At 38.4% G+C, this 140872-nt stretch overlaps 2 protein-coding genes across 6 annotated transcripts; one reads left to right on the top strand and one right to left on the bottom strand.

The window, feature by feature from the left end:
- The first annotated feature begins 301 nt into the window (after positions 1-301).
- Positions 302-45183, top strand: gtdc1 (glycosyltransferase-like domain containing 1). 3 transcript variants are annotated; one of them, XM_077217035.1, is made up of 11 exons: positions 302-354; positions 6627-6848; positions 11653-11820; positions 12843-13016; positions 32247-32342; positions 32451-32645; positions 39321-39430; positions 40192-40336; positions 43489-43559; positions 43886-43977; positions 44830-45183. In XM_077217035.1, the coding sequence occupies exons 2-11, from the start codon at positions 6670-6672 to the stop codon at positions 44992-44994; spliced, it is 1395 nt and encodes a 464-aa protein (XP_077073150.1). In that variant the 5' UTR covers positions 302-354; positions 6627-6669; the 3' UTR covers positions 44995-45183. The 3 variants fall into 3 exon arrangements, with proteins under 3 accessions (XP_077073150.1, XP_077073152.1, XP_077073151.1); XM_077217037.1 differs by having other exon boundaries at positions 324-354; positions 32454-32645; XM_077217036.1 differs by lacking the exon at positions 302-354 and adding an exon at positions 5284-5402.
- A 5113-nt stretch (positions 45184-50296) lies between these two features.
- Positions 50297-113409, bottom strand: arhgap15 (Rho GTPase activating protein 15). Of its 3 annotated transcripts, XM_077216200.1 has the most exons (16): positions 113297-113409; positions 111800-111918; positions 111521-111668; positions 80950-81092; positions 80208-80267; positions 79816-79877; positions 79306-79393; positions 78344-78433; positions 70075-70173; positions 69781-69919; positions 67811-67933; positions 65560-65658; positions 65391-65468; positions 64936-65070; positions 57785-57890; positions 50297-51520 (listed from the first exon to the last, which is right to left on the bottom strand). In XM_077216200.1, the coding sequence occupies exons 4-16, from the start codon at positions 81082-81084 to the stop codon at positions 51337-51339; spliced, it is 1398 nt and encodes a 465-aa protein (XP_077072315.1). In that variant the 5' UTR covers positions 81085-81092; positions 111521-111668; positions 111800-111918; positions 113297-113409; the 3' UTR covers positions 50297-51336. The 3 variants fall into 3 exon arrangements, with proteins under 3 accessions (XP_077072315.1, XP_077072316.1, XP_077072314.1); XM_077216201.1 differs by lacking the exons at positions 111800-111918; positions 113297-113409 and having other exon boundaries at positions 111521-111737; XM_077216199.1 differs by lacking the exons at positions 111521-111668; positions 111800-111918; positions 113297-113409 and adding an exon at positions 91213-91314.
- Between the last annotated feature and the right edge of the window lie 27463 nt (positions 113410-140872).

The following is a 140872-nucleotide window of genomic DNA, read 5'->3' on the forward strand; positions in this document are numbered from 1 at the left end:
CAGCTGGTGGGACAGAGATCAACATTGTAGACCTTGATCAAGCTGGTTAGGGTTAGTAGACCACCTTGGAAAACAAACCAGCATGTTCCAAAACCTGGCTTAAGCTGATATGACATGGGATTTCCAGCATTCAAACAAATGTATTTTGACAAAATTCTAACTTTGTCGCTTTTAAAACAAAGTTTGTTATATTATAAATTAAATAATTTATCATATATGGCACGTTCCGCATCCGCATAGTTCATACTAGCACATTATGACGCCTGCAAACCACTTCACAGTGCGCTGGAATAACGTAATCACGCATAGTGACGTCATGACGTATACACGCGCCGTGTTTCCTATCAGGAAGAGGTAAGACTGAATTAAACGCGAATGTTTGCAGTTTTCAGCCTCCGTTACTGGTTTAAAACCAACGGGTTCTTATCATTAGCTTGGTTGACTAAAGGCAGAAACGAGTATGCGGTTTTGCAGTTATAGCGATATGTGTCTTAGTATCTGTTGTCTTCTAAACAAATGTTAAAGTTAATTTGTTCTCATTGCTGTGATGTGAATTCATGTAATAAAAAAACGCTGTCGTTTGTATAAATACAACGTTCCTTACAACTTCCTCATACAGTGGCTCAAAATATATTTGATTGATGTATTTGCATTAGATAACAACATATCAAAGTAAGTGTTTTTTAAGCACCCTTTCCAAGCATTTCATACAAAGAAGATTGCTAGGTTTGAAATGATTAAACCATAAATACAAAATTAAAATAACGGAAGACATATTGACTCGTTTTTCACACGTTAGTGAAACATGTTTATAGTTAATTTGATGAACTAACAGTTACGCTTGGCAGTTCATGACACCTATGTGAACATAATAAGGACATCATACATACACTAAAATGATTAAAAGTTGGTTAAAACACATTGCAAACATTATTTAGAAACGTGGAGGTAGTTTTTGAAGAAAGGCGTTGCCAGCATTTAATGCGTATTATATAGATGCTATTTGGTTTGACATTTTAATGTCATTGCACTGAAATTGATATATGTGGTTTTAGCTTGAAACTCCTTAACGTAGAATTGCTGAATAAAATCAAGATGTTTTAAAACGGCAGTCAGCTTTCAGGCTGAAAAAAGAGACAACGATTTTATGAAATATCACTTCAGAATATCATATTGTATTATTAATCAGTGGTCACATAGATGCTCTAATAGTTGACAAATGAAATGCAGATAAATTAGAGTTAACAATATCTGATATATTCAGATATTCCTGTAGTGATTTTATTTAGATTATCAATATGGTACTGAATATGATCATCCTTTACTCTAAATGATGCAATATGATGCAGAGTAGTTTCTTTAGATCATCATTTGCATGGTTTTAGCTGGACCAGCTGTGTTTTGCTTGAACCATGTCAGCGAGAGGAAATGAAGAATGTAGCCTCGAAATGTCTCAAAGTTGGTCTTGAGACATTTTTTAATTAAGCCCATTTAGCTTAATGTAATTTGTTTAATCCCTATTGTCATATTGAAAAGAGAAAAGTGATGTAAAACGACTTTTTAACATCGCAGACTATTAAAAATAACCCAGAATTTACCTGTCCTGTTCCATAATTTCGGAAGACAACAGTAGGCAGAAATTTGTGCTTTTTATAATACTATTTATTTATTTATTTATTGTTTTTTTTAATCTATTTACTTTTTTTGGGTCTGTTTTGCTTAATTCCGTCACTGAGATTTCCAGGCAATTTCTGTTCGCTGTGGAGTTTGTGTGTTATGATCCATAAATGAAGGAGAACCTGTGTGCTGCATTACACTTTAAACAGGAAATGTTTTTTTTTTTTTTTTTACCCACGAATGGAAATACATAGACATGGAAAGCTAATTAGAAATGTAGGGACTTTTGTTAAAAATCTGTTGCTACATTTAATCCATTCCAGTAAATTGTATCGATGAGGAATTAGATTTTACTGCCCTAAATTCTAATTCTAAGTAATGACAAAAAGAGAAATTCAGCATTGGGATATTTTCCAACTGCATTTCATGTAGCTAATACCCTGTTGTTACAGTTTTGCCTGTTTGAGGTTACTTTGCCACAAAATGTTCATCATTTTCTTCACTTCTTTATATTATTTCTTTTTGTATTTAATTTTGGTTACGTCTTGATAGTTTAAACAAGGCTCTTTGAACTTTATTTGATCAACTTCATGCCTTCCATGTCTGTGATAGAGGCCGTTTTTTCTTATCTTATCACATCTTTAACAGTAATAGACACAATTTTCTTCTACTAGACATTTGAAATGAGCCTTCTGAAGGAAATTTTCTTTCAGACGACCTGTACAGGAATCAAATGTGTTTAGCTTTTGTATTATTAAAAGCCTAGTCTTATTCAGAATACTGTAGTCTGCCACCTAATTGTCACCCATAAATGATAAAGAATCAGGTTAAACTCTTCAATTCATGGCACATGATTACCGTGCCTGCCGTTTCGCCGATTCATCTCTGTCAGCCGGCTGTGCAGTGATTAGCATGTAAGTGCTAGCATGTAATTACAGAGCAGCTTCTTTTCCTTTAATGATTACCGTTAACACAAAGCCTCTGACGAGGTGAATGAGGACACGGCTCACTCTATTAAAAGACAGAACAGACACTTGGATGGTCTAAAAATTTAATTCGTGGAAAATGTGAACTTCCTCTCGCTTTTCTAACGTGAGATCAAAGGCATTTATGAATAGTACTTTGTGCCCTCGGTGCGTGTGGTGAACCTTCTGAAAGTGCCAATGTCAGTCTGAGCACTTCGAATTAAAAGGTTTCAGGAACAAATGACTATCATTTTACAAGGCTTAATAGTGTTTTAGTTGATTGGGATGCCACTCAGTTCAGCAGAGACTGCTGGAGGTTGAAGCGGATGTGTTGGCAACATTTATTAGACCAGTTTGTTAAACAATATCATTGCAGAAAAGCTTTTTTGACAGTTATTTCACGCTGCTTGAGCTGATGAAATTGTATTCCTCATATCCATTGACATTGGAAATGGTAGTTAGGTTGGATAGTTAGAAAAAAAAAATGTTAATTAGCTTTTTCTTTTATTCTATGTGGTTTTTAACAAACGTTAGGACATTAAATGCAAAAGTTTTCACATCTTAGGCGGTGTAGAGTCATAGCCAAAGTATTTACAAGGTTAAAATACTGCTCAAATATGAAGTCACCTGAATGCAAGCTATGGAGATGGCCCATTGTCTGAATTTATGTGTACAGTGAACTTTGAAAGAGCTTCACTGTTTGCCCACTCATTCGTGACCCAGACAATATGTGATGGCACTAATAATTTTTTCCTCTGTGTGTAGGTTTCGCTTTTTTAATTTGAGCAACCAACTTGTGAAAACAAGTCATGTTGATATGCGTCTACTGCAGCTCTTATTGTGTGCACTTCATTACATAATACTACCAATCTGTCATGACTTTCAAGTGACTTTCAAAATGAGCACCTCACTGGTACATGGGTCAATAACAAATAAGAGTGTTGCAATAAAGCAGGTTCATTCCTTTGCCTTACACCTTTATTGAATATGTATACACATATTCAATAAAGGTGTATGGCAAAGGAGTGTCTTACAATAATTATTATTAATGTTATGTTTTAGGAAGATAATTTTTCATGCATGTTGGCAAACGCATGATCTGTGTTGGTAACACCACATGGCTTTGATTTTCCAACAAAAGTTTTTTGATTATTAATAATATGCAGTAAAGCAGTTTTGTTAAAAATAGTTTTAATAATAATAATAATTATTGTCATTATACTCATCATTATTATAAGTAAATAAATATTTATTATGATCGTAAATAAATTATAAATATATAAATAATTAAAATACTATGCAAAACTAGTACTACCCAATCTTTTTTTTTTTTTTTGTAGAATAATTTAATTCTTGAGGCTTTTTTCCTTATGATGTCAGGACAGTTTAATCACCCATTTTTGACTTTATTCATACAATCAAATGAATTGGATTTAATTAATAGATTTTGGAAAAGATGAGCATCATTTCAGTGACCCATATGCATGCATCATTTTAATAGCCCAGTTTATTTTGTTTGGTGTTTTACTTTGGATACAATCCTGATGCAGCACGGTCAAGGCTCGTCCTCATGTTGTTCCTCGTATCGCTCAAGTCTAATTTCAAGTGATCAGCCGTGGCTTTGGTCTGCTGTGTGGGAGTACATAATCGGATGTTTCATTCTGGCTGAATTAGCCCTCCAGAAAGACCACATCACTTTAAGGCCTCCTCCTGCCCTGTCAGAGTCCATCGCGGGTGATGACGCAAACACACACACACATTCACACACACGCATACACACTTAAGACATGGATGGCTAGAGGCTGTTAAAATGAGGTGTTGAGAGTTGGCTCACACGCTCCAATGCGCCATGTTTCTGGGTGCTTGTCACTGGGCAGTGCCATGCTATCCGCCCCCCTGTACTGGCACTTATTGGTGCCATTGGTAGAGTCACTTTTACTGATGGGTTTAATCGTCAGGATTGGTAGTGGCGCTTAATATGACGTCTTCGTGCACTGCCCCTGCGGATGTATCAGCTGCATCCCAGTTTTTTTTCTTTCTGTAAGGCAGAATCTCTCTAATGCTGCCTCTTCCCCAGTATTTTGAGAGCCAAAGGAAATCCTGTATTTCATCTGGAATAATGCAGTGTAGATAATGACCTGTCTCCTCGGGAGGGGAGGGGGGGTGTATGTTTTTCTACAAAAAAGAAGGAAGGAATTTCTATGGTTAATTCTGTAGGAGGACATATGGGTAAACATGCCACCTTCGATGTTAGTGTAGATTCATTTCATCAAGCTTCTATTAGTAATATGCAGTATAAATAGTTCAATTGTATATGCCAATTTATTCTGTTCTTGTTTTCATGTTTTTATTTTTCATATGGTCATGACTTGGCAAAAGGTTAGTAGCTAGTTATTTATAATAGTCTTAGGGATGTAAATGCAATATTTCATGCTGCCTTCAAAGGTATTTTGACTAAATCAGTAGAAATTGAATCCTCTCACTGGTGTTGTAATGGCATCCCATTGATTTGCTGGAGTTTACGCTTACACAGGCGAGCCTTTTGAATGCAGCAATGACTCAGCATCCATCGACAGTCATGATGGTGCTGCTTTTGGTTGTGAGGCCGGGCTCTGCGGGGTTTCCCTTTCACATGAACTGTGTAGGGGGCTGAATGCGACAACATTAACCCCTCACTTTCCTCTCCATCTTGAGGTTGAATGCGTTTCACGCCTTACCTGTGTAAAATGGAGGCTCTGAGGTAAAAGGGTAGAGGTAAATCACTGTGTGAGAAAATCCCACTCTGTGTATCTGAGCGATTGGAAAACCCCAGCCTTTCAGGTTAGATGTTTAAACCTACTTAAGTTGTTACATTTCCAGTTCCCTGTTGCAAAGTTTTGATTGGTATTCACAGTTCTGCTTGCTATGAAGTGCGTAGCTCAGCAATGTTTATCACTTGGGTGTTTACTGTTTAGACTGGTAAAGAAAGTATGGTCAAAGCACCACAAGATACCACTTCAATTTGTACAAACATATCATTTTTGAAGTTAAACTTGAGTATTGTCTGAGAGCACCAGCTTGTCTGTTTAGATTGTTTATTGCTCAGGAAGTTATTTTGAAACAGTATAGCTTCTCAAGCTACAAGCTTGAAATTAGCAACAAGCTAACTACATAAAGATATTTAAAAAGTAGTTATCTATTACAAGTTGCTAACTACATTAGCTGTGTCTTTTGTTTCCACAAATTAGCTGTATTTATCTGCCACATTAACAATAAGGGGGATCTGAATGAATGACTCACTCAAATGAAAAGAAAAAAAATACCCCTTTATCGGAAACTTTTGAAAAGTGACAGCAGCATTTAACTAAATACTATGCCATTGAAAGGAAAACCTAAAATGGAGTGTAGGAAGGAAAATGGATCACAGACTCTTATTCTTTTCTATGTCCAATTGAACCAATTTACTCAAATGAATCCAACTTGTTGTCCTTGTTGCCACTTGAGGAAGAGCTTTTGGTTATGACCTTAGTGCATTAAGTAGTACATCTATTTATTTGATAGAGCTACATGCTTCTTGTTGGACAAAGTAGCTTTTTTTTACTGGAAAACTTACACTATTTAAAAAAATTAAAACGAGAGGTTGATCGTCTTACTAAAGAATTGAGTTAAATTAGTAATGTCGCTTTATGTTAATTTCTCGCTTTAAGTTAAGTTGTCAAAACAACATAATCAAATTGTGAGACCTGTACATTTCCAGAATTATCAGCTGAAGTGTTTTGTTTTTTTTGCTGCATAACTAATTATGCACTCCAGTTATGACTTAACCGTGACACATATATGATGAAATTCTAGGTGAATCGGAAAGTACTGTACGTGGGCGAATTTTGCCAGTGCAATTATTATTAACACCCTCTCCAATACGTGGTTATTAATCATAGGTTATTAAAATATCATTTTCGCTATGATTGTTGTTTATGGTCTTCTTTTTTATGTGAGTCATTGAAATGTGATGTTTTTAGTATTCTTTTCTGATTGATTTTTTTCCCTGTTCTTTTGAACTCTTAGCGTGCATTCACAATAAACATCAGGTTTGGTTGGGCCTGTATCCATGAGTGTGCTCTTGCTGGAGGCGTTCTATGGCGGTTCCCACAAACAGCTGGTCGATCTTCTCAAGCAAAGTGTTGAAGACTGTGTAAGCTTCACTCTACCTGCGAAGAAATGGCACTGGAGGGCCAGAACTTCTGCTCTGTACTTCATGCAAGCAGTTCCAGCAAGTTTCACGTACAGGTCAGAAGAGGTCATCAGTCTGGTTGTGTTCCTTTAAAGTAATTGTAGAGTTTTTTTTAAAGAGATAAATATGTAAATATACTGGCACAAAAATATTTGGACAGTTTTAGACATTCTATATTATTAATTATTTCAATGCATTAGATAAAGAATGTCAAGGCAAGTGTCATCTGCAAAAACATCTTCATGTGCTTATTGGGTTCTCATGAACATTTATTATTTACCAAATCAAATAACACCATTTCAGACATATGCATGACCTTACATGTTGTTAGGTTAAGTATAATCGGTGTACAATACACTTACTGACTTACTCAGTTCTGTGCTCATACTTCAAACATTTGTCATCCCCCAAGTCCCATACTTTAAAGCCAAATAGCTGTGGTTTCCTATTTACTACAAAGCATGGCTGAGGATATTGTAGCTATACAAATCTTTTAGATGCACACATATACCAAAGACTCTTTTTTTTTTTTAAATCATGTCTGAATCGAACACATTTCTAGATTTCCTTCACAACCTTTCCATAAAAATATGGATCAGATTTCATACTGTTTTTTTATGTTTTGCATTATGTATGTATAATGCTTATATATTTTAACCTAAGATATTTACTAATTAATGCAAATTTTCTCTGCGCTGCTGGTGTAAATTCATCACATTTTTTTTTTAGCTTTTTCTTTCTTCTGAAATCTCAGACATAGCTATCTAGCTATTGTCATCTTTTTTAAATGTCTACTAACACATCACAGTAGCTTTGTGTAATAACACCAGTGTAATGTGGTTTGACATTTTTACACGTAATACTAAGATGTTCTTAAAAGTCAAAAACAAACTTTATCAAAGTTAAAGGTGCTGCTGGTACATGTGGGTACACAGTTTGATCAGTCACTATACGATCAGATTATCTACCTTATACAAGATAAACACCAACGCTGAGCTAAATGTAAGGAGTGTAATTATAGCTGCCTGTTTTATTTTCAACATAAGAACCTGAGTAACATTTTACAATAAGATTTAATTTGTTAAAGTCAGCATGAGAAGTGGCAAAAGTCTTTCTTCCCTATTGCGACATATATCCAAGTGAAATAGCTTTTTGAACAAGAAAAAATTTAGGACGGGGCTTGATTTTGTCCTTCAGGAATTAATTGGATCTTGGATGGTTATGGTTTGCTATTGCTGTGATGTCATGTGAGTGACAGGTTGTCCCGCCCTCATGATGCCAGTAAACACATCATCAGAGAAGAGATGTCGTTGCAAGTGGGAGGGGAAGTTATTTTGATTAAATATTACATGAATTTAAAAAAATGGATGTGCACAGATAAATAATTTTTAATAAATACGACAAAATAATTGTCAATTTTGGTTTCATGGTGACTTTAACATTATATAAATCAGATATCATGAACTGACATTAAAATTTTTTTATTATTATTTATTTAATTAGCATTTGTTCATCTAAATTTATTATTTGGTGTTTTTAAATCCATGTTCATTCAATATATAGCTGATGTTCATTTATTCACATGTGTTGAGATGAACATGAATCTAGATTAATGAATACTCTAAAAGTATTTTTCATTGTTAGGTTATGATACCTAATTCATTAACTAATGCTAACTAATCAAAGCTCATTGTAAAGTGTTACCAGAATCAGGCTATTATCAATTTACGATGATATTTTAAAATGTGTGCCTGCACCTAAAGTGCACTACATGGGGAGATTATACAATTATTGCAAGTGCGTATCTATACCACGAATGTTATTTCTCGTGCCATTTATGCCTGTATATGATATGCACTTTATGTTGTATAATACGCATGCATTCCCCACCCCTAATCCTAACCAAGGGGTTTTCAGTGCTTAGCATATGCACGCAAAAAACATTTTTGGCGTATAAATGGCACAAGAAATAAAATGTGTGGTATAGATACGCACTTTCACGAGATTGTGTTGCCTATACTAAATGGAACTCTGTGAATTGTTGGTTCAAATAGAGTTTCTAAAACTGCATACACAAGGACACAAACACATTTAGAGAATAGGATTCGATGGGGACTTTCTTGCTTCCTTTTAAGGGACGGAGAAACCGCAGGTGGGTGGGGGAAGCCCTGAGCATTCCTTCAGCTGCAATCTCATCTCGCTGCACTCGAAGTTAAGCAAAAGGAAAAACATACGTTTCATCCCTTAAGTCAGATATCAAATATGCACTGTCATAACCCTTCACGTGTCAACTGGATGCAATGTCAAAACTTGTATCAACTGTCAGGCCGTTTACAACTTGCCCTCATGCCGACTATTGTGAAAATATTTGAATGTAGTCAAATTCTTTGATTATTAGTGATTGTCAAAATGGTTCATCTCTTCTCATGCTTGCAAAACAAAATAATGAAGAGGTACTAAAGATACAGTAACACTTTACAACAAGGTCCCATTAGTTAACATTAGTTAATGCATTAACTAGCAATGAGCAATACATTTGTTACAGTATTTTTGGTACAGTAATCTGTGTTAACATTAGTTAAGAAAAACACAATTGTTTATTGTTTGTAAATGCTCAGGTCCATTAAACAATATTAACATATCACAACTTTTGATTAGAATGATGTATTAAGAAATGTTGAAATTAGTATTTTTCATTTTAACCATGTAGTTAACTAATGTTAACATATGAAAGCTGATCGTAAAATGTTACCAAAACTACAGTGCGCTAGGAGCAACGCTTGCTTTTCCAGATCGGCACCTTTGATAATGCAGTTACAAACCTGACTCAGCACAGAGCAGCTTGCCCACCCACTGTGTCTCTTATCTTTCACAAAGCCAAAACGTTTGGTTTAGTTACGGTTAATAGTTTGTGCTGGAAAAAGTCAGTGGGCGACAGTTGCGGTAACGTCACAGTTTAATGAAAGCCAACAATGGCTCCTGTGTAAGATTGTTTACACACCTTGGATGAAGTTTATATCTATCGAGTACATTAATTCGAGATCTAAAGTTCTTTCCACTGAAATAGATGAGTCAGATTTAGCTTTTGGTGGGCCCATCGCACATTAAGGTTTATACGACCAATACCGTTAACCGTCTGCCTACTTGCCTCATCAACCACATCAACCGGACTGACCTAAAAAGTTGCAATAAACTCGAGTGTCTGTCCTCACCTCCAGTTCAAAGGGAACCATAGTAAGCCTTCCTGTTTCATTATTATTGGACGCACTCCACTTGACAATTTCGAGAGGAAAGCAAGACTAAAAATAGTAACTTCCATCATCTGGTTTGATTTCAGAGTTGTGTGCAAGCAAGGATTTGGGAGGTGCCGTTCGGTGCTCGTCCTGATGGAGTTGAGGAATGGAGACGTAATCCTGCCGCACAGTTACGAGGGCACAGGGTGGTAGAAGGTCCCCCTTTCACGCTGATCTTAAAGCAGTGTGATTGGTTTTTCGTATAGTTAAGATTAGGAATTGGTTTGGGGGAGCTGGTCATAGATTAGCATAAAAGGGACTCTTCTGACAGCGACAGAGTCACGGTCGCGAGGCCGCGGGCTCCCCACATCAAAGAGACTGACGAGCGGGCTGGAGGGTTAGACTGACAGGCGGTGGGGGCTTAGAAGAGAGAGGGGGCTGGGTTCATTTAGGGAGACCAGAACTGAACTTCAAAGCCCTTGTCCCATGGCTCTTAGCACATACAAGGGTAAAATTTTCAATGGTCTCCTACTTGTGTATATAACATCTTAAAGCAGTGTTCATTAACCTCAATAATGTTTCTTTCAGCAGAGGGTGCAGAGATTTCTGTGTCCTCTTGTGTTTCAAATTATGTTTTTTTTTTTCTTTTGCAGATCTAGGATTTAATTTTTTACTCTTAAGTCAATTGATACCTCTGTCACAGGCTTTTTTATACATTTTTGCATTTCAAAAAGTCAACTTTTTCAATGTTAGTTATATTAACGCTACTGTAAAAAAGTTTCAGACAGACTTTTTAAAAAAAATGTATACTTTTATTCAGCAAGGACACATTAAATTGATCAAAAGGGACAGTAAAGACATTTATAATGTTACAAAGGGTTTCTGAGCTTTCTATTCATCAAAGAAACTTGGGGGGAAAATGTGTGCGGTTTCCACAAAAATATTAAGCGACACAACTGTTTTCAACATTGATAATAAGAAAAGTTTGTGTCAAATCGGTGTCACTTAAGATTGGAGAAATGGCTTCTAAAAATCAGCATCGCATTAACATGAATAAATTGCATTTTAAAATATATTGAATTGTAAACAGTTATTTTAAATTGTTATAATTTTTCACAATATTACTGTTATATTATTTCTGTTTTATCATATTATTCTGTTTTTGATCAAATAAATGCATCCTTGGTGAGCATAACACATAAAAAAATATAAAAAAAACATTAAAATAAACTTACCCCCCCCATAAGAACAGTTTTGACTGGAATTTTTTGCAATTTTAATCTCCCAGTGTGCCATAATCACACATGAACACTGCATAGGCCATAATCATGCATGATCACTGCATAGGCTACTGACTGTTTAGAATCAAATTATTATCTTATTGTTTTATTACAATTCTCAACATGATAATTTAATATTTTTTCCAATTGCAATGCCTTGAAAAAGGGGACATAAGGGGTCTTTTCCCCCCACATTACAACAGGCCTTTGTGGTCAGAACAATTTTTGTTACAATGAGGATCAGTGCTTAGACCTATGATGGAGCATTGATATTCAAGTGCGCCATGGCAGACAGCAAATTAATGGTTCCTTCTTTTATCTGTTTTTTTTCTTTCTCTGTCTCGCAGGGTTTTGTTCACAAGCTCCGTCCTCAATCTTGCTGAGCTTGTAGCCCTGCGGCCTGATCTCGCTCGTCTTAAGAAGGTCCTCTACTTCCATGAGAACCAGCTGGTCTATCCAGTTAGAAAGAGACAAGAAAGAGACTTCCAATACGGTTACAACCAGATCCTCTCATGGTAATAGCAGAGTCTGGTGAACTTTACCAAAGTACCTGTGGAAGAAAAACATACATTATTACGGTTACCAGACATATCTAATATGTTGGATATTACACATGCTGGATTTAAAATAAATAATCGTAGCACACAGTATGCAATTTCAATTTCATCATTATTTTCCACTGTAGAAAAAAAAGTGCTGTGAGTTACTCTAAATGGTTTTTACGGTTCATAGTGTTCATTGATGAATAAATATAATTTAGAGTAGTATGGCTGAGAATATTCCTTTTTTAATTCATAGCTAATAACATTAGACATTTCACTTATTTATCAATGGTTGAACTAGAAATCTGGTCAGCATTACGTATGTTAGTATGTCAGTAGTCTGTTAATAACAAGTGCCATTTCTGTACCAGACTGGATTTTTATTCACAATAGAGACAGTGTGTCTGAGACAGAATAGTTTATCATGCACGTTACTTGGCATGATGTGGTTGGTTAATTACTGGATCGTATAATGGCGCTCTAATTCTTAAGAACTCAATGTTTTAAAGCCTAATGTCATAATCAATCTTGATGCTTGAAAGAAAGGGTTTTAAGAGCTCTAATTTGAATACATTGTGATTGTTGTCTGTCAGAGTATCATGTCAATAATTCAAAGGCCCTTTGCTTGCTCAACTTTATTAACGTGCGTGGCAGAACAGTGACACAAAAAAGAGCTCGGCTCCTCTAATTCACTCTCTAATTGAGTGCAATGCAGTGATTGATTCTGGCAAATGGGGTGTGCCATTTAAAACATGGTTTGTTTTTGTCTGTGGATTCTAATCAACTGTGTATTAGATATTTTAAGTGACTAGTTACTATAGATGACTGCTAAGCACTGCTTTCCATATAAGAGTGAAGTTCGCTTTTCAAAACGTATGTTGTTTTCAATAACGTTCATTTTCGAGAATTAATTAAGGAGCGGAGAAATATTGTGACATGTTGTGGCTTGCTTTGTAAGTGTTTATCTTCCCTCATCATCTGAAATGTTTTCCCAGCCTGGTTGCGGATGTGATAGCGTTCAACTCCTCGTTCAACATGGAGTCCTTCCTCGCCTCCATCTCCACCTTCATGAAGACCATGCCCGACCATCGGCCCAAAGATCTGCACCGGCTCATCCGGCCCAAGTGCCGTGTCCTCCACTTCCCAATTCGCTTTCCTGATGTCACAAGGTCTGTTCTTTATATCCCTCACCACATCCTTCTAGGGATCACTCCTCCACTGATTAAAAAATGTGCTAGCAAGTTCACTCTTAATCCGCCCCCAAAAGCTGATCGCGTATGCAAGCGTGGTTAATGGCGAGTGGGCAAAGTTGTGTAAGAAAGTGATTAGAATAGACAGCTTTAATATCCTGTGTGGATCACTTGACACGCTCCGGCTACAGATACGTGCTTGTGCTTGGGCGCACATGCATGGACATACACAACATGCCCACTGGGACAGAAAGTGATTTCTTTGTGTTATAGTCTGTTTGACTGTAGATGGTGTAGAAATTTGTTTGATTTTTGTGTGGCTGAGCGACCACAGTATAATAATTAGTGAGGATTTGTACTCGGGGCATTTTATCTGCATTGAATGGCAGGTGATTAAAATTTGCCATTTTTCCAAAAACATTTTCAGAAACCTTTTGGCTCATGATGACGCAAGCAACTCTAGTGAACTGACTATTCATGCTGGGTCCATTAATTATATATTGCTTTTTAGTTGGTTATCATGACTTAAAATGCATATTTTTTTTGTATTTAAAATAATCTTGCATTTTGCGATTGCTTGATTAGAGGAAATTTAGCCTATATATAAGCAAATTTTTAAAATGCGTTATGTCCTTGTGGTCTCACTCGCTGGTCCCTGAATGGATTTATACTTTTATTTAGGGTCTCTGAGCACACTGCCGACCCCCCCCGAATACAGCTTTAAAATCTCACTGTTCTGCGTACTTCGTTTTGACTTGCGCAGTCTAGATTGGCTTCAGAATTTGCTTCCCGAACTGTCGTCTTCGATCAGCAAGCATGGGTGTTTTTTTTTCATCGCCTCGTTCCAAAGCAATGTCAAGAATAAGTCGGCTAGAAGCAACTCCTGCTTCTTGTTAGATTCCTAATGAACAGCAAGCAGGACCCGAAACGAGTGGAACAATATTGTAAATTCATTTTGATTCAAGGCATTCTTGGGCTGGCTTATGTGTGATGGTTTAAAGATTAAAGAGGCGGTAAGCATGTAGTGCATGCCGTTTCACATTCTCCCTTAGCTGTATAGCAGTATTTGTCATTCTGATGTGCATGTCGCTATTAAATTAGAAATACGTGAAAAGTTGTGGGTTGGTTGCAAAATTTGTCAGTAGCTTTCATAATAAAAACATAAAACTTTATATAATTCTAAAGAGATCAGTTTGTGTACATTCAATTCAAATTTGAGGATTTAAGGTTATATGTTGTATATATATATATATATATATATATATATATATATATATATATCAGTTATAAAATAAATATATTACTAGCATATATTACTATATAAAATATAATTAGATATTTAAATTATAAATAAAATATGATATACTACTGTATGTACACTTACAAACCCCCAATATTATAAAAGCATAATGTTTTAATTTGAATCTGAATCTCATGTGTTCTGTATGTGTTAGCTCAGCATAAAAGTGTCATGTCATATATTTTTAATACATCTTTCTGTTTTATATGTTTGCAGTCCATTACTTTTCTGCGTTCTCTTTGTTCTTTCAATCTGTATATCTAAAATGTTTATCTTCAGGTCTGAGCGAGGCATGTTTTCCATTATCTCTCTGATGCATGATTTTTTTTTTGTTCGCATTAGTCAGTTCTTTGTTGACAAAATCAAGATTTTTAATGCACACTTAAAAGAAATATCCAGCCGCTTTGTGTTTTCAAGTTTGTTTTTCGTGATTTAGAAGAGCCAGACCACTGAGGTCACGTTTCAGTGTTTGTCATCACTAAAACAGCTGTGTATGCTTTGCTGTATTTTTTTTTTAAATGCACCTATATTGATAACATAGCTCTCCCTTTTTGTTATGGAAAATACTTTTGTGTTTTAGACATACAAACCGAATGAAAAAAATACTGTATTGATGGAAACAGTTTGAGTGAATTTAGCGAAGAGCAGTCACTTTTGTACATGATATTTCTTGTGTCTTTCCTTTAACGATTCGCAATCCAATTTGACCAGATGCTAAATATATCTTGACTATAAAAAAATGTCAGCACAAACACTCCTCCTTTCTGTGTTAATTATGCTTATTATAGATTGCACCTTATTCACAAAATTAATTAAATAAATAATATGCTATTACCTAATTTTTATTTGAAATAAATAAAACATCAGAAATTGTGTTTAACACAGCTTGGGGAAGACTTTTTTGTTCTTATCTGATTTGCATTATTCTTTCGATGAATCAGGCAATATATAATAGGGCCGGAGTGTAATTCAAATAACCCACGGTTCGGTTTGTATCACTGTTTTAGGATCAGTTTCAGTAAGGTTTGGTATTCGTATGTTCAGAAAAAAAGGACTACTGTCAAATAAAAAAACGAAAATAAGAACAAATAGAGCAAAGATACAAATACCAAACAGTGCTGCTCTTTAAGTTTTTCAGATAGGTCTAATAGTACTTTTCAGGTAGAGAAATGTAATAAAGTAATCAAATGTAAAATAACACCACATATAATCTTCACTGTAGATTAGTAAAGTTTTGAAAGTTATTCAGTCAAGAGCCGTTAGCATCATTAACCTTAAAAAACCTAGCCATTAACACCAAAAACACAGACAGCAGCAGGCATATTAGGCTGCTGTCACTTTAAGACATAATGCATGGATCCTAAATACCAATACACATGCATTGTCTATCTCAACTATTTACATTCACTGAAGACGGTCGGAAACCTTGTATGACCAAAACTGCTACTTTTCAGGAATTGGAAAAAAAACGCTGTATTTTAAAATAATTAAACACTGCGTTGTTGATATTGTATCATTATAAATGATCATATACTTGCATGTTATTAACATTTTACCAAAAGTTTTTGACCAGCGAATGTTGTGTTTTTCCATTATTAGAATGGCCGCTTCTGAGGCAGTGCATCCAAGTTTCCATGAACTTACAGGTTATGAAGTTTATTGTAGCTGTAGCTCTTTGGGCGCTCTGTTTTTTCTGTCATTTGGTCAAAATGCTGTAAAAAGATGAAGTGCAACGCACAGGCTATTTAAAAAAGTATTGGCTATGACTCGACGAGAAATGTTAGGCTAAAGGCAGACTACAAGAGTGGGAGATTTTGGTCCCAATTCTCCCCATCCGACAATCCTAGGTAAAGTCCTGATTGTCATGATGGTTCTACAGATTTTATTATCAGATTTTCCTGTGGTGTGAGGTGTGTTAAAAATGATTGAATCGGCTCGGAAGAACGTCAGGGCAGCATCGATCTCAAATCGTACATTTCAAACATGTTGTATATCAGATATCCTGTTGAGTGGGGTGAAACCAGAGGACAAACGCACATGCACTCTGTAGATTGTAACGTGGAACGAAATCATACCCAATCAGAAAGCGTGTGCACAGTTTGGAATTTGGTTGTTTGTGAATGGAATCTGTTACTCCTAGTATTATGTCTCTTTTATTCACTTTCAACCACTTCTGTCCTGCTTTCTTGAGGGGAGGGTCTATGGGTGGGTAAATGTGATGGCTTTTTCAGATCTTTTGATCTAATGAACAAATTAAGCTTGAAATAACCAATTTACATATGAACAAGACCAGAGAAAACATAAAAACATATGGAGACCAACAGCTTTCGTTTCTGCTCTGACAGCATCAAGACCATGCTGAACGCGGTGAGTGCGTGCTAATCAGGAATGGTGAGAGAACATTGTGCTTGGTACGTTTTTCATCTCTAACCCAAACTTGGGTCTCCATCCAAAATTTAAATCCCATCTATTCTAGTGGATAGCGGACTTCCCATAATGTTTACACATTAAGTCAGTAGGCGGAGAGTAGGCCAATTTTTGTGGCTGTTTTAACACATTCGATCACATGAGTGTTTACACTATGATAGCAATCTGGTCAAATGGGTTTTCGACTACCTCTGAAAGTTGTCAAAATTGGACAAGCTCAAAACGTTTTAGACCTTGTTTACACCTGTAATTAACGTCGTCTACTTGTGATCCGATCGACCAAAACACATCTTAATACCAGATGTAAACAGGACCTTAGTGTGTGGTGTGCTGTCCTGGTCATATCGCGGCACTGCACACACTATAGGAATAAACTGTTCAATCTGTTTTATGGCCATGTTTGTGGTCTCTATCATTTTGAAAATATGATTCAATTTTAAAAATCTTTTTGTTTGGTCCAGCCTTTATATGATGATGCAGGACTGGCCCGATCGGGACAGAGACTATTCCGTCAGCTGTCCCGAGCATCTTTAGCAGCACTTTCATTATTGTTTTGTGCCTGTCCGAATTAGCACAGATTCCCTTTTTTAAACACAGAAGGTAATGTGTGCTGTTTCTGTCTCACCTGCGCATCAACACCCGAGTGAGGACACCGTAAATGACTGGTCATATTAGAGCATACAGGACTCACATTGAACAAAGTTTGCATAGTGACTGTTTTGTCTTTTTTTTTTAAACCATCGCTATTGTAACAGCGTATTGGGATACCAGAATTTTCCCAGACAAGAGATTTATATGATGCAGGCAGCGGTTCTATCAACGGCTTGTCTCCTTCACTTGCCATACTAAACTGCAACACACCAACATGTGAGGAACTGTGATGTCAGCAATAGATCTACATACTTACAGTTCATTGCATGCGTTTCACATGAACGTAGCTGTCCAGAGTGTATCCATCGACATAAACATACATTAGCGGAACTGTCTGTCTGTTTTACGAGTTAATATAGATGCCTCATCAGATTTGAGATTAACCACGGTGCAAGTTAGAATTACGGTTAGAATTGTTTTATTTATTTTTTTACCGAGAAATGTTATACCTCTAATAGCATGTACAAATAAAGAGCACTATCAGTGCTGTTTGTATGTCTACTTGTGTGTTGTTTGTTATATTTTTTTGTTTCTATGAGGGGATGGATGTGCCCCTACGCTTGGTTGGATGACAAATTTGCCCTGTGTGTAAAATGTGGGTTAAGATGAAATTAGTAATGTTGGTCCACACAAGTGTGTGTGCATTTTTGCAAAAGTGTGTGTGTCCGTATCATGGCTAAGAGACGCTGTAAGTAAGCTGACACTGATGACGCAGGGCTCTCGCCTACAGTGTTTCTCAGCTCATTTTCAGATGGTAATTCGCCCCTTCCAAAGCAAACTCACAGAGTGTAAGGAAACGATTATATGCATGGCCGGCCATCCGTCAACATGCCCTGGGTTCTTTTCTCAGCAACCAACTTTGTCCAAGCCTTTTAAGAATTTAAAAATATTCCCGGAGACAAACAAGAGAAGAAACAGAGTATTTGATATGAAATATCTTGCAGGTGGGCTCCTGTTGGTCCCTTGTTTATGTGATGCATATTTCTAATTTCTTTCATTCTTTTGTTATTTCTTCCAAAAAAAGAAGTACATTTTTTTATAATTATGAAAATATTGGCTCTACTGTCATACCATATTCTCAACAGATGCTGTTAAAAACAAAAGAAAGACTGAAAGAGGTCAAGAATACTGATGTGAAATGCACGGTATAGCGCGAAAGGACAGCCCACAAAGGTTAGTATAAGGAAACTCCCTTTAAAGTAAATAAAGTACAGGGTTAGCCCGCAGTAACCATCCCCATTTAGTGGAGAAAGATGGAGAAAAATAAACAAGGTAAAAGTAACCTCAGAATGAAAACATCTTTTGTAATATCTCATTGAATGTAGTATAATCCAAAGAAATCTCTACTTTAAAGGCTTCTATTCCCTCACAGTGTCCTTTGGATCAACTTCATCAGACCTCACTTATTAATTGGCTTTTTGCGTTTAGCCGTAATTCAATCGCGATTGACCCTAGCGAGCAGGAGCCCAGCTGAGCGGGGCCATACCACATCATCAATCACTGAAATCCACAACTCTGGTGGCCGCTATTAAAGGCCAGTCTTTGTATTAAAACACAACAGCCCAACTGGGCATGTTTGCATAAAGTCACATGACAATCAGGTGTCCTTTTTTAAAAGTTTCAGCTCGAAGGAGTCGCCACATCACAAAGACACTCCTGGAAGGACTCGAATGTAATGCTGCTCTGATTTCCATTGTTCTCCGCTCTGGCAGAAGAGTGAATTTGGTTTCCATAGCACTTAACTGGCATCAGATGTTTGCATAAAGTCCCACGCACCCGATCGGAATGCTAAGATTGATGGCCAGCACTGTATTGATCCCAATGCTATGATCTAAAACAATGACAGTTCCTCCTTAGACGGGGACCACAGTGCTATCAAGCTCATTGAGGGGGAAATCCATCACAGGAATCTCTCGCTAGACTCTCATTGTCAGGAGGACCAGGTTTTCATTAGCCCATTTAACTCAGCACAGATAACTGAAGCTACTTTTCAAAGTTGGTGGGGAAAAGAGGGTATTTGGCTGCTTTTTAAAAAGCAGTTCAAAGGCATGGATGTGACTCTCTGTAAGGCGGCCTGCCGCCAATGACTGACTGGCGGAGCGATTCTGTTACTGAAGCAGATGGCAGGATATCCTGCTGTAGAGATTGTCTCAGAACGGTTCAAAGGGAACAGCGCAGTGGAAATTATGCGCCTTGGTCCCATATCGAAGTAATAAAGTCGCATCAAAGACGCCGATTACCTTGTTACATAAACCAGTGCCACGGCTTCATAGTTGTGTGGGTTACATTATTTAATTGAAGCGAGTGGGTGTGTTTTTGTAGAAATGTGTGTATAACATTGAGTTGTGGACTTCACTCAGTGATTTCATCCCTGGGCGGCTTAGGAAGCCATTCCAATGTGTTGGAAAATTTGCTGTTGGTCCAGCACAAGCATGTTTTGTAAATACGCATATCTAATAAAAGCTGCTTTTGTGATAAGGCTGCGATGGATCTGCTGATGTTGAACTTTTGCTAATCCTGCTTTTCATACTTGCTCAGGTCCCCTTGGAGGCCTTGATTATCACTGTACTCCCCTGGAGTCGGAAGCCACCAGCGGTCAGAAACTCATCACTTGGCACCCGAGCTCCAAATCCTCATGCGCCTTGCTACTCATCCTGTAGCACTCTCTTTTTTGATTGCTCTTAAGCCTTAATGTGGGCAGGATGGGGTGATGAGGAGATGGGCTTTCTTAATCAAATCGCTGAGCGTTTAATCTTGTCGGTGAAACATCTGGCGGGCACCTTTTTTCATTTGTTTCTTTGACATCGGATTCCACCACCTCGTGCTTTGAGGACATTTTCAAAAGGGATCTCTATCCTTGTGGCACGAAGACTCTTCAGTATGTGCCCTGTGAAAATAATCCAATGGTAAAGCCCAAAGGTATGGCATGCGTCTGATCTCCAGATCACGTGTGCCAGGAACGAACCACAATTGAGTCCATATGGTGCTTTCAAGTGCTAGAAGCGAACCGTGATAAATAGTAATGAATCAAGGATAAAGCCCCTGGCTTCAGAGATTTGTCCCAAGCAGCTGGCTTGTGGCCATAGGTTTTGCCATGATGTAATCAGGACATGCAGGTATTTATAAAACACAAGTAAAAATTGAATTTTCTAGTCTCAGACCTCAAAAGACCTCAGACCATTTTAGAAACCCAATCAAAGTTTTATTAATAATATTTATATTTATTAATAATTAAAAATTACGTAAAGTTATCTGTGAACCAAAATGCTCTCAGATGCTGAATACACCGGATCATGAGCTGCTTAGATGCTGCGCTGCGCTTTAAAACATATCGCATCAGATTATAAAGTTATTTGAGTAGTTTGCAGCACTAAACTATATGATTATCGGGCATCCTAATTTTTTTTCTTTTAGTTTTACATTTCATGTAATTAATTATTAGCTCTTCATCAACCTGCCAACCCTCTTGCAATTCCCTCAAAACCCCCCCAGTTGTTTCCGAACTCCTGTTTGAGAAACCTTGGATTTCTAGTTTGAAGTGACTGCCGTATGTATATCTTGCTAACAGCCTTGTGTTGTGAAAAGACTGAAGTTAGATTCAGTTGGTCACTTTCTTTTCCACAGTGCCCAGCAAGGGCTCAAAAATGTCTTTTGGAGTTCAACTGTTGTCTTGGAAAACAAATACTTGAGTTCTCTTTTCGATACAGAGGTGACGTTTTCATCCTGCTTACACCTGCTCAGCTTGTTAACAAAAAGAAGTGAGCATGTACGCAAAGTACATACGGTGAAACATGACATCATAGCTCATTTCCATGCGTAACTGAAACAGAACTGGGCATTTTTTCTTACTTTTCTGTCTCTATGTTAACACCACCTTTAGACAAATTGTTATAACTTTCTTATCATTTTAAACTAATTTTAATCTACTATCTTCCATTAAGCAAACAAATATCTCTGTTTAGAATAAAACAATACTTCCATTGCCACTGTTAACATCTAACAACTGATGAACAGCTACAGTATGTGCTTGTAAGGGACTGAGATGTCAAGGTTTTGTTTGAAGTGATCATGCTGTTATGCGTCTGTTTCACATGACAGATGTCATAGAAGGGTCAGATTTTGACACAACTGCACAAGCCATGTCAGATTTAGTAAGCCATATGCACATTACATAATACGGAAAGTCTGCAAACGCATTCCATAACCCGATGCGATCATATCCGTCATCTGCGTTAAATGGAAATGGGGCGAGTCTGTAGTGTCGCTGGAAACCTCTAGTAGCCTTCTGTTTGGTTACCTCCTGTGACCTACTTTAGCTGTACTGCATGTCAGTCTTTGTCATTAAAATTTGGTGTCCTCATCCCAGCCCCTCAGAGGTATGATATTTATATTCTCAGTGTCACGTAGAGTAGACGAAAGTCCAGGATGTGTGCCGCAGTTGGGACAGGAACTTTGGCGTTTGACTATGAGGTCAGTTGGTAATAATGAATGTAGATGTTAATGTGCAGTAATGACCTTCTCTGTCCACATCTCAGAGACTCTTCAGGTCTCCTGTGCCCATCATACCCGACCTCTGTCAAGCCACCCTACAGGGCACCCACACTGATGAGACTAATGCTGGCCACGGTGCTTTCAAAATGACACACTTGGCCGCATTAAACCTTTGCGTGATCGTTCGCTTTGTTCAGTGGACAGAAAGTGTTATAGAGATGTTTCAGGTTCAATACAAGTTAAGCTGAATTGACAGTGTTTGTGGCATGATATCTGTTACCACCAAAAATAATGTTGACTTTTTTTTAAGAAAAAAGAAAACATCACGGTTACAGCATCATAAATGGGGCTGATAGCATATAGTTTATAGCCACAAAACTTGAATATTGTACACTGCCATTCAAAAGTTTAGGGCCTGTAAGGCTTACTGTAAGGAGGATGCATTTATTTGTTAAGAAATGCTGTAAAAACTATGCTGACATATTTTTACAATTTAAAAGAACTGTTTTCTGTTTGAATATATTTTATATATTCCTGTGATGGCATGCTGAATGTTAAGCATCATTACTCCAGTCTATGCTGATTTGATGCTTAAGAATATTTCTTATTATCACCATGTTGATAATAGTTAATATTTTTGTGGTAATCCTTTGTAACAATTATAAATTTATTCTGTCAGTTTTGATCATTTTAACGCATCCTTGCTGAATAAAAACATTAATTTCTTCTTTTTCAAAAATGAATGTTTACATTTGTGTGAATTTATAGGAAATATTTCAATTTCAATGCTAGTAAAGCCAGTTGTCAAAGTAACTAAAGCTGTTTTTCGTTTCATGCAGCTCAATCTGACTTGTGCTCTTAAAATGAAAGTGCTCTCAAATTATTAAATATTTGCTATAACTATAATTTTTCCATTAAATTTGAGCTTCTTGATCAGCAAATAACAAATAAAAGTGAAGATTTAGACAACTCTATAAGTCAAGTCAATTCAAGTCACCTCCATTTATATAGCACTTTTTACAACACAGATTGTTTCAAAGCAGCTTTACAGTGATAACAGGAAATGAATGGAACTGAGATTGTTTTGGTTGTACAACAGCTCTAAAAGAAATTCATAAGTGATTATCCTAAATCGTACAGTGTTTTAATTGAAACAATAGAGCGACTGCTGATATTTTTAAGTTGATAACTATATTATTTTTTGTATTTGTGTTGTTGATATGTGATGTGAATTATGTTACAGTGTCAAAGAAAAATTTCCGCTCTGTGAAAACAGACTGGACAATAAAGTTCAATTCATAATCTCTACAATTCAGTTAATACATGTAAGTGCTTTAACAAAAATATTTGGATTTTTATACCCTTTGGGCCATGTGTACTTCGATTGTAAGCGCCTCATTATCATCATAACTTTTGCTTTCTTTTTTTTAATTTTGCGAGTTTTTTGGTATTAATCAACATTATGCTACAATTGAGCTTAACTTGTAATGAACCCAGTTACTTTTAGCTGTCCTGAGCTACCCAGAAGAACGCCCTGGTTGCGTATGCGTAGTCAATGTCGACTGAATGGGGATCAGGGGACGCTATGCTAGAGGGACGCTATGCTAGGGGACGCTATGCTAGGGAGCCAATCGTCTTCGAGTACTATTGAACGAGCCAATGTAATTGGCGTGCGTGATTACATCACACACTCCGCCCCCGCGGCCCGGGTATAAATACGGAAATTAGGGCTGGGCGGTATATCAAGTTTGTACAATATATCGATATTTTATTTCCCCACGATATGGAATGAGGCAATACCGTTTATATCGATACAGTAGTTTGATACGAGCACATCTGAAAAATAGTGGAGTACGCAGTGTGAGCTCCTGCAGTGAAAGAACAGTACAATTTGTCCTAAATATGACACAAGCTTATTAAGCGCTTCAAAATAACTGGTAAGATAGTTAACAAGTTTAAAGCAGCTTGCCCTGTCAGATGCTCGGACAGATAGCCTACTGTTAGTGACTGAAAGATAAATACTGGCGCAGTTTAATGCGTTTGAGACGTGGTGCTTTCCTCAGTGGTTAACTTACATTTCACAGGTATATTCTCCATCTGTAAATGTTCAAACAAATATGTCCATTACACTGTCAGGAGAGGACGAGCTTCTGCAAATGAATCTTCGCTAAAATTCAAGCTTCCGTTAATGAGCGCCGCCGCGCGCATGCGCGCCAAACAGACGAGCACAATAGAACAGTAGCGCAATAATTCTGACTAAAATACATATTACTAAAATATTTGTTGTTGGAGACAATAAAAGTGCCATATGTGGAATTTTAAACCTACAAGTATATTTTTATGAAAGTGACCATTATAATGGGGTAATCAAATGCAGGCTAATATAATTAGTTTGTGCTTTTGTTTTTATTTTCATTTTTAGTTTAGCCTTTAGTCATTTTTAAAAACAAAAGAATTATTTTTGTTTTTAGTTTGTAATGTTACAATGTTAGAATGTAATGTGATTTTAACCACCTTTTTGCACATAATATATTGCGTAGCCTACATTACATTTCCTATATTTGTTTCCATATACTTCAATATCAACATTGTTTGGATATCCTTGAGCAGGATGTGAAATAATTTTTTTTTAAATAAATACATTTTCTTTATCCAAATAGAAAAATTAAGAAAGTACCGAGATATATATCGTATATCGCCATTTAACCAAAAAATACCGAGATATGATTTTTTGGCCGTATCGCCCAGCCCTAACCGAAATGGATGCACGCACTGGTGGTCCATCGGTAGTGGCAAGGGGACTACGTCCTTCGTTGCCTCCTTCAGAGAACGGTGGGTTGCATACGCAACCAGGACGCTCCCTTTCATTCAATAACGTCGGACGTAGTCAACATCGACTGAATGGGGATAACCATTGAAAACGCCAGTGCCACCTTCCAGTGCCTAGACAAAAGCCTCCTGATGCCCCTGCAATTTAAGGCGGGGAAGGAAAGGGCTTAGTCCAGGGAAGTCACTGCTGTTCCTACAGGACCACTGGGAAAGCATTCCCTGTACATGGAAGGAAGGGACACTGCGGAAGCCACATCCTGAGAGATTCTGCAGAGGGAAAACACGGGCTCACCGCAGGGAGCTGTACCATGGAAGAAAACACATATGGGATCACCGTAGGGATCGCAACATATGGACCCAGCATACACAGGTTCCACAAGCTTACAAATGGTAGACCTAACACCGGGCGTTCTGCCACGTCCAAATTCCGGAGGGGTGTGGAGGAACTCAACAGGTTTCGGACAAAGGGAACTCAACTGGAGCTCAATGGCGCACATATCGAGTCAATAGGAGGGGAATGGCGCAGCAAGCCGACACTTCGAACCGGGCTCACTGTAAAACTGGCTTTATAAGAAGGGAGCCCACGGGAGAAGCGGTTCGACTATAGGTGTTGCCCAGCCCCCAACTCTAGAATATCTGTCAGCGAAGCACTCTGTGTCAACGCCTAGGTGGAGCACACACTCATTTAAGAGGAGCTCAACACCTAAGTGGACATTTGCATCTCGGAATTTCCACCAAGATGAAGGCAGCCACCATTCAGTGGGCCAACCTCGCTTGGAAACAGCCTTCCCTCTCTGCTGGTTTCCTAAAAAGATAAGAGCTGGCCTGAGGTCCTAAGGCTTGCGTTCTGTGCACGTAACCCGCAATGAAGCGGACGGATATAGAAAGCCAGGGCTGGGTCTACCTCCTCCGGGGCAGTGCTTGCAGGCTCACCACCTAGTCCCATTTAAGGGAGAGGTAGGAACCTTGGGCACATATCCAGGCCGGGATCTCAGTTTGTGAGAGTTAGCCGGCCCGGATTCCAGGCACAACTCGTTGACCGAAAGTGAGCAAGTCCCTACCCTCTAGCAGAGACCAGGCGAGCAGGAGAACTGTTTAACAGAATGTTTAACTCACTGCCTGCAGTGGCTCAGGTGCAGTCTCTGCAGTGCAGTCGTACCAGAGATAAGGCCCAAGAGGATAAAGAGGGGCGCAAGGCAGATTCCCTTGCTCCCTCAGGAACCTTACGATCAGACGTGCTTCCCATGCTTCTGCATCATGATGTTCATCAAGAAAACAGAGGCAACATCATTTTGAGGGTGGAGGAAAACAGCCTACTCCAACCCATCTTGCAGGAAAGAGAGCACGAAAGACCAAACGCTCTCAGGATCTCCTCACGGAGAGAAGACTCACTCAACAAATAGGTTCCAATTCCAATTGGCGTAAGCACAACTTCCTATTTGTAGGGGGTGCTCGTAGAAGTGATGGTAACTATCACATATTCTTGTGGTAGCCACCTGAGCCTCCGCGTCCAGCGTTTTAGGACCGGCCTGGAATCTCTCCAGGGGTCTGAACACGGGTGCCACCATGCCCCGTCCCTAAAAAGTATACAGGGGAAGTCAGGAGGGCTGTCGAGGGGAGCTAGGTCTGGTTGGGCCAATAAGGGGCAACTATCAAGACCTGCTCCCTCCTGACCTAGCACAGTAGGTGCAAGCGACATGCGCGCACAAGACAGGAGCACTGCTCAACACTACATGCGAAGATCACTGAGCTTCAGGAGCATTTCTGCTAAACACCTGAGTGTGATAAAGCTCACTGAGCTTCAGGAGCATTTCTGCTCAACACCTGAGTGTGATAAAGCTCACTGAGCTTCAGGAGTATTTCTGCTCAACATGTGAGTGTGACGAAATCACTGAACTTGAGCAAGCGCAAAGCGACAATGAATCACATTGCCACTTTCTTAGAAGGCTCACTGGGGAACGCATTTCTCCTGAGGCTCTGGGCCAGCTGAGAGCCAGTGTCTGTCCGAGGGTTGTCCGCTCAGACAGAAATAACACAACTGGCAAAGGGAGGACTCAGGAGAGGCAAACAGATGTAACTGTGCGGCCCCGAAGTGGTCCCTGCCCAGCTGGACCGCCAGGGGATGGAGTCTCCACTTTCCCCGGCCATAGCTTTTGTGAGGCTCGTTGGCGGCACAATTGAGCAGGCCGGAAGAAAATACTGTAATGAAGCGAACTCAGGAGCTTCTGATTCCAAGGAGGAGGTGACGGGCGAGTTGTGGCATGCGAGGGAAGCTTAACGCATCAGTCACAATGCTCAGACCAGTACCAGCTCGCTGAGTAGCGGGGACTCAAAGCGAGGTGAACTGCAACAACTCGAGGCACGAATGCCAATGCAGTCGGAGGTCGCTCAGGCATCCGTTAAAGCATGCCCTTTGTACATGGCCTCTGAGACGGTGATCACGGGCTGAGGGTTTTGGCGGCAGGCCGGGGTGATCTGTTGTCACACAGGGCGTGCCGCTCTGCCACGGTCACCTCGGGACTCAATCATGAAGCTAGTGCTGAAGCGGTCTTCACATGGAGGAAGCCAAGCGGCTGTGACTGCCATATGACCCAGGAGCCTCTGGAAGTTCTTTCAGTGGGACCCTTTCTCACTTCTATATAGCACCAGCCAAACACACTCTTTTCTTGAAGAGACTTTTTCTTGGACCGAGTCCTTCTCCAAACTAAAAAAAAGATATTCAGCCCGTGGGCAAGATTACTCTCTCCCAGTTGACCTGAAGACCCAGCTGGCTATGGAGCGAAGGGTAGGACCTTGTTCTGATGCTTCGCACCTTCGCAAGAACACAGAACGGTCTGTGGAGCGGAGGGATCGAGATCTGAAGTACTGTCCTTCAGGTCGAACGCTGCAGGCCAACCTTGGGGACAGAGCATTTGGAAATGCATCTGTGTTTGCAACTTGAACGGAGGGTTTCGAAAAAGGGCCCGTTTCAATTGACAAGTCAAAGATGGCCATGACCCACCACTTTAGGGTACAATGAAATACGGGTTTTATAGAAACCAGTCTTCATATCAGCTGGAGGAAGACGCTGGACGTGCGTACACAGGACAGGAGCAATGCTCAATATGTAGGTGTGATGAATATCACTAACCTTAGGAGCATCTTAGTTCAACACCTAGGTATGATTAATAACACTGAGCCAGGGCGGAAGCCAAGCGAAATGAATAGCAAGCAGACTCTGATGGTATAGTTTGGGCCATCTGGACCTGTTGGGAAGCATCTTTTTCAACTTCAACAAACCGGGCCAGGGCCAGGGAACCACAGACGTACCCGAGGTGGGGCAGTGAGGTGGAGGACAGGGACCCGGCTCGGAAGCCCCAGAGGCGGCCCGAAGCAGGCTCTGAGTGTGATGCATGACACTTGCCTGTCTCCACGAGACGGCCAGGGATGCGTGAGAAGGCGGATGACCGGGTTATTGAACCCCATCCAGGGGCGGGCTGGCGAACAAGAGGGGGCTGGAGGGTGCAAGGCTTTGCAGGGTCACACACCGCCAATTAGCCCTCTTGGGGCCCAGGAAGGGAGAAATTGCTCTTTCTGTGAATATATGTGGGTGCCGCTGGCTCCGCATTTTTGGGAACCAGCGGCAGAACAAACACACACATAACACAAAAAACTTCACTCGGTCCTCCTACGAGTGAAGGGAGTGGCCGGTGACCATCTCCAAGAGCATTCCTCCATCCCTAGGTGGCCCGCCTCAGGTTTAATGCTTTCACTGTCGCTTGCCAGCCGGCTCCAAGCTGAGACCTGGTTGAAGGCTGCTGCGACGGTCCAGCGGGAGCCCTCGGCGACGAGCAGACGGAAGATCTGCCCCCGACAGATGGGTGGATGCAGCAGCAGGTTGTCGGGGCAGTATGTGCCTAATGGACTCCGTCTGCTTCTGCTTCTGACCCCGTCGCCGAACAGCCCAACCTGGGAGATGGGAGAGTCCAGGAACCGAACCTTGTCCGCTTCTCTCATATCCACCAGGTTGAGCCAGAGATGGTGCTCCTGGACCACAAGGGTGGACATCGGCAGACGGACTGCACGAGCTGCAACCTCCGTGCCCCGGAGGGTGAGGTCAGTTGCAGTGTGGAGCTCACCCATGAGCTCACAGTCTGGGCTACCCTCGTGCATGTTCATGAGTGCCTGGGCCTGGTGGACCTGAAGCAATGCCATGGCATGCAGAGAGGTAGCGGCTTTCCCACAGGCTTTGTAAGCCTTGCCCGTGAGAACACACGAGAACTTACAGGCCTTAGAAGGGAGATGAGGATCTCCCTTCCATGAGGTAGCGGTCTGGAGGGGCCCCGAACAAGACGGCTGGTCGGTCCACTACAGAGGGACCAGCACGCTCATCGGGGATCTCCACCGGCTGCGGTTCAAGAGAGGAGTGAGGGATCCACGGGGCCTTGCCGGGTGGATTACCCCTCACTGTGATCCTCAGGTCACCCAGCCCAGACGGCACTCCAGGGCTCTTTTGAGAAGGCAACCAAGAAGAGACACTAGAGAGGGGGCCTGGGGATGGGGACTCCACCTTCGCGAACGAAGGCGAGTCTCGACCTTAGCACCGAGATGGTCATATTCCCGCAATGGGAACATGACTCATCCACAAGAGCTGCCTCAGCGTGCTTTAAGCCCAAACACGTGATACATGATACACGTGATATCACGTGATACACGTGATACAACTCTCATGACGGTCAGAGGGGGACAGAGTCCTATTGCACCCAGAAACGCACGGATGGAATGGCATCTTGAAAAAGACGCAAACGCACCCATGTTGCTCTTTTAAAAATGGGACCCGTCACCAGTGCCGGAGCACACAGGAATGACCGCGTTAACACTGAATTCAGTGAACTGAAAACAGTGAAGCACTCACTTTTTCGCCCTCAACCAGCTGTCAACACAAACACAAAAATTTGCTTGCTGTTAAAACAGCAGTTGAGAGCTCAAAGCTCGCAACCACCGCTGCACTGCACTGTAGAAACCACCAGCACCGGGAGAGTCTTTCCAGAAGAACACCGACACACTCGCTCGTTGAAATCAACAGCACTCTTCAGAGACATCAATACGATCAGTTCCGAAGCGAAAGGCAACTAGTGCGTTTATCCACTTCCGTATTTATACCCGCGCCGCGGGGGCAGAGTGTGTGATGTAATCACGCACGCCAATTACATTGGCTTGTTCAATAGTACCCGAAGACGACTGGCTCCCTAGCGTGATCCCCATTCAGTCGACGTCGACTACATCCGATGTTATTGACTGAAAGGGAACTGCCCAAACTGTCGGAGAAAGTTTGCAAGTGGCCCCCTCCGTTTCTAAGCCATCACAACGGCCAACCTCAAGATCAATGGAATTTTTCATTAGCCTGGGAAAAAGAGACCGCTTGTGATTATTGCCAATAAAGGAAATTAGATGAAATGATTTTTGACTTTGATTTTCCTTCCTCCCTCTTTTCCCCAACCATCCTTTCACATTTAATCAAATGCAAGGTAAAAGTCATCTCTGAAATTGCGCCTGATTTATAAATAAGCTAATTGGTGGCATTCTCCCTCTCCTGTCAGTGGACACGGCTCTGTTTTTATTGCCTAGTCAAAACCTCCTCGTGTAATTTTCAAAATGGCCCTCGAAATGAAATTTTCCTCCCAGCTTGCAAGGCAGCTCCATCCCTCATACCTTGCCACAACCACCTTCTTGTCATCTCTTTAGTGCAGCTTTATGTAGCCTAGCTCTCCTGTCCACATCTGTTAGTTAATTCATCCATTGTGAAACTCTTCCCTGGCACTTTTATCAATGGCTAATGTAATGGAGGTGAACTGTTGAGTGACTGCTCTCATTGATACTCTGTCTTTCTCAGGGACGTTGGGAGAATAATAATGACACCGTTTCATATTTGGATGGCCATTGATCGCTGCTGAAAGCATTTTTACTGAGATGGAAAGGGGATTATAGCATTGCATCTGAAAAGACAACTTCAAAAGAGCGAATAGCGAATGCTCTGTGGACATTTATTCTGTGGCTTTAACAGCTTTCTTTGAAGGTTCTTCCATTCAGACCACAAATTACCTATCTGTATTTGACTAACGCTTCCAGAACTTGATTTCATCTAGATAAAAGTGCGGTCAAAATGCACAAACACATACACGATTGTGTCCTGTACCCGGAAACGCTTTCAACACAGTTGAGAAGATAAAGAACCAATGAGAAAAGGGAAATAAAGTGCTGCTTTCTCTTCTCGTATAATTATTTATGACCGGTACACAACTAACTTGGAAAAGTGGGCGGTAGAAATACACCCAACATTGTGGTGAGTCGAGGCAGCCATCTGTACGTAACTCAGAGAGAAACTCTCTTTACACTCGACTGCCTTTACAGCCCCTTTTGTTTTGAAGTCGATGAGTTCTCCAGCACTTGGAAGAATCCACATATATTATAAACATATTGTGGGAAGTCGTGCTAAATCGGTTAGTAGTTTGTCATGTTGTATTGGTTCCCTCCACCACAGAGACTTTGGCTCACTAAAATACATATATATATGTGCCACTTAGGACATCCTCTTTATTCATTATTCTATTGCATTATTTTTATATTTTTTTCCTTTTATATTTTATTTAATTTTTCCTTCCCAAATATGCCTTGTTGCAGAGTGACGATGTTAAATCATTTTGTTTTAAAAAGAAAGATCTACTGTAACTGTAATGGAAGCTTTCATCAGCAGCCAAGTGTTTGCTGTGTTTTGCTGATCTGCTCATTAATCTTTGGAAAATTATGTTGCATCATGAATATCTTGAATGGCTTGTGTAAATGTTTTGACTTATTCAATCTGGACTAAAGGTATAGTGTCATATATCTGTCATTTCATAAAGCAGTACAAGGTTGTTTCTTTTTGGATTTTAACATTGCCTTTGGTTTTCCCCCACTGCAAAAAAATAATAGAGCGTCAGTAAGCATGGGGGAATCTCGCTCTCAAGCAGCTAATTGGCTCGCGTCCATCACACAACCTACAATTAGGACTCGCGGTGCCATGGAGGCAGCGCATGGGCTGTGCAGTCACAAAGAACGGAGAAAGTGCTTTCTGCGTTTTATGGATTGCTTTTGGCAGAGAATTATGTGAAAATGTGACTTGTTTTAACTTTTTTAACTTGTAATAATCATCGTGGTTGCAGAATACATCAGTCCGGCTGTGTGCTCGACATATTTTAAGTCCGGGGAGAGATAAATGCCACATGAGGGCCCTTTTTTCTTTTTTAAAATGTGGTTTTAGTTACCTTCTTTGTTTATTTTGCTCAAACATGTAATGTTCTGACTGGTGTAGCATATGAATTATTTGCTCCTTATGTTGGTTTTCAGTATAGAAATCAGTGAACGTTTGAGAAAAACATTTGAATTAGGAATGTGTTTACAGTTGTAGTGTTTTTTCTTTCTTCTTTTTTGTAATAGTTTTTCCATAGTTTCTCTTATGTTGTTTTATAGGTCTTTTCCTCTTTCGTCCTCAGATTCCTCCCTGCTCACAAACGTCTCAGGCATTCAGTGCGGTGTGATGATATCCACGCTCAGGCTGCTCAAAGCCACGTTCAAACCTCAGGTCCAAGGTAACACTCGGTAGCACTGAAGGCTGTTTGTGCATTAAAATGGCTAAGACTGGTTATTTCTTGAGTAAATGATGGGGGCCTAACTAATGACCTTCTAATAAACTGCAGCAGTTATCCAGACCTCATGATAGACTCTGAGCTACCTGAGAAGATTCTCAATGTGGCGGGGCCACAGCAGTCCTTGAAGCCCACGAGTGTCACACCCCATCAGGAGACGTTGGAGAATCAGCCATTGTCCCGTACGTATGATGATGATGAGAGAGGGAAACTTCGGCCACTCCACATAGTCTGGCCACATCGCTGGTAAGATGTTCCTGAAAACATTAGAAATATTTATTTTTAATAAAAATAATTTAATAAAATACATTCAATATTTCACTTATTCTTTTTATTAACTGTTTAACATTAACTGAATGATTCTTTATTTATAATTATAATGACAATGCATTGTACAAATGTTTCTTCAACTTTGGGCACTTTTTATCTTGTGGACTTGCTTGCAAAATATATATAATTTAGTAAAACAAACACTCTTACATAATTTGTGTTTGATAACGTTATGTGGTTAAATGACAATTTAAACAACTTAAAATGGATGAATATTTGTTTTTCTAAGGCTCAGTTCATATCTAGCATTTGTTATATACTTAAATACACACAATTAGTATATATTTTAGACTTTTATGTATTTGATAAAATGCATTTTCACACTGTAAATATCGGAATAGTTTATGATTATTTCTCTTTTTGTTTGTAATCATAGAGTTTAAAATGTAATCCTATTTATTTCACAAACTTATGTCTGAGGTAAGGGTACAACAATAAAATGTTAGGCATAAGGCATTTGATAAGTAGATCAAATAAATAGCTACAGCATGGCATACGTTTAAAAAAAAATCCTGTTGTCATAAAAATCAACCCATGGAACATGGTGGAATACTATTGTGGAAACTGCAGAGTTGAAACATTCTAGAATATTATTGATAATTTTCATGTTGAAATAATAGCTTTTAGCTTTCACTGTTCCCACTAAACAAAGAACACACATAGAAATATAATGCGAGGACCTTGTGGTTCAGCAGACTTCAAACACGTGCGACATAAAAGTGCTTCGAACATTAACCTGTATACAACTACCATTCTGTGAGTTATTTGCTTTGGATTGTCCAGGGAATTGTTTGACAGTACGGCAGAGGCATGGAAAATGGATAGCATGCTTGTTTTGGTTCAACATGTATAGATAGACCACTGGTTCTAAGCAGTTCTAAGCATGTAATGTGTCCTCCGACACCCCCCCCCCCCCCCACCCCCCATTGTTGTGTAATATATTTCAGCATCATCTCATTGTTTCTCAAGATCAGTCTTGGCGTTAGAATATTATCAGTGCTTGATGCCTTTCAAGTTTTTTTAAACATTTGTATGAACAGAATCTCAATTGCAGAAACGATAACAAAAGAGAACGTCTGTGCCATTGAGTTTTGTTCACAGGGACTGATGGGGGAGGGATGAGAAAATATTTTATTGCCCGCAGGATTGCTTTGTGGTTTTTGTTGAAGTTTAAATATCTTCCACTCCCCATATTTTAGACCTCTTCTTGGCATGAGTGGAAACCAAACAGCATTGTATCTCTACCTCATCTGCCATGGGCTGAGAAAAAAAGGGGAAAAAAGAAACTGTTGCTCAAGCCACATATTTCTCCCATGACTCTTTGCTCATCTCTTGGCAGTGATTATATGTTTCCTTACCAAAAAACACCCATAAATCAGATTAACAACCGAAAAGACCACCGGTGTCGAAGTTTGATGCTGGCACAGGGATTTTGCAATGTTTGTTTGTGTTATGTATCTGTTATTCACCTACTCTTGTATCAGTAACAAAAGCATCCATTGTGTAATCTCTTCAAAACTGAGTAAAACACAGATGGATTAGCGCTGTTAACATCCGTGCCTCGTAAACGTTGGCTTTGGTCCGAGTTAAATTGGGATTTACACAGGGCGAGAGCTGCTGGAAAATAAGAAGGGGCTTGGATTATCTTTGACAGTGTGTCCCATTTCATCCTTTTTTCCAGCCTCTCTTTTTGTCATCATCACTGGTTGCAGATTGTTAATCTCCATGTGGCCTGGATAGGTCTTCATCTGTTGGATTACAGGACTGTCTTATTGCAGGCGCTGACTGGGGCGTATGTTCAGAGAGGGCAGCTGTTTGCAGGTGCATGTGATGAGGGCTTAAATTTGCTTCTGAAAAGCCCATTTACCTAAGAGGGTAACCTTGTTTTTCAACAGGCACATGTTCTTACAACAAAAAAAAACTACAGTAAAGACATTTACTAGAGTACACCATCAGACACATGGGCTTGCATGGGCTTTCCCTCTGCTGGACCTTTGTATTTCAGGCGATCATTCTCTTCTGGCAATTACGCAATGTTTTTTTCTTTTTCTTCTGTGGCCTGTCTTGAAATCCAGACATATTTGTGTATCTCTCATTCTTCGCAGACTGTGCAGCGGGCACTAATGACCAAGTAAAAAAGACACAGGCACTGACTCGTCACCACACTGTGCTGGCATGGATCGTGACTGGTTCCACAATTCCTCCTGCGCCCTGCTCATCGCCAGAGCCGTTCTGCCGAGACCCCCATTTGAGGGATGGCGCTTGGAAGTACATGATATGTTGGAGTTTTGAAAACTGCACAAAGGATTTAAAGCCGACTTGCGAGCGAAGGCAGAATTCCAGAAAATATTTGACTTTTGATGTTTGCACACAATTAAAACTAATGATTCAGGGTCACGTAATAGTAGAGAAGTGGAAAAGAAAGAAAGATCATTTACTGAGAGTAAACATATTATCAAAGACATCAGCACATACATTTTCACAACCATTCGTGTATAGTTACCCCCTTATTAGGACCCCACTGTGAAACCTCCCTGCAGAGGAATAGTGAGAACTATCGACACGGTCATGGTTTGTTTTGTCTTGTTTCACCGAAGTCTTTGCCTCCGCTATTTTCAACTGACCCTAATCAATCCCCAGATAACTGAATCCTGGGCTTTCAAGAGCCCCATTAATTAGCCCTTTCGCTTCCTTCTGATTTGAATCCTTTAACGTCATGCTTTTGCAGTAAATAGAGTTTGAATTTTAAAACATGCACCTCATGGGTGCGACTTAAAGGGGAATATTTAATCATAGCTGTCTAAATGAGAGGATCATATTCTTTTAAGTGGTACCGGATGACTGCTAATGAGGATTTGCCGGGTCCCTGCAGAACCCTTTTTTTGTATTTGTTTTATTTGGTTTCTGTATCATTGCACTCTAAGGTCAAAGGGCAAGAAAACCCCCTATTTTAGTATTGGGAAGTAAACACACACACACACACACACACACACACACACACACACACACACACACACACACACACACACACACACACACACACACATATGTGGGCATTTACACTACTGTTTAAAAGTTTTGGGTCAGTAACATTTTTAACAGTTGAAGGAAATTATTTGGTAATGTGCATTAAATTGATCAAAAGCTACAAAAATATATATATATATTTCTCTCTCTCTCTCTCTCTGTGTGTGTGTGTGTGTGTGTGTGTGTGTGTGTGTGTGTGTGTGTGTGTGTGTGTGTGTGTGTGTGTGTGTGTGTGTGTGTGTGTGTGTGTGTGTGTGTGTGTGTGTGTGTGGTCCTGATAAACCCTACGTTAAAGGGACAAAATGTCCCAACAAAGATGGCAATATTCGAAATCCTTGTCCTTGTGGGGACATTTTTTGGTCCCCATGACAGCTTATAAATCAAATTAAAAGTTGAAAGTTTTCTGTGATTGGTAGGTTAAGGGGTAGCGTTAGTGTAATGGGATATAATATACAGTTTGAACAGTATAAAAATGATTGTCTATTTGGAAAGCCCCCATTAAACATGAAAACCCTGTGTGTGTGTGTGTGTGTGTGTGTGTGTGTGTGTGTGTGTGTGTGTGTGTGTGTGTGTGTGTGTGTGTGTGTGTTGTTGTATTACATTTATTTAATAAATGGTTTAAAGGTGCAATCTGTGATATTTCTTAGGATCTATTGACAGAAATGCAATATAAGATCCATTACTATGTTTTCAGTGGTGTATAAAGACCTTACTCAATGAGCCGTTATGTTTTTATTACCTTAGAATGAGACATTTATATCTACATAGGCGCGGGAATCCCCTTCTATGAAGGTCGACATATTGTGACGTCATGTGTCTACCGTAGCCGAAAGCGAACAAACAGCGCTAAAGAAACCTCATTGCTTGACTTACTACTCTCTGCTGCTGACTGTACACCGGTACCGCCACTGTAGCTTCTCATTCGAGTTTGAAAACCGAGGGATAGACCGCGAGTGACTTGCTGTTTGCAATTCGCAAAACTCACCACTAGATGCCGCAAAAAATTACACACTGCTACTTTAATGGAATTTTTCTAATAATATAAAAATATTATATTATATTATGTATAATAAATATTTTATAATGATAAATACAAGTATTTATTAGGAATACCGCTTAGAAAGTAAGAGCAATCTTGATTGATTTTTGCAGTGTTTGTCCATACTTGCAGTATAATCTCCACCTCAGACTTTATTTGGGTCATCCATGTTTGCCACCTAACATAAACATCTGCATTTAAAATGTCCCTTAAGTGTAGCTTGTAGAAAGTTTGTAGTAATAATTAATCACTAATATGCTTGTGATGTACGTTTATTAATCTGCCCTGACCAGACGTCACAGGCCAGCAGCAGCCGCAAGTGCATTTTAGTGAACTTGTGTTTGTGCGGCTCTCCACTCTTCCAGTTTTAGTGCAAGAGGCACGTTGAGCCCCAGCAATCCCTGCATAACATAACTGACATATTAATTAACCCTCCGCTATGCTGTCAGTAGGAAATAAGGCATCATGGCCCTCATGAAGGCTGTTTTAGTTACTAGACTGACAGGCTGGGTAATAGGCATCCCTGCAGTCGCCATGTCACCTCCCCGCAGGTCAACCAGTCTTAGTCCAGAGGAGGTAGCAATCACATCCACAATGTAGCGAATCAAAGAGGCTGCAAAATTAATGAGGGAATCAACGTCAAGCCAAGAGGGAAAAGGCAACATAAAAGAACCGGAAATGAGAGGAAATAAGCCCTCACTAATACCTCATCTAAGGAGATTCCACCCAAGTGGGAGGTGTCTTTTGTCAAAGCGCTTCTGCCCCGGTAATTGTTTTTGACCTTCAACGTCGTCATTTTTGTGAAGAGAGCTCTATCTCAGATAGTATACCGAACGACAGTGCTGACGAGCTCAGAGATTTGTCAAAGCCTCTTTTGTGCAACGTGTATGAGCTCTGTAAGGCCGTTGTTCGGTAACGTACCTCTGCTTTATCAAGGGGATGAGCCGCATGGATCACCATTCCACTGTCAGGGTTTTGAAAGGACTTCAGGCGCGAAGTTTAGACCAGAGAGAAGGATTTCAAACCAGTACACCGAGGGTCGTTGTATTCGGAGGGAAGCTTCTTCGTCAGATGTGCTTTCTGTATGTTGGTTAGCCACATTAGTTTTTTTTTTATTGCAGAATAAAACGGGACTCGCAGTGGAGCGGTCCAAAATGCACTTCGGAAGTAATTACGTGAGAAAGAAGACAAGTTTGCGCCCATTTGATAACAGAATTGTTTAAAGCAATTGATTATTTTTTTTGGAAAGAGTAATCATCCGGCTTAGTTATCAAAGAAATACAGCATTGTTTTATTTTTTTATTTTTTTTATATTATTATTATTATTATTATTATTATAATTATTGTTGTATTTTATTTTATACATGTGCATAAGATTGGGCAAAATACTCATTGATCTTCTCACAGTACAAAATAAAATTGAAATAGCATTTAATAAAACATATTCTTTGAAGTACTCCTCATTTAATCTTCTCAGAACCTGTAAAATGTGACTTGGATTTAAAGGCACACTTTAGACTTCAGAGTGAACTATTTTTGAGGTAATGAATCGTTGCCAGTGATCGCTGTGAAGCTGCTCACCAGATCTCTTGGCTGAGCTCAGAACTTTAATGGAAGCACACCAGCAATCAGCGTCCTGGCTGGATCACAGTGACAGAACATGTGGCCTCAGCTTCAGATGTGTAATTAAGGTATACAAGCTGTGATTCCAAGAGGAACTTTGAGAACTTATACAACGCACCTCAAACGTAAATAATTGTATTAGCATTTCCATTTGTTTACACATTTCTGCGAAATCAAAATGAAAAATGTCAAACACTGACATTTTTTATTTTTTTTAATCACAGATTTTACCTTATCTCAGTATGTTTTTTATTATTTCAACAATAACATCAGAGCATATGTAAACAGAAAAGTTGAAGGTCATTTAAAAAATAATGAAAAGCAGAAATTGACTCACAATTAGTCACCAATTTTGCATGTATATTTTATATTTACAAAAATAAAGATTAGTTAAAGATGCTAATAATAATTGTTAAAGATTATTATTATTATTATTAATTAAAGATACTAATAATACTAACAACTTTTAATAAACAACTTTCTCTCTCTCTCTCGTGTGTGTGTGTGTGTGTGTGTGTGTGTGTGTGTGTGTGTGTGTGTGTGTGTGTGTGTGTGTGTGTGTGTGTGTGTGTGTGTGTGTGTGTGTGTGTGTGTGTGTGTGTGTGTGTGTGTGTGTGTGTGTTCACAATTCAGCAAGGGTGCATTAAATTGATCAAAAGTCTTGTACTTGTGTGGTTGGTGATGTTCCTTATTTAATACATAATATAATATAAATATGATGAAATAAAATATGCTATATGTTTTAATGTTAATATGATGGGTACTGATTTTAATTTTCTACACTTTATTTTCAAATTTATTTTTGGTCATATTTTTTGTTACTTTCCTGCTATTAATTAATTTGTATTTATGTTATTGTTTCCAAACTGTGAAATAATCAGTGTTTTGCTTTCTGGCTAAAGGGAACATGACAAAGACCCACAGCTGTTCTTCCAGACCTTACTGAAACTCAAAGAACGACAGCTGAGATTTGAAGTTTCTGTCCTGGGAGAGACCTTCACTGACGTTCCAGGTACATCATGTGCTGTATGGATTAGGGATGGGGATACAGTATAATTAAGCATTTATGGTGTGATAACTTCTTTCAGACAAAATTTTCCATTTAGTAGCATATAATTTTATTTCTTCACCAAAATTGGCTTTCTTTCTTTCTTTCATGGAATGATTTAATTGTTTGACACCTCTGATGTCATCTACAAATGTAATTACATGTTTAACTTTGAAACAAATTTGTTAAGTGCATCGCTTTAGGTTCAAAGATTGTCTGTTTATCACACACAGGCAATGTTTTCATTGGCAAAATACACTCCTCATTAGTCGACAATTATGTTTTAATATCTTTCGGACAGTCTTAAGTATTTATGGTGTCGTTTTCATTTCATTTATGTGCCCGCACTCTCTAGCGCTGCCAAAGCGAGACTTACAGGAAACACAATCTCTTATATTGAGATGCAAAGTTTTATCGTGGCATAAACAGCCACGGGACCAAAAGAGATAAACAGATCGTAAAGGTTGCTCATGTTATGAAATTATGTTTACGATTGCTCGGAAGGCAATCACATTGAAACGGTTTTAATCTATTTTGATTTTGCTAATAGAATCATGTTATTGATTATTTGTGCCCTTATCCATTTTATGTCCAAATTTATGATGGCCTTGCTTATTTTATCTCCCTGCAAAATATGACCAAAACTTTAAACATCCCTCTCTCCACTAATTACTACACATCGATATTGAGGCCTCTGTACCTTTCTCCGTTCCTTCCCACTATAGACATCTTTTCAGAAGCCAAAGAACAGTTGGTTGACCACATCCAGCACTGGGGTTTCATGCCCAGTAAGGAAGATTACCTCAAAGCGATGTGCCAAGCAGATGTCGTCGTTTCCACAGCCAAGCACGAGTTTTTCGGAGTAGCAATGTGAGTTGCATCTGCTGTCTGTCACAGAAATATGTTCTCTCCAAACAGAAAGTCACCACAGTGGTTTATTTATGTTGATTAGCACAAATGTTGTTTGCTGCTTTTGTGAAATTTAGGAAAAGGTATCAGTTTTAGTCAATGTAGTCATTCATATTAGTGAATTACCACAGAATTCATAGCATCCCCCATTTGTTTAGCCGCCAAAGTTATGTGAAACTATACAAAATCAACGCTTATACAGAAAGACAGCTCCCTCGTGCCGCATTTTAGCACAAAATGTGAAGATTACCTTGAGCGTGTAATTCTCCAAACCCCAAACAGGCCCAGAAAAGTTCATGGCTTAATTGAAAGGTTGCTTTCAATCCCAAAGGCCTGTCCTCTCCTTCTGGGGTTGTTTCACAGTCAGGAGGGTACTGCGTGAGTTTCGGAGCGACCTTTGAAAGCCCCAGCCTTGATGTGTTCAGTATCGCCTGGATCAATATCTTCAGTCACCTGTGCTTGACTTTTGAAGAGTTTGTTAGATAATGCCCAGAGCCAAGGTAGCACTCATCCAAAGTGTGCTAGCAGGGGCTCGTTCCACACAGGGGACTTCAGTCCTCCTTGTTCTCTACACTAAATGTATACATCCTATTTGATGACAGCATTGATGCATTTTCTGGGCTGTGATATCGATTGGATGGAAACATCCTTTGCTTTGCGAGGTAACGGTTTAGACTCGCGTTCCCTCTGGGACTCTTACTACATACGGCTGAGGTTGTTCTCGATTTCATTAGATCAAAGTCCAGCGGAGAGGAGGAATAAGGAGATTCTTCAGTTGTGTGTGTTTTAAGTTTATGTCCTCAGGCGATGTGTGTTCAAACACTGATCAAACACCTGCTGTCGGATTTTCTTAATAATGTTTAACTTTCCAAAAACATCCCTTTTGAATTGAGTTGAATAGGGGTAATTGATGCTTGTGTGTTTCTCTAACTATGAGCACACCACAGGACAATTGTCTCTTTTTTTATTTTTGAGAATTTGGACAAATTCCACCACAGTGTCATTTTGCACCACATCTCAAAGCATGCATCTACTACCATTCTTTCGATAAAAATGACACTAATTTGTATTGTTAAGGTGAATGTCTAAAGCTAATAGCTTGTATGTTATGTATCCTAAGCACATGCACATAAGTAATATTTGGACAATCAATGCATTTAACAAAATAATATCTTGATTTGAAATGATGCACAATAAAATAATAGTAACATTTATCTTAATATTTATCACTTCATCTCAAGCATACTCTTTACTGAGATGTTTGTATCCTCAACAATTAAACTAAATTTAGAGAAAAAAAAAAAAACTTTCTTTGGGCAAAAGTTTTGGGTGTGATTGAAATTATGCTCCATCAAGTTGCTATTTAAAACAAAAAGTGTAATTTTCACAAAATAAATACTGAATGTATTGAAATACTGTATTGAAATACTGAAATGTATAGTTTGTTTTTATTTACCCTTTGTTTAGATTATCAAAATTGTACATTTAATAATTTCTATTTTTGGTAGATTTTAATATTTTAATATACAAAATCTGGGGAAAGTGTAAAGCAATGAAATATGTACATACGACATTTGAAAAGTATAACGTGACCATAAAAAATCTGTTCGTTTCAATAAAAATCAACCCCTGGGACTTAAAAGTGCGTGAAGTTGAAACAACATCCACTTACTAAATACATTTTGCTACAAAGGACTAATGACATGAGAAAAAGGCCACAAGACCCCAGAACTTGAATCACCTGCTCAAATGCTTTCGCCGATCAGTCCTTGCGTCTCATTGGTCAGCTCCACACCACGCAAGGGGACTTTTCTCCACCGTGTTCTGTCCTCGTTATTGTGGAAATTAGCCTAATCTGATTAATTGTCAGCAGACGCCCATCCGTGCCCTCCAGAAAAACAGTAAGGCAGCCAAGCAGAATGATCGCCTAATTATATTTGAGATGAAAAGCCTGATAAGCATTTGCACGCTCACACATTAACTGCATTGACATGGAACTGACCTTAATCAGTTTCATACGACGGGCTGTCATAGACTCCAGCCGAGAAACTTTGATTTACTGTGTTCACTGTGAATTTGATCAGGGAAGGGGATGTTGACGTTGCAGAGTAGGTAATACTACACTAAACCTTCACTGTCTGGTGTTTGCTCAAGGACGGTGACTGTTGTGCTGTTGTTTTTCTTTTCCTTTGTAGAGAAATTACAGCTAGGCGATGTTTTTTTTTAATTTTTTATAATGTGTTGGAATAAAGAGATGTAAATATGATGCGAATATATGAACCCACCAAAACTGCTCGATCCATTTTTCCTGAAACTGTAAAAAAAAAAAAAAAAAATGCTTTGTTTTCTTATGTCACAGATCTGAAGGTTTCTTGTTAGCAGTGTATGAGTGACCATTAAATATGTAATTATACAAACCACTTTGAAACACAACTTTGTGACTGAGACATTTCACAAAGGAGGAGATTTGTCCCATTGCTCAATCAGAATCTTGAAATTTCTGCCGTGAATGGCAGAGGGCTAATCGGATATTAAAATATGCATGGTTTTAGCATGGGAAATGAGATGAGGATCTGATGGTGAAGGGATAGATGGATAGACTCATTAAATATTAATACTCATTCTACAAAATATTTAAACAGCCGGTCATTTCCACTGCCAGCAAAAGGGGTTCAAATGAGTTGAATCAGTTGGGAGCAAAGTTTGCCCTAGATTGAACTATTTGATGAACTAAAAGCATGAGATAGTGTGCAAAACTATGCTATAGTTATGAGGTAGCATTAGTTCATTTGGTATTTGAAGTAGAAAAATGATTTGAAAATGCTTTGATCTGCTGTATATGACGGTTGAAAATGATCAAGGTGTAGTCCAGGGTGCCGCTCCATCTGTCAGTCGGTCAGTTGGAAAAATAATGATCCCTCTAGTTATGATGGCTTTGTTTAGTATTGGCAGCTGTTTTGGTTCGTCATCAGCCTCATAGTGCTGAACTATTATGGGCACTGTTTCAGAAATTTCTAATTGGGGAAATGGGGAGTCAGTTGAATCGATTTGGTCAATACAGCACTGATGCACTATGGAATTGAACTTTATACGACATAAATCTTCTCTTTCAGGTTAGAAGCAGTCCATTGTGGTTGTTATCCCCTGTGCCCGAAGGCTTTGGTCTATCCTGAAATATTCCCTGGTAAAATTCTTCTCTCATTTTCATGATTTGCTAGTGATGAGAAAACTAGCTCAATTTCATATGCAAAAGAAGATTTATTGTCACAGGCAAAGCGGCTATGTTCAACTTCTGTGTTTAATGACTTATTCATCTTAAAGCACAATCGAAGAATTTGCCATAAACCATTCTGGCATTTTTATATAAATAAATAAATATAACCACAGTTCAATAATGTACAGCATCACACACAGCATGGTGTCAGCTGAATTTTTAATGCTGAAAGTGCCTGCGATCTCATCTGCTCTTTGAGGTTTCTTACTTATCAAATATGTATTTTCCTCTTGTAGCAACATATCTGTATTCAACACCTGAACAGCTGTGCAAAAGACTACAAGACTTCTGCAAGCGTCCACAATTAGTCAGACAACATGTTATTCAGGTAAATAATGTTCATTTCACTGCAAATCAAATCAACCACAAAGACTTCTACTGAGAATTGTAATATTTTTAGTGCTTTTTAGTCATAAAACACTGTAATTCAAGGCTAATACATGATCAGTAATCAATGCAAATCGCGCCTCTTGCAGGAAGCATATTCATAACCTGCCTTTTTTTTTATTTTTATTTTTTTATCCCGTTAAGGTATACAACAAATCAGTCATGTCAAGCTCTTTATTGTCATTGAAGAGGTACAGCGAGATTAATAAAAGTCATAAATTTGTGGATCGCAAGTCTGATATCAAATACTGTGGACAGCAGGAGAAAAAAAGCAATGCTGCATGCAAAAAAAAATGCATGGAATATAATCAAAATATTTAATCATGCACAGTTAAGAAAAGAGAAAAATAAATACCAGTAGTCTTATTTTACACAGGGAAAGAAAATGCTTCCTGTTTCTTTTGTTTTTGAGGTCAAAGGTCATGCATCTACTGTATTTTGAGGTGAATTTGCCACTTGTATAATTTTTAAAGCAAGATAAAAGAAAATACAAAACAGGCTACACTAAGTATGTTTTGACATAATTTACACCTTGTTTGTCATCCACAATTTGAGTTATTGAATTATTGACTTGATATACACATGTAATAAAACAAAATATACAATAAAAAAATTCTAACTTGATGTCGACTTTAAAATTATTAAAATCTTCATCCTGAAACGTAACCACTTGAGAACCATTACTTCACTAATCCTTAAACAATCAGATTCCAAATCTGTCATAAGACTTTCACAGTTCTCTGCTTTTTTCCATCTCATTCCCTCGTATTCTCTTTGTCTCTCTGTTTTCTAGGTGAACCTCAGCTCTTTCTCCTGGGATACTCTGGGGGACGGTTTCAGATCTCTCCTGAGAGCAGACAGTGACATGATGTCAACAGAGGAGCACGTCATGACTCGTGACCCCCAAGAAATTCATTATGATTTAAAATCCAGTTCCATTGTTAAAGAGAGTTTATGACCCAGAAAACTTCTCTGCTATTATTTAAGAATAACATGTATGTCCGATTTTAATGTCCTCGTATGCTGGGAAAAAAGCAACTTTATATTTGTGGTTAATGTAAAAAAAAAAAAAAAGAACAAAGTAAAAATAAACAATCAAAAAACCTGAAACCGCTTTCGTGTCGCGCAAAGGCGGGCCCACCTCATATTTCGGTTCATATCCATTTTTATCCTTTGTGCCGGAGGACTCCAGCCTGGAATTCTGGAGTCTTTGGTTCCCACTCCGACAGAGCGGCAGCCAAGTTGCTGCTTGAAGCGTTGTGGGCTCTTGCTCCACCTGAGGTTGCCAGGTTGTGACAAAGTCCCCCGAGGCTCAGTAAAGGTTGATGCAAGGCTTCCCCAGGACTGTGGTTGAATCTAAATATGGTTCTTTTATTTTCCTTGCGTCGGAGATCTGGCTGTGCGTTGCAGCCGGGAACCCGCTGCATAATTAAGGGGGCATGGTAACTAGCTATTTATATGTGTTTGCAAAATGTAAAATCTGGGCAAACTAACAATGGCCTGTCAGATTTTCCATAAAGATATAAGTGTCTGCTTTCACATCACAGCAATGCCACAATCACACGGCCCACTTCAGGCCTGCCAACATATGTGTTATTAAAAGAGGCCTGACTTTTACTGCAGGAGTTATTGAAGGATTCCTCCTTTATTATCAGACATTCTCTTAATAAAACTGTGGACTTTCAGGCGTTATTATATCAGATGCATCGATTTTTCAGGTGCGCCGGACGGAGGATTCGAATTAAAGGCTCAAATATAATCATGAGCCGCCTTCTTGCACGCAATCGAGATTGGTCTCATTACTCCTCATTAAGTAGGAGTGCTTCCTTCATAGCTCATAGAAAAATAGTCCTAATATCCTACCTCCATATGTAACATATTTCATATTTTAGGGAGTTAGTGAGACACTTTTGTGTGCCGTATGATATTTTGAATCAGTCTACATTATCATAATTGATTTGCCTTTTTGTTCATCTGAAAGTGAATACTTGTGACTTGTGTTATTTATAAGGAGCAGATGAATGTGATTGACTTGTCTGCACCTTATCCTGGATTGTCATATGAGTTTGCCATCTACCCCAGGCCGACCTGAGGTCAGGCCCTAATGACGCCATAAAGCCTATAACCTGCCGTTTCGGCACAAAATGTCACCCCACATATAAAAAGTTAATAGCAACCTCTATAAAACTCAGTGCACATTAAACCATTTCATTGGCCCGTTGCTGTTTTCTCACTGATGGTGTTCTAGGGAAGCAAATTTAATGCCGGCCGAATTCGATGGCAAAACAAATGGAATTAAGACTTGTGCGGTCTTCTTAATCCCCCCTTCCCAGCAGCACAGAGCTTGGAAAGCTGCCATTCATATTTTATGGCTATATTGGTAGATATATTAATATCTGACTGGGGAATCACTAAAGTGAATTGATCTGATACAACGTCAGGTATAAATACCCGTCTGTTTAAGGTCAGCTTAGTTATGATATTCAGACCTTTGAGTGTTATCAGATAATGGTATCTCAATTAGATTCTTGGAAGTGAAGGTAAGAATACTTGTAGTGTTCTCTCTGTCATTTCTGAGATCATTGCTGTAACAGGAACAGAGTTCAGAGCAGAAACTCACTGCAAATGAAATGCACAGAATCATCACAGCCTCTTCTGAAACCAGCAAAAGGATTTAGGAAATGGAAAATGGAAATGGCACTTTAATGAGAACCCTCAAGTTCTGACTTGAGCAAAATTTAGTGGTCACAGTGCAGTTTGAGCATAACTGTCACCAAATTAGGAAGGATTTATTTCTTCATATGTATTAAATGTGTATTTATTTTAGTATAATTTTCGTTTAATTACGTTTAATATTATTTCAAGCTTCTATGTCAACAGGCCAGCTCTCTAATTCTTTGCTTAACCCCACTGACTAGCACCTGTAATATCTATTATCTTATTTTTGTTAGTTCTTATTCGTCAAATCCCATTGTTAGTATATAATAATATAAATAAATAACAACAATAATGTACTATAATTTTAAAGTAATTTATTTTCTAACACAAGGGAAGGTCCTTAAATAGTTGTGTAGATGATTTGTCAGGGATGGAGTGTACATGAAGAGTACATTTTATTGTCTTTGCTTGCTGTTCGTTGCGAGTTTATTTATGTTAGTCTTTATTTCAAACAAGCTCATGTTGTGGCACGCTGTCCAATTATACCATTACCAAGGGGAAAGTGTGTACTTCTGTTTGTGGTTATACAGGAGGCTTGTGTGATTATATCACTTGTGTTTCTCCTCATAGGATGAGAAGGCGGTCCTTGCTGAATTGACAGGTAGAATACTCATCCTTTCACTCCGAATTTGTGTAACATTGCCTATGATCTTAAAGGGAGACTGGAGGAATGGATGAGAGAGAGAGAGAGAGAGAGAGAGAGGGAGACTGGAGGAATGGATGAGAGAGAGAGAGAGAGAGAGAGAGAGAGATGTAGTTGTCCTCATATGACTCATTCATATGCTATCAATATGCTGCCATGTTCTCTTGGAGCCCAGGCTCTTTTTAATGGGGCCTGGTGGTTAGAACATGGCAGGAATCTCACAGGGACACTGTATTGTTATGCTTTCATTTACTTTTGGGCCCTTTCTTGCGTTTCTTTTTCAGTTTTTTTTTTGCGGACTTACAAAGACGCTCGTTTCCATGAAGCTCTGCCAAGGAGGATGGGAAAACAAAATGTGGGGGTGGGGCGTATGGGAGTTTGTCGGGGTTTCGGAAAAGCGCAGTGGTCTCCAGTTATTACATGAAATCATTAGAAGTGGAACGTCTTGGCTTATGTAGAGAAAACATGAAGGCCACAGTTTCATACGGCTTTGTGCACCCCTTGCCCACCGACCGTATGGCGTCAATAGAGCCCTTCAAACTGGTCATAGCAGACCTGATCATTTGATCAACTTATTTGTTCCCAAAAAATGACGATAAGTGTATATAAATGCCATCACAGTATCCACAAAAAGTATTAAGCTGCACAACATTTTGAACATTGAACATATCATCATATTAGAATGATTTCTGAAGCATCATGTGACATTGAAGAGTGAAGTAACAATGCTGTAAATTCAGCTTTTTGCCATCACATGAATAAATTACATTTATAATATTACAATAGAAAACAAATTCTTTTAAATTTCAATATTTTCAACTTTTTTTTTGTATTTTTGATCAAGTAAATGCAGCATTGGTAAGATACTTTAGAAAACATATATACTCACACACACACGCACACACTTGGCAAGGTCAAAATCCTTGCAGCAAACAATCTGTGTGAAATACTGAAATAAATACTTTGGCTTTTTATTTTTTATTTTTTTTAGTCAGTCACTTCACACCACGTTCCAAACACTCAAAATGCACCACACCTTTTCACAAGCCAATTTGATGGGAGACGTTAATTTTGCACATATTAATGAGCAAAGCACCACCTGCAGTACGACGGCTCTCAAAGTGTGAGATGTGTTGCACAATGCCCATGCAGTGTCATGTGACCATGGGATCTAGCACAAAATAAATCTGGGCGTTCGCTTCGTGTACATGGCAAATATCTGCCAATAGTCTCCCCTGGGTTACTTACCACCTCAGTCCATCCACCCACACATTTTGATTTCTTGTTATTTGAAGCATTTAATGCAAGAATGAACTGAACATGTTTAGGGCTTACTTTTGACCAAGACCATATATATAAGTGTTGAGTGTTATTAATTAGTGAGCAATCTAATTACTGTACTTTTTCAAGGGAAATGTAATTAAATTAAAGTAAGGGATTACTCTTAATTTTTCTGTAATTTAATTACAGTTACTTTTAATGTAATTGCATTAAATACTTAATAGAATATACAACAATTCTATATAAAACGATAGTGGATTTACCATCAAATTTCAATGTTAAAAAGTTTTTAATGTAACCTCATACACTAAATGTAACATTATACACTTTGGTCAGTTGAAGAATAATTTATGCAATTATTGTTTATTAGAAAGAATCAAATGTGCATTGTGTGACTTCCCTTTTATATTTAGACATTAATTAGTAATAAGTAATACCAATATTATTTAGAGAAAGAGTAATTGGTACAGAAATCTAATTACATTGTTGAAGATGTAATTAGTATAGCTAGTAATTAATTACTTTTTTAGAGTAACTTACTCAACACCATGTGTGTGTGTGTGTATATATATATATATATGTACACACGCACACACACAGTATATTCACTGTAAAAAATATGATCAATAAGTTATGACAACATATGCTTTTACATTGCTTTAACTCATAAAAAAAGCTTAAATTGCTTATGTTGATATACAAGATTCAGATATTTTTTTTAAGTCAGTTTAATGTTATTTAAGTTGAAATGACTTAAAAAAATTAAGGCAGCAACTTAAATGAAATCAACTTGGATTTTTAAGTACAATCACACCTAAATTACATCCTATATCATTGGAACTCAAGTGTCAAATAAAGACACTTGCGTTCACGGGGTGTGTTTAACGTAAAGCTCTGACTGCATCAGAATCATAATCATGGCTTTTAGTGCCATCTTTTTCTTTTTTTCCCTCTCGTCCAGCATTGAGGTGTCAAGACATAATGACAAACGAAGCCAATGCTTTCAATACAAGATCCACGTTTTCTGTACACTTTTTGTGAAGAACCCCCCCCAAAAAAAACTGTGTTTCTTTTAAAGGGTTCTGAGACGAAGGTCTTGGTGGCCTGCCGAACTCGTTAAGGTCCCAGAGTGAAGCGCAGCTGTGCCAGAGAGGTCACTAAAAGCTGCAGCTCATTTCACTGCGTTATTTTCAGTCGAGATTTAGAAAGACACACAGCCCGCAAATCTGGTTTATGTCGCCCTCCTGTTCCTCCAGTACCCCTTCATCATTACTGCTCGAGATGCCAAACTATGAGGGATCTGATGCAGGGAAAATGCTACAAGGATGGATGGCTCTTCCCGTAATTACAGACTCTCTCTTATCTTTGGGATGGAATTAAAAACACATTCCATACAGACAGTCTCAGTACTGGCCTGCGGGAAGCAAATAAAAAGAGACTGCTGTTCGAGAATTGGAGAGGACTTTGGCAGTTTGATTAGAAACCGATGTGATCACACTGTACGTTATCTGACAATGCAAAGAGCCCATCGAGTGACAGAATGAGGGTGCAGAAGTAAAGTAGTAAAGGCAGAAAATTCAGACTTTTTAATACAACATGAAATATTCTTGAAAGGCATATATATATTTTTTTTTACTGTTTTAATGAAAAATAATTTGACAAAATAAAAACAACCAAATACATGTAGGCTATAACTACCATTAATAAAACACAACGTCGCAATATAATAAAGCAAATACCTGTTGCAAGTCTGCGCTGCTAGAAAATAACCACAAGATCTGGGGCCTCATTTATGAAATATTGCGTAGAAACCATCCAACGTTTGAGCTCACGTTCAATCTTACAATGTGCGTACCTGTGATTCAGAAAACGAACATGCGCATCTCTTCCAGATGTGACATTTTTAAATCGCAAATGATCTTGAAATTGTGCAGCTGAATGGTTTCAGATCTCCATTTTGTAAACACAACTTAATTAATGTCATTAACATATAAAAGAGCACCAGTCAACGTTCAAATGCTTTACTTGAGAATGTGGAGCGGCAGGAATTGCTTAGATTTCCAAATACCTGCAATCCTCCGACTCTCTGCCACAGGGAAAAGTGCTTGTCGGATTAGAACCTGGCGCTAACCTTAGACGTGGCGCCAAGCATTTTTTTTTAAGCAAGTATTTTCTTATAAATATGAACGTTGCTGTGGAATGTAGCATACGCACACTCGGAGTTCAAATCTGTGAATACTCACGTTTTATAAAGGAGGCCCCTGGTTTATCATCTCAGGTTTCTGCCAAAAAACAGTTTCACAAAAAAACTGGCAAAAATTGCCTACATCCAAAATTAAAATGATCTAATACGAAATATCAGTATACAAAACCACTTTATTTCCCTACCATTTATATTATTACAAATATACAGCTTTTCAACTTTGTCAATGATGTTTTCAGGTATGATACAATGTGAAATTTGCATTATACAAAAATAAAAATATAAATTTATATATTAAAATTATATATAAAATTATAAATGTGACTGTTAAAAAATCTTTTTCAAATGGCAAAGGAGCAAGAAATTATTTTACATGGGCGTAACATCCAGCCAGCCAACCAACATGTTTTTATTCGTTTTTTGGCAGTCCCTTTCCAGAATACTCTGGGGTCACTTTACATGCCCCCTGGTCCAAAGATCTCCACACATTCAATAAGAATGGACTCCACTATTTGGTTCTGGTACACCATATTGACTTCCATGTTTCCTGATTCAAACTCGGGCCACATGAGAGTCGGTCCAAACACAATGCTGATGCCCTGGGTTGACATTAAGTTTTTCTTTGACTCCGTCAAGACTCTGTAAAACAGAAAAACACAGGATCATTGATGTAATACGATAGCAATGAATGTAGTTTCTTGTGAAGATCCTTAATGGAAGAACTGACAATGGCGTACAAGCACAAACATTTACTCCAAGCTTAAAGTGTGCACGTTTCCTGTCATAAAAACCTACTCAGAACATCGGTGACGGACCATCGGCAGGGTGTTGTTGAGGACTTGTGCCTGGTCTTTGGAGGCATCTAAGCGCACATTTAGCAGAATGTCTCTGAGCTGAGGTTTGGCTATGGTGGAGAGACAATCAATACTGGGGTATCGGAGGACTCTTAGAAGGAGCCAGATTGGAGCCCTCTGGCTCTGTTATGGGTTGAGGCCTGGAAAGGGTGGGTGGTTCGGGGGGGAGGGATTGTGGTGGAGGGCTGCCTTCCAAGTTGTCAACGGGATCCTGACTAAGAGGTGGGAAGCAGGCTTAACATTTTGAAGTAAACTTTGCATGGTTTTACAGCGGCCCAGTCCTGAAAGGTACTGATTAGGAGTGTGTTGGGTTTACTGCACTCACGTATATTGTACCGTAGTGTAACCGACATCCTGTGCCATCTACATTTATGGTCACATCTATCAAAATAATGGTCTACAATTATGCAATGCAGTTCAACAATCTATAATCCCCGTGTTGTTGTCAAAATATGCACGCACAGGCTTCCTCAGCTAGACACGTTCAGCTGTACAGAGGTAATGATGGTGCTACATGTGACGTCCTCCCGCGTGTGTTATTAGGACTTTGGGAAGCCATTTCAGCTAAGAAACACAACTTAAGAGACAGGCCAAGCGCTCGCAATAATTCCCCATTAATGTGTATAATTAACCTCGGCCATTTCGTTTCCCCTGTACATCACAGCTAGACGCTTGTCCTGCCATGAGCATTTTAACCTAATTAGCACACTATGATGTAAGGATCTCGGCTGCCATTGCTAATGGTCTGCTAATGATCTTAAGGAGAGAGACTTCATTTCCCGAAGTGATTTTTCAAAACATTAAATATGAAGCTTTTTGTTGAACCTTTTAGTGTTTTTTTGGTAATTATGCCACTGTGACACCACTATATACATGACCCCCACACCCCCCACCTTCACATTCATCCCTGCTATCAGTAATGCCAGATCGATTAAAATGATGATAGAAGCTTAATTACAGTCATTATCATTTTCAATTACAGTAGTATCACATATTGAGAAGTGCAATACAAAGACGCTTTCTAGCAGGCAAAAAAAAAGTAATTCTGTTCTTCAGCCTGTAAACACACCGTCATCAAAGAGATGACTTGTCTTGAGTGGCATATTTAAATGATATATCTAAATTATATAAAATGCACAATTTTTTTTTAATTAAAATAAAAAAACACATGAGCGCACATATATTTTCATTTGAATTTCAAAACATTTTTAACAAAAAATATAAAATACATATAAAAAAACGTGTAAACATATATAACTAACTCGTAACTCTCTCTCTCTCTCTCTCTATATATATATATATATATATATATATATATATAATATATTTAATTTTTTTGTTCTAAAATAATATAATAATATATAATGTAATGATAGTTATTATATTAATAATAATATAACATTAATATAACATTGTATATATGTCTATAAATGTCTATAAATTATTATTATTATTATTAAAATAAGTTTGTATTAACAATGTCTATCACCAAAAATGACCTAAGTATCATGCATAAAAACAAAATCATGTATGAATATAAATAAATATATAAAATGCATTTAAAAAATTAAATATAAAAACACATTTATTTTTATATTTCTGTTTCTCTGTCTGTCTGTGTGTGTGTACCTGGAATTCCCTGTTTTATGGGGAACAAATGTCCCCACACGGATAGTAATACCAGTAATTTGTTACCATGTGTGGACATTTTTTGGTCCCCATGAAGAAAACAGCTTATAAATCAAACAAATTTTTTTTTTTTGAAATATAAAAATACAAAACGTTTTCTGTGAGTGTTGTATTTAGGGATAGGTTTAGGGTAAGGGGAAAGAATATACAGTTTGTACAGTATAAAAATCATTACGACTATGTCCCCATAAAACATGGAAACCTGTGTGTGTGTGTGTGTGTGTGTGTGTGTGTGTGTGTGTGTGTGTGTGTGTGTGTGTGTGTGTGTGTGTGTGTGTGTGTGTGTGTGTGTGTGTGTGTGTGTGTGTGTGTGTGTGTGTGTGTGTGTGTGTGTTTATAATATATACCCCATTATCATTTTTAAAACAACATCTTGTGTTAAAATAATGTCTATCACCTACTTATCCCCAGATATCCCCTTGAGCCGCAGGGATCACTGGTGATCCCGAATTTTACATTAAAACAAATTGTGCATTGTTTTTGAGCTGCTTTATCTCTCTATTAGTAATTGCTAGAGCACTTCTGAGTATTTCACAGTAAACTGTCAAGTGTTAGCTTTTAAATGATACCTTGGTTTTGTGTGTAGTCAGAAGGACTCCTTAGCAACAACCATTTTATTATGGGTATGTGATTTTGCACTCGATTGCCAAAAGGGGGGCGACTGGTAAGGGGATATGTAAGATAATGCATCTTTGTACACCTCATCTAAATGAACACTTTCAGTAAAGAAATTTGTTGATTTGGAAAAGGGAAGGATGCAATCTGGTCCTCAGTATCTGGGTATTTATGGCAAAATACACTCATTAAACCATCAGCTGACTTGGAGCCCGGTGAAGTTGCTCTGGTGTCTGGGTAAGGGCCAGGCTGTGGGCAGCTTGACCGGAGGTGACTGCGTTACGCTTGGTTGAATCTGACAAATCATTGATATCCCGTACATAAGCCGACGTGTACGGCTCAAGATGCCAATGGTTATTAATTAGCATCTCGTTTACAAGCGGGGCATGACAGGAAATGGAGGATAACGCACAATGCCGTCATTCCCTGCCTAGGAGGCCAGTGCTAATTGGGTCAGCCTAACTGGCTCCTGAAGAATCATGGGACGAATAATAAATTGAGGTGGGGTGGGGGTTACAGAATCGCTCCAAGCTTTAAACTGTGTCATTTTCGTGTTATAAGACGACGGCTTTGACTGAATTATCAGGTGGGCTTGAGCGTGACTTTGATTTTCCACTCACAATATTCAGATTTTTTTTATTTATTGTTTATTATTATTATTTCCTGTCTGCCACATAAAAGGTAATAAATTGCTGTGCATAAACAGTTGTTGTGCATATCAAAATTTGCACAGCAGCACTTCTCTTCAATCTAATTTAAGAAACACCAAACATAGATGAGAAGAAATTTTTTTTTCTTGGCTTTCCTGATCAGAGGTTTCTCCAGGTTTCTTTCCCAGCACAAAGGCAAACGGAACCTTGAATTACTAACAAAAAACAAAACCTGTGGCCTTTTAAATCACTTGTGGTAAACGGGAAATATGAGCGGTGGTGACAAAACCTCCCACAAAAAATGGCATAAATAGCACTACTGAGCAAGTGTACTGTTAAGAAAATCTGGTTGCCTTGACCACATCATCACAATGCGAGCACACAACTGGTTATTGAATCCAGGCTCCACGGACCAAAAGAAAAAAAAAATGCACATTGGTTCCATGCGGGCATTGAAAGCGCCCACAACAAAGAGCTTTTGACTTTCACCACTTTTTAGATGAGCCAAGTCAGCGCAAAATATAACCTACAAAGGCATGACAGTAGGAGTTCAGAGAGACGCTTCAGTTAACTATACCTGTTTAAGAGGAGAAAGACAGGAAGTGTATAGGCGAAAAGTGACATTTGAGCAGATATTGAGTAACAGCTGCCAAAGTTGCTTGACAAAACATGCTAATTATGTATGCATTATTATCAATACTATTTTATGCACTGTACCATAAGCTGCATGACACCTATAACCTCATTGTTCTTTCTTCATCTTACTCCAGACTTCAAAATGACTGCATTTGTCTAAGACAACAGATACAACACACACTTTAACCTAATTCACTGTGACCACACATTCCTTGCTTTTATTCATGGGAAAGTCATCCTGATATTTAGAGAGGGAAACCAGTAGACAGAAACAAGTATGACTTAAGTGAGAATATAAAATAAACAGAACCACATCACTTGGCCAGGGTGTGGTACCCACAAAGCAAGGCACTGTGCTTTGGATTCGAAGCACTTTATTGCTCTAATAGTGAGAGAAAGGAGCAGCGAGAATGTCGCTGTGGAGAAGGAACAGACTTGGTGGCACTATAGGGATTTTCAGAGTCACCACAAGTTCCACTGCAACAGCTTTTTAGAAAGCAGAATAAAAGCTGAATGAATTTTGTAATGCCGCCATTCAGTGAATTTATGGTAATGATTTACCCTCGTGCCTGTGTGTAGAAATGACTACAGATTTGGAAACGCTGCAAAACCAACAGTGATTCCCAACTATGGGGGTACAGTACTTTGTTGAGGTTAGAGTGGCAGCTTGTGTAGATTTACATTCACAGTGAATATATGTGTACATATATCATCTGTAAAGACAGACGAAACTACAAATTGCAACAAAAAAAGCCTGCTAATTGCAGAAAAAATAAGATCTGCTGTAATTAAATATATAATAATAAAAGTACTACCCCTAAAAATAATAATAATAATAACCATATCAATATTAAATGGTAAACAATATGCAGAATAATATAATATAATACAATGACAACCTTGATAGAGTTGAGGGGGTAAACAACACAAAAAAGCTCAAGACACATTTACAATAATGACATATAATAATAATCCATATTAAATGTTAAACATTGAGAATAATGTTTAAAAATAAAATAATATATATATTTTTTTATTAGCTGTGGCAAATGCATTTGTAAAACTCATGGCCAATACTGTAGAAGAGGAGGTAGCACGTTTGTGTTGTAGCATGTTTACCAGAAATAAAAAAATGTAAAAAATCACCAAGCTATATCAGGGAATCCAGACCTAGTTTTCTTCAGTGCATTTTCAGACTCTCCAAATATCATGTTCCTGTCTAGAAATCGACTGTCGTTCATTGAGTGTCTCTCTTTCAGTCACACATTAGTGTTTTCTGATTGGGAGACCTGGCATGGGCAACCCAACAGACTTTAGCACTAGTGCCAAAGGGCATGTTCCATTGGGGGAAGGGAGGGGGGGGGGCGCTCATCAATCTGAGATGAGTCCTGTGGCCCTCCTGTGCAGGGTGGTAAATGTGCAGAAGGGTAAAGTGGGATAGAACACCCCTCCTGGGAGATGGAGACTAGCCATATGGCCTTCTGGCTGTGCCAGTAGCGCTATCATGGACAAGGACTTGAGCGTTGACACACACAGACACACAGACACACACAGACACACACACACACACACACACACACACACACACACACACACACACACACACACACACACACACACACACACACACACACACACACACACACACACACACACACACACACACACACACACACACACTGGTTCATATTAAGTCCTCTGTTCATGTTGATTCCTGTTTACTGAGGCCTTTCGTAGAACGTTTTCAGATTGGGCATTATTGTTGGTCTCACTGAAAAAAACTACTGAATGAAGAGAATGTCTTTGTAATTTATGGTAAAAATGTTCCCTTTATAGTCTAGCTTGGTTTTGGTCAGTTAGTGGTGCAGAGCAGACAAAACCTGTGATTGGTAACTTGGTAGATAGTCCTCAAAGGGATTGTTCACCCAAAAATGAAAATAAAATCTTTATTTCCTTAATATAGAAAACTGTGTCCCTATTTCCTTCATGAAGAAAGCCTAGCAAGGTCATTAGATAACTAGATAGTCATGTAAATGTCAGTCCTTTTGGAATTTCACAATGTAGACATGCTAAAATGAAATGCCTAATGAGAGCTCATATGTTGAGACGTGCAAAGAAACATGCTTTCAAACTAAGTCTTTTTCATTGAGCTTGACTATTATTAGTGAAAGGAGTGCAAGGTTTCACACCACAGAAGTTTGTGAAAAAAGTTTGCACAAACTTTCTGAAGCTATCAACAGATATCAATAAAGCTCAGATAATTAAAACAGACACTGAGAGGAAAATTCAAAGATCTCTCAATTGAACACAAATGGTCAACTTATGGTGTAAAATTTCTTCCTCGTGACTTTCAACAAGAAAACTATCAACGTAGATGGTATCCACCCACCTAAAACGATTCAGAGGCCCCTAAAAAGTCCTGTGGGACCTACTATTTGGTGTTATGGATTGAGACATACCTCCTCAGGTGGTGGAAGAGCAGTTTCATGGTGTTGTGGTTGGGTTTGGGGAGCTGATGGATCAGTTTCTTCATGGCTTGAACCTTCTGTGTGGGCTCCTTAATTTCTGTTGGCAAGGAAGAGATGATGAAATGTTTTGATTTGAGTATTGCTCCTTCATTTGAACCTCTAGGTTCAGAGAGAAGTTAATGTCTTTTCCATCACTTTTTCATTAACATACCTCATCTAACATCAAAATTTTCCCTAATACTGGACCATTATCCCTCTCTCTAATAATTATATAGACATGCTCGAGAAGGCCACATGCAGAATGTGTCCCATTCCAAAATGCTGACTTACCAGACAGCTAATATGTACAGTAATTGAATAGATTACTCCATTTATCTGATTATTTCTTCTTACTTTTGGTATGTTTAATTGTTCATTATGTCTGTTTTAATTTTCTTTCTACCTTATGTATAACATAATCCCTTTTTAAGCAACCAAAAAGGAGCAATCAACATTTAGTCAAACAGTGTTATGCAGTTAAAACCTTATGTAGTTATGAAGCTATGCAAATATATTTCATATAATTGCCCGGTTATCTGACACTATTACACTCCTCAGCAAAACTATTTCGATTCTATGCAATCTCAGTGTCTCAATCAGTATCTCATGGATGGATGAAATTAAAGATGTTCTAGAAAAATAGGCCTGTCCATCTGTAAAATCAAAGACTAAACAGGTTTTCAAGTTTCCTACATGAAAGCACATGCAAATAGTGCTAATGGTCCGCAATAGTCCACGTCCATTAAAAGCTGTTATGCTGTAACACAAGCTGTAACCGGTGACCTCCTGACCCTGCTGCTCTTTACATGTCAGATGGCTGATGACCTCATGGCAAACTCCTGAGAGGCACCAACCTGTGCGCTGACTGTTCTACATCAGAGTCGGTACCTGACCTTTGACCCTTTGAAGTTCTCTAAATCCATTATGATGGATATAGTAATGTAGCTTATTGTATTATTTCAAACACTGTTGATGTGAAGAAGATTGTATGGTAAAATAAGTAAAAGGGTAATTTATTGTTGACAAGAATCTGGAGGATTAGAGGGTATTTTAATAATTGAATCGATGCTTTTGATCAATATCATTATGGAACCTGAGCAGATGTTGAAATGGAGCTTTTACGGAGCCACCTGTGTGCACTCCAAACTCCCTCAGGTCAAATTTCACCAGAACGGATTTGTTTAAAAGAGTATTAACGGACCTCCAAGCTTATAAGTCACAAGTTCTTTACATATATATACTACCATTCCAAAATTTGAGGTCGGTAAGATTTTTAATGTTTTGAAAATAAGTCTCTTATGATTACAAAGGCTGCATGTATTTCATTAAAATACAGTAAAAAAAATAATACTATTTAAAATAACGGTTTTCTATTTTAATATATTTATTCCTGTGATGGCAATTAAGTCATTACGCCAGTCTTCAGTGTCACATGATCCTCCAGAAATCAATTTAAACTGCAGATTTGGGGCTCAAGAAACATTACTTACTATTATCAACATTGCAAAACAGTTGTGCTGCTTAATTTTTTGTGAAAAATTATTTATTTTCATTATTCTTTGATGAACGGAAAGTTTTAAAAAATCAGCATTTATTTGAAATAGAAATATTTTGTAACAATCTAAAAATCATTACTGTCACATTTGATCAATTTACTCAAACAATTGTATTCTGACACATTTTGATTAATTCATCTTTTCATACTTAAGACATTCATATAGAATGCTTACAAATTCTACTTTAAATAACGTTTTCACAAAAATTGCTTCACACCGTCAATTTAAACATGCACACATACAGGCATCTACAATATACTATTGACATTATATATTATACTTTTCATACGGGAGAGAAAGTTTTCATGCTGACCAAATATGTTTTAAAGCATGCAATTTATTATAGATACCCATTAAGGTTAAAAATGCACCATCAAATGATACTGTACCTATTATTGATTAAATATCATAATAATAGAAAATTGCATTGTTGTAAATCAATTATGCATGTCTACACATTTTGAACAGAGCAAAATCTTCCTCCCTCTAAGAAACATCACTGGTTATTCCTACTGAGGATGGCTAACAGCTACACCATGCTATTCATGGGATGTGCTATGGAAGGGAGCTGGCAGTAGTTATGCCCCCAGTCTACTGTACTGCCCAGGATGCCCCCTGGGCACTAATGGAGCAGATGTCTCCGTGTATACACCGCGCTGGCACAGGCTCGGCGAGCAGATGCCCCTGTCAGATGCCAGGTCTGTCAATTGAGCACAGACAGAGACCATGTTCTAGGACAGAGAGTGAATCTCTGACCCGCTCGTCTAGGTACCACTAGCAGAGGGACACGGTTTTGTACTTTTTTATGGAGTAAGTTACAACGTTAGTCCTCAAAATCATGCAAATGATGATTATTATCTAAATAATAATGTTTTAACACAGTATGTTTAATGTCAATGCCACACAATTAGTGAAACAATGTGTGTTATGAACTATAAATCCTCACTACAGTTTTCATCAACATTCAGTCATTACTTTATTTAAGCAATATCTTTTTTATATGACTTTCTCTTGAAGCATTATCTCAGTGGAGGCCGTTAGCTTTCTTTTGGCTTTGACACTGCATGGCAGTCGGCCTGTAAAATATTTAATCTAGTCATTATTGTTGGCATTATTGCTGTCATTAATTACTTTGCCTTTGGTGGCTAGCATATTGGAGATGGTCCCTTGTCCTGTATTTTGGACAGATGGTGGGACAGTGTCATTAATATAAAACACGTTCAAAATGCCTACACCCTAAATCAGCATGAATTCACCGTGGTAAGCATTACACTTACAGTGTTCTGATCAAAGGGGATTACTCTCAAAATGAAGGCAATGTTTTGATGAAGGCATGCAGTGGATATTCTTAGATCAAATCCATTATGCATGCCTTTTTTTATATTTTTATAAAGCTATTGTGAAAGTACAGGCACACAAGCTTATGTTTAAAAACTCAACTATAATAATATAATATCAAATCATATAATAAATACAATTACAATTTAGTATGTATTTTAATAATACAAAATTATATGAAAAAACACAAAAGGTGCATGGATAAAAAAATATATTTTATATATGTATATATATATATATATATATATATATATATATATATATATATATATATATATATATATATATATTATAATTTAAAAAAATAGTGCACATTTAGCATTTTTTGTGCATACATTTTTGCATTATTACCGTACAGAGCTAAAATAAATGCTGATGAAACTGCCATTTAGAGATAAATCTGGTGTACTATTTTCAAAATTATTATTTTTTTAATTATAGGTATCATTAGTAATTGCTGGCAAATGTGTTTTTCAGTTGTTAAATGACAAAACAGGATGTCAATTTTTTATATTATACTTTAGATGAAACGTTTTGTATGCACCAATGGCTGCACAAATGTGTCATTGCAGTGTAAACTCTATAAATCAAACGGAGAGTATCATTGTTTTGTGAAAAGAGCTGATGTACAGTAAAGAAAAGATGTACTTTTGGTTACAAAAATCTGTGAATATAATCCAATTACAAACAATGAGACCATCTTTCACTGCAGTACAGCTTTGCTTCTCAGGATAAGCCCATCTGCGAGCTTTGTCTGCGGGCTTCTTTAAGCCCCGTCAAGGCAAATATTAGCACACTGCAAATAGTCCTGCAGGTTATGATTAAGATTTTAAATGTATCCCAATTGAATACTTTGCTTTATGAATAACAAAGTCTTAGAGGATCGGCGCTGTAATTTATTAAACATGAAAAACTTCTTGATGAAATATAGAGACTGGGAAGAGATTTATGCGTTTGAAAATATTTCTGCATGCTAGCTTTGCATGGCAATGAGGCCACGTTGCACAAATGAGGAAAGCTGCATAGAATGTAAAGACTTGTGATTCACAGGCTGAAGTTTGAACTGTCAGCTGAAAGAGCATAACATCAGAATAGGCAAACAATTATGTTATGACAGATGTACTGTCTGACGCAGCTCTGATTGGAATTATTTCAGCACATTTCACACTACCATTGTGACAAGTTTCATATAAAATAATGTTAAAAGTCAAACTTGAAAATGTTACGATCTAGTTTTTTAAAATATGCAATTGGTCATCTTCAAATGTGATATAACGATACAGTCCATCTGAACGAACTTTCCAGATTACTACACAAACGTTGGATTGTGTGTGTGGGCCCGGAGAACAAAGCCGCCATTTGTCAACAAGTATGTCTTCACTTTGTATAACAAGGCGAGCTTGTCTATTGGACAGGTGGCAGGACAATGTCGCTAAGATACCAGGCAATATGAATAATAGATTTAGTCCATCGTGAGCCAAGAGCTGGTGCCTGCCACATCCACAACAGGCACTGAGTGAAAGAATGGAAAATTAGGCCAACTGTTCACCTGAGGACCCTGGGAAGCCCAAATGTTGATTTGCGGGAGTTAGCACATATTGGGCATAAACATACATTGCAAGTGAGAAGATGAAATGTGCTCAGAGCTTCTCACAAATCGTGAGAGAAGGGGCCGTTTAAATGTTGAGTGTTAAGCCTGAAGATTACATATGAATAATTTGCCCAAACGTCCAATAAGCCTAAATGAGTTTGAGTTCCACAAAGACTTCCAGAAGCAGTCTGTGATTGGGCAGCTGTCCTAATTGAATGGATCCTTGTCCAAAGTACCGTTCCAGAGACCTTTAGTTAATACCACCCAAATAAAGGGCAGCCATGGTTAGAGAAGCTGCCCTCTTCTGACAGTGATGGACCAATACAGAAGACCTGAGCCACTCAAATATCTGCAGGATTCACTGAAATTGCTTGTCAGTGATCTGGTGAGATCAATGAAACAGGCTGTTGGACAGTTTCAGAAAATGAAATGTAAGATGAGCTGCAAGATTCATTAAACCATTCCAGTATTACAGACAGGGGAGGAGCTTGGTAACCTACATACTAGAAATCAAGACTTTGTGCCAGCAAGTTACATTTCCCAAGTGTACAGTGTAAACAGTCCTGTTCTACAGCAGTAGACTGTTCTCGCATAAAAGGCAGCTAATATACATATATAAATAAATATAAATATATAAATTTATATATATATATATATTTTTTTTGCATTTATTTAACTGTAACTTCTCGTTTTTTTTTCTGCAAAAAGATCTTGGGAGCCTCATCAAATAATGAGTCAAGAAAGTGATCACAATACGTCAATGTTACATCTGGTTCACATGTCATACAGTACAAGGAATGGAAGGACATGTTTAGTTGTTTAGTTATTGTAATATATAAATTAACTCATTGTATTCAAGTAAAAAAAAGTAATATAAATTAGGTTACACTGATGATTTTTTTTTACCTATTCACAGTATACAGCACGACTAGTACAGTAAATGGTCTTAACGCATACTCTGTTTTTGTGAGACATGTTGCAGGTTGAACTAATTATACCTCCTGCTATTAGGGGCCTTTTACAGTAATAATTAGTTGTCTAAACACTATCTGTAAGTGATCAGGCTCATCTACTGATTAATTGGATACAAACAGTTTGCGGTGCTCTGGCCTACATGCGGCGCGAGTAAATATTTATTAGAAAATTACAACATCACCCCAGGCCTGTTCCCATTCTGTCTCACGCATGTCTTCTTCCAGTGGGGATATTGTAAGATGCAGTGCTAATAATGATAGCCCTGCACTTATTACAGTGAACACACTGGCCTTTTGGTCCTCAGATCAAGGTTCTGATCATATAAAATCTTCATTGATGTAAACAAACTTGTGAAAATCAAACTACAATGCTAAAATAAAACAAGTATGCCGTTTATAGGTTGATTTCCCTAAACAGCGTAGACATAGTGACTCTGTAGCAGTAACAAAATATTGACGGGGAATTCTGGAAAGCTATGTGAAAACAATCATGATTTCTGGGATTCCGACTGGTCACGCTAAAAATGCAAAAAAACTAATAATTACAATTAAATTTGGAGGTGAGATCTAAATGGGTGACCTTACAAAAATGATGCTTTATATTCGCTGTGTATCCGAAACCATACCCTCCATGGGGCCACAAGGGAAAATTTTGAAGTCTAAAATTTTGAGAAAATTATTTTAGAAAAAGTATTAAATTCTTCTTTTTTTAATACTGCCCCCAAACTTTTGGATGGTAGTGTAAGTCTTTATACATGAAAATATATAGCTGTTTTTATAAATAAATTAGAAAGGGGAGTTGAGTGTGCTCTAAACTGATCATCCTTCATTCCTGTTCACAGTGTTTAGGACCATAACGCTGCAATTGTTCCTACAATGTTCTGCACTCCCTATTTGCTCTAAACTAACTCTCTATTTACATGCCCATATACGGCTTAGTACATAGTTTATCGCCACTCTGTAGTTCACACGGCCACTAATCTGAAAGTGTTTGTTTTAAAACTAACAGGGCGTCAGAAATCGAACAAGTCGTAAAACAAAAGTGCAGGACAAATGTTGTTTCAAGCACAAAGGTACATACATATATTTCAGAAGGTACGTGCCTTCCAGAAGGTAGATTGCCCAAGAGAAACACACTGGCGTCAGCTGGACGCTCGAGATGAGGCCCAGAGTTTGCTCTGTGCTGCTGGAGGGAGGTTACACGTGACACTAAGGCCGGTCTGGTGACAGTTTCTGTCTGGACCACAGGCCCTGACTTTGCCCTCTGGCCTGAGAAATTCCCCCATTCCCCAAACTGGGAGTTTGAATGATCTCAGCACCTCCCTGTCAAAGAGCGACCCCTTTTGGCTGACAGATCTGCAAGAATGCGTCTAAGAGGGTCAATCCCAAATAACACAACTCAACCGAAGAGTGGCAAGCGGTTTAGCTATCCGTGGCTTATATTACAGTTAGGAGGACCTAAGCTGTAAACTATGAATAAGAAATAACTTGACGTTGCCGTGGAATACTTGAGCACATTTTGAGTTTTCTGAAGTCAAACATCTCTGGGAAAGGTTAATCATTCCTTGTAATGCATTTTAAGGTTCTAATCCCAAATATTTACAGCAATAATGCTGATTTGCTCGTATCGATTTCACTACTTACTAATGGCTTCCACAAACAAGTCAAAAAAGCGAAAGGGAAACAGGGGCTCTGGCAGTTCACGGAAAAACATCTTTAGCGCTCCGGTGATGACATGGATGTCCTCCCATTGGCTGTCGCCCAAGTCAAGCTCCTCCTCTGGGGAAACAGAGAGACAGAGTCAGAGAATTAAAACAACAGTCATTTGATGAGGAAATTAAAAAATGCTAATCATTATGTCAATGTTAATACGCCCCTTGAGAGTCGAGCACATTGTCCTGCCTGCATTTCACTGCATATCAAACCACACTGAAAATCCTTATCAAACAATTTGTGGCACCTATTACAAACTAACTAATTCATACCTTTCAGCTAACCCTTTAGAACTAAAACAATAATATGACATTTAGATGAACACTGATGCAACTGTTGGCCTTAAACCAAGCACTGATAATAGATAAGTACAGAATTAAACTCACCTTGGTCAACTATGAAGCGTAGTTTTTGGATAACTGCCAAATTGCCACTCACCCTGTATATCCCATCAGCCTCCAGGCCTGTGAGGTTGGGGTAGGTTAGTCAGCCAGGCATGTGATAAAAACAACATCCCCCTTTTTTTTTTTTAAAGGATAATTTTTTGAGCCATACCTCGTTTTTCTACTTCGTCCACACACAACTTGACAAATCTGGGCACAGTGGTCCTTTCTCTCTCGCACAGGGTCAACATGTGACATCCAAACACTCGGTCTATGGAAAAACGTGTCAGTGAGAATATTTACAAATGTATAATGCTAAAGTTGGATTTGCTAACACTTTGTATTTCAGTGTCCATGTCACAGGTGTTCATTCATTAATATAAATTATCAATATCAATAAGTCAAGTCACCTTTTATTATATAGTGATTTTTACAATACAGATTGTTGGCTGTATAGCAGATCTAGAAGAAAACAGTGTTATAGTCCAGCTTAAGTAAGTTCATTGATGGTTCCTTTCTGTTGTATTAAAAGTGATTAGTTAATTTATCTATATAGCCGCTCTCGAGAAAACAGTGATGTCATCATCCATCTCAGTTCAGTTCTCATACAATGGTGTCAATGCAGGCAGATCAATAATATTATTAAATAGTAAGTTTCCCCAACTAAGCAAGCCAAAAGCCAAAGGCCACACTGGTGACAGTGGCAAGGAACCAGAACTCCATCAGGTGAAAGAATGGAAAAAAAAAAAAAAAAAAAAAACCTTGGCAGAAACCAGGCTCAGTCTCTCCGGCCAATGAACAAACAATAGTAATTAATAACATCGTAAATGTAATTATTATTAATAATAATAATAATAATACCAATACAAAAATAAATACTAACATTATTAATAAAGTAAAATTTATAACAATAATTATAATTAATGTTATTTTTAATTAGGATAGTAACAGTAGATCTATAGATTTAATGTATTTATTTAGTACTATTTATTGTGAAAAACAACAGGATTATTATGTGGTACAATTAATTGTGAAAAATAATGCATTCAATTTAACTTAGCATCTTAAAATTGTGCCACTCACTCACGGTGCAAGACTTTTTTTCATTTAGTTTATGTTAATCATATAGAAAATAAATGTCAAATATGTTGACTTCTTTGTATTGTCTTTTCAATTATTTACTCGTCTGCCACCTCAATGTCTTAAATTATCTTCATTTGGGGGCTTTTTCAACAAATATCTAAAAAGTATCTGTGCTTAATTAATCAGCATATCATGTAATTAATTAGTTGTTTAAAAAAATAAATTATTTTTTACAGCTGCAGATAATAGCAATGAGTAATTACAAACTGCTTCAAAACTAATTGCAGATTACGAGGTGCAATATACAAGCAATATAATGTAAAGTGTGACCCAGGAATTTCACAGATGAAATGCAAAGTGAAATGTTTTGGGGCAGTCATATTTCAAAGATCAGAACGCTCCATAATGAGCAAAACTACTGTTGTAAGCGTAGAGGTGTAAATGTCCTCATCATTTGGCTTTTTGAGTTCATATAGGACCGGGGCGAGCTGTCCCAGAGGCTTCTGGAACATCAAAGATGTCCTGCTCTCATTTCGGCACCCGCGAGGAATGGGGGAGAAGTGGCGATGTGCTAAATGCATAAATGACTGCAAGCAAACCACCTTTGCATACAAATGCGCATTCAGAACTTTCCTAGAGAAATATCTGGCAGGAGGGGCATTTTTTACATAAATTACTATTAAAAAGCATCGGTACAATATGGAACGTTCCTAATATCAGATGGTTGTTTAGCGGGCTAGCTCGCCTTGGAGCTCTGCCAGTGATAACTGTGTTAGGAGCCACCTGCACTACTCTGTTAATCCCACAGTAGTTTTATTCATTCCCTTAATATTGTCCTCTTTGATCTACCATTTACCCCCACAGATACTACATTAAAGGGTCTTTTTGACAGCAGAAGAAATTAAAGATATCATTACCTTTATCCGAGAGTTCCAAGTATGCTTAAAATATCCTTTAATGTTACGTTTGGTGTATGCCGTGAATAAAATAAATTAGTTACAGTCTTTAAGAATTCGCATCAGGGATTGCTTGTTGAACTGGAATAATGTGTAAATGAAAAAGACTGTCTTGCTACCTTTTCTTTTTTAACTGGGTCACAGTTGTGTTTAATATGGAAACCGTATGGAAGCCAAAATAAACGAATGTCCTAAGATTGCACATTCGTATGTCATCACGTAATATGTAACCTGCAATTGTGTAGCATGTAATTATGAATATTAACTGGGCTACAACTGGGCAGAGTTGTTAAATGAATACAACCAAATTGTTGGATTTTTGAAACTGATAGTTGGCAATGAGCATCACATTAATGTATGGAGCGCACATGTCAAATCTTTCACCTTTAATAATGCCTTTTTCCTGTAGGGTTTTCATGGAAGGCCGTCTGGAGATGAACTTCTTCAGTCTGTTCTTAACTCCATTCTTGTCCGCGCTGTCTGAGGCGCTGTAATTCAGCTTGAACACTGTGCGGGGGATCAGAGGAGACACAGGAACAATGCTGTCACTGAACACTTGCCACATTCTTTTGAGGCTGTCTTTGTGCAAGTCCTCCTCATGCAAATAAGACTGTCTCCTTTCTCCACATTGTTCAAAAGCACACAAGAAAAGCTACTTCAGTTGAAATATTCTCCAGTGTACGTGAATATCTAATTCCACAGCATTTATTTATTAATTCCGGCCAATGTTAGTGTCAATATTACACCATCTTGACAAGTCCAGTGATTAGAATGTGACTAGCGAGCGTTCGGAGCTACTGCCCAGTATTCGGTACAGTAGTAAATGAATTCTCTTTGATACTCATTCAGGGCAGAAAATGCTGCAATTACCAATGACAGAAGCGCTTGGAGAGCTTGTAATTTATAATAATGATTGACAGAGAGCAGACTGAATCCATCTTACTCAACATCCCAGTGGAGTTCCAAACAGTCATATATATTGTCTGAAATTCAGCTTCTGTTGGTCTCTGTCTCATATGGTAAATGATGAGATGAGATATGGTAACGTGTCTGCATTTTATTATAGTTGTCACATTATTCCAGACGCAGATGTTCTTTTTACAGTAACCTAACTGCATGTGGTCAAGGTGCTGCCGTGCTTCCTGTTCAGAATGTGAACACAGTCGCAGGAAGAAGTGATGAAAAAATGAATCATAAGAATGAATCGTGCAAAATCATGTCCAGGTCACAATTCACCCCCAAATCAAAAGGAATTATATTTTGCTTAAAAATCATGAATCCTTTTTTTAAGGACCATTATGATTTTTATATGGTAGCATGACAAAGTATTGATTAATGACAATTAAAGGGGTTAGGGGTTTAGATGGTTCTAAAAAGAACATTATTTTGTGTATTTGGTTTAATGCAATGTGTTTACGCGGTTTTAGTTTTTTAAAAAAAGTCATTAATTTACACATACTGTAAATTATTGTTTCTCCTCTTTGCCCTGCCTTTCTGAAACGCGTCGATTTTTACAAAGCTCATCGTTCTGAAAAGCGTGGTGTGCTCTGATTGGCCAGCGATCCAGTGCATTGTGATTGGCCCAAAAACCTTAAACGTGTGGCGGAAATGTAAGGCCCCTTACCATATTTGAAACATCAGCTCCCAAAGCAATAATGATAGCTGATAATGTCGGTACTACCTTATCAATTCAAGGCCGAATCTGAACCAGAAAATGCAAATGACCAAGCAGATCGATCAACTTTGCCAGCATGACTGGACCAGATCGTATCAGATTGGTAAGGTTAATGAGAGCCACAGAGACCAAAATAAATCACATAGTTTGACCCCTTTAAGCACATTTTATTCATTTTGCTTTTGAGTTGTTGTGGGTTTTTTCATTGAAAATGTGTAGGCTATATTCTTACACATCTATATCTATTCATTAGATCCTTGTTTTTGTGATATAATTTGTAACTGTATCTAAATACTAATTAACAGAAGTGAAAAAAAAACATAAATAATCTTTTTTTATATTACAGTATTGAGAACTGCTTAATTGTCATGAAAATAAATGCTAAAAAAAAAAAGTTAAAATGCAAAAAAAATCCTGATCCTAAAATAGGGTCCATTTTATTTAATAATAAAAAACAATTCTTTGGATTTTGGGGTAAAATATGACCAACATTTCTTTTGGAGAAATAAAGTCTGTGAACAGACTGTCATCTGTACTGCTAACTCATTAATGTGGATATTAAACAGTGGTGAAGCAAGGCTGCAACCCCGACACACTCACTGTTTCTGAAGTCTCTGTGCTGATTGCCAGTTATCACCTCTCTCACTCTCTCACACACTCACACACACGTGTTACTCACTGATGGAGCGTCTGTGTTCAGACTTGGTCTCTTTTGGTTTAGGTTTGGTGGCTTCACAGGTTGGTCTGGGCAAGCATTCTGTACTGTTGGATCTGTTTAGGGCCGCTCTACCACAGCTCTTGCCTCCAGCTCCACTCGACTAAACCACAGCATCATATAAAAGATTCATCAGATAAAATATTTTTAAAATATAGTCCTTCATATAAAGTATTGGTAAAGATTCACTTCCCAGTTCAGTCCATGTTAAAGTAAAAATGTGCAAAAAGCTATTTTGTCTTTTAAGAAATGGCATACCAGACTGTCCACTGCTTTCTTGAGGGCATCATGCCATTTACAGATGGTTGGAAAGTGATCTGCTTGCAGCAAAAACTCCTGACCAGTTAGGGTGGTTATCTGTTGGTAAAAGAGGGTTGAAATTAAAGTTGAAAGAGTGACATTCAAACAAATACAGCTGGCAAACTTTGTGTGAACGCTCCCTGCCATAACAGACCTGTGTATAAATGGAATAATCAAACAGTACTACATCACAATCCTAAAATTGAAAAGAACAATTATTTTTGTAATTGCCTACCTTTTCCACACTATTGCCGATTTTGCATATTTGGTTTTAAGCTAAAATCTAAAATAGTATGATATTGCTTGCATTTTCTTATCTTTCTTTCTGTATAACTATAATCAAAGAAATATTGCTTTTACATCAGAAGAAAAAAAGTATTTCAAAAGTTGGGGGCAGTATTTTTTTATTTTTTATTTTTAAAGAAATTAATACTTTTACTCAGAGAGGACACATTAAATTGCACAGAAGTGACAGTAAATACATTTATAATGATACAAAAGATTTGAACAAAAGAAATGTTTCTTGAGCAACAAATTAGCATATTAGACTGATTTCTGAAGGATCATGTGACACTAAAGACTACAGTAATGATGCTGAAAAATCAGCTTTGCCATCACAGGAATAAATTACATTTTAAAATATATTAACATAGGAAACCGTTATTTTACACAGTAACCCTATTTCGGATTATTACTGTTTTGAAGTGTTTTAACCTTGGTGAGTATTAGAGACTTATGAGAGAAATGCGGATTTGGTGAGCACAAGAGACTTACCAACTCCAATCTTTTGAAAGGTAATGTATAAGATGAATATACAATATATTAATAAATATTTTAATTATTTATTTAAATACCATTGCAAATCAATAATATACATTATAGGAAGAAGTTAGATGAGAAATCAGAAATTTCAGATGACAAGTTATTAGTGTGATACCTGACTAAACATTAGACTTATTTCTCGAGACTGGCAGAACATCACATGGCACAGTCGCATAGAATAAGTGGCATTCCCAGAAGAATGCAAGCAAACACCAACGCTAAGGTCAGAATTGTCAAATACCGTTGCACAGAAGAGACACTTGTTATTTTAAAGAGAGCTGACACTGCATATTTCTAAAAACCTAAAATCATTTTAGAGTGGTCAGTCTCTAAAAATACCAGGCTGGATCACAGAACAAACCACAACACCCCTCCCCCCCATAGAGTCACTACACATAGACGTCCAAAGTTTTCCCCGTTTAAAACAGACTTTTCTGACTTTGAGAGAGGGTGGCAGGGGGAATCACGCAGTCTCTTTGGGGATGGAGTGAATACAGAGGGAATGGTTAGGGGCACAATTCTTGTCAGAGTGTGTTTGCGATCCCTCTATTCTTCAGAGTGGAACATCCGAGAGAGCATGTTTGTTCTGAAGCTCCTTCTTTCCTGGAGGGAGCCTGCGGACATGACAGTAATAGTTTCGAGTGGGGTGGACTTGTTGGAATCCTCATTGGCGGTTTGAACGGGTGAAACAGACCCACTTTAATGAAGGATATTTGTGCTGCAGGTCATAAGAAACTTTCAGATGGCAGTTTCACATCTCTTTCTGGTTTTGCTAATACAACACAGCTCATGCAGTATCAGTGATCCCCTTTTATGCAGATTCGACAGATATTTTATACATGTGACCCAACATTCTTTTCGGACATTCAAATTTAAATGAGCCACTGACGTATTGCCGCTCCACTTTGATTCAGAAGACAGCCAAGTGATAATGTTTCAGAACCCAGCACGCAATGTATCAAATAATTCAAATAGTATTTGAAAGCCAAACCAGCCTTAATAAATTCAACACCAAAGCTCGATTAAGTTAAACTGAAACACATTTTTTACGTCTTTCAAAATAGCTCATCCTGTAAATCAAGCTGTTTCAAAACCAAGCGTCACATTGGTCTTTGATTTCATGAAGATTATCTGAGAGGGTTAGCTGATGACTCATGAGTTCTGTCCCCTGTGTCTAAAAAAATGATAATCATCTTTCCAACTATCCATTGACATATTCACCAATACCTCCCTGGAATCAAGTTCTCATAATTTATGCCATGTTTCATCTCTGCATGTGGTGCTGCCCATGGAAAAGAAGGGCCCTTAGATATAATGCCAATATTTTTAGTATGCGCACATATTTCTATGGACATTTAATGCTGTTATGGGCAGCTTACACAACAAATCTTATACTATTCATACTGCACTATTTATTTTACTGCTGCACAGGGCTTAATGCTGTATATTTTTTCAAAAACCATACTTTTTCTTCTCCAAACCATTAACTCTCATTTATTTTGTATACTGTTGCTACATATATTTTCTTCTTACTTTTTACAAAAAAATGTACAATGACATTTCACTGTCTTTGCATCACTGTGTATGTGACATTAAACTTTCAACTTAAAATTGTTATTGTGTGCATTAAATATAAGTGAAAGTGACTTAATAGGACTGTGTAATGTTACATAACTTAACATTACAATTCTGTATTTAACACTGGTAAATTCATTTGAAATCCTCAGTGTTTTGTTACTGCCAGTGAAATAACCCTGGATGGCTTGTTAGACAATATCAATGTTGCTAGTGTTGTTAAAAATAACAACAACCACAAAAAATAATAGATCAAATATATATATATATATATATATATATATATATATATATATATATATATATATATATATGTTGTGAAATAATATTAATGGTCAGGAAAAGTAGTAGAGTAGCTGGTTGGAAAACTGGGCTAGAGGAAAGTTTTGTGTTGTGTGAGTGGAAATAAGAAAGAGTACAACATATAAAAGCCCTATGCTTTTAATCATACTGTTTAATGAGGAGGAATTTGAATATCTGGGCTCTCACTTTGACTCTTCATTAATGTTTAATTATGCAGAGCAGTACAAAGACCAGAATGCCATTTGTGACTTAACATTTGTGTTTTGCTGTTAAATTAAACATTAATTTGAAAGCTACATAAAGACACAACTCAACTTTGAAGCGCATTAGATAGTAGGGTTAATTATCTCCAATTTTCCACAACTCCTGAGATGGGTCTGGGTTAGAGAGCTACTGGCTTCCCAGAGAAAACAAAAGCAAAATCAGAGGGAATGGAGGAAGATGCACTGCATTCCCCTAATGCTTTCTCACACACAATGTTTAATTCAATGGTTTAGGCTGCATAGGCCGCATTAACAATATGAATAATAACAATGACAGAAACAAAATCTTCGTAAAGTGTTTCATGAGTGGCAATACTGTTACTGTAACTGTATTCACCAGATTGCAATTTTAAATGAGCGAGCTATTTCCGTAAAGGATTGAACCATCAGTCGATTTGATTAAAATTGTGAGTTGTAATTTGCAAATACAAAAGCTTCCACAACTGAACAGCTGAATAGAAATTCAAAGTGATAAATAACATAATGATCCATAAAAGTGACCAGGGGAAGATGTCAAAGGGCTTTTGTGTCAAAAGTACTGTTATACAATGTGTTTTCTCTAGCAGTGTTTTTTGTAGGTTGGTTGGAATTAGGGTTCAAAACCCTCTTAAATTGAAAAAAGAAAAAAAAAGTGAATTCTTTGTTTTTTCTGGGCAATAACTATTTGTACTGAGGCGTTGTAAATCGTATGTTCTTGCTAAGAGATAGTCATTTTGCTGCTCTAATCTCCTTTGTAATCTGCTGTCTGAATCTCAAATCCTTCCGTTCATCCCATGATTATTACAGAATATAAAGTATATTGTTTGAATACTGAAATTAACGCTCAATACAATGTAAGCAGCTTTGAGGTCAAGCAAATACCTTCCTTCAACTCTCTTGCAAAATGGTCTTAAGAAAAGATTGCGTGGTGCAGTAATATATTTCATATCTATGCACACAATGTCTATTTTCTACTAGACTCTTGTACTGTATGTCACAGGAGGGGATTTTTATTTAAACGGATTGTTGTATGTGTGTAAAACACTTAATGATGACATTGTGTATTGGCAACGTTTTAGCTAAAAACTATTTTTACTACTTTTCAAATGTGTTTTTATCCTTTTACCCTTGTCTCATATAATATTATACATTTATTACATTTTAAAATCCAAGATAATCTAAACTATTTCTAATAGTTTCAATTAAACTTTTTTACTGAAATTACCACAAAATGTGTTGTCATTTCCGATTTAACTGTAATTTTGTGCAAAAAGGGTTAACATATTATTGAATTATATGTATTTAGGATAAATAAAATTCTAGTAATAAAATTACCCTTAGTAAAGAGTCAGCCATTTTATTTTATAGAGTTTAAAATGTCATTGGAAGTCTAATAAACTAATCATCATTTGCACTATGGTGGAAATGACACTGTCATGGAATAAATAATGATAATAAGAAAAAACTAGTAGGAGAGTAAAAAGTGTTTTAAATAAAGATTTGAGAAAATGTTTTGAAAGAAAAAATGTCAACACTTAAGGTACTTCTTAAACACAGACCTTGCATAGTCCTAACATTGCTCACAAATGGCTAAATACGCTACGCCTTTAGCCTGCAATTTGATGTCACTTGGATCAAATATATTTTTGATAGTAAGTCCAGCATTGAGTGTTCCACTGCCGTGACAGTCAGGTTAAGCCTGTTTACATGTACAGCAGTGAGTGACAATCTAAACAACATTCTGTAATTACACAAAACATCACTTCATTAGCTCAATCCTGTAAAGTGTCTTTTCAAAAGCATGATACTTAGCAGTCCTTCTAGGCAAGCCATTTGAAGAGTCAGATCTCTCCTATACTCACTACGACTGTCAGTCTGTCAAAATCTGCAGTAAACATCCCCGAAAGGTGCCGAGTGCATGAGACACGAGATCTGACAGTGCCTGGCCAAAGATCTTCACTTCCACGGACAGTAGAGTAGATGGTGTATGGACATAAACCACATGCTATTTATCACAGTGCCTATAAACATTGCAATAACCTCCACTGGCCATGTTCCAAACAGTACAAATTGGTTCATAATTGCTGCTTATTCTCTGCCCACTTTTTGAGGAAGGATTTATTTATTAATTTATGATCGCCCTGTCTGACTGACCTCAGCAAAGGATTCCCCCTTTAATTCAGGTTCAAAGTGTGTGTGTCAGGTGAAAGGAGAGTGCAATGTTTGAGTTTTAGTTCTGCTGTGTCTCCAGCTTGACGCCACATGCCAGCATATGATATTTCAATCAGCCTCAGATGTTTCCTCTTGATTCTCAAACACTTATGTCAGGCAACTATTCAATAATATGAGGCAGTTGTAAGGTCTTAGTGCAGTCGCTTTTGTGTAACAGGATTGCTAGATTTGATAGTCTTTTTCACGCAGGTGACGCAAACACAGATGCGATGAGAATTGGATTTCCATTGTCTGACATTTTTTTGTTTCCTGCTGCACTGAAAACTGATAGGCTGTGCGATAAAGGACTTTGGTGTTCAGGAAGAATGTTTTGGAAGATAATACTTTTCCGGGGGTTGTTTAGTACAATGAAAATATTTTGAACTTGTCTTTTTTTCTCACAGGTAAGACCTAAAGGATTAATTTACCAAACAATTTTAATTCTGTCGTCATAATTATTCCTTTTTTATTTTTTTTATTTAACAATAATAATGCTGGTTCCAAACCTGTATGACTTTCTTTCTGCTGCATAAAACAAAATAAGATATTTTGAACAATGTTTTAACTGTCCATTCAGTAAAGTTTGGGGTTTGGTTTGAAATTTGTTAATCTGACTATACAAATGGTCCAATTAGAAATAGCGAGGGTTCAGTCATACTTTTAATTCTGTATTGAGTTTTATGTGATTTGCATAAATGTGTATACATCCACACTTTCTCTAAAAGAAACGTGGCGTTCTCAGAAGCACTAGAGTTTCATCTGTGCGTATGAAAACCGATTGAGTTTTGTGGGAGCTTTGAAAGTGATAAATGCATATGTCTCCCTTGGTTCATAACCCTTTTAAATGAACCAGAAAGGCTGTGAGTGTCAAACTGCTGAACAACACCGTGATGAGAATTTCTAGTGAAGTAGATTCTTAGTTCTTTTTACTCACATGTTGACATAAATCACAGTAATATGAAATATTTATTGAAACTACCAGTCACCAAAAAGTTTGGTTATTTTGTTAATTAATTAATTTTGTTCAGCAAGGAGTGCCAGTGAAGATATCTATAATGCTACAATTTTTTTTTTTTTTTGCTTCAAACATATTCTCATCAGAGAATCCTTAAAAAAAAGTATCACGATTCCCACAAAATGTTAAACAGCACAACTGTTCTCAACATTAATAATAATAACAAGAAATGTTTCCGGTACACCAAAACAACATATTAGAATGGTTTCTGAAGGATCATGTGACACCGAATACTTAATTAATGATGGTGAAAATTCAGCTTTGCCATCACAGGAATAAATTACATTTTAAAATATATGAACATAGAAAACAGCTACTTAAATATTGCATTTTAAATTGTAATAATATTTGACAATATTACTGTATGTTTGATCAAATACAAAAAGCCTTGGTGAGCTTAAGATCTTTCTTTAAAAGACATCTTACCGACCCCAAACTTTTGCACAATCTCTTGGTGCACAATATGTTAATTTGCAAACATGCTAAATAAAGCACCTCCAGCGTTGTGATTGAGGTTCAAGGCTGCTAAGTTTCAACTGATAAATGCTGTAATCCTGGTATTAGTAGAGATATAAGGATCTGCACCAGCGTTTAAGGTTAATATCAGCAGTGACAGAAGCACAAAAAGGAATGAAAGTCAACTCCAGATGCTTAAGACACTGATCAAAACCTCCAATGAAAGAACGTGAACTTCCTTAATCACAACTATCCCTCAATCTGACACAAGTGTTTTGTCTTGCCCTAAGCCTCACAGATCTTCGAGACATTGGCTGAATGCCTCACAGATTGCAAATCTAACTCTCCACGCTGCAGAATTAACGAGCCTGCACACTAATTTCTAATCCCGGTTGAGGTTGATTGACAGCGGTGGCAGACTACGAAATGGCTTGTACCATCATTACAAGCACTTTTTTCTGTGTGAGAGTTTGGGATTATTTAAGATTACTGCTTAATGCCTTTTTAATCTCTCCTGCAGAAAATAAAAAAAAAAGATTTCTGGGCAAAATACTGGACAGCAAGTACAGTGGCGGTGATAAGATATTATAAGTGCGCAATGAGATCAGAAATCGGCTTTTTATCCTCGTTTTGCCTCATTATGAGAGCTAACTCTGCTATCAATCTATTGATAAGCATTTGGCACACCCACAAACACCAGCCGAAAGATTATCTCGCTTTAGATAAGTCCTAATAAAAAGTCTTCGTGACAACAATGACTGGACAGAAATGTCAGGAAATGCTTTTGAATGTTGAAGAACTCTGCACCCTGAAAGATCCATCCAATCACTGGTATGCAGATAAAAGACTGTGCATATTTTTTCCTGAGTGTTTTTAAGAGGTATGACACCAGCTCCAAGAGACGATATCAAGCCCGGTGAAAGTGGACGCTATAAGCTCACTGAGCAATTAGGTTTCTTTGTAGATGTTTCAATCCTTTGAGACTTCATAAATGTATTGAGCAGTTTGGTTAAGCTGTGATATTACAAATTTGAGCTGAAAAAGGAAGGATAGATTATTAAAGATGAAGCAGGAAGCCCAAGTTGTTATTAGAAGTGAGACCTTGTGACACAAGCTCAAGAATGATGGCACTTCTGGCTAATCTTCACTATTAAGATTTACTAGATAATACGCTTCTGTATTATATAGCAATTGAGATTACAGTGCATTTATTAGTTTTTGAATAGTTTTGCCAGTAACACTTTACAATAAGGTCTCATTTGTTAACATTAGTTAATGTATGTTAGTTAACCTTGAGCAATACATTTGTTTCTGTATTTGTTCATCTTTGTAAACGTTAGTTAATAAAAAATACAGCTGTTCATTGTTTGTTCGTGTTACTTCACAGTGCATTAACTAATGTTAACAAACACAACATTTGACATTAATAATGTATTAGTAAATGTTGAAATTAACAAGGGCATTATCAGTTCATGTTAACTAATAAGTTAACTAATGTTAACTAATGAAACTTTATTGTAAAGTGTTGTCGTTTTTCCTGTTCTAACAGATAATAAAATGAATGAAAGAATGAACTTTGGCTCAATGTGTTCGACTGTCCTACCTGAACCACGTTCTTTCGACTGGATTTCTCTTTAGTCCACTCGATAATAGCCCCACACAGATCCACACCATCTGCTTTACCACCTGGTTTCTGTGGAGAAAGTACGATTACATTAACATGTTTGCCAAGATACTAATAGAAACACCACGTTTCTCATGTCTTACGTGACTTTGTGAAATAATAAACAATTTACAAACACAATGTTTTGATACAGGACAGATCGCCTATTAAATCAATAGTTGACATTTGTCAGATTTTCACATTTATATTCAAATATATTCAATTGCTTTGAATTAAAAGAATAAAAATAAAAAAAAGCTCCATGTCAGGCTTTTAAACTATGTAAAAAGGCATTTCATACAGTGCTACAGTTTTAATGAGGTGGCAAAAATACTTAACTTCATCCTGATAACCTCTGTGTGTATCGCCCTAAGAAATGGCAGAGAGCTCGGGGCCTTTATGGCCACTTGACCATGAGTGATGTTGAAACTAATATGAGTTGACCCCATCGATGGCCTCGACATACCATTTAAAAGCATGACAAGCATGTGAAGGTAGTAAACCTCTATTCTTCTCTACCTCATTTTCTCTATCACTGCAACATGCTGCTCAAATCAGCAGAATAATAATATGGCTGTAAAGTCCTGTGCATGATGTCCCGTGCATGATAAGTATTTATTTTTTTCAGCAGTGTTTTAAATAGTCAGCATCAAAGCAAAGAATTGAGACAAATATGGAAATCATTATGTTTCCCCACCCATTTGCTAACAGTTATGCTGCTTAACTCCCAACTGTAGCTACTCATTAAATTCTTTTGTTTTATTTTCCTGATTTGACATATTATTCAAGTATTTATTTTATTATAAAGGTAACAATTATCAGTTGACATAAACATTTGTTCATTGTTTTTTTCCCATAATACAGGTGTAGTGGGTGTGTGCAAATATGTGCCGTGGTCTTACCAAATTTGCAACAGCTTCTTGTTTGCTCTCTTTATAGAATAATAGTTGATTGGAGCAGAGAACAACCCAGGTTGAAGTCCAGTTTTTTCTGTGAAAATAATTGAGGTTATTACACATTAAATTCACGGTAACACTTTAGTTAATAGTGAAAATTTGTCACCAGACTAGTTGCTTATTAGCTTGAATATTACTAGCATATTGGCTGTTTTTATTACTTTTAAAGCACATATTAATGCATTATTCTGCATGACCATATTCTACATCCCTTAATCCTACCCAATACCTAAACTTAACCACAACAAAAACTACCTTACTAGCTAGTAATATGCTGTAATATATGAGCTTATTGAGGTAAAACTCGTAGTGAAATGTGAATATGTGTTCCCCAAAATAAAGTGTGACCAAACTAGATAGATAGATAGATAGATAGATAGATAGATAGATAGATAGATAGATAGATAGATAGATAGATAGATAGATAGATAGATAGATAGATAGATAGAGACAGACCGTAATTTCTTTCCTCCTTCAGCAATTTTGGCTTTGTTCAAATATTCTCCTTTTAAAATAGTCTGTAACAGAACAGAAAAAAAAATTAGTCTTTCAGAATAAATAAAAAATACAGTAGCTTAAGAACACTCTGGTTGGCTGCTGCATTTTAATTTATTTGATTGGTTAAGTAGCTGAAAAAAAAAAAAAGGTTTTGAAACCATGCTTCCCATTTCTTGTGTAATGAAACACTAAAATCTGTTTATACAGCTCAGATTCCCATTCTACAAAATAATCATTATATGTTTAACTTTTGTGAGCGTAAATCATTTACTGCAGGCTCTTCTGGCTCCCACATCCAAAAACCCAATTTCATACGATGGTGGTAGTGGAGGAGGTACGATAGATCATACCTGCGGCCCAACAGAACCATCAATGTTATGCTGAGACTGGTTCCTCCGGTGACGGTTGATCTAAACAAAGAGCATGCGTTGCCTGAATGAAATTATGGACCATGATACGACCAGAAATGTTTTGTAATTTACTTTAAAATTAATAATAATTTACTTAATTTTCTTTATTATTGTAATTATTTCTTTGGAGTAATACACATGGATCTTTCTTAAATGTTCAATAAAACTACAGATTATTTCCTACCAGGTCATTTGATTTATCCTACAGCGAAAGGTTTGGCTTTACACAGTCACTGCACTAAATTTGATTTAACATACATGTTACATATTTCTATGTAACATCTAATATTGAATTGAATTCCATCCATATTGAATTTTTTTAAATAATTAAAATGACAATTTAGTGAAAGGGTGTTTTTTTTATCATAAAAATGTACATACTACCACACAAAATTATTATTATAGTAACAAGAAAGCAGATTATTAAGCTGCTTATTTTATGTTTTGTGTTAGCTTTAGTTTGATGAAAATGGCACAATTTTCCCAGCAGTAATAGCAGCCGGCCCTGTGCAGCAGTGCTGGCCTGCCCTCTGCTGTTCTGTGTTTCTAAAAACTGCCAGCGCAACAGGAAGCTGCAAATAACACGGTGCATGAAGTTACACACCCTCATGCAACATAGACAGACAGCGAGGCATACAATCATTGAATTGGTCTTGGACTGTGTGATTGCGCTCATGCTCACAGGTTTCTGTAGTGTGTCAGGCTCCGGTAAGACCATAGACTTTGTCTGGCTGAGTCTCTCTCCAGTACTGTTCTGAGAGCTCTTGATCCTCATCTGAACAGCTCCAGGAAGCACCAGTGCTGGCTGCTTATGCATCGCTGACACTGAAGACAAAATAGCAATAACACAAAATCTGTCATTTATCATTTTTGATTGGCTGAAAATACGAACAATACATCAATCAGTCAGACACAAAAATAATCAAAGAATAGTTTTGGCCAACAGAAATTTCTAATTATAAATTGGGTGAAAATGCACTTAAAAAAGTGACATTTTATGAAAAATATCCTTGCTCTGAAAACACAGTTCAACTTTTCTGTAAAAAAAAAAAAAAAAAAAACAGGTCCGAGGCTATTAGCCCAGCACGGTCCGTTTAAAGCCCTGACTCGCACTGGCCCGATAGTGGAAACACGGCTAATGAAAGCAGTGCATTAAAGGCGTGTTAGAATGGTGTTTAAATTGACTTGGAACTATCTGTGCATAAAACAGATTTATTGCACACATTCCAGCCAATCAGAATTGAGTATTCAGACAGACCATGGTATAACAGTAGAGTGCGGCTTTTTCCGGCGGCACTGGTTCCAGAAGAATTTTTCATTCATTTTCCCATAGGGATTTTAAAATAGTCTTCATTAAAGAGTTATATGAACATAGCCATTTTTGAAAATCAGACAAAAAGACAAAGGTGTCCTTAACGGATTTAGTGAGGGAAAGAAAGCATTGCGAATGACATCAAATTAAAAAGGATGGATAAATATAAAACTACTTTTTTACAAATGTTGATTATAAAAACAATATATTTTAAGTTTATTGCAAAATATGAATATATATAACAAACGTTATTTTGAAAGCATAGGGAGATCGAGTCGATTACATCATTCGATTACAGTGGACAGAGATAAAGAGGTTTTTTGGATCGTGTTGCTTTTTTCGACATGCATAATGTCTTTCACCAGGAATTCCACTGTTAAACATGATTATTTTAAAAATAAGATGAAATAATGCGGGCTGATGGCTTCAGCAGAAGCAAATACCATGGGCTAACAACCTCAATGATAAAGGCAGAGAGAACAATATAGTTAGAATCCCTTTCAGAATAAATTTTCCAGCTGATGAACAATAAAAACATTGACAGCCAATCAGAATTTGAAAGAGCTTAGCATTTAATTGTACCTTTTTTCCTTTGAGTTTTTCACGTACAGACAACAACGTTGATCTGCGAAAACGATTAAAATGCTGCATCATGCATGCCAGAAAAGTAGTTGGCAATGCCACATTGTAAAGAAAAAGTATGCACCTATAGACTGAACACATAATATGTATGCGCATGACATTACCATTTTCACAAATTTTCAGCGTTTTTTGTAGTTTACATGGAGACAAAAACAAAAGTCAGCATTGTCAGGCCACTAAAATGCTGTTGTCATGTAAAAAGTTGTCCGTTTTTAGTTTTCAAAATGGTGTCGTGTAAACCGCCTTTAAAGCGAAAGATGACAAAACTGCAGCATGCGGTAATACGTTTTCATTTGAAAACTCATTTCTTTTCTTTTCTTTCCATTCCTTTCCTTCCACACTGAGACGTCGTTTTTGTCAATGAAGACACAGCTTTTGGAAAAAAAATTGCAAATTCCGTTTTTGCATTGTAGTGTGGACTGCGAGAACGGAGGAATTCGAAAATGATTACACGTTTAGTTGTGTGACGCATATTGTACCAACAATATCGATACTCGGTTACTAACGTAACCTCGGTTCTCTCTAGAGAGGGAACGAGTATTGCGTAAGTTTAGCTTACGCTACGGGAAAGATTCATCTTCTCGAGATACTGAAGCCAAAAAATTATCCTTAATTTTGTATAACTTGTCAACGCAGTGCAGCAGCTAGCAGACCTAGAGCAGGCCATCTCGCGTGCTCATTGGCTGCCCTGCGGGCAACTGCTGCAGCCTACCAGTGCGCCCGGCGTGACGTCACGCCCAATGAAGGGCGCCCGCGCCTTTATAGCGTCACAGCCCGCCAGATAGGCGTGGCTTAGCGTATAAAATAGGGGCTGTAGGCTGAATTCTCTGGTTTTTTGACGACTGAAGCGAAGTCGCTCGTGGCGTGAGCACGGCCGGTTACGCAATACTCGTTCCCTCTCTAGAGGTTCTCTCGTATTGCGTAAGTTTAGCTTACGCTACGGGAACACTTTGTCAACGCCGTGCGCGCCAAGCATCCACATGAGACCCCGAGCTTAAGGGGAACCCCATAAGTGGAAAAAATAAGGTGGCCAGCCACGCGGGCCATCACTTGTACATAAGCACACATAGGGAATACAGAGCAGCGCGCCGGTCTGTATAGTCATATGGCACATACCCTACTTAGTGCAGCTCAACCAGGAGAGCTGAGTCATGAACGTGATCTGAGCAGGAGATCTGGGCAGAATACACCTCTTTTCAGACTGACAACAGTTTAGCCTGCAAGGCAGGAACTTCTAGGTTATAAAACCTGACAAAGGTAGACGGGGAGCTCCAGCCCGCCGCTACACATATGTCATGGATAGAAATTCCACTGGACCATGCCCACGACGAGGCCACGCCTCTCGTGGAATGAGCCCTGATGCCCAGAGGGCATTGCAGGCCTTTTGACGCGTAAGCTGCCGCTATAGCGTCCACTATCCATCTGGACAGGCTCTGTTTCGAGGAGGCAAGCCCCTTGGCGCGCCCACCAAATGAAACGAAAAGCTGTTCCGAACGCCTGAAGGAGGCTGAGGGCGTAATGTAAAACCTCAGCGCTCTGACAGGGCAGAGGAGATTCACATCACTTTCGCTGTCAGATGCTGGGAGAACTGACAGCGAAATAACTTGCGCTCTGAATGGAGTGCCCATCACTTTAGGGACATAACCATGTCTAGGTCTGAGGATGACTTTAGAGTCATTTGGTCCGAACTCAAGACACGACGCGCTGACAGACAGCGCGTGCAGATCCCCTACACGTTTTACTGACGACAGTGCAGTCAGAAAAACGGCTTTTAGTGATAGATATTTCAACTCCACGGAGTCTAGTGGTTCAAATGGAAAAGCTTTCAGGGCCTCGAGGACCAGTGAAAGATCCCACATGGGAACCGACGGGGGGCGCGGCGGATTCATCCTTCTAGCTCCTCTAAGGAAGCGGATGACCAACTCATGTCTTCCCAGTGACTGGCCGTGCGTCGATTCCGCGAATGCTGCTACGGCCGCCACGTAAACTTTGAGCGTGGATGGGGATCTTCCCTTATCCAACAGCTCTTGTAGGAAAGTGAGCAGATGCGCCACCCCGCATGTCCGCGGGTCCAGACCTCTGTCGGTGCACCATCCAGAGAACACCGACCATTTAGACGCGTAGAGCCTTCTCGTGGAAGGGGCTCTAGACTGCGTGATCGTGTTCATCACTCCTTCTGGCAGGGCAACGAGTACCCGTTGATCAACCATGCATGCAGAGACCAGCGCTCTGGATGGGGATGCCAGATCGTGCCGCGAGCTTGAGAGAGGAGATCTGCCCTCACCGGAATCGGCCACGGAGCTGTATGTGACAGCCGTGCCAGTTCCGGGAACCAAGTCTGATTCTCCCAACGCGGGGCTATGAGGAGCACCGAGTGGCGCGTTTCCCTGATCCTCTTGATCACCTGTGGCAACAGAGAGACCGGAGGGAAAGCATATAGCGGGAGGCTGGGCCAAACCTGGGCCAGCGCGTCCTCGTCCTTCGAGAAGAACATCGGGCATTGAGCGTTGTCTTTTGACGCAAACAGGTCGACTTCCGCTCTGCCGAATAGGCGCCACAGTTTCTGGACCGTTTGGGGGTGCAGGGACCATTCCCCTGGGGGAACATTGTCCCTGGACAGTCTGTCTGGGCCGTCGTTCAAATGGCCAGGCACATGCGCCGCCCTCAGCGAGCGCAGGTTCGTCTGTGACCAAATAAGGAGGCGTTCCGTCAGATTGCAGAGATTTCTGGATCTGACACCGCCCTGACGGTTTACATAGGATACCACAGATGTGTTGTCCGAGCGGACAAGAACATGCTGGTCCTGTATAAACGGGAGGAAGCACTTCAGCGCGTTCTCGACCGCTATCATTTCCAGACAGTTTATGTGAAAACCCTTCTCCTGGTCTGACCACTGGCCAAAGGCCGGTCTGCCCTCGAACAGCGCGCCCCAACCCGAGTTGGACGCGTCTGTCGAGATGACCTTCCGATAAGAGATGGTTCCCATCATTACTCCATGCTGGTACCAATCGGCCACTAACCAGGGCTGCAGAGCTGTTATGCAGGTCTGAGTCACTCTGATTTTCTGGCCGCCAGACACCCAGGCTCGGCGAGGCGCGCGAGCGTTCAACCAGCGTTGGAGCGGGCGCATGCGCAGTAGGCCCAGCTGGAGCACCGCTGCAGCTGATGCCATACAGCCCAACATCCTTTGAAATGTTTTCAAAGGGAGAAAGCTGCCCTTCTGGAAAGATGCGGCTAGGTGGCGAACACGGCGCGCGCGCTGTGTCGATAAACGAGCCGTCATGGTCACCGAGTCCAGTTCTATTCCTAAAAAGGAAATTGACTGGCTGGGCAGTAATGAGCTCTTGGTCCAGTTGACCGTGAGACCCAAGCTTTCCAGATGACTGAGAAGCACTGTTCTGTGAGATAGTAGTTCTGTCTCTGACTGTGCCAATATCAGCCAATCGTCCAGATAGTTCATTATGCGCAGCCCCTGACTTCTCAGGGGGGCGAGCGCCGCGTCCATGCACTTTGTAAATGTACGGGGTGCTAGGGACAGGCCGAACGGCAGGACGGTGTATTGATATGCCTGACCGTCGAAGGCGAATCTCAAAAATTGCCTGTGACGGGGTACTATCTGAATCTGAAAATAGGCATCCTTCAGATCTAGAGAAATAAACCAGTCCCTCGGGCGAACGTGCGCGAGGATTTTTCTGGTCGTAAGCATTTTGAACGGTCTTTTTACAAGCACTTTGTTCAAATATCTCAGATCTAGGATAGGTCTGAAGGCTCCGTCCTTCTTGGGTACGAGAAAATATCGGCTGTAAAAGCCTGACTCGCTCAGAGAAGGCGGCACCTTTTCTATAGCCCCTTTGCACAGCAGCTTTGCTATTTCTGCGTGAAGTAGGTGTGCTACTTCCGCATTCACTATCGTCGCGGTCCGGGCTTGAAAGCGCGGAGGACGGCGAACGAATTGAAATGCATAGCCCTGCTTTATTGTGCTCAACACCCATTCTGAAATCCCTGGGATAGTTTCCCACGCAGCTATGTGAGCCGCCAGGGGGCGAATGGCCTCCGGGTTCAGACCGCCGCCATTTGCGGGCTTGTGAAACTGAACCGGAGCCGAGAGTGCGGCGCGTGCGCTCTCGGTTCTGGGCAATGGCCGCTCGCTGACAGCCGAGACCGGCTGACTTATGTGAGATGTCCCGATCATAAGGGATGGGGAACATACTTTTGCCACACTTTGACGCGCGAGCAGCGCTCTGGGCGGGAGAGCTCTCTGTAAGCGTGAGCGCGCGCACGCGGGCACGAGACTTACAACTGTATCTGACGCCCCGATCATAGTAGATGGGGAGCGTTTTATTAACGCCCTGTGTTTCGTGATAACACTTAAACGCACAGGCGGGACCCGGGGGAAGGTTTGTGTTAGCAAGCGTGAGCGCTCTCTGGCGGGCACGAGACTTACGTTCATAAGCTTCTTTGATCGTGTAACAGAGCGGGCAGATAGTGGGCACAGACCTGTGGACACATTTCTTACATTCAACACTCGAGCGGCTTTTCTGCGCTTTATGAGAGTGTGCTCTGTGAGTGACACGGGATTTTGAGTGCTTATGTGTAGGGGTGAACACTGGGGCGTGGGCACATTCACTACACTTAAAACACTGACGGCGTGAGCCGGACCAGACATTATACTCTTTTTGAGATTTCTCTGGGTCGCCGTGAAAACGGCGTTTGTGTGCAGGCGAGAGGGTGAATAAACCGGCTCGTTGGCTGCTAGTTGAACCACTGCAGTAGCCTGTTCGAAGGGGACTGACAGGGAAATGAACTTTGACGGCGGTCCGGCCGCAGCGGGACACGCGCGTCTTTTCTCTCCCGCTGTTAGGAGGGCTTCGCGTGCTCAGACTTCAGCGTGAGCCTTTGCCGAGGCCCTCTGGGGGGCGGCGGTCTGCGACGGCTGTCTGAGCGCGATCTAGGGCGGCCGCCCTGACGTCGCTGCGAAGGCTGATGCTGAGGCTGTGCTGGACGCTGGGTGCTGGTTCGCACAGGAGGCTGGCTTTGTCTCTCGCGAGAGCGGCCTGTGGCGGAACTCGAGCGTCGCGGCAGGAAGAGGTTCATGGCCTGCGTGGTCTTTTGCACCATAGAGAAGTGGTCAACAATCCCGTTCACCGCTGGGCCGAAGAGATCAGTGGGGGAAAGCGGCGCGTTCAGAAAGGTGGCTCGCTCAGTTTCCCTCATATCCGCGAGCGTTAACCAGAGGTGCCTCTCCGTCACGGTTAACGCGGCCATGGCTCGTCCGATGGCCTGGGCTGCAGCTTTGGTGGCGCGGAGAGAAAGATCCGTCGCGCTTCTCAAATCCGTAACCGCAGCTGGGTCCCGGCCCTTCTCATCCCATTCACGGAGGAGGTCGGCTTGCAGGATCTGAAGCACAGCCATCGAGTGTAGAGCAGACGCGGCCTGGCCGGAGGCGGCATAAGCGCGGCCGACCAAGGCGGAAGTGGCTCTGCAGGCTTTAGACGGGAGGGCTGACCGTGACCGCCATCTCGCGGAGGGCGGGCAAAGGTGCGCTGCGACCGCCTCTTCCACAGGGGGAATCGCTGTGTACCCTTTCTCGGCGGCGCCGTCCACTCGGGAGAGCCGTCGAGCCTGTTCGGCGCGGGTTCCTTCGGCAGCGACCACTCGAGCCCGAGACGGTTGACAGCTTGCGTCAGCAGGCGCATAAGTTCCGCGTCAGGTCCAGCGCGGGTACGGGCGGATTCCTGGATTGACGAGGAGGCAGAGTGAAGCGACCATTCCTCGCTGTCCGATGCCAGGATAGAGCAGCAGTCTTTTGTGGCGTGTCCCACGGACTCATCCTCCGAAGTGACGGCAGTGAGGCTCGCAAGCGGCAGCTGCGCGTCAGTGAGGAGAGGTGGGGAAGGCGAGAGCGAGGCTCGAGGGAGGTTCTCCGGCGAGCGCGTCGCTGTGGCCACAGGTTCCGGCTGTCTCAGGGAACGGCGCTTCTTTCTGCGCGGTCCCACAGGGGGCGGAGTGACTGCTGTGGTTTTGAACGCTTCGAGTCGAGCCCGCAGGGTCGACAGCGGAAGCTCCTCACAGAGCTCGCAGCCCCCGGACGCGAGGGCGAGCTCTGCGTGTTCCAGGCCCAGGCAGAGAGCGCAGATCAGGTGGCGGTCTCCGGCGCTTAGCGGGGCTTTACACGAGCCGCAGGAAGTGCGAGGCATCTTTAAAAAGACGCTCGCTGCTCTTTTAGAATGATTTGCAAAAAGGATACGTCGCCGGATAGCGTAGCTCGCACGGATGGCTGAAGGTGGCGAAGACGGCCGGCTTCCTCAGCGCTGTCCTAAGCTGGCTGTTCGCTGTTCGACGGCGGCGGTGGCTTCTCTCAAATCCAGCGATGCGAAGAGCACGCCGGGCGCACTGGTAGGCTGCAGCAGTTGCCCGCAGGGCAGCCAATGAGCACGCGAGATGGCCTGCTGTAGGTCTGCTAGCTGCTGCACTGCGTTGACAAGTTATACAAAATTAAGGATAATTTTTTGGCTTCAGTATCTCGAGAAGATGAATCTTTCCCGTAGCGTAAGCTAAACTTACGCAATACGAGAGAACCTCTCGTAAGAGAACTATGGTTTTAGACCGTTCGATATTGAGTGTGACCTGGGCACAACAGTGAGTGATTGGATATTTTGCTAATAACATGAACGTGCCAGCAGAAAAGTGTGAGAACTTTATGTCTGCACTCTCTGTATCATCTCGTGAGCTTTTATTATGTTTTACCCATCTGCTGTAAGGTAATTTAAGAAATACTAGCGTGGCCAGGGAATGTTTTGAAACGAAAATGCTGTTTTCAAATGTATCCGGATTAATTTGGATGTAGCCTTAGAATAAACCAAACGATATCATCCACTGCTGTGGACACTAATATAATTATTGTTATAGTTATCTTTATTGTTATCATTTTTGGTGTGAGCAGGCCTTTAGAAGAAGGTTCCGTCAGGTGCTTCATATAGAACCTTTTAGTGGTTCCAATCATGGAATCATTTTATAGATTTAGTTTTAATGAATTCCTTTTTAATTTTAATGAAGTTTTATAAGTTAAACAGCTCGTAAACACACTTAAAGTAGGAAAATGTAAATAAATAAAAATGTAAGACCCGGTTTCACATACAGGGCTTAGATTAATCTAGGGTTAGGCCTCAATTCAAATTAGGATATTTAAGTAGCTTTTATAAACGTGCCTTAAAAACATTACTGTTGTGCATCTTAAGACAAAACAATGGCACTGACCTATTTATTTTAAGAAATGTTTGCTTTTAGTTAAAATCAGCTCAAACCTGCATTTTAGTCTAGAGACTATAGCTTAATGCCTTGTCTGTGAAACCAGGGGTAAATGTCTTAACCATTTAAGACATTTCTCTTAAAAAAAACTTTTTGTCATAAAACCATTGGGTTATATACAGTATAGAACCCCATTGAACTTTTTTTTTTGTTGTGAGTGTAGGCCCGATGACAACTTCCCTTCTTACCATTAGTTGGCTTTGTTTTTAAATTTATTTTGCTTACAAAATGGCAGACATCAAACTAGAATTTCATTGCATCAAGATATTTTAAAATGTTACAGGTCTTTTCAAGTTATGGACTGAATTCACTTCCTGAAGTTTGAGCTTTTATAAAATGTTAATGAAACGCAAAATGTTTAAGTGCATCTAGACACTACATTTGGATGTGTTCTTCCGCATATTTCACTATTGTGTCAATATCTATTTTGTTGTCTGCTAGCAGCTTTTTATATGTGTATCTTGGAAATATTTCGACAGATAAATTGCACAATCGGGCAGAGAGTGGAGGAACTGATCTGTCAAGCCTTTTTTTCACAGAATCTAAGCTTCTACAACTGCTACATTTTAAGCTACAGTAGAAGCACATACATTTATATAGACTCTTAAAAAACAATACAAACGTTTTTTTATTTTAATCATTTGTCTTTAAATGGTTTATGTCAAAATAAACAACCAGCTCTTGCAAAATTCTATAGTGCACTTCACACTAACAGCCTTTCAGTCAGTTCTTAACAGATTTTAGACAGGTGATAATTCTGTCAGCCACTATTTTCATCTTTGTGAATTCACTTGGACTATAATTTGTAATCAAGCCATGATCGCAGCGTACAGATATCAAGATCAGCGGCAGTTTACAGATGTATGCAAAAATCACATTTTGTCTTATTAATCATTCTAAAAAGCAATATGTTTTTTATTATTAGTTGTCCAAATCGAGACGTGTATATTTATTTCAAATGTTTCTGTAGCTGGCAAACCATGAAATCTGCTGCTGCTATGATAACACACTCTAGCATGACAGGAAATAAATAAATCTTCACGCAAAAAAAGCACAGCGGAAACAGTGCCACTTGCAGTCGTGCATGACAATTTGCCTTTCTTACAAGAGAGGCCAACAGTTTGCAATATCCTCTGTTTAAGGAGATTGAATTGCCTATAAAAGTTACAATTGGAAGAAAATATTCATAGTATTTTTTAAAAAACAACTTATCAGTTCTGACATTTTAGCATCAGTTTTGGGAACTTTGCATGCAAATATTTGGTTCACATTTAATCAAGGCATCACAACATTTTAGTTAAAAAAACACAACTTCTTTAACTTCTGACCTGACAAATTTTCATATATTAAGGCAAATAATATTATACGCGTTTGAATTTATAATCAAAAATAATTAGCTCTAGATATGCATGTGAAATAACACATATCTGTTTCCTCTGCGGACCTACTTTTCTTTAAGCATCATTTATTTTATATGCAGGATAGAGATAAAAAAATCAGGATCAAGATCTAACTTAGAAACAGGTTTGCATCTAGCTTAGAAAGCAACCATCAGTGAATCTTCATTAACCAGCTGTCAACCAGAAAACACGTCTTTAGTCGCATCATCTGTTCATTTTCTCATATATTCTGGCATTCCCCAGTGCTGCCATCCTTAAAAATGTATAAAGTGGAGACTCGTACCTGGTTCTTGGTTGGGTTCCGAAAAACACAGCTTAAAACCTGTTTCAGCAGAGACAGAGAGAAAGTGTCGTTTGGAGGAAGTGTACAAGTCACATGGGACAGTCAAACTCTACGTCTCTCAAGATGTGCAAGCATTAGTGCATACATGGGGCTTCTGCTATCACACACTCTTCACTTCCTGAGGCCTGTGACAACAGTTTCAGACAAGATGGCCGCTGTAGAGCTCACAAGAACAGATGAAAGCAGATCAGCCCCATTTCAACCTGAAAAGTCTCCATAGATAAATATGATGATCAGACTGGCTCTTATTGTGCAGAAGATTGGATACATTAGGCCTGGTTTTTGGGGTCAAATCACTTTAGTTTTCGCGTCTTAATGTTGAAGGTAGTGATTTTCTATGTAATTTACATTTTTTTGCATTTGTATTACTGTGATATCTGCCCAGATCATTTTAAAACTAATAATAAAAAAAAAATATATATATATATATATATATATATATATATATATGTGTGTGTGTGTGTGTGTGTGTGTGTGTGTGTGTGTGTGTGTGTGTGTGTGTGTGTGTGTGTGTGTGTGTGTGTGTAAGCATGCAATGCTAATTTTAATCTTTCTTTGTATCTTTTCTTTGTTACTTTCTCTTTTATTAAGTCTAACCAGATGATTTTCTGTTTCAACTGTCTGAGGGTGTACATTTAAATATATCATTTGGTGCACCATAACCCTATTTGGCTTTGTTCAAAAACAGGAAACAGTATAATAGCATGTGGTTTGAAGCCCATCTCCCATTCTCAGTCTTTGTGATTTTGCAGTACAATAAAATAATAATAATAATAATAAAAAAAAATTAAAAAAAATAATAAAATGGAGACCCACATCATATCAGACCAGAATACCTTGGAGATTTGAGTCTAATAATAATAATAATAAATAATAATAATAATAAATGTTATGATTATTATTATTATTATTATATTTAGAAGAATAATTCTAGATATTTCCAGAAATGTTTCTATAAATGTTTGTTGTATTAATGTCTAATGCTCAGCACAGTTTCTTTTCTTTTTTTCTAGAGAAGCAGTGTATTACAATATAAGCACTTAAATCAAACTTAATGGTGATAATCCATTATTTAATAATTTATTTATTAACGGCAATATTTTTTATATTTTAACAGAAAAATCTGGTTCTTTTATAAAGCTGTAATTATTTCTTTAGATTTGCAATCAAACTACAATAACGACATGAGGAGTTAAATGTTCACTGAATGCAGAGCACACTTAGGCCACTAGATGGAGACCATCAATTTAAAAAGAAAGCAACAAAACATTTTATAATGTAATATAAAATACATTATAATATAACCGACTTTAACCTTTTTAACAATATATCAGAATTTCTCTATATACATGTGTCAGTATATTAATATATTTCTGCACCCATACAACCATTAAATGGATTAAAGCAAGATATAATAGTAAGGTTTACTAGAGCTGGACGAATCCGTGTCCACAACATCCACATGCAGTATCTTAATTCAGCCACTAGATGACACTCTCACAGAACGAAATCTCACCTTTTAAACCATAGCCTTTTATAAGTAGGCCTAAGTCTGTGTTCATTTTCTGGTTTTACAAATCATATTTTTTATTACAAATCAATCTATAATAAATTGATAAGGGCACACTGTTAAGACCAGACCAGAGAAGTTGTCTTATTGGACTGTGGAAGAAAATGTAGCAGCCTACATGATAGCTTGTTATAAAATTGCCATTTCATCTTAAATTATCAAGGAAATTCGATTACTCATGACATGATGATCGCTAAAATTTGCTCATGCAGGATTGCAGTAAACAGCCTAAGCATGTGAGGTCACGTGATACTATGTAGAGTAAACGTAGTGTAGTTAGGTTGAACATAAGCACATACAGAAAAAAAAGGCCGATAGACCCTGCTTTGGGTTATTTTATTGGCAAAGAACTGTATGAGAACTAAAATAGAAGACATGCAATTTACAGATAACAGATTAATAATATTAGTATATGTATTAATGTTTTTTATATACATTAAGTTTGGTGATGCTGGCCCTATTTCACTTATTACTCTTTTTTTTGTCCCATTTATATAAATCGTTATTAAGACCTGTATTAATCAAATTGGCAAACTTTCCCTCTTTAAAGAATGAAAGCGTGGACATGAGCTAATGTTTCAGTGTGCAGGAGGTGCGGGACAGTTTTTCAGAAAGAGAATTAGAGACGGGAATGTGCTGGAGTTCACAAACAATGTCAGATTGTATTACGGCCGCAGGGGCGTCACCCTGTGAGTGAGGTGCTGTGTGTGAGTGGGGTTAATCCAGTGTTTATGAAACACACAGGGTGAAGAGCTGGCCCGGTCACACTCAAACTCCACTGCTGTGTGATGCATGTTTGCTCTGTCACTTCATCTTAGAGAGAGCGGACGGTTAAAAGACAGAGAAAGATAAGAGCCTTTTTTTGTTTCCTCTTTAACAACGACAGGTGAACAAAATCTTTAAGCCCGTCGATAAACAAGCAACTTTTGAGACAAAGCTGTGAGCAAATAAAAAGAGAGCAGAACACCTTTCATCATGAATATCTTGAGAGGTGTTTAGGTCTAAGGCCGAGGCCCGGTGGTGTGGTCCGACCTCTTTCCGTGTCTCCGCCGGGACATATGGCCAGTGCACTCGGTTCCCATGTCTGAGTCTAGATTAAACCCTGAACCAGAGGTGTGTTAATCCCAAACAGCACCTCACATTGACAGAACTGGGGCTCTTTGATCAGACAAAGAGAAAGAGAGAGAGAGATTGAGTGGAAGGAGGGGTAGAGAAACAGAGGGATAGCATGGGACGGAAAATAAAGGGCTCAAGTATTAATAATTTGTAGGCTACAAGATGGTAAAATCTCGGCAATGTATATAAGATAATTGTACAAAACTAAACATATATTCATAAAGCCCAAACGCTTACCCAAATCCTAAACCGAAAACTGTTCCTAAGTTTTATCTTATTTATACAGTTGTACAATATCCTAATACTTAATCAGTATTCAGCTGTTCAGCATTAACCGAATGTGACAGCAAAGAAATGTACAATGCTTCTAAAACGTTCTTTTGGAAATGCTGTTCATTTGAACTTTCTATTCATCAAAGAATCCTAAAAATATTGAGCTGTACAACTGTTTTCAGCATTGCTAATAATAAGAAATGTTTCTTGAGCACTAAATCAGCATATTAGAATGATTTCTGAAATATTGTGTGATACTGCAGACTGGATGACTGCTGTAAATTCAGCTTTGCCATCACAGGAATAAATTACATTTTTAAATATATTCAGGTAGAAAAGTTATTTTAAATGAGTTTGAAAATGTCCAAACTTGAGTTGTGAGGGCATTTGAAGTGGTCTTCAATATTGTCTTTATAAATCATGACAAAGCATTAAATCTTGGCTACTAGGCTATAGACAGAGTTGTGTGGGGTTAGGTTGAATCATCAGTGGTGTGTGTTTAAGGGCTTATAAGGCAGCAATAATGAAGAGAACTGTTATTTCAATAGCAGGAAATGGAGCCCTCAGTGAGTACAGACATAACTATGAGGTATGGCGTGAGAAACTCTTGTTCACAAAACTCACACATTTAATGCGGCCCATTAGCATACATAACATAAATGAATGTTATTGAATATATTGAGAATGATGCTCTGCTTCAAAAACCTCTATCCAGTGCCACGGAAATGCATTCAATTTAATCAAAAATGAATGTGTAAAAATATAGGCCAGATTACAAAGTAAAATATTTCAAATATTCAAGGTGTGAAACCATCGTCAGACTGACAGTGTGACACTGGTTATCCACTAGAGGGCAGCAAAGGCCAGAACACACGACTACTCTTTCTACTTTTCCACAAACACACACATGGGCGAAATGGATTTATATTGGTGTGTGTGTGCGTGCACGTGTGAATTTTATGTGCAAGTCAGAGATCATAAATGTGTTTTTGTTAATATCCTGCCTAGTCAGGTTCACTTTTACTCTGAATCACTCTGTTGAGTCTCTCTCTTCACTTTAACATGAAAGGAGAAAGTGTGATGCACACACACACACACACACACACACACACACACACATATATGAGCTCAGGTTGGAGTCCATTAAAGCCGCAGCGCCCCCTCTAGTAGACGTCCAGTGTGACAGCAAGGTCACAGAAGGTCAAATCTCCTCAATGCAGCTCATCTTGTCACAGAAGCAAACTTCTGCCTCTGACCCCCGACAGCTTTGGCCTCTGACCTCATGTTCTTAGGACTCCTTCTTTTTCTTTCATTATGAGCGAGCAAACAAAGCCGATCTCTAATCATTGTCCGACAGACAGGACAGGAGGTAAAAAGATATTATTATCTACTTAAAAGGGCTTTATTCAGCTATCATATGACCAAAAACATGGAGCTAAGTGTGGACTGCATGTTGCCTGCATATGCAATAAAATCAGTGAAACAGTGTTAATCTTGTTGCTCTTCAGGTTTTAAAAAAAAGGACAGTTTTCACATATTTCGTATTTATGTTGATAGATTAAATTAAGTAAAGAAATATTAATACATTTTTTCTAAAGAAATTATAAATTGTTAAAAAAAGTATTTTACTTGACTAAAAATATGCAATTGTGTTAAATGGACTAAAAATTAAAGTAGGCTATATAAAATGCAAAAAAAGTTTATGATATTATGATATATTTATGTCATGATATAACAAATAAATATTGTAATTTACTTCACTATCAAATGTAAAATGCATATAAAATACAAAACACATTATGTAGGCCTATCTAATAAATATAATCAAAACGTATGTTTATTACTTGCATATAAAACCGCTATTGACTACTAACAGATCTTAAGCTGTACTGTAACTGCCATGACACCAGAAAATAAATTCTGATTTGGTTATCTATGTGCAAATGCGTTCTTAATCCAGGGTCTTAAAGTAACACTAGGTAACTTTTCAACCTTCATAATATATTTCCAAGTCTCTTGTGATGGTACATCGACTTACAGTAGGTTGAATGACACGTCTGCCATAGCCTGACGGGGTCTGTAGCGTTTTTAATCATATTTTTAAACTTCGGGTTTCGGGTAGTTACCGGCGAACAAAGAGAACTACAAAATTCGACTGCTTTACGGCATATACGTCACTTCCACCACCACCCCCACTTCCTTAAAATCGGACGTGCGAGCCAAATGTTATAGTCATGGCCGAAGCAGCACAGAAAAACAAGAAAGCAAAGGTTTTATCGGAGCAAAGCAAAAAGAGAAAAAGAGAAAGTGATTGCGTTAAAGGCAGAACGAGGATCAACATTGGGCCAGCGTTTTCTCGCTGGCGTGAGCTGAAGGAGGAGGCGGGGTGCCCGACCGATGCGGACTTGGCTGTCATGCTTTTGGACTAGTAGGTATATTGCTTGCATACTCTCTTTGTTTTGTTTTTTGTCTGCCTGACTATGTTACGGAAGCTATCTTATCCTCCGTTTATCTTCATGAATCAAGTAATGATAGTAGAGTAGCGAATTATCAATCTGGTAGCTATAGTAAACGATATTGTAGTTTTTGATGGTTAGCTTTCGCTAGCATTCTCGTTCTGATTTGAACGTTGCAATCGATGAAATGCAAATGGCAAATGTTTGACCTAAAAAGTGTACTCTACATGTACAAAGACAAGTTTGGTAGGGGCTAAATTCTTGCAAATAAATATATAAGATGTACAAAATCATATTTTAGGATACCTAACATGTCTGTGATATTTGTTTATTTGTCTTGCCTAAAGCTATAATGCAAATCGATTTGTAAAATTTGCAGATTCATTTATGGTAGCTTGATATTATAATATTGACGATATATGGTTATTATCTACCACTCAAACATTGCATTGAAGTATCATATAGATTCAGTAAAACGGTAACCAATAGACTAGGCTACTATAATGACACTGGCTTGTAAACGTGATCATCGCGATCATTTTTCGTTAGAAAAAAAATAAAACCCATGAATTTATTTTCATATGACATGCTGAAATATATGCCACTGTACCTGGGATGAAGACATTTCACAGGCGACGCAAGCAGAACACCTGCATGTGACCTCCTCCTACAGTGTTCAGGGCTATCATGGTTGTCAACAAATGCACGTGCATGTAGAATGACAGAGTTTACGACAGTTGTAGAGGACAATACGGTTTCCCAACTGTAGGGGGACCCCGAGAGCAAAAGTTACCTGGTGTTACTTTAATAATTGAACTATAGCGATCTCATCTCATGCACTTTCCTTACCATGTGCAGCCGCATAGTAAACACTTATGAGGTAATTTTTTTTTTTTTTAAATGACAGCCTTCTTGTCACTTTCACTTTGTCATACCTATTCATACAATAGAAAATGCAAATGTGACATACTTTTTGATTTTGTTATATTTATAAATGATTGGAGATTTATGACTACTCAAACGCATATGTAAACACCGCAGAGCCGTATAATAGCCTGACAATACCCTCTGAACTGAAAATGTTCGCTCCCTTCGGATTGGAATCTCACTTAAGATGGCGAAACCCTGTGTAGTCCACTTCGCAGTCCACTGACGGTCCAATGGAAAGCACCTTTAGACTACATTTATTCAGCTAAAAACAATGACTACAGACAAAATAACAAATTCATGAATAAAAAATAACACTGATTGGGAAAAAAACACACAATCTAATACGATCACTGTACCATGGTGCCCCCTCATTACTTTTTGTAAGGGTTTTATTGTGGGTTTTTTCTATTAAATTGTATACACTGTTATCTATTATTTGTCAAAAAGCCAAGCCAGGGGATTTGTCTGTCTAATTAATTAAGGTCAAGCTGGTAAAAGTTAGGCCTCACACAAACTAACTGAAAAATATTTTTCTCCAAACCGAGAGCCATTTAGACAGTGTAAATTAATTGAATGTAATATTTTACATAAGAATGGTTTTACAAACAGTTTACACAGAAATACATTCTGCTCGTGTTTCATGAATGAGGCACAAGGTCAACGTGATCTCAAGATAAAGATATGTAAACTCCTTGATACGGTTTCCAGCAGGGTGAGCATTTTATCATTAAAGCTAGAGTAGGCAATTTCAGAGAGGCTAGAATAGCAAGCTAGCTATTCCAAAACACAAGAACAGCACAGACAGAGCAGAGTCTGCAAAGGGCGTTAAATTCTTAATGTCCCAAGCACATAATAATCAGCGTTTACAACTTAGAGAGCTCTGACTTGTACCACTTGACTAGAGCAAATTCATTCGATTGCACGGGTTGCCATCTCATAATTATGACATGGCATGAACGCAGCATAAGCTTGTTTTTTTGGTTCAGGAGGAAGTGTAAAATGTGGCTGCAGTTTGTTTGCTGTCGGACCAAATGCAATGATTGGACGAACATTTTATGGTATATGTATATATACCACATATACATATACACACACATGTTCATGGCCACACATGGCCAGCAGCCATATCACCCTGTAGCCCAAGACTGGTTGCCCACTGAAGCTAAGCATGGCTGAGCCTGGTTACTACCTGGATGGGAGACCTCCTGAGAAAACCAGGTTGCTGCTGGAAGAGGTGTTGGTGAGGCCAGCAGGGGGCGCTCACCCTGTGGTCTGTGTGGGTACTAACGCCCCAGTAAAGTGATGGGGACACTATACTGTCAAAGCGCACCGTCCTTCGGATGAAACGTTAAACCGAGGTCCGAGGTGACTCTCTGTGGTCATAAAAAATCCCAAGATCTCCTTCGAAAGAGTAGGGGTGTAATCCCGGCATCCCCAATTTGCCCAGTGGCCTCTCTCCATCATGGCCTCCTAATCATCCCCATATATATACTGATTGGCTTCATCACTCGGTCTCCTCTCCACCAGTAAGCCGGTGTGTGGTGGGAGTTCTGGCGCATTATGGCTGCCGTCGCATCATCCAGGTGGATGCTGCACATTGGTGGTGGTTGAGGAGATTCCCCCTTCTATGTAAAGCGCTTTGAGTGCAGAGAAAAGCGATATATAAATGTAATGAATTATAATTATTAATATTATTATTATATTTTCTTTGGGAGTCTCAGGACCAAATAATGTTCGTCCAATTATTGCGTTCGGCCCGACAGCAAACAAACAGCAGACACAGTTTACAGTTCCTCCTGATCTGTCATGACAACTCACTGAGATATTGGTATGGAAATAGATATGACAATGTAAAAGTATTTGGTCTTGGCGGAAACAGATCTGCTACGCTGCTGCTGCTGAAGAGCAAGCACAGAGACTTGCTACTGCCAATACATTCACAGACATTTTGCTGAAAGTAGGGATGTGACGGTGAGGATATCTTCCCACCGGTTAATCGTCGTGTGACAACACCGGTAATACCGGTATCACCGGCGGGGGCTTTTAAATCACTAATTTAAAGGCAAACGTATAATGCGCGCGTTTGCACGGGCATGCATAATGATGCGGTCGTGAGGAGCAGAACTGTTTTGTTATTGAGCCCTGAATTGGCACTATTTTGAAAACGAAACGACATTTTTTTACATCGCTTATAAAAAGCTGGTGCGGCAGTGCACTTCACTTCAACTTTTAAATTAGAGTTCATTCATCCTTCGCAGGGATTTTGATTGACATACGATCTGACCAATCAAAATCCACAATTTTTGTCCGACAAAGCCGTCAGGAGAGTTAGTAGATTAACGTCGGTGGATTTGAATTTTACTTTAACTGAGGCAATCTGTCACGACACACAAGAGCCATAAAACGGTAGGCCTATTTATTGTTTCATTTTCTTTGACTGACCAAATTTGAAAGTTGAGACTTTGTTTCATATTAAATATGACCTAAGATGGAGGGTTTCTGAAAGTGCACTGCAGACTGCTCACAGCAACACTACCAGTATTTGAAGGTTGAACCGCAGCTCATTAGCCACTGATGCAACAACCAATTACTGCGCTATGATGATGGTGCGACCACTTCCAAATTGAGTATATATATATATATATATATATATGAAATGACTGTATATATATATATATATATATATATATATATATATATATATATATATATAGATATATATATATATATATAGATATATACAGATAGATATAGATATAGACCACTTCTATTATTGATTGCTTTGAGGAGTGTTTCAACCAGTATAACAAAAACTATAGCTTTAGGGTAGGCAATGCAATTAAAATATAATTAACTAACTTTAAAAAAGAAACAAAAAATAAATTATAAAAAATTGTGGATCAACCTAAATCAAAGATCACCTTTATGTCCAGTTTTTCATGTAACAGAGATGAGAACACAACTGGTATGCGAGTAAAGAGACATGGGAAAAGCAAAGATGGAAGCGTTTCATGCAGACACCCCTCTGAGTGGCCCGGAAACAAACCCACTTTCCTCACACATCCAGGAAACATTGCATGGAAAAGAAAGGCTGGGAAACTGTAGTTGTCCAATGAATTGATTTTGCCATTTTGCCAAAATTGCCATTTTGAATTGATAGTGACGGTCCGAGAGGTGACAGCAAACAATAGTGTGAAGATGGGGTTGTGGGATTGAGAAATGACCCCCGCTACTCAGTTCTCGAGGTGCCCGCATATAAGTGCCATCATGCAATGCTTCAGAGTATACAACACCTGCCAGGCCACATCTCTGACCTCAGGACTGTCTTGAGTGCAGAATACGGTCCTTGCAGCGACAGGTGTGTTTTAGTGGCATATTCTGCTTATATAAAATATACTCTAGCTATTACAATTTCTGCAATTTTGTAAAAATGTACAAAATAGGACCAGAGACTCTTAAATGTGTTAATGTTTAATTTTCTATTCATTTTTATGGTATTTGCAATTATACATATATAGCTGCACGATTGGATAAATTGAGAATAACCAATTTTGTTTTAAAATAGAGATCACGATTCTCCCACAGTTCTGAACAGACAACCAAAAAAAGAAAAAAAAGTAATTTGCTTGAGGTACTCACAAAATGTTAATTGCAACAGTCTATTTTATTATATTTAATTAAATTGAATGAATTATAATTATTATGAAAATTTGGTTTGAATGAATGATTCAATGACTTGTTCCATTACTGGATGAATCAGTGTTTTTTGAACAAATCTCTTGAATTAATGATTAAATGACAAATGCATTTTGAAGTGTCTTTCAAGTTACTGATTAACGGTGATTAAGGTGATTGACTCTAATTTTGATTGCTATTGTAGATATCAGTGTTCATACCCGAACTATAAACTTTTATACCAGTACTTCTGTGATAATTTGAATTTGTTACAGAAATAATGATACTGTGTGTGGATGAAAAGAATAGTTTAATAACTATTTGTGACAACTGTTCTCACAATAACAACTAAAACTATAACTAGTTCTTATAGACAACAAAAAAGGGTTTCTTTGTGTCAGTGTAGGGCAGCACCTGACCAGGTGTCTGTGAGTGTCTTTGAAGCGTTAAACCTGATTATCCCACCTGCATCCCATAAACCACCTGGGGCGGTGGTCAGTCGTCCAGTAGATTTGTGTCTCACTAAAATCTGCACAATGAGCAAATGTGAACTGGAGAAAAGTTCATGCTGCCCAGCAAAGTACACCACTAAAAATCTTCCCTGTAGAGTTGAGTTATTAAGTCGGCCTTATACAATAATTTAGGGCCAGTACAAGAGGTCTCAGTAGTGAAAGTAAAGATTTAATGTGTATGGGCATTTTTCTTGCAGCTTACTGCAACTGTGTGTGTGTGTGTGGTTGTGTGTGCGTGCGTGCGTGCGTGCGTGCGTGCGCGCGCGTCTGTGTGTGTGTGTGTGTGTGTGTAAAGAAATAGAATAAAGTATAAACGGCACAGAGTGTGTTAGGGCTTTAAAATAATGTAGGAGTTAATTAGATCACATGAGAGTTATGTGATGGCCAATATCTAACAGATCAGATTATCAGGGATCACACTTTACACATCAAATACACTAATAATACAATTTGCTCCTAAATAACTGATATAAGCTTTTGCATATTTTTTTTCACTCTTTTACATTTAAAACCTTTGATCGTAAAAATCAATACTTTAAAGGCACAGACCATCTATATTTTTCCCTCAAAGTTCAGGTTCAGTGGACAAAATCAGGTCAGCAAAAAAGCATTTAAACAGATAACGTTAACTCTGCGCTTATTAATTATTGATGATGTTAAATATTTCTCTTTGAGTCTCGTCTCATCAATATTTGAGGGTCGCACTCGCAACCGGCCATTGATCTACTTTCTCACATTCTCATCTCAGCACATCTCCATTCGTTATCATTATCTGACCATTGTATGCAAGCGAAGAAAACAATGCTGTAGATCTGCAATGAACGACCTGGAGAATTTCAAGCATTGGTTTCTGATACACTATCAAGTGTTACGAGTACAGTGAGCAAACACAGAAATCTTTTGCGCCTATAATGACTCAGTGGAGAGCTTTTAGGGTCACACACACACACAAACACACACAAACACACACACACACACACACACACACACACACACACACACACACACACACACACACACACACACACACACACACACACACACACACACACACACACACACACACACACACACACACACACAGGTGGTATGTGAACTGAGAAGAGCTGTCTCTCGCATGCCTGATTGTTATTGTGGGTCCTGCTGGTGCACCGTTGGGCTCCTGCATTAATGCCACAGCGACAGGAAGTTAGATATTGTGTGAAACTCTGTGTTACTGTGGAGTAAAAAAAAAAAAACACACAGGCATTTTCTCACTCACTCAATGGACTTTTAGCAGATTAAAGGACATTCTTTGCCTTATCACAAATGGCAAAGCTATGAGAGGTGTGTGTTTAAGTGTGTAATCTATTATTGTGCATCTAAACACCTGAAGAGAATTAATCTCTTCACTTAAGGTCAAGCCAAGTCTGATTTTAGGTGTGCGTGTGTTTGAGCCTTACTCGAGAAGGTCAGCCATGAGAACCAACTAATGCTGTAATGCACAAAACAGGTATAATGTCACTTCTTTTTGTATAATAACTGTGTGTGATGTGTACTAATAATTGCTCATTTAAAAGCACACTTCAGCCCAAAATGAATATTCTTTCAAGTTGATGGAACACCTAAGATAATGTTCAGTCGAATGTTCACCACCACCATTCAAAGGTTTGGGGTCGGTAAGATTGTTTTATGTTTTTGAGAGAAGTCTTCCATGCTCAGCAAGACTGCATTTATTTGATCAGTAAGAACAGTAATATTGAGAAACATTATTACAATATAAAAATGACTGTTTTTTGTTTGTTCCTTTTTTAAAGTAGTTTATTCCTGTGATGGCAAAGTTGAATTTTCAGCATCATTACTCCGGTCTTCAGTGTCACATGATCCTTCAGAAATCATTCTAATATGCTGATTTGCTGCTCAAGAAACATTTCATATTATTATAATTGAAATTAGAAACATGAAAATAGTTGTGCTGCTTAATATTTTTGTTGTTGATCTTTAATGAATAAAAAGATTAAAAGAACAGCATTTTTTCTTAAATATTATTTTTTGTAACATGATTTGTAAAATGTATTTACTTTTGACCAACTTAAAAAGAAGTATGTTCTTATAATTTCTTATAAAAAAAATGCACTGACTGTTACTGAAAGTGAATAGGGACAGACGGAGGTCCAAAAATGGGCTAAACAAAAAGCATTACATTAGTCCATATGATTTGTGCAATATATTTTCTGAAAATATATGTTAGCTCAGTGTGAGGAAAATATCAATCTTTTATCAACATAAAATTGTTATTATTGAAGAAAAGGAAAAGGAATATTCCGGGTTTCAATAAGTTGAGCTCTATCAACAGCATTTGTGACACTGTCACACACTTACAGTGCAAGTAAACAGCATTTTGGAGAGTTTAAAAGCTGAAATGTGAAGCTTCTTTTCTCTATCCTTGCAGGTATCATGTGAAAGCCATCAGATTTGTCGACTTTACTTGTGTTATTTGGAAATGTCTACATGTAAGTGTTTCTGGGTGGATTTAGTTTAGGTCTAAAAGTTGCATATTTAGTCCAAATAAGGTGAGAACTATGACAAAATAATGTCAATGTTCTGAACCCGGAGTATTCTCCCAAATGCCCAGACCTCCCGGTTTCATACAGTGCTTTATTGTTTTTCACACCTGCATCCCTCCGGCAATAGTGTGTGTGTGTGTGTGTGTGTGTGTGTGTGTGTGTGTGTGTGTGTGTGTGTGTGTGTGTGTGTGTGTGTGTGTGTGTGTGTGTGTGTGTGTGTGTGTGTGTGTGTGTGTTGGGGCGTGTGTATGGGAGACCATATTTGCCTTTTTCACCAATACCTCGGTTAAAGCCTGCTGATATGTTCTAGTGTGTGTGTGTGTGTAATCTAATCCCGTTCAGTAACTGTGTTCTTAAGTAACAACAACACATGATTGCACATTTCAGATTCCCTCTCCCAGTCTCTCATAAAAGAAAGGAGAAATGTTGTATGGCTAACCCCATCATTAAACATCTCTGAGCCCATCCTGACCCTAAACAAAGCCCTGGAATGTTGTCCCATCGGCAGGAATGCTTAGGAACGAGGGGGAGGAAAGGAAAAGAACAGGAAAATGAAAGTGTGAATCTCCTTTCTTCTGACCCTCCTGCCAAGCGAAGGAGGGCGTCAAAGAAAAGGAGAGAAGAAATAGAGGGACAGAGCAATAGGCTGCTTGTCTGCGCGTGAGAAACGCATTGTAGCTACACGGCTCCTGGCTAGCATTGCTAATCACAGGAATGAATGGAATGAGACAAACCGTTCAACATAAAAGAACATCCACACGGCCCACAGTTCATTTAGACCCATCAGGCAACCCTAAGGGAACCGTAGACACATCAGAAAATCTAAATATCTCAATTGAAACCACATTATGCTATTCTATTACATTATTTGACAACCCACACGTCAAAGTTGACTGAATGTTTGCTACACTTAAGCATAAACTCTATATGACACATTCTCCTGCCCTAAAACTTTTCCATAGACTTACTTATATATATATATATATATATATATATATATATATATATATATATATATATATATATATATATGAAATGACTGTACAGCACCACCTGGAGTCACATATTCCAGTAACATCAACAGACATTTTACTAAACCAACATTACACTAACTAATGCAGTCTAGGGCTGCTTCAGTCAATGAATACTTTGCTAAAAATGCATTACTTCATGCACTGACTGTATGTGTGAAATTCAGTGTGTCTCTCTCCATCTGCAATCTCATCCATTGTGGGTGAGTGTATGCCAGAAAAAATCATCTGGTTAGAGAATGTAGAAATGAATCAATTCAACATCATATTGAATCATCCTATTGAACATCTTCGAGCAGCTTAATTCGTCACGGCAACATGTTTTTTCCATTACTCATCAACATATCCAAGGCCAAATCCCAATTCTACCCCTTTCCCCTTCGTCTACCCCTAACCCTTCGCCTTCCCCTTGACCCTTGAAACAGAGTGGCAAGGCGTAGGGGTGAAAATATTCCCCTAAGAAATGGGACACCACTACTACACCGTTACACATAATTATACGTCGTAGTGCCTAGTCACAGGAGATGCGCCGATGTTTATCACAAACTTCCAAGATGCTGTCGACAGCTGCAGTCATCTCAGTTGCATGGGTTACAGCTATTTTTTTGCATTTGTCTTGTGAAGTTCGGAGAAAACAACGGAGACGACGATATCTTTGACGCCTAAGTTTGCTGGTGAATCAGTTTATGGTAACGTTATATATGATGGCTGCAAAATTGACTTAGCAAACTATAGCGATTTTAGCGATCTTTTTACAAACGTTTCCTTGAAGAAACTGACCGTAAATATGAATACAAGATTGAATGTAACAAAGCAAATCATTATTTGTTGTTAAAATACTTATTAAAGCCAAAAATTCGTACATTTATGGGTCTTGTTTTTGCTTGGGCAGCCATTTTGCGTCTGTAGCCGATGTATGTAGTGACACTTCTCATACCCCTTCGTTTGAAATGTGGTCCCGAAAAATCTTCGTTTGAAGGGCTATCGGGCCCTTCCCCTTAGCCCTCCCCCTCCAACCAAAAGAGAATCGGGACAGCCCTACCCCTTCACGTGCACGTGCAAAACAGAGGGGAAGGGGAAAGTGAATGGGGTAAGAGGTAGAATTGGGATTGGCCAAACCAATTTGGTTTTCAACTTCATTTTTTAAGATTAAGATTAAACAATCTTTTTTCGAGTCAGTTTAAAATAATTTAAGCTTAAATTACTTGTACAGACAATTTGATTAGGCTATACTTAAAAAATGTAAGGCAGCAACTGAACTTAAGTTTATTTGAAGTAGGTGGAGTTTTATGTTTTAAACAGTGAAGCTTTGATTTCAAATTTATACATCATATGTTGCACCATATTCAATTCTGAAGAATATAGGCAATTCTAAATAATTGGGAAATAAAACTATAAGAAATAAAGTCTCAAACTGTAAGATATGAAATCACACAATGATATTTAGTTTAGGGTGAGCAAGTGTTGTTTAGTAAAGACTTTAGTATTATTACAAATAAATGCTGTTATTTTGAACTTTCCATTGAGGAAAGAAAAAAAGTTTATCACAGTTTCCAGAAAAATACTAAGCAGAATTAAGAAGTGATGTGACTAGTACTGTTTCAGCTTCATTGTCACAGGAAGTTTATTAACACATTTTAAAATAAAATAGAAAACAGTTATTTTAAAATGTAACAAGATTTCACAATATTACTGTACTTACTGTATTTTGATCAAATAAATAAAGCCTTGGTCAGCATCAGACACTTTCATCTTCTCACAATTATGAGAAACATTGCAATTGCAATACGGTATATACAGTGTGAAGTATATAGCAATTTTAATTTTAATTTAAGTGGAAAAGGCAGATTAAAAACTAATCAACTACTAGTTACATTACATAATATTTGGTCGTGACTAAATGATTGTGCTACGAATAATTGTTTTATAGCACAAATATATCTGGTGATCTTAAAGCAACACTTGTGTGTGTGTGGTTCTTTATCTGTGTGGGCTGGGGGAAGGGTTGTGCTTCATGACAACAAAGTGAAGTATATCACTCCACCTGCTCCTACATCAGCCCTCAGGGTGTGTGTGTGTGTGTGTGTGTGTGTGTGTGTGTGTGTGTGTGTGTGTGTGTGTGTGTGTGTGTGTGTGTGTGTGTGTGTGTGTGTGTGTGTGTGTGTGTGTGTGTGTGTGTGTGTGTGTGTGTGTGTGTGTGAGAATTGTGATCTATGCCTAATCTGATTTCACTATTAAAATGCACATTCTCTCATACTCGTGTCACGACCTTGCAAATATTTACAACAAGCTCAATACAGTCCATCTGTTGCATGTGCAGTTGATCTGATATCACTCTATCAGAACATGCAAGCTGAAGATTAAGAAATCTCTCTTTTGTCAAAAGATCTGCAGGAATTGTTTCTGGGTGTGTAAAGTTTACACTTTGAAACAAATGTAGACATAAACAATGAATGTTTGACATATTCAGAATTCACATAAATATGTGTTACAATGTCAAGAAGAGCGCCAAAGATACAAAACAAGAAAAAATATTCTGAAAAAAAAGGAGGCAATTGTTTCTATATTTTCTCTTATAGCTGGCAGACAAATGATCCAAAGCAATGTCATCACATTTGTTTCATTGTTTTAAATTGTTTAAACTCACATACACATTGACAAACTAATATTTGAGTATGATTTGAACTATATGGCTACTATTTGATACAGATGTAAGATGCTGAGGCAGTGTAACCTCATATTCATAAGCCAAATCAAACACGTGGCATTATATTAAGGACTGTTTTCGTTCAACACCTGCTATGTGTATTTGTCCCCCGTATTCGTCTAATTTTCCTTCATCCCGCCAGCAAGGTTCATGTAGCTCTCTGTCATCCCTCGTTCACATGAGAGGGAGGAAAGCTAGCACTTTCAATCACACGCTACACAGGAGAAAAATAACAAAATGAGAGTTGAATAACAAGAGTCAGGATGTACCGTCGCTCCTAGACATACACTAATACATTACAGAGAAACAAAACAGAGTTAGCGTGCTTTCAGCAAGCGCTCAGTTTCTCACACAGGGTGACTGAGACGTAACAAAGAACGAGAAAAGAACGGATGGTTGAACATATGAGACAGAACAGCAAAGACCAATTAGCTAATTCACATGTTAGCCTAGCATATGACCAATTATATTGTTTGAATAGTGAGGGAATTGAAAGAGACAAACTATATAGAAAAGTGGATGGGTGAGTAGAAGAACAAGGAAAAGTGAGCTGATTAAGAGGATGTTGGGGGAAGGAAAGAAAATGAGGCAAAAGACTAAAAGAAGAGAGGGGGTCAAGAAAACTGTGCGGTAAGAGCGCTGATCCTAGATTAGGTCATGTCATCCTTATTAGCCAGAGAAAGAAAGAAAAGAAAACGAGGGTGAGTGGACAACAGAACAAAAAAAAAGTAATCAGTTCTCAGTGTTTAATCCCAGAGAACGAGTGGGATGTGACGTCATAATGGTGGTCTGATGAATGCCGCAGAGATCAGGCCTAATTTTCGGAAAGAATCTGAACACTTTGCTGGGGTGATTAAATGTGTGTCTGTCCGCTTGCAAGCATGCTTGAGTTTAACCTGAGGTGAAAGTTACCGGTAGCAGCACTCTGCTGTTTTGACCTATTCTACGATAACCAATGCAGCAGATAAGGCAAACACACACACAGCTGATAACATCTTGGGATGAGATTAGTGACAATGAGGGTAGATTTGGGGGCGAGAGGGGAGGTCGAGGGGCAGTTTGGCAGGGGAGGGGTGTTACCTTTGTGTGTATTCGTGTGTGTGTTTGTTATCTTTGTAAGAAAAAGGCCTTTGTCCATATCTTACCCCTGCCCACACTGAGCTCACATATGGACATTTATAATGGAAAGGCATTACAGAGATCAATATAGTATGTACAATATGTTCTATATTAGTATTTCATAATATGGGGGTTACTTCAACTCAAAGCACTTTAGTTAGTATTATTTTTTTATTGCGTGTGTGTGTGTGGGGGGGGGCTCATTCCCTACATTATAGGGACAAAATATCCTTACAATGATGGCAATACCAGAAACCTTTGCCTTTTTGGGGACATTTCTGGTCCCCATGAAATAAAAACTGCTTATGAATCATGCAAATGGTGTTTTTTTGTTGTTGTTGTTTTTATGTAAAAATGCAGGAAGTTTTCTGTGATGGGGAGGTTTAGGGGATAGAATATACAGTTTGTACAGTATAAATTATTATGTCTGTGGTAAGTTCCCATGGAAACCCAACTTTTTTTTTACCATGCCTTCAACATTTGCTATTATTTTATTATATATACACCTTATATTATTTCACTCTTATCCTAAAGTATGAAAATCCATCAAGAAAGTATGAATTACAGCCTTTAAACAATCGAAACAAATTTCCATCACAGTCATTTCCATCATATCCATAATGTTAGTAAACACAATACATCATATTCTTGAGATGCCTGTATTTTCCACTTTGTCACATTGTTATTAATTAAATAGTGATAGTGTGAGAAGTGTTTTAAGAGAGTTTATTTCCTAAAAGTCCAAGGGGCAATAGCTGAAACACCCATAAGAAAATCAGATTTGAGAACAGTAAGATGTCTCAGACACATATGCCTAGTTTACTTTGTACTGGGGGAATCCTGGGAAAGTGTCCTTGTGTGTAGGTGTGTGTGTGTGTGTAGTGGCTCTTTGTGTTTTTGTCCCAGGCTGTAGAAAGCTACAGAGGCAGATCTCCACTGATAACAGGAGCCAGCACAGGAAACAACACAATAGCAGGAGACTGACCCTGTAAGCAAAGAACCTTAAGAGAAGGACATTATTTTGTGTGTGTGTGTGTGTGTGTGTGTGTGTGTGTGTGTGTGTGTGTGTGTGTGTGTGTGTGTGTGTGTGTGTGTGTGTGTGTGTGTGTGTGTGTGTGTGTGTGTGTGTGTGTGTGTGTGTGTGTGTGAATATCAACTGGCTAAAAATAATAAAACCTTCATGGATGTAATATTTGTCTCCATTTCAAATTTAGGTGAAGTCAAGAGACTTTTTTTTAAACAAACACGCAACTTAATTTTTCATCCTACTTGCAGTTTGGAGAATGCTTTTCTGTTTTTGTTGAGTAAAATACTTGACATGCATATATAATTCTATATAGCACCGCATTTCGTACTGTCTTTATAAGCTGGACATGAATAAATATTTAAAACAAGCCTCCATTCCTTTCGTCTCTCGTGAGAGTCAAACACATCAATTTGCACTCAAAAAAGCACAAACAGAGGACTGAAGTGTGTAGAGAGAGAAAACGGCTCCTTTATTTTAACTTCTAAGCGGTTTCCCCGCAAATTGAAGCGTGAAGACGACGGCACAATTAGCGGGCGCAGAAGGAGGGATGGGAATGAGCTTGTGAAAAGCCGAGCGAAAAAAAGGCAAAAGGATACAACTTATTTGGTGCACTCTTAGCCTCTCGAATCCCACCACCAAACCCTACGTGAACGCGGACCTCGCGAAACATTTCAATCCAATAAAAACTAATGAGACGGCATTTGAATCCCAAAGACAGAACGGAGGAGGACAGGGGGAAAAAAGAGATGACAGAAAGAGAGGAAGGTCCTGGAGTGAGGGTCTGCCCCCTGCAGATCAGGCCATTCTACCTCTCGCCCCCTTTTTCTCACCCGCTTTTCTCTCCCATTGAGCTCGGCGGACCTCGCCGTCTCTCAATTGGATCTTTTCTTTCCTTCACTCTTTCTTTGCATGCCTAATCCGCAGAGGAGCTGAGAAATACACTCATTAGCGAGGGGGAGAGAAAGAGAGAGGAGAACATATGGCTTTGACTTGCGATCACACTAAAAATCCCTTGTCTTTCGCCGGTTAAATAGTTTGTCTGTTTATCGGCCTTCTCAGAGAGAGGAGCATATCTGAGAGCATCACAGAGAGGAAACTGTTTAAAAATGAAACGCGCTTGAAGGAGAGCCACAACAATGATCCCAGAGCACTTCAGAACAAAGTCTTCCCGAGGGAAAGAAAAGGTGTTTGAGATTTTCTGTCTCGGAGAAGGAGAAAGGCGGGGGGGGGACAAGCAACATAGAGTAATGTGTATGCCACCTTTAAATGTTTCTCTGACCACTAACATTATCAGGTTTCACTTGAAGTCTCCGGCTGATCCGGCGGCTCCTTTGAACGGAGGGAAAAAAGCGTCTGCCCAAGGGTCTGTCCCCTTGATTTCCTCTCTGTTTTTCCTCTTTCTTCCTTTCTTTCCTTTCTTCTCCTTCGCTTTAACTATTTTCAAACACAGTGAGAGAGTCAGTGTTAACGCATCTGAACCCCAGTGCTGTCAAAGGTTAAAACACACACACACACACACACACACACACACACACACACACACACACACACACACACACACACACCTGAAGGAAAAGCTTTTAGCACAGGTATAGGGAAGGCATTCCCATGAGGTCTTTCTGCAGCAGCTGCTGGTTAACAGTGTTGTGACATGTGAGGACAAAAGAGGCATCTCAACTTTAACCTGAAGACAACAAAAACCAGAGGGATGGATTACAGACAAGACCAAGATAAATATTTAACTTCTGAAAGAGCTTCGATACTAATGCTGGTGTGTTGTCAATCAAGAGAAAGTCTGGAGCAGCGAAGAGCCATTAATGCAAAAACTTTACATTTTATAATGTGCCGTACCAGTAAAAAATGTATATGATAATTTTATCAAATATATTTAAAATGAAGGATGAGTCTGTGCTGTGGAAAGCAGGTTTGCCAGGTCTGCATAACAAAACCAACCCAATTGCTAATCAAAACTAGCCAAATTGAGGCCAAAAACTAACCCAATCACGTAGACTTAAACAACAACCCACTGCAACAGTGTAAAAGTAGCCCAATTGCAACACCGGTGGACAGTTTACAGGCTTTTGAGGAAAAAAGTTGATATCCTGACATTTCCCATCTTTCTTTCCCTTAATTTTCTATATAGATAAAAAAGCCAATAATAATAATGTTAATAGTCATTTATTTTGTTAATTTATATTAATTATATTGCAAAGAAAGAAAGAAAGAAAGAAAGAAAGAAAGAAAGAAAGAAAGAAAGAAAGAAAGAAAGAAAGAAAGAAAGAAAGAAAGAAAGAAAGAAAGAAAGAAAGAAAGAAAGAAAGACTTAACTGGTAATATATAAAATTTAGAAACAGCCTTTTCCAGTCCAGAACAAATAAATATATATATATATATATATATATATATATATATATATATATATATGTATAATTTTTTTTTATTATTATTATTTTTATTTTTTTTATTTTGACTGCTTCATTCATCATTGTTGTGGATTAAGTATCCCATGATCCTCTTTGGTGGGTGTGTCTCAAGAGCAGCGTTCCACACCGATGGACGTTCACTCTACCACGCAAGGGCTGATGGGTAAGTGACTTCCTCTACTAATCCCTTTAGAGACAAACAAGTATTTTACCTTTCTTCTTCCCTCTCTTCTTTCTTTCTGACTATTTCTACTTGTAACTCTGATCTAGCTTGATTCTAATTCCAGTTCATTTTACTTCCTCCACATGCAAACTTTAGATGAATTTAATTTTGTAGATGTGTACATTCTATTTCTGAGGATTCCGCAATGAAACCACTAATATTTAGATACAAATGAGACACTACACACACACTAGTTAGTCTCAGAGACTGAACCTTTTAGGACATCTACTGTGATTAAACCGCAAAAACTCATCTCATGCAGTTCAAAGCTCAATTTATTGCACTTATCCATCTCTCCAAGCACCTTCCTTTCCACTCCCTGCTGCCCCGCTGTCTGGAAGAGTCCTAACTGAGTGTTAAAATATTAACAGACTGTGGCTCATTAAAATGCTGTTATGTGTTTCACTCATAGAGGCCTTTTGTTCAGCAGGACACCAGCAACACCACCAGACCTCCAAGCCCACTGCTGCTGCATCCTCTGCCCAGCGAGGGGCCTTCACCTCAGGCACGGACAGCAGCCTACATCCCCCCTGAAGCCTGGGCAGAGAAAAGGAGGGAATAAAGATAGATATGAGACTGTGTATGTGTCCATAATGTATTCTGATACCTTCCCCCATCTTTTCTCCTTTCCTTCCCTCATTTCACTCTCTCTCTTTCCCGTCGGTGATCCCCTGTGCTCTAAGTGTATCCCACCTCTCCAGGAGTCGCTGATATGGGGATTAACTCTAAAGTGTCAATCAATTCTGTTTTTCTACCTCTCTTTCTTTCAGCGTACAAGTATTTAATTGACACAGAGAGCCAGTCAGTGTTTTGAGTCTGTTTCATCCCTGCGCTTTGCTCCAGGTCATGGGATTTAGATGGAGAGAGGGTGAAGAAAGAATGAAAAGTGAACCGAGAGGAGAGGAAGTGCAATTTTCTTGTGCACTGTAATGTTAGAAATGCATGTGGGAACTCCATTTTGCTTGGCCAACTCTTCTAAAAACCTGTTTGTGATGAATGACTGAAGATTTAAAGAGGTGAAGTGAGCAAATTTTTGGATGTTAAAAGACTTTCTCCAATCCCAGCTTAATGTGTAGAGAACTGTAAGATGGCAACTTGTAGGCTGATTTCCCAAGAGAGTGTAAATAGAGTCTGGTGATGCTAGTGGCGCAGAAATTACACACTTCAGTTTTAAGAATATTTTCAGCGGTAAAGAATGGTTCAAGGTTAGTGATATTAAATAGAAGACCATTATTGTGATGGGCCAATAGTAATACACTAAATGTTCCAATGAATAGTTAAATCCAGGGAAATTGTAAAGTTTAAAAACACTAAAGAAAAAAAAAACATGTTGAGAAATCAACATTAATACATTGATAGTATTACTCTACAACTGCCATAAAACCATTTTAAATAGGAAAAATAGATGGAAAATACCACACAAATATTTAGCACAACTGTTTTCAATATTGATGATAATAATAAATGTTTCTTGAGCAGCAAATCAGCATATTAGAATGATTTCTGAAGGATCATGTGACACTAGAGTAATGATGCTGAAAATTCACCTTTGCCATCACAGGAATAAATTACATTTTAAAATAGAAAATGTAAACTTTATTTTAAGTTGTAAAGTATAACTGTTTCACTGTATTTTTGATCAAATAAAATTCAGCTTAAGTGAGCATTCAATTTCTTTCATTAAAAAAAAAAAGATCGTACCAACCCCAAACTATTAAACAGTGTATATACTCACTCACATTTATTTTAAAATTATGTGTTTGTCATACTCAGCTAAATGTTTAGGAGAGAAGTTAAACTCCCACACACAGCATATAACAAGGAGTAGAGTGTAAGCTCAGTCAGCTCTATACTAATTCATTTAATCAATGACAAGCACTCTCCTCTATCTCTCCGTCTGTCCTTCTATTCTTTTCCTCCTCCATTTCACACCTGGAAACCCTTTCCCTCTCTCTCACCTGCTAACAGGAGTTATTTCAGGTTCATTAATCTCTGTGACCTCCTGAGGAGATGTTGTAAACACACAGATGTGTGTCACCTGGCAGCAATGCGTGAGTTGGCTTTTCTATGTCCCCACACACACACACACACACACACACACACACACACACACACACACACACACACACACACACACACACACACACACACACACACACACACACACACACACACACACACACACACACACACACACACACACACACACACACACACTATAGTGTGTCTAGTTTACTATCTTTGTGGGGACTCTCCATAGAAGTAATGTTTTTTATATTGTACAAACTGTATATTCTATTCCCTTACATATTTCCCCCTTTTCCCACAAGGACTTCAGATTTTGCCATCTTTGTGGGGAAGTTTTGTCCCCATAACGCAGGGTTTACCAGGACCACACATTAGAACAAACCTCTAAGACAAAGCAGGACTCTAAAGTCCTAAGATCCTTTTCCTATTCAGCACCAATGCTTTGGAACAGTCTTTCTAACATTGTCCAGGAAGCAGACACACTCTGTCAGTTTAAATCTAGACTTAAAAACACATCTCTTTGACCTAGCATACACATAACACATTATATACTTCTATAATTCAATGTTAGGCAGCACAGATTAGGTCAGCCAGAACCGGGAACACTTCCCATAAATCCTGATGCACTTGTTATATCATAAGAAGGATGGCGTCCACGCTAATATTAGTCTCTCTGTTTATCCCGAGGTTTACCGCAGTCCGCCGGATCCAGGCCGTATTCGGATCTGATGAAGGACCTGCGCCTGGACACGACGACAACGCAGTCCTGAAGTGTCAGCTAGTCTCTCCACTGTGTAGGCCTCCTTCCCTTTACCTCTGTACAGATAAAACATTGTCGGGATAATTCCGGTTCACCTGGCTACATGCGATAAAAAATTATGTATTATACATTTTTCAAGGCTTGTACCTTGGAACTTATTTCATGGTTTGCGTTCTCGAGCCACCAGGCACTGTTTTGTGCAAATGAGCGACCGGATCGCATTAAGGGTTTTCTGTTAGAACGGTGTCGTGTTAGCGGCCCCGAAGTTAATAACTAATGATCGTTGCGACAGAAGTGAATCAACAAAAACTTTATTCTAGAGCTGCTGTAAAGCTGCTTTGAAACAATCTATATTGTAAAAAGTGCTATATAAATGAAGGTGACTTGACTTGACTTAAAGGATGAGCAGGACTCTAAAGTCCTGTTTACACCACAGATTCAGGCAATCCATTCAGAATGAGACAACACTAAATGCAGATGTAAACAAGGTCCAGTATACTGTGATTCCTCCACATCTGGAGGCAGTCAGGAGCATTTTTGACCATGTTGTGCTTATAGTTTGATAAGTTTTGATATTCAAAAAATAAACTTATATTATATATATATATATATATATATATATATATATATATATATATAGCAGCAAACAGCAAGGAAGCTAGGATTTGGAGCACATGCGGATAATGTCTTCCAGGATTCCCTTATGGCTAAATCTGTTGTTTTTTAGATGCATTAATGTCTTAACGGCTTAGTGTTAAACAGTCACGTACAACGGTTAACACAACTAGCTTTAATAGAAGGCAATCTCCCTAGTCTAACCACAACAAGACATTGTTAACACCTTAAGACTGAGGATGTCTATCGATATAAAGTAAAACATCCAGACAGTCTTTTAACATGTTTTATAGCTGGGCCAAAGAAAACATTTACCCAACAAATACCTCCAAACCTTAAACTGTGAGCACCAAAACAGCAGCCGGTTCTCATGTAACCCGTTTCAGAGTGGATGATTCCGGTAGATTATGAAATCTGTGAACTTTTTCCCAATAGAACAATAGTGAGCGGCATGGCGGAGTGGACATCAGTTCAAGCTCTTAGCAGCAAAATGTGGCTGACCTGAAAAAAGCACAACAGCACAGTGAGAACCAGACATGCTTTCACCTCACAGCCGGGCAAATAAACATGATCTGGCAAGAAAAACAAGAAAGAAAAAGCACAGAACGAGTGAATGCCGTGAACATAAAGCGCTTGTTTGTGCCTATCAAACATTGTGTGTTTATTAGAGGGTAATCTGGACACCATGCGTCTTTTTGTGTGTGTGTAGCGCGGTAGACAGCAGGACCGGACGTTTGCATAGTGATCTTCATGAACGTTATTTCAGGTCACTTCTAAGATTAATGTCACGTCAACATCACCGCATTGGCATTAATTTGCAGGACCCTGGTAGTTTTGCAAACTGAGAGGCCCTTTGGGGTCGTTCATGTTATCCACACAGTCCATTAACTATGACCTGTTATACCATATTACACATCCGATTTTTCTAAACCGAAGATTAGAGGATAAACTGAACCCATAGGGAACTGTATGTCAGAGAAGGTCAGTGAACTCAGCGTGTGTGTTTGTGCTTGTTTGTGAGAAAGGAAGAGACTGAGCCAGAAAGAGTGTGATCAGGCATGAGAGAGTATGCCAAGTGTGACAATTAGAGGATCAAACTGAACTCTATCAGATGACCTCGGAGGTCAAAGGTTAACGTGGATGTTCAGTAGTGTGTGCGTGTTTGAACACGCACAAAGAGAGAGATGATGAGGAAGACATAACTTTGGTTCTAAAAGTTAGTGAGCTGTCTACAAGATATAAAAAAAAGATATTAAAGACATCACAGATGTTCTCCCAACACAAAAGATGTTCAAAAAGGTTGACAATAACATTAACCTGCCTTTTAAGATAACTTTGACCAAGGCAGCATCATATCCTTCCTTCCATAAACAGATAATCCATAAACTCCACCGATTTTTCATACTACAAAACATATAACTATAACTATATATATATATATATATATATATATATATATATACACACACAGAGTCTTGTGTGGTTGATTATTAAATAATTTGGATAATCAGATTATGCTTACATCTAACATTAAGAGCACTCAGTGCATTTTAACATATTTTACCATGATAACCAACATTTTGAAGAATTCCTCAAAGCAGTACATAATCTTAAATATAGGCCTGTTTTAGGTTCTATTTCAATTAGGATGCTTAGAGCCTTAGAAGGTAGTTGCAATTACATAGAAGACAGCGAGGCAGTTCAGTTCAGAGTTAGAGAGAGATTGAGAGAGATGGAAGTGGTGATACAACTTTTGGAACTGCTTTCCAAATTAGTATGAAACAGGATTTTCTGCTGAGAATCTCAGAACGACTCCAAACCCTCATATTTCCTCAATCTGATGAATCAGTCTTAATCAAAAAGGCTGTTTTGTGTTGCTGGTGTCCCCAAGTGCTGATTGAAATCTGTAACGGTGCTGTTGTGCTTTGAAAAACAGATGATCTCGCCATGATTAGGTTTGGTCTGTTATGTTAGAGGCCAGAGCTTAACCTGTGGATGTTACCACTCAGCAATCAAACCTTGATCTCGCTTTCTCTCTGTCTTTTTCACTTTTTCTCCCAGGCCAATGTCTGAACAAAATGAAACCACAGTTCTCAATTTCAGATCTGTTTAGGATAGCCACTGGCAGTCGGCACACCAATGGAGAGCTCTGTTCTTCCTGTGTTCTCTGTGAATAATCATAACCATCCATCTCACTTATAGAGTCAACGTGACTGGAGGAGAAACGAAGGAGAGGAACAGAAATACACAGTTGTGAGAGTGTAGATCTCAACTTTAAATTCTCTGGAGTTATGCTGCAAAAAACTGACAAATAAGCCACTTGACATTTGTGCCACTTTTGAGCACATAGTATTTCAGTGTTCCTATCACTAAACAATACCTTTGTACCAAAACAGATTTTGTGAGTGTGTTAGCATTACCTAATGTGCATAATCCAGTTAGTGAAGCAGACACTAAAACAATGCAGACAGTGCATGCAATTAAATGCAAATCAAGCTTAGTGAACTTCCCCTGATGTATCAGATAAAAAATAAAAAAATAAAAAAAACACTATATTACTGCTCTTGATAATGAGACATCCTTATTAAACAAAATCCACAGCTGTAACATTTGGTGAGAAATCTTAAATGTATGCCAAATAAATGCCAAACCTGGAAATTAACGAAGTTTGAGGATTTTGACCAAATAAAACAAAATAAAACATTGTATTAAAGTAGAATCACAACTCTCAAGTACAGCAATGTCCGTAGAAAAATGAAAATCATATAACTTTGAATCCCTGCATGGTGTCTTGGGCTGGGCAGGATATGCTGGTTCCATTCTGATGATGTTATAAATTGTGACATCCACAAATGTCCCATTAAAAAGAACTGACAACAGCACTGGCAATGTCAAAGTGTGTGTGTGTGTGTGTGTGTGTGTGTGTGTGTGTGTGTGTGTGTGTGTGTGTGTGTGTGTGTGTGTGTGTGTGTGTGTGTGTGTGTGTGTGTGTGCGTGTGCGTGTGCGTGTGTGTTTGTGGGTTAAGGATTTGGTGGAGTTTGTGGAAGCCATTGTAACCTCCAGATGTTTCCCAACCCAACCAGAGAAAGAGAAATAAGGAGAGGGCAATAAAGCTCTGCAGTAAAATTGTGAGTGTCCATTTGCACTAGTTTGGGGACTGTGTGTGGGTTGTGAGGTGAACACATTTTACGTTCCTGTTAAAGCTATTTGCAGTGCTGTTACAGCAGTTTTGTGACTTTTAGATGGTATTAAAATGTTTTTCACTGTTCAGCCAAAAATGAATGAGAGAGTTAAACAGAGAGGGAGGAATATTGGTTCTTATCAACCTTTCTTAAGTAGTTAACTAATAGTCTGTTATTTAACAAATTGCATTGTATTTTAACTTAACATTACTAGCTACTACTCTTCATCAGTTTATATGGTAAGTTTAACTATATGGTCTTCAGTATACTACTTTGTATAATTTAGGTTTAATCAACTCAACCATGTCTTATTTGTATGAAAATTCAATCCAGCTGATAAGTAACTATTTGTGTTCAAATATAGGCCATATAAGCTGCTTGTGCGTTTTTTGGTAGCGCCCATAAATATGCTATTGTCTTTTTAATGCCATCTGACGATGCATATTTCACCTCTTTTGTTTAGATTCCTGGATGTAATGGTGCGGCGAGAGATAATTAGGTATGTACGTGGTTCTGCTCGGCTGAGTCGGTTTGTCCAAAACACATCCTTTATCATGTTAGTGAGAGCGCTCTTCCGTTGAGTAGCTGGACATTCCGCTCTAATTAAATACTCTGCGCCCTTTAAGAAGATATTAAAGTTTATGGTCATAATAATCCGTGAGAAAGCAGGAGGTACTTTTTAAATCTGTATGTATAATACATTACAAAGCTATTCACCCACACGTCATTCCAAATTTGTATGACTTTCCGCTGTGAAACACCAAAAACAAAGATATTTTGGTGCATATTTCAACTTTTTTGTCTATACAATAAAAGTCACTATAGGGCTTGATTGTGTTTTTAATTTAATTTAAATTATTTTCTATTCTTTTTTAAATTTTCTTTTATTTTAATTTAATTTAAAACTTTATTTAATTTTAAATTTGATTTTGTTCATTTCATTTTTGAATTATCCCTTTAAAGCATTGGCAAACATTCATAATGCCATTTAATACACCTCATAATCATTTGCATGCTCATTTTAATCATGGTCATAGTTATCAGTGCATATTTACAATTTTTAAAGTAATGTTAAAGCATTAAAACGCCTGATCAACAACAGTGATATCATGTGTTTACAGGTTTTATAAGTTTAAAAAGTGTAGCGTGTGTCTCCGCAAGCAAGGTTTCTATAGTGTAACAGGATCCGAGACTTTGTCTAATCCGTCATTACTCCTAAATCCAAAAACAGGCTGGCCCATCGGAGGCCTCGCAGAAGTGATTTGTAGCAATATTATTTCAAACATAAATCATTTGTGGCGAGAGGCGAGCTGAAGACAAGGGTTTATAATTTGTAACGTTCAGCATTTTTCCCGTGGTTTTTAAAAGCATTGGGCTTCCACTTGTATATCTTTGCCTGGCCAGCAATATCCCCTACGTAATTTAAAAACAACAGCGTCTGAGAGCCGCCGGGCAGACAGGATCAGCAAGTCAAACAAAGCTTTGAGCCCCCAGTGCCCCCTCGAACCTGCTCTTATTCAAACAGCCATTAGCATTTCCGCAGTGGTAATGATTGGAGCTGAGAAAACACCACGGAAAAACTCACGGCTCACTTCCCACACAGTCACACACACGCTTACTTAACTCTCTATATAGGGACATACCAGTGACTTTTATAGATTTTTTTGGGGGGCATATTTATGAGAATACTAAATAAAATACATTATTTAGTATACCATTTTTAAGATGTTCCCAAAACTCTTCCTTCAGATATAGCTGACATTTTTTTTAGCAGATGTGTCCTCAACGTACGCCATAAAAAAATGTCTTAATAAAGCATCTGCTAAATGAATAAACGTAAAAGGCAAAATTAGAAACACACCCACACTAATATACATCCTCTCTTGTGGTGTTCTCAAGGGTAATGCTTTCTGTTCACTGACAGTGTTCTTAGAGTTCATTAAGCTTTTGGAAAAGGAACGGGATATTACCATTTGATTTAGAAACGGACATGGCAAATCCACTCAATAGAAACTCTGATGACTAAGGCGTGACCGCCCCAATAATCCTCTGAAATTAACTGTTATATTTGAGATTTGCTATGGCACAGCTCCAGCGTACAATATAAAAAATTAAATAAAAATGTTGTAAATAAAACAGATTATTGGTGTGTGTTTTACAAGAAAATACTATTTCAGTCTTTCTACTTCAAAATTTCATTTTTCTGCTTCAATATTTCAATGTGCTACTTGCTGTCTCTTTTGTAATTAATTGTAGAATTTACTAGTGATTTCTAGGTGAAAATTGTTTCTTCACCATTTTTTTCTCTCTAGTGTATCTCTCCAGTCCAGCTGCAGTTTATAAAACCAACAGCAGGTGTCACTGCTAATTTAAGTTCCTTAACCCAAAGCAGGGCTGACACTTAAGTTCACAGGACACACATTTTAACATTTTATACTTAATACCAAGATTGCCTGCTGTGGGAGTATTGATGTTTGCTGTGGCATCCACAGACACGCTGTTTGGGGTTATTATTGTATTGCCTATTATACAGGAGATTAACTTTAACGCATGCAGCAACAGAAAACGTTGTCGGGCAACCTGTAAGACGCAAATACACATTTCTTGATCAACCATCAACAGCCAGCTCCTTGATCAGCCATTTGTTGTTGAGCTGTATTCAGATGTCACTTTTCAATTATTACAGTGTCTGTTTTCACACTTAAGACTTGCAGAGGTGATTGATGTACAGTCGAGTGTGTGAAACTAATCAAAAGGTCACAGCCGTGTGTCTCTGTGCTGTGAACTTTTAAGTCCTCCTACCTTTATGAAAACATTTCATTTAAACTAGAAAAGTTCACAGTAGGTTCCAATGATAGCATGTTGCTAAACCAATGACATGATAAAAAATACATAGTACTAATAAAAACAAACAATTAAACTAGGGATGCATGAGATCAGCATCATCTCGGCCATCGGTGAATATTATTCAGATTTATTGAGTCAGTCGATACTGGATATTTAATTGTGCATGCTTATTTCTACAACTTTTCTACTTAGATTGTTTCTCATTATCTAACACTGACTTGACGTTAATCTTTAAAAACACTAATAATTTAATAACCCTATAAAATTTAATATTTAGCAAATCTCAAAATGAAAAGGCCTATCCATTTTCATATTGTACATTATAATTCTAAAATGTTTAATGTTAAATAATTTCACCCATGTTCAAGTTGGTCACATGAATTTGGGCACTGACCAACAGAAAGATGCTTGTTTTGAAAGTGGCTTTCAATATAGCAAGACGCACATAAATCATGGTTATACACACAGTGGACTCAAACTGACACTTTGTAAAGACGGAATGAAACGTTGCATGGACATATGCTCAAAGGAATCAATAGGAACATGAGCGCTCGACTAATGGCTCATATGTACATGATTACAGAAATGTAATACTGCCACAAGGGTTTCATGTCTTGAGTACATGAATGAAATGGAGAGTGTTAATGGTTTGAAATGCATGTGTGCGAGATGTGCTAGTGATATACTCACTAGCAGCATATATAACAGCATAAAGGGGAAGACCGTAGAGGACAGATGGTGCATTCACTCACACACACACACACACACTGGTGGCAGACAGGTCTAGGGCTACAGATGGTGACATCACAGTGGGGGTGTGAATGACAGAAGCCTTGTAATGAAGGAAAGTGGAAGAAAGTGGGCAGCGTTTTGAGAACCATGTTCATATTTTAATCTGTTACTAAATTTGTGTGCTGACTAATACTGGTTAATAAAACTAGTTCAACTAGTTAGGAAGTGTCAAGCTAGGCTGGATGTTATTTTGAAAATCTGCAATTAATTAATAAAAACTTCCCCGCACTTAATGGACGGATTTTGCTAGTCAAGCTTCAATTGAAAACCAATTTCATACAGGGTTTTTCCTGGCTCAAAATGAGGCGGAGGTGGTAAAATGGTAACACTAGGGGGGTCCGGGTGCGCCCCCGGGAGAAAATTTTGTACATTTTAAAGATAAATTCATTAATCTGGTGCACTTTGAGTCACTCGAATCTGTTGTTAAAAATAAATAATAATCTACCCGCCAACCACCCATATTCTTTGATTTAGATATCTGCATCTGACCATCACATTACAATTATTCAATTAAGCATGATAATATGGTAACATATCACACAATTAACATTTATTTAAATTAAAAGTTCTTCTTTTGGCAAAATTACATTTTCTTTATAGCCTAAACAGAGGCTTTACTCCCTTTAAACTTATTGTCAATGTTTCATTTTTGAAAACACTCTTATCAGAACAATTTTTTGTACCTTTATAAAGGGCATTTTCCCCCTAATTTTATTTAATGTATGCTCTAAATTTCATTTAAAATTCTTAAATTGTATCGATACATTCAATTAAAATAATAAGACACTAGGCTGTTACCAATCAAATTAAAAAATTTACATTGAAAAATTATAACTGTATTAAATGAGATTATTTTGAATATTTTTTGAATATACAAGGAATGTTGCAAAGAATGATACTTTGAAACTAAACCGCCAGTAGGAGGCGGCAGGCGGCCGTCTTAATGAGCGAGTCATTGAGTCATTAATGTAAACGATTCGTTCAAACGGCTGATTAATTCAGAATGAGGCGGTTTAATAATGGGCAATTGAATCTTTGACTCAAGCGATTAGTTCAAAACGCTGAATGATTCAGTAATGAATCATGGATGAGTGTTGCTGTGAGACGCGATATGGTTCTGTTGTTTGGAACTATTTTCGCTGCTAAAACAGAACAAAAACAGTCTAAAAATGTAAGTAAATTAATTTTAACTATTTGTTTATTGAACTGTTATGAAATTAATATCTCGGTTTCAATCGTGATGGCATTCAGGAAAACAGCACTCTGGTCGTGTGTAGGTTTCTTAACTATAATTAATGTTATAAATAACTGCGCGAGACTCAACAGCGCAACTTTGTTACCGTCCGTACATTAGGTACCATGATTGGAGTTTCGTGTCTTTATTACACTCATTTAGCTGTCATCCACCCTCGATTGAATGGAATGTTGTATTACTTGACCCGCGGATTATGATCCGTGCAGCACTATCGGCAAACTACACGGTTAGAGAATGGACACAAGCGGGAATCGCGACAGAACTGTCACGGTGGAAAAAGTGTATATGAGCACGTGACTGCCGTCCGAGTTTTGTCGAGAGGCGGAGGCGGCACGAAATTTGACGGAGGCGGCCGCCTCATAATTGTCTATGCAGGAAAAACCCTGAAAGTACTTTTTTTTGCAATTTCACAATGTTACTGTGTTACTGTATTTTAGATCAAATAAATGCAGGCTTGGTCAGTATGACACTTTTATCAAAAACGTTAAAAAAAAATTCTTACCGACACTTACAATCTTATAGACACTTTTTCTGTCAAACTAACAATTATTTCCATATTTTACATTTCATTGAATAGCTTCATAATTCAACTGAAATCATATTATGCATTCAATTGACACACAGATGAAGATTGTAACACAAAAAGTACAAGTGTTGTCATGTCATGCATTTCCATGCAGATTTGCAGGTTTTGTTCAATATAACGTGTGAGTCAATGTCTGTTCTTACTTCACTGTCAGTTCTCAGGTCCCTCCTTTTGTATAACTTCCTTTAAACCACAAAGGCCAGGCTATTTTAGCACACACCGACCTTCCTGAATCCCATATAAAACTGCTTGACCCTCCCAACACAGGCTGACAAAAACACATTTGGGGATTCTGTCCAGTTTTCACTATTATAACACTTTCAAAACACAATGCACAGCACAAACACATTAGATCAACTCCTAATAGACAGAAATCTGCATAAATGAACTGATGTGAGACCTAGGCCATGCAGCAAACAAATGCTGCTATAAAATATATGCAAAATGTGAACGTCTGTTAGAGCTGACTGTGATACCCATCGGCTGTGTCTTTGAGGTTATTCAAAGTTTTGGAAACTGCACTTGCAGCCCATAGCTTTGGCATAAACTGTCTTTTGAAGACAGGACAGTGACTCTGGAGTGACGGTTGGTGTTGTAATGGGTGGGGAGGATATAACGTGTGTGTGCTGGATGGACAGTACGTTTGTATTCTTTTTCCCACAGCATTCTAAATCTGTGACTATTGTTCTGCATGTGTTTGTGTGTGTGTGTGAGAGAGAGAGAGTTGCTGTCTCAGGTGATGTAATTGTGTGTTCACTTGTTTCTGACGCTTGTTTCTTATGCATGCTATTATCATCACATCACATCACACCTCTGTCTTTCTCTCAAACTGTGTTTCTCCATTTGTCTTTCTGGCTTGCGTCCAGTAATTAAATAAGCACATGGACCGTATGATGGTCACACAAAATGACAGAAGTCTCTTTCCCTTCCTGTAATTTTTCCCCACTCTCTATTCTATGTACAAGAGATTCCCACCATGACACACAGAGTAGCTGTACACAATAGCAAACAATAGATGAGTGTGTGTGTGTGTGTGTGTGTGTGTGTGTGTGTGTGTGTGTGTGTGTGTGTGTGTGTGTGTTGTGTGATGTATGTGTGTGTGCGTGTGTGTGTGTGTGTGTGTGTGTGTGTGTGTGTGTGTGTGTGTGTGTGTGTGTGTGTGTGTGTGTGTGTGTGTGTGTGTGTGTGTGTGTGTGTGTGAGTGTGATGCGTGTGATGTGTGTGTGTGTGTGTGTACAGTAACAGAGCTTTTTGGGGTATGTAATGAAACAAAAAAAAACCTTTTTAAGATATTCATCAGATGTTTATAATAACACTTTTATAAATGATGCACCCTTTCACAGACATTGAAACACATGGGTTTACTTGGAACGATGCATAAAATGGGGAAGGTAAAAAAATCTTTCTGCAAAAAATAAAGTCAGTTATACAATTGTGTCTCAGAATTTAAAAATGTTTAATAATGAAAATAAAAATTCTATTGAAATAAAGGAAACATTTCAATTGCATTACAATATTTTTGTAATATAATATAATATAATATAAATGAGAAGTCTAAGAGGAAATCTACCAATCTTCTATTACGTCATACAATAGGCTAAATTAAACATGTGATGGTCATTACGTGTGTATTTTTCACAAACGTGCGTGTTTTTATATTTGTGTTAGCCACCTTTGTGCGGGGGCTTTCCTTGTGACGTTTGAGCAGAAAGCCGGGAATTGCTGCCACAACGTAAACACGTACAACTGGTTCAGTGCTTACAAGAACTCATTAAATAGTACTGACACATCCATTTTACACTGGACAGTTTCCTCAGGTCAGTAAAGTTCAGCAAGACTGAAGCTTAACAGACGCAAATCTTCTAACACAAATCAAATCAGAGGTTGATTAAAACATTTTATAGTTTGTTTAAAAAATAAAAATCTCAAACAACAAACTATTTACTTCAGTGCTTGTGAGGTTCCTCAAACATTCCATTTTTAATAATCTTTGTCAACATTTTCTGCAATTAATTCAACTTGAACTGCCTGAATGTAATGTTCTGTCTCAGGGGTGCAATTAAATATATATATATATACCAAATTGCTGAAATAAATTCTTTATTGGAAATATTTGTTGTAGCATATTTTTTTCTTACATATATTTAGCCTGTTATAATAGCCAGGGGCGCATTAAAGCACGGGCTTCCATGGGCTGAAGCCCAGGGTCCTACACTTAGGACCTAACTTAGCATTCTAACATGCTTGCGTTTATAAAGCAGTTTGCAGTCACCAAATTGCCCATATTTGTGCCAAGTGATTGTTTTGATCTACTGCTGATAGATAATAAATATTTTGTATAATGTATGGTGTTTATATCATGAAGCAATACCAGTAAACGCGCATTTCGGCCAGTAAAGTTTTGATGGCATTTTCTTTTCATATTACCTCCATATAATGCCTATAATGCAGTTTAGGGCTGGGCGATATGGAGCAAAAAATATATCTCGATATATTTTGCTATATCTCGATATACGATATATATCTCGATATCTTTACAGGAAAAATAACCCAACAAAAACTAATGCAAAAACAAATATGCCAAATACCACAGTCTTTTTTTTTATTGGAGTGCAAAGAGGTAGGCAGTTCATGTAGTCCAAAGTGCTTCTGCGACATTTAAAAAAAAATCCCTGTATACAAAAATAATAATTGTATACAAATTAATTGCTGTATACAAAAATAATTGCCACCTGTCCCGTTTTACCGGGATTGTCATCCTTTTTAATAACATGTGCCGGGAAATGTATCGTTTTCGAAAGGCTGTGTGAATGTTCAAACCGTGTAGCGTGCGCACGGCAGATAGGGAGAGAGCACCGTGTAGCGCGCGCACGCCAGAGAGGGACAGAGAGCGAGAGACCTTGCGTGTGTTTGCTAGTGTGCGTGTGTGCCTCAAGAAGTGCATGTAAGACAGCATTTAAGACGATCTTTTTAGACGAGTTCTGTAGCCTCCGGGCTAGTTGCGGGCGCCGCCATGTTGAATGAGACAACACGCGAGGGGAGGGGGAACAAAAGCAAGGAGGCGGGGGCGAGCACAGCGCAGAGAAGACAAAGCGGCGAAATCAGAATTAAATAAACAATATATCGATATATACGATAAGTCAAAATCCATATCGTGTTTAAAAAATATCTCGATATATTTTAAATATCGAGATATCGCCCACCCCTAATGCAGTGTATATAAAAGCATTGATGCTTTGTTTGCGTAACCGCTATAATTATGCTGTTCCACATGTGCCACCTACTGGCAAAGAGTGAATTTGAATATTCACCTATATTTGTCTCATATTTTTACGCAGCATACATATAGTGCTGTAAATGTTAAATGTTATCGACGATAAATTTCGATAGGAAAGCTTTTTTTACTTTATTTTTTATCTGGGGTAGGGGGCCTCCTGTAATGCTGTAATCCCCGGGGTCCTTTAGTTATCTTAAGATGCCCCTGGTTATAGCTGACTTTATACTGCAAAATGTTGTGTTTGTTTTGTTTTTAGTTTTTGGGCTCAGCCAACAGAAAACTTAAATTTTCTTATAGGAAACAGCAATCAAGTAGGCTATATTTATTTGTATTATTTTAATCAACTAACATGCCACAATATAGATATTGTACAACTTAATCGCATACCACCCTTTCAGTCTGTCCTCAAGGCCCTCATGTTGAATATATGTGTGTGAATGAGTCTCAGTGTGTTGCCATTTCTGTACTTTGCATTTCTTAGCAACTTCGACTGGCGGCAACAGATGGCAGAGATCACCTGTGATGAAAGTGTGTGAGAGTGTGTGACAGGCAGATGGGGAACGTGTGAGCAACTGTCTCAGCTGCACACAACACAGGAATGTCATCTATTGATGATAATCATAATTATCATTAATTATTTGTTAAGAAAATGCAGGGTTTGCGGGTGTTAAGTTGCTGAGGGCAACAGGGGTCCTGATAAATTCAACACACACAACAACTATTGAATTTGTCTAATCTCTATTGTTGTTTTTGTCAGAGGGGTCTCATTTGAGCATGGCACATTAGATTGAATAGGTGTAGATGTAGTGTGTGTGTTGCACTGGAAGAGATAAAACTGTTATCTGCTGCAGATACGTGGGAACGAGGTGTGGGAGCATCCTACGCAAATGAGCCCAGTTTAGGGAGGAGAGAGTGACCGAGGGTCACATTCGGGTCAACATCAAGTCACTATTACCACCCACTTCTAGTTTAGATGGATGTGTTTGTCCATGCATGTGTGTGTATCTGTGGTAGAGCTGGAATGCTAGAGTTGTATATGTAGGTTCGCAAGAAAGAAATAAACAGACACACACACACACACCGGCAGCAGCTGTCTCACCCCATGAATTGCCACCTACATACTGAAGGTCTGGAAGGTCAGAGGTGCTCACACACTCAAACTACCGAAAAATATCAGCAAAAGTATCTGACTTCTTATACACCAAACTCAAATCCCTAAACACAAGCTGTCTTCACCAAATACCTCTGTTGCTTTCTATTTTGACCTTTTGCACTTGGCTAATAAGCACATCAAAATCAAGTTTCTTTGGCTGACTTCTTGAAGAGTGAGACTGTAAAGACTCTTTTTGTGTATGAAATTGTGTACTTTCAGAGTATGTACAAAGAAAAAAGTACTTCTTGATCGCTGAAGTATGTTCATAAGGTATGCAGTACGGAGCCCAGCAATTCATTGCTTCACTTTATTTAGTTAAATCATGGTTAAATAGTACTAATGTATTCCCTTAATTTATTATGTAGCCAGTTTAACTAAAACGAGGGAACAAATTAAGTTGTAGTCCTTAATTTCAGGTCAATATATCTTGTTTTCCCCCTGTGTGTCATGTGCAGGGCTCCGTAATGCATTATAGTAGGACAAATAAATTCCCAGACATACTACATCCATCATGTTGGCACTGTCCTTTGACCTGTATGTTCTTTAAGCTATGATGTATGATCAAAATCTGTGAAAATAATTCACTCAGTCGCTGTTAAATAAGTACACTTGAAAGAGACACTCAGCTCACACTTTTACACCATTTTTTTTGCTTTTCAGCTTTTCAAATCTGTCAGCTCTTCAGTTCATGTGGTCTTACTGGATAGAAATGTGTCCACTTTTGCACTCTTCAGAATGATTGCTGCATTAAATATCTTTAATGAATCTTTTTATAGATGTATTACTTGCTGCTCTGCTGTTTGTGAGCGTGTATAATACAGAGTCGGTGTCAGAGCGGTGGGCATCCTTTAGAGTGATCAAAAGAATGTCATGGAGAGTGTCAGCGCTAAGCAGCTCCGTGTCACTGTGAGGTGATAGAAGGTGAAACTTCTCACTCCTCCATTTAGAATGCAAGTGTCACATTGACTTTCAGCCTTAATAGAGCTGTCAATCACACCTGACCCCAGCGGTCAATAACTAGACCACAGCATGACTCACTCAGGGACCAGTTGAGCTTGCAAACATAGATGCATACAGCAGAGTTTTGACAAAGTTTATTTTTTTTTAATCATGTTAAACATTAGAAAGATTAATTTATGTTCAAAATAATGATTGTATAAATTCTTGTTTAATTAATTGGCATGTACTTCAGCTCTTATTGTCTACTGAAATTCAGCCCTTATTGTCTACCGCCGTCAAGCTTAAACCGTCAATGGCAGAGCATTTAAGTCGACTAGTCTGTGCAACCCCTAACACACACACACACACACACACACACATATTATTATAGTATATTATTTTCCTAGAGAAGATCAAATATGCACATATAGCCTATAGGTATACCTTAGAATGGTTCAAATTAATTTACATGTTTCAAGCGATACAATAAAACCCAAATCTTTCACCATTTTCTAATCAGAATTATAGTATGATGATCCCCCCTGAGCAAAACCTTCAAGCTTTGGAGAAGAAAAAAAAAGTACAATAAAAAGTTTGTGACACTATTACCTCAAGACAACAGCACACATACACCTATACACAGTTTCAAACTGCTTCTCAGATCATAACGATATTCATATGAGTGTTTGACATGAGCAGACATGCATGTGCAAATGCAAACCCCAGCCCACTTTAAAACCCTGATTCATTGAGCGTCAGTGAGACGGACGAGGTGAGAAACAAAAGGGTGGTTTAGTGACAGTCACACGCACACGGCGCATGAAAAAAGGGAGTGGAGACTGAGAAGGCAATGGCAAACTGTGCGCCGGACAGCCGAAGTGATGGATGTAATGTATCAATCAAATCTAACGGTGATGCAGGACATCAGTCAAACATGAGGAACTTTCATTGTGCGTGTGTGTTTGTTGTACAAAGAGTGTGGCAGGGTCCTAAGGGGGTCTTTAAGGATGCAGGGAATGAGGCTAACAGGCATTTAAAAAAGGTTTGATATTGCGTCACATTATTCATTGTCCACACCAAGTTTTCCAGTGTTTAGAGTCCTTTACAAACTCTTTCGGCGATGGCTATCTATATATTATTTATTATCTAATATTTGTAGAAGTACATACATTCGAATAGTTTTCTTGTGAAACACGACTAACGAAGAGTAAGTAAGACTATTTCCGTTTGAAATGCTGCGACTAATGAACATATATGATCTTTCCAGTCATTTGTATTTTGCAGAAAAAAAACACTGACACTTCCATATGCTCACATGAAAATGTTTGCATATGCAAGACAAACTTCTGTGGTCATTTGTTACCGTTATCTGGTTTATGTCTACTTTTCCCCTTGGCAACGCAAAAGTTTTCCCATGGATGTAAAAGTTGTTTTGTGCACACTTCCCACACTTACTTCTCGCACTACTTGATTCCTAAAGATTTCAAATAAAAAGGTGGCAAATTTTACTTTATGGGGTCTGTACATTTGTGATAAATAATCCAACTGGCACATAACAAAATCATTAAAACAAATTTGTGAATCAGTTCAATTATTTTGTTTAAACAACTTGAATCAAAAGAACAATTCAATCACAAATCAGGCATCAGGCATATCACAAATTTACTCAATAAAATCTAGCTGAAGAAATATGTTAGAGTAGAGAATAACTAAATGAATGTGTTTTTGCTTATGAAACTTCAATTACTTTTTTTAATTACTTTTCCAGGAGTGTAAAACACAATTTCAAAAGCCTTTCATGGCCGTGGAAAGTTTAGGATATATCCAGAACACTGCAAATTATCCATTCTTTTCATTGTGTGGTCTTTTGTAAGGATGGTTGTACAGTTCTGTTAATAAATGATTCTGACCATCAAAACATATGTAAGTAATGCATGGAAGCACATGTGTGCAAGCTCACACATACACAAAGGTGGTCTCTCTCTCTCTCTCTCTCTCTCTCTCTCTCTCTCTCTCTCATTCATTCTGTCATTCCAGCTTCCAGTCTCAAGACTCAGTAGCAGGAAATGGCCATTGTTTCTAGATCAGGTAAAGAGAGAATGGGACAGAGAGTGAGATGAGGAGAGGAGGTCTGGAGCCGTGATGGATGTGGCTCTTTTCCTGCAGGGACTTTCTCATGCTCTTTTTCCTGTGTTGCCAAAGTCTCACTGCCTCACATTTTCTTTTCTAAAGGATTTTTTTGTTGAGATTAAATGACTTAAAAAAAGGGTAAAGGAAAGAGAGAAGAGAGAAGGGTTAAATAACTTGTTTTTTTTAATAAACAGAGGAATCTATTCTTCCTGTTGACCAAGAGAAACAAGTGAGGGAACAGAGTAAATGAGACAGACCTGTACATTTCATCTGTGTCCACCTTTAAGGTCAATCCAATACTGCAGAAATGACCTTTCACCTCTTTGCTTGGCCTGTCACAGCCTTCCATCCATATAGCCGTTTATTATGAAAGAGGGTCTTAGAGCTCAAGGCTCTTTGACAGAGAGCTCTCTAACTCTATTCTTTCTACAATGACAGAGGCTTTGGGTCCACGTCTAATGGATTTAATGGATTGGATCCACATTTAAACTTTTAACACTTATGAAGGGAAGTGTGTCACTAGCTGCACCAAACAGAATTGCAATCTGTTTGTTTGAAACATAACTCAATTGGCTAAAACACAGACAGGGGTTGAAAGGACACTCTGTTTGGCCAAACTAGAGGATGTGGGGATTGTCTTGTTTGCTGCTGCTAGTAATTGAGGAAGCACTTTAACTAGATTCTTAAATGTTTTATGAAAATGTGTAGCTCTTGTATATGCGAAACCCACTGCCACAACTCTTATGATGTAGTGGGTGGTTAATATGTGGTTGCTAAGATGTTCTAAGTAGCTTTGGTGCGTTTCTATGAGGGTCTTAGGGCTCGTCCACAAAAAGCAAAAATGTGAGACGCGGGCAGTGGAATGGGGAAAATGGCAAGGTCTTGAGACGCATTTTTTAAAAGTTGACCTGATTTTAACTTGAGCACTGAGTTTTCAGAACGAAGGTGTCATGCACGAGACACTGCAATAGACGCAAGACGCGAGCGCAACAGTCATACACGTCAGTCTAGCACGTGTTTACATGGAAAAACAATGGAAAATAGCACATTGGAATGGAAAAACGCCTTCTGTGTGAACGGCCCCCAAGGGGCTTTGATGGTTGCTTATACTGGCCAAAGATCCCACCTGCAAATCTCTGTCTCTGTACTGAATAACGTTAATAACACACATTTAAAAAATAATGTGTACAATTTGATTAAAAAGATTAGTTAATTTAAAATAAGTTAAGATTCTTATGCTGACTAAGGCTGCATTTCTATGATAAAAAATGCAGTAAAAACTATAATATTCTGAAATATTATTACAATTTAAAATAACAGTTTTGTATTTTAATATATTTTAAAACGTAATTCATTCCTGTGATGCAAAGCTGAATTATCAGCAGCCATTACTCCAGTCTTCGGTGTCACATGATCCTTCAGAAATCATTAAATTATGCTAATTTGGATCTCAAAAAACAATTATTATTATTATTATTATGTTGAAAATAGTATTGCTGCTCAATATTTTTTGTAGAAAATTATACTTTTTTTGGGATTATTTTATGAATATAAAGTTAGTTATATATATATGTATATATATTCGTACGCAGTATGCTTTGTATATATACTATTATATACAAGCAAAATAAAATACATTACAACTGAAATTTGTTCAAATGAATCAGCACATAATCAAAGCAAATCAAAATCAGAATTGACTCTCAAAGAAGAGCTTTCAAATTAGAATTAAATCAGTAAACTGATATCTAGCCCTATACCTGTAGCCACCCTTCGACCTAAAGCGTCAAATGGGACACAATAAGGTTTAATTCCACATTCAACAACTTCTGCGAGACCTCAAGCATAAATCAGATCAGAGAACACCATTTCGTACAAGTCCTAAAACAGGCAAACATAACAGCACGATGTTTATGTATGTGAAAATTTTTAATTCTTAGGGTGAGAAGTTTGTTCAGATCACTAAGTACGAGAAATAAAAAAGTAAATTGTTATCCAATGTAGGTCAGGTATACAGTTTTAATGGTGCCTAAAGGAACGATATATCTAGAGTTAACAAACAACTGAAGCATGTCGGCCTGAAAAGCTTCTTGAATTTCCATGAAACCACACACACAGACACACAGTAAGGTGACTCTTTGCAGAACCAACCCCAGGAGACTTTAAGAAGTCGGTGACCAAGATCAGTCCAGTGACCAACAACACTGGAGCTATAGCCGGTATATGACCCTCCCCCGCTCAACACACACACATACACACAGACACACGCTGCATGACGGGTTAAAGAAATTCCTCCTGAGAGCCTTGTTCTCCCTCTCTCTCTCTGTCTCAGCTCTTTCTCTCCTTTCCTCTCCTCAATGGCCCTTTGTGTAGGGGCCCTTGGGACATCAACATGACAATGTGCCCCAGCGGTGGGATCCTGTGTTTGTTAAGTGCCCTCACCCTCAAGAGACAGAGGCTACGGCCAACTGAGAGGAGAGGTTAGCCAAAGAGGAGAGGCCATCTTTGATCAAACGAATAAAAAAGGGGGAAGAAAGAGCGCAGCGACTTTTCATTAACTCGAGTAGCATGAAGGCCATTCATGTTGGGAGAGCGGGAAAAAGCAGTGGTATTATACTGCTCAACTAATCATTTAAAGATGAGGTTAATATGTTTGAGAATTGTAAAATGGCTTCATTGAAAGAGAGTGGTCTGGCCTAAGGTAGCAGTGACGTCTGTCTTTTGTGTGACGTTATTCCACTGGAAGGAAATGCAGGGATTCTTAGTGTAGCAGCTGGGAAGTAAGTCATTTAGTTTGATGCTTATTGGTCATGTCTGACACATATAATACTGATTGACTTCCTCTGGCAAACAACAGAGATCAGTTTGCTTGCGTTCATGAATTCAACACAAAAAAAGTTGGCTTCTTCCGCAAACAAAAACAAATCCCTAACATCTACCACTATAACTATGTTGCTTTTCAGAAAGTTAAAATGATCTCTTTCTATTAGCTTTTCTGAACTACATGCCAAAAACTTTCACTTCAACAACAACTTCCCAAAATCTGCAGTTGTATCTCAAATTCAGCCTAAACTGACAGCATTCTCACACTTATTCTGGATTATTCATCTAAGCAACTTTGTGCCTTATTCTGTCACACAATGATGACCATGAACACACCGAACTAACTCGTGAAAACTTTCTCTCGTTCTCACTGAACAAATTTTCTTCAATTACAACACACCGCACTGAATGATGAACAGACGAAGGGACTAGGTCAGTACAAGAAGAGTGTGTTGAGGTTATGTTGGTAACACTGAGTGTGAAGGTTTGTCCAATATAGCCGATACTATTGACTCATCTTACTGATGGTAATTGGCAATATGTTACAGGCACAAAGCTGCAGTGCCCTCCACTAATATTTGCACCCTTGGTATATGAGCAAAGGAGGCTGAGAAAATAAACCTGCATTGTTTATCCTTTTGATCTCTCATTAAAAAAACGTTTATTATTAGTAAACGTATTGTTTTAAAAGTAAAACAATTGAAAGTGGGGGTTGAATCACATTATAAATTAAATGTTTTTCTCCAATGCATGTTGGCCACAATTATTGGCCCCCCTAGAAATTCTTATAAGTAAAATAGCTTTGAAGTATATTATTCTCATTCATTATGTTTTTTTAACACAAGAGGGTGACTAGAAGCATGAATTTGTCCGGCCATGACTTCCTCTTCCACAGGAGTATGAGGAACACAAAGGCCAAATTCCATTAAAGGGGTCATCGGATGCCCATTTTCCACAAGTTGGTATGATTCTTTAGGGTCTTCATGTAAAGTTTGTAACATACATTTTGCATCATACATACATCATATTGCTCAGGAAATCCAAACAGCTTGATTATTGAGAGAGTTTAGGCTTTTTGAGGATTAAAAAAAGGAGTGAATTGATTTTTTTCATTGTATGGTGGTTGTGTCCACACACTGCAAATACACATTTATTTGCAAACAACATATAAAATTGAATTTTGCATCCTTTAATCAGAGCCGATCAGTCCTATACGCACACTATGCAAGTTGCGTAGGGCCCCGCAAATTACTCAAGGCCCCGCCTCCCCCTCGTGTCAAAGTGTGTCAATCAAAGTTTACAACATCGATGAGAAAATTAAGCAGAACTATTCTTTTGGTCACGAAAAGAGAGGAAAAAAAAACATGAGAGTGAATTGCGGGAACAGCAATCAGGCAGACTTGTGTTCTCTCCTCTCCAAGTTTGATGACAGCAAAGAACAGTAAAGTTAAGTTGATGTGCATCTCTCTCTAGTCTGTCTGTCTAACCCAGCTGGGTAGTGCATCTTTTGGTCTGTCTGTGTCTTGCTTTCTAATGCCGGCCACTTCCAGGGCTGTGTTCTGTGACTTTGTGCCTGACAACAAAAAGTGAGAGTGAAATACAACTATTTATTATGTTTGAAAAACGACAAAGGGCAACGGTGTTTGTTTATAAACCGCAGCTCGGAAAAGATAACCGCGGCGTGCGTTAACATGCGTTCATATGTGCATGCACGAAATGAAACGCACACTTTCCAGCAAAACATCTGTGGGGACCAGTACAATATGGGCATGATGGTACTCCTCATTATAGGCATATATACTTTTAAAACAAGACAATTATTATCTTGCCCACAAGTCACTTTAGTTACTCTGCAATAAAGCAAGATGGAAAACAATGTATTGACATTGACAATTGATTTATAGGCTATATTGCATTTAAAATGTTCACTGGCTGGACATACTGGTCAATATGGATGCACATCCCTCAGTAAATAATAAACATTAAGTCTCACTTTTATAATTTAAAACACAGTGACATGACATGGCAAGCCATTTTAGCTTTTATTCATTCACAGGATGCATTTTTTATATCAATAATTAAATATGTACTATTTAAAATGTGAAATCTTGATATTAAGAATGTACTTTTTCTAGTGTAACAATGTCTATTTATGATATCAAGAATTACATTTTCATCAGTACTAGTTTAAGGAGGGAGGATTGTAGTGGGATGCAATGGCAAATGGTTTACATGTCTCATGGGTCAGGTAGGAGGGCCCCTTAACAGAATTTTGCTTAGGAGCCCAGGGAGGTCAGGATCGGCTCTGCCTTTATCATTCATCACAACGAGTAAAACCAAAGAATATAGTTCTGATGTGCAGCAAAAAAGTGTTGAGAAGAAATTGGCTGTAATAGAAAGTGAATAGAAAGTGGCAGTAAGAAAATATCCAACCCTTTGAAAATCCCCATTTCCACCATCAGGGCAATAATTAAGAATTTCCAATCAACTAAAGATGTTACCAATCTGCCTGGAGGAGGACATGTGTATATATTGTCCTAATGCACGGTAAAGAGGAAAGTTTGAGTGACAAAAGATATTTCACATTTATATACTGGTGGATCTTTAATGTTGTGGGTGTATTTTTTTGCTGGAGGTCCTGGACATGTTGTTCAGTAGATACATGGTATCATGGATTCTAGCACATACAACAGTTAAAAAATCAAAACCTGACGGCTTCTGCTAGAAATCTTATAATGGGCCATGGTTGGATCTTCCATCAGGACAATGATCCAAAACAAACATCAAAATCAACACACAAATGTGCCACTGAGCACAAAATCAAGCTTCTGCCATGGCCGTCCTAGTTCCCTGACCTGAACCCTACTGAAAATGAATGGGGTGAACTGAGGAGAAGAAGCACCAACATGGATCTGGGAATCTGAAGGATCTGGAGAGGTTCTGTATGGAGGAATGGTTTCTGATCTCTTGTCAGGTGTTCTCCAAACACATCAGGCATTATAGGAGAAAACTCAGAGCTGTTATCTTGGGAAAAGGACGTTGCAATAATTGGGTTTCAAAATCATTTACTTCATATTGTGAGTTTCCCCTCACTTTCAATTGTTTTACTTAAATGAAAGGTTAGAATTTTTTTTAATAAAATATCAAAAGGATTGTGATTTATTTCCACAGCCACCTTTGCTCATATTTACAATGGGTGCCAAATATTAGTGTATGTGTGACCCATGACCTGAAAACCGAGCTTCAACCATGAAATCAAGTGCCCAAAAATTAAAAGGACAATTCACACAAGACTGTATACCTTTCTTTGTGTTTTGGAACACGAAAGAAGAAGGGCTGGGCGGTAAAGATCATTGTGATAATAAAAAAAAGTTTAATATTAGTATTGTTTATTTTGCTGTACATATCTGTCCAGCGCAGTACTCCTTAAAGGTGATAGTCCAAAAATAAAAATGCAGTCATTATTTACTCACCCTGGTGTTTTTTTTCTACTGGAGTATGACATTCTGTCTTTGTCAGACTACAAAAGGAGAATATAATATAATGCCATTATAGAATATACTGGCAGTGAATAGTGACCAGCTTTTAAAAAAATATGCAGAAGCATCAAATAATGATCTCATGCGACTTGTGCCGTATTTTCCTAGTGTTCTGAGAGGAGGGTTTGGTGAGATAGAAAGCAATTTGTTTATTATCATTTAGCGCAAATCCTGACTTTTGTTCTGCACTCCGGCTTGCCAAATAAAAGCACACAAGCACAACATTTCGTAAAATCAAGATTAATCAAAACTCGTAACTGGTACGTTATATTATTTGAAATGTTATGAATAAACTAGCATTACTGAGAAAATAAAACAGGATGACTTTTCCCCCCCTTTATTATTTCTTTCTTAATTTTAATGCACACAATTTTAACGGTTCAAAATTCCAAACCCAATTTAATTTCTTGGCATGCCAAAAATGAGAGAAAGTCATCTCTCTCGCTCTTATCTTGACTGGATTTTCAAACAGAGTCACCATGGCTTTGCTCATGTGTTTTAAAATAGCCCTGGTTAAATATTTTTAGCCTGTAGTTTTTCAGAATAAGCAACTGCCTGTCACAATGCTCCCCTAGAGTTCCAATGGGACTGAGCCTAATCTAAAGAATGACCGTTCTGTCATCAGCAAATGGGCCTGACAAAAATAAAAGTTATGAATTGGTCTTCATATAGAGCTAGGATAAGCTTATCTCTCGAGGAAACCAACAAAAAAGGACAAGCAGAATGGAACAAGAAAGATTTAGTCAAAAACAACTGGCCAAGAAAATTATTATTCTTTTCTGTAACGTATGGCAGACCAAACCAGGTTGTTGCAACTAAGCTGCTGTTCTCATGTGCACAGATCACCCATCAAATCACCCATTAGAAGGCCCAAACAGAATCTGCTCCCAATGAACTCTACAAAAAGTTCCACACATTGCACCACTTGCATGCTTGTCTTTTATATTTTGGCTAATTTTATAATGATTTCAGCTTCCAATAAAAGCGTGGAACTCTCAGCTCCATTCGACACATTTTACAATGTTTATAGCCACTCAGCCTCCCCAAAAATCAGCGGAGACAATGCAAAAAGTTCTGTAGATTTCGTTCTGACCTGCCCATTAGAGGATAGCTTGCTAACCTGCAATTTCAAACTCTTAACATCTGGAAATTGGCTATGTTCAGGATAGCATACTACATACTACTCTTACTACATTTTCCAAATTGTCCAGTATACTATAGTAATTTGCTTGACTTAGCCTATCATCACCACTGTGATGGATGAACTGTGTAGTTAGTAATATCTACCCTGATCTTTTTCTTTAGTTATTTGATTGCCTTATGTCAAAAGACAATTTTCAGTAAAATGTAATTAAAATGCCAAATTTATTTCCAGGATGGTAACTGAAATGTCACTGAATTAAATACGTAATGTGATGAGGTCATATGACAAAACTATTGCACACTACTGTTTAGTGTGTAATAATGCCTACAATTTCACTACTTTTTAAAAATAAACAGCATCAATCTTATATTCTAACATGGAAGTAAGTTATTTTTTTGTTAATATGCAAGATTTCTGATTTATTTAGAACAACTAAAAGACTAACAAAGTGCAGTAAAGGTAAAAAAAACCTGTGTATTTCTAATTATGACAATATTTTAAAATAAAGTGGCAAAAATACTAGTTTACATGATCAAGCAGCATAATGAGTTGTTTTGTATACGCCTAGAAGGGATGGATGATACCGGAAGCCACATTCAATTTACAAATGCCTGCGCCTGCTCTTACGTTAAAAATAAGGTGGATAAATTATACTACCCACCCACTGTTACACTCAACGGCTTATATTCATACTATAGAGCAGAGGTCTTCAACCCTGTTCCTGAAGACCCACACTGTGTTCGAATGTGCCTACTTCCTTACTATATATAGTAGGCTAAAATCAGTATGTGAGCCGAGTATTATGTGCAAATTCATAAAACAGTAGGTGAAAAGTACCTGTCAAAAAAGTCAAAAGATGACTTCCTACTCCTGTGCATCCGATGGACACTTTACTATCCCATGAGGCCATGGGAAAGGATT

This window comes from Siphateles boraxobius, unplaced genomic scaffold (genome assembly GCF_051911475.1).
Source record: "Siphateles boraxobius isolate OS27281-9 unplaced genomic scaffold, OSU_SipBor_1 7, whole genome shotgun sequence".
Classification (NCBI taxonomy): Eukaryota; Metazoa; Chordata; class Actinopteri; order Cypriniformes; family Leuciscidae; genus Siphateles; species Siphateles boraxobius.

Excerpts from the sequence above, each read along its gene's own strand:
- gtdc1 (XM_077217035.1), top strand. The coding sequence starts at position 6,670 with ATGAGTGTGCTCTTGCTGGAGGCGTTCTATGGCGGTTCCCACAAACAG. Across the intron at positions 6,849-11,652 it reads CCAGCAAGTTTCACGTACAG|GGTTTTGTTCACAAGCTCCG; the intron begins GTCAGAAGAGGT and ends TCTGTCTCGCAG. Across the intron at positions 39,431-40,191 it reads GACCTTCACTGACGTTCCAG|ACATCTTTTCAGAAGCCAAA; the intron begins GTACATCATGTG and ends TTCCCACTATAG.
- arhgap15 (XM_077216200.1), bottom strand. The coding sequence starts at position 81,084 with ATGCATAAGCAGCCAGCACTGGTGCTTCCTGGAGCTGTTCAGATGAGG. Across the intron at positions 79,878-80,207 it reads ATGGTTCTGTTGGGCCGCAG|ACTATTTTAAAAGGAGAATA; the intron begins GTATGATCTATC and ends GTTCTGTTACAG. Across the intron at positions 79,394-79,815 it reads GAAGGAGGAAAGAAATTACG|AAAAAACTGGACTTCAACCT; the intron begins GTCTGTCTCTAT and ends TTATTTTCACAG.